The sequence below is a fragment of the Epinephelus fuscoguttatus genome, linkage group LG4 (assembly GCF_011397635.1).
Source record: "Epinephelus fuscoguttatus linkage group LG4, E.fuscoguttatus.final_Chr_v1".
NCBI classification, from domain to species: Eukaryota; Metazoa; Chordata; class Actinopteri; order Perciformes; family Serranidae; genus Epinephelus; species Epinephelus fuscoguttatus.
The window spans coordinates 6,959,692-7,065,619 of record NC_064755.1 but is presented as its reverse complement, the minus strand read 5'-3'; the positions used below and the strand labels follow the sequence as shown (position 1 = coordinate 7,065,619).

General features: G+C 40.8%; 4 protein-coding genes across 5 annotated transcripts; 2 read left to right on the top strand and 2 right to left on the bottom strand.

Annotated features, from left to right (window-relative positions):
• Positions 1-1,362: 1,362 nt before the first annotated feature.
• Positions 1,363-58,951, bottom strand: LOC125887084 (c-Maf inducing protein). The gene is made up of 21 exons (XM_049573610.1): positions 57,982-58,951; positions 30,329-30,454; positions 26,238-26,288; positions 24,808-24,969; positions 23,341-23,382; positions 22,923-22,985; positions 22,725-22,805; positions 21,887-21,990; positions 21,437-21,541; positions 17,602-18,054; positions 15,374-15,439; positions 12,196-12,222; positions 12,042-12,090; positions 11,809-11,916; positions 11,579-11,695; positions 10,681-10,821; positions 7,494-7,541; positions 7,207-7,353; positions 6,991-7,096; positions 6,663-6,733; positions 1,363-4,455 (listed from the first exon to the last, which is right to left on the bottom strand). The coding sequence occupies exons 1-21, from the start codon at positions 58,306-58,308 to the stop codon at positions 4,402-4,404; spliced, it is 2,448 nt and encodes an 815-aa protein (XP_049429567.1). The 5' UTR covers positions 58,309-58,951; the 3' UTR covers positions 1,363-4,401.
• Positions 58,952-75,295: 16,344 nt separating this feature from the next.
• gan (gigaxonin) lies at positions 75,296-93,902 on the bottom strand. 2 transcript variants are annotated; one of them, XM_049574749.1, is made up of 13 exons: positions 93,760-93,902; positions 92,964-93,160; positions 92,631-92,745; positions 92,145-92,495; positions 90,400-90,468; positions 90,066-90,217; positions 89,685-89,806; positions 89,381-89,493; positions 87,629-87,778; positions 83,991-84,127; positions 80,732-80,866; positions 80,270-80,379; positions 75,296-80,167 (listed from the first exon to the last, which is right to left on the bottom strand). In XM_049574749.1, exons 2-13 carry the CDS (start codon positions 93,146-93,148, stop codon positions 79,995-79,997), a joined length of 1,812 nt encoding a protein of 603 aa, XP_049430706.1. In that variant the 5' UTR covers positions 93,149-93,160; positions 93,760-93,902; the 3' UTR covers positions 75,296-79,994. The 2 variants fall into 2 exon arrangements, with proteins under 2 accessions (XP_049430706.1, XP_049430708.1); XM_049574751.1 differs by having other exon boundaries at positions 92,964-93,155; positions 93,760-93,893.
• Positions 93,903-94,502: 600 nt separating this feature from the next.
• acd (ACD shelterin complex subunit and telomerase recruitment factor) lies at positions 94,503-97,575 on the top strand. The gene is made up of 2 exons (XM_049575233.1): positions 94,503-94,804; positions 94,921-97,575. The coding sequence occupies exon 2, from the start codon at positions 95,016-95,018 to the stop codon at positions 96,816-96,818; it is 1,803 nt and encodes a 600-aa protein (XP_049431190.1). The 5' UTR covers positions 94,503-94,804; positions 94,921-95,015; the 3' UTR covers positions 96,819-97,575.
• Positions 97,576-103,720: 6,145 nt separating this feature from the next.
• Positions 103,721-105,624, top strand: foxl1 (forkhead box L1). The gene has a single exon (XM_049574364.1). It carries the CDS (start codon positions 103,890-103,892, stop codon positions 105,060-105,062), a length of 1,173 nt encoding a protein of 390 aa, XP_049430321.1. The 5' UTR covers positions 103,721-103,889; the 3' UTR covers positions 105,063-105,624.
• Positions 105,625-105,928: the final 304 nt, after the last annotated feature.

Genomic DNA, 105,928 nt, shown 5'->3' with positions numbered 1-105,928 from the left:
CTCAACATGCTGGGCCCCAGGCTCACAGACTGGACATGTGGCAGCTCATCATGGCCTACTACTATGGGATAAACTCTGTGACAGGAGTTCCCCCAAGACTACCCATTTCAGTTTGCTTTCGTGCAAAGTTAAATGATAAGATTGATGCCACTGAAGTTAAGTATAAAGCTACAGCCAGCAGTGAGTTGTCTTAGCTTAGCATAAAGACTGGAAATAGGGAAACAGCTAGCCTGGCTGCATCCGTATGGAAACATGGACCTACCAGCACCTCTAAAGCTCACAAACAAACTGACTGGACAAACTGACAAAAATGACTTATTGGGTTTTAGGGTGTTAATGTGCTGGACTATTCCTTGGCTGGGTTATTGACTTTGTGGAATCTTGTCATCACTGTGAGGTTGCCAGGCAACCAGCGGAGACTTTAGCCCTTTTTACACAGAGATGGCGCAACAGGGCTGCCACAAAATCCCTTTTTCATACCACCATTGCATTTTTACAAAGAGCCAAACAACGGCGGCATTATGCTGCTCCAGTGTGTGATTTTAGACAGCATGCCAGCATCCTGGAATAAAAAGAGGCATGGCGGGCATGATGTGTAACACAACAGCTGTGGACTCTGGTGTGACATATAACAAACACATCGGCAGCGCTTTATAATGGCACAACATGGCAATAACAATGATTTAACTTTTTGGTTATACAGCAGCTAATCTCGCCCTCTAAGGAGGTCCCAGACCTCATTGTTTCCCAATTTGCAGACATTTTTGTTGTTCTTTTTAGCGTTAGCTGCTAACTGCTATCAGCTACTTTTTTAAAGTCTCGTGGTGGGTTGTACGTATAACACATCGTCAAAACAACACAACCGTGCAGCCCATGATCCCATCTTGCCCACTGTCCCATGGGACGGACACCATTTCGACCATTGCTACTACTAATGCCGGCTCAAAGGCAAGACAACACTGTCCCTCCCCTCTGCAATTGTACCTTTATACAGAATCGCCAGGCATTAAATTCACGCCTTGAAGAGGCAGTGTAAAAGCTGCTTTTATCCACTTTGTCACTTGTTAAAGATATACAGTATTAAAGTAGTTTTAGAGATGCTGGCAGGACTGTTACCTTCGGATAGGGCCATACATGCTGTTTCCAATCTTTATGCTAAACTAAGCTAAACTAGGACGATACTGACTGTAGTTTCATATTACATGGACAGACATGACATAGGTATCAATCGTGTCATATAACTTTCATCAAAAAGCGGGTAAGTCAGTTTTCAAAAAACTCAAACAATTCCTTTAAAACATTCAAAACAAAGGATAAAACAAAACTACAGTAAAGTTACACCAAATTATCAGTTTGCTGATGTGTGGAAGCGACAACTTTATTTATTTTTTTTTTTTTTAAAAATGATCATGGTCGGCCAGTCAGTGTGGTCCACCTCTGATATGATTATCTGGCAGGATTAACCCAAAATTCTTGGGCAAACAATGACTATTTGTTTGTATTTTTTTCATATGAAAATGGACAAACTTAAATGATGAAATCTGAACTAGGGGCAGCTTCAGTCCAGCAGTACCAGTATTGGTATTGGCTTTTTAGAAATCAATGTCAATCAAACCCTAACTGCCTCGACCAATAGGATCTGTCAAGACTCATGGGTAAATCCTGGCAACAACCAATCATAAAATTAGATGAGATCTCTCCATTTCAGTCCCTAACTTCAGTAAGATAGTGATCAGACCCTTTATCATATTTCAAACCTTTTATAAAACAAAATTACAAAATAAAAATATCAGATGACGCAGCAACATGTACATGCAAAAAAAAAAAAAAATTAAACAACAACAACAACAACACAAGAAACAAATGTTTGATTAAAGTGATCAAATCGAAGTTGCTGGAAACTTAAAAGATAATATGAAAACATAATTTGTTAGATTACAGTGCACTTTGTGTGAAAAAAACAAAACAACCACACGCACATAAGATGAAGGCAACACCAGCCTGCCAATGAAAGGAGGCTGAGAGAAATACAGAAAGGGATGAAGAAGACAAAACAGGGGGGGGAAAGATTCAAAAATGGTTCAAAGAGAGGAAAGGAGGAGACGACTATATACACTCGTATATACATCTTACAGGATATGAAAGAGAGCTTGGGGTCCTAAAGCCAGACCCAAAGATGGCCGTACACAAACTGAGTCTACAGGCCAAACAGAAAACTGTCATGGCACCCAATAAATAGAAAACAAAGCATCTCATAGCGGACGGCATCCTGTCCTCTGCTGCAGCTTCTGCCTCGATTCAACAAACAGCCCGAGCAATCTGGAGGTTGACACGAATAAATAAAATGGATGGATCAGTCAGAGCGAGGCTGACTGGAAAAAAGGTGGAAATCTGACTTGTGTTTTCTAGGGTTGCTGGCACAAAAGAAAGCAGCCCAAACCACATCTAGACAGTGAGCAAAAAGAGATTCTGACAGACTTGAAGTGTGCCAGGGCAGTTACCACATCATATGAAATGTTGCCACAATAAACAGGCAACATTTTGAGGGAATGTAGACGGGCAAATATGGCTGAAAGATGCCTTTTTTTCCTCCAATCTTTTGTCACTTATAGCCCATTGTGAAAGAATATGTACAATAATTTCATCCCATCCTTTGATGAGAAGGATTCATCCCAACAGCCTAAAAATGTCACCCATGTATTATGGCGAAATATAAATACAGCAGAACAATTCAAAACAGGTGGTGTGACAGAAAGATAACAATAGGCAACTCATCCACAACACTAGAGGCACTGTGACTCTTTACCCTGACCTCAGCAGGGGGGTCAGAGACGTGAACCCAAACAGTGTCAGTGTCCCTCCACAGGCAGTTCATAACAGGTTCCACTTGATAAACTCGACCACACTCATGTTGGCCTGAAGAGACAAGTGCACAAAACAAAAATTTAACTTGATGACAATGTTTGGCAAGTGTCCTTTCTTCTTTTCATAACCGTCTCAAAAAGAGCCAAAAAAAAAAAAAAAAAAAAAAAATAGCAGAGGATATGAAAATATACAACTCTCAGCTGGTGATGGGTCTTGTTTACAGGTCCACTTTAGAATTACTGCAGTCCACTTTACAGGTCTACGTTACCACCATGGCATGGTACAGAGAGATCCATGTATGGGTGCCCTCTTGGTTGGCTTCTTGTGTTGTATGTTGCAAAAAAACAAAAAAGACAACAGGGCCTGTGTACTTCATTATTGTCAGGACAAAATCCAGGAGAGACAGAGTAAGGAGGCTTTAAAGACACAACTTATAAATATTAGGCAGTCCCAGACCACCCAGCTACTGCTACACAACTGTCCTATTAAATAGTAACGGGAGATCATCAGTATGTACACTGAAAACAAATGAAAAATTGCCATCGCCGTTAAACTTTCCTGCAGAGTTCCCGAAATGTTTCTGAAATGTCATCACTGGGGGTTTTCTTCATATATATGTTTTATATAGAAACACACAATATATGAAAGCACAGATGTCTGGAAAAATATGTTCATTCAAGTTGATAAAAACCTTTTTTTTTTTTTTTTCTTTTTGAGTGTGAACGTGTCGTTTAGGAGGAATAGGCACAGTCTTGCAACTCTTCTTTTCTCAGAGGTAGCACCTCATTTTCCCAAATGAAAGACTTAAAGATCGGAATCTAAACCTGAAAACTGAAGCCAAAGAGCGCGAGAGTGAGGACTGAAGTGATTTAACAGTTCGACATGTCTGTTTGGAGAGCTACATCGTGGATCAGATTGGAGAAGAACTGGAATGTGAGCTGCTGTATCCAGCCTTCGTGCGAAGGCAGGAGAGAGAGAAAAAGAGAGGAAGGCTCAGGTTTTCCTCACGACACAGACACACAGAGGTGTGAGGGCAAAGGCTGGAGAGCTGGACTTTGACTGAATATGAAAACCGAGGGACGATATTATGAAAGACAGGCCAAAAGATAAAGACAGAGAGAAAGTGTCCTTATGTCACAATATAGTGGCTCCTTGCATGTCCTCTGATCACAAGGTCCTTGGAACATTGGTGACAGAAGTAAGGGGAGCGGCGAGGTCCATAAAGATTTCTCATTTAGAAAAAAAGTGACGCTGACTGAACAGTTCCTTCCTGGTGATGGTGTCACTACAGGGGTTGGTGATGACGTCTGAAGCTGATAAAGGCTCCTGTTCTGATGTGAATGCCTCAGAGACGCTCTGGTTACATCAGGTGATCCTCACGCTGGGATGATGTCATAGTTCCTGGTCTAATGATGGGCGACGATGGAGATGACATCACTACACAATTTTCATGTAATGTATCTGAGCCTGTGTGCAGTGTGTGCATGTTTTATGTGTGTGTCTGGTTATGTATGAGGGTCATGTGAGGGTGGTTGATCACCAGGCCTCTGTGTACCGAACATCAACTTCTTTCAGGTTGGGCAGTTTGGCCTGCAGAGAAAGACACAGACAAAAGGAAACTGCGTCAACACCATGAAACATACACTTAGAATCAGTTTGAAGGCCAGCTCACATTTTGGATAACATCCCTTTTTTCCCTTACACCGCGAGTCAGATCAAAATTTATATCAATTTTATTTGTACCTGGTATAGTTGGGTCTAAATGGGGTTAGCCTCGCTTAGCACAAAGACTGGAAGCAGAGGGGCAACTGCTAGCCAAGACCTATCAAACGTCCACAATTCAAGATGAGTCTTAGACCCTGTTTATACCTGGTATCAACATGTCTCTCGGGTGATCCTATCACAAGTAGACAGCACTAAAACAAGTGTAAGCCACCTTTAAGACACTGTGATACGACCACTCAAACCACTTGCCAAGGTGGCTACGAATCTTTTGAAGTGTAAATGGTAATGTGTCTTGATGTGTCCCCAACATGAAGCTGCGTGTCCTTGGATGGCTAAGGCATGACCCACCCTACTGTGCCTTACTCTGCCTCTGATTGGCTTACCCTGACATTCTTACCCTAACCCTATCCAATCACTCCTCTTGCCTAAACCCAACAAATCCAACCAATGAAGGCAGTGAGTACTAGCCGATCAAAAAGAGAGTAGGGTGGGTCATGCCTTCGCTATCCAAGGAAGAGCAAATGCAGGATGACGTGCCTGTTTTGGTGATAGTGTGCTAATGCTCTATAACTGGCACATTTTATGATGGGTTGTTTTGCATGACTTTTCGTTTTGCCCAGTGGAAGGTGATGTGTTAAAATATGCTGACAGTAATATCCTCTTAGCTGGAAAGTCAAGATTATATCCAAGGGTCATCTGGACAGCATGACTGAGATTCTGCATGTAGTCATGCCCCATATTTAAGTTAGTCCTGATACAGTTCCAACACTGATATAGTTAACCCTTCTCAAAATGCACAAAAAAGCAAATTTCCCAAAGCATGTGGTTTATATTACAGGTCAGTAATTTTCAAATAATGTCCCTGATCATTTCACAGAAATTCCATGGAAAGAACTATGTAACTTTTGTAATTATTTCATGGAAAACAGGGGTCCCTGAAAGCAGACAGGTAGCAACATTAGAATTTATTTGGAATGTTTCTGACTACCTAACAAACGTGAGGCCAATATTCACTCCACATTTGGCTCTGTTTTGGTCTCCACCAACCTCTTAGAAAACTAAAATTAACACCTCGCATTTCTATGCCACTACCAACCAGTCAAGTTGCAGTTAGTTTTACCAATACAGTATTCGACCAAATGTCCCTTCAGTTATAGCGTTAAGTAATGACCAGGAAAGTGTTTTTGCAGATGATGTCAGAGTGATGTTAACTGTCACCACTTTATCATCATCACCCTATTAGATATTTTTGTGAGGTTTTGTCATTATAAGTGCATTCATTCTTGAATCATGGCCAAATACCACCAAATTCTAATCAGTTCATCTAAGTCCAAGTGAATATTTGTGTCAAATGTGAGTATATTCTCTGAAGGTGTTCTTGAGAATGGGGTGGATTGACAGACAACTTTTAAACAATGCCTTTGGCCACAGCTGTTGCTTGTGCATAGGCATAACCATCTAGCTGCTAAATGCTCCATTATGTTTACCAGCTGTTTATTGACGGGAAAAGAGTGAGTTCATCAGAGCTTACTGTAAACAGCTGCGTACTGCTGGGAATGAGGTAGTAAAGCTGTGGGCTGTAAAGCCAAAAACAAGATCTGAGAGACAGTCTGATGTTTTGTAAAGCAGAGGGGAACTGCATTGTGAGGTGATAATTGTGGATTCCTCACTACTACTAACAACTGTCACATTACACACAGCCTTTGAATCCAATGTAAATATAAAAATTTAAAAATATGAATTAGTGCAGCTTTAAGTAAACATTAATTGAACATTATTGTATGAATGAAATTGCACAGATAGTCTTTTCAGGAAACTTCTATGTGATATGGCAGACAAAAAGCTCGGTGTTTAGGTTTTTTTCTACAAACCCAAGGTGACAGTGTGAATACTGAGTCCCTTTTGTCTTCACTAGTTGATGCATATAAATTCATCTGACAATATAAACATAAATACAGATTAAAGGCACAGGATCGATGGAAGGTGTAGATGGTGGGCCAAAAAAGAAAGAAAAATGTGCATTTCCATAGTGTGCAAATGTGCAGTTAGTACTAGTTGTCTTGCAGTATTACCTTGAGGTCCTCATATGTGTCGGCTGTGAGCTTGGTGCTGTTCATGTTCAGACTGCACAGACTCTTCATGGCTGAAGGAGACAAACCATTACAATTAGGCAAAATTAACTGAATGCACTAAAGACACTTTGACCCTTAACAAAGTTACCACACTGACTCCGAGCTTGTCCTTCTATTCTGTCTGTTTTATTACTATAACACTTGTTCTCAAGCCATTCTTGAAACTGCTCATTGTCATTAAGCAATAATAATATTTTAATCATAACTGTAATGAAATTACTTTCTAGAGAATACAGTAACATGATTCATTTTGTGTGTGTTTTCTTACAACTGAGAGCCAGCAGACCAGCATCGGTGACGGGAGTCTCACACAGGTTCAAGACCTGAAGACAGGCCAGATGCTCGGATAACAACCTTAACCCTGCATCTCCAAACTAAAGGAAGGAAACACAGAGAGAGACAGGACACACATTAGACATCGATTAGATCATTAGTGATACCTAGTGTGTGTTTGTACTTGTGTTGTGTTCCTGTGTGTGTATACCTGTGTGGACCAGAGGTTGAGCTGTTTGAGTGAAGGCAGCTTGATGAGCTGCTCGGCACAGGCACTGGTGACATTGGTGAAGGCCAGGCTCAAGTTCTCCAAGTTCCCAAAAGAACCTGAACTCAACAGGCGGGCCAGGTCTGCATCCTAGATGTTGAGGAAAAAACATTCAGCATTGAGAAACAAGTATTTTAATGCACTTACAATCTTAAAATTGACACTTGCAAGGACAGAAAGGGTTAAAACAGTTTTTGTGTGCAGCAGTGAAGGCATCAGCATAATCTCACCGTGGACTTTGAGGGCAGAGTCAGCCGGGTGGGGCCTCCTTTCCTTTGCTGAAAAGAAGACAGACAGAAAAAAGATGGCGTCTGAGCTTAATGCCTTGCAGGATCCTTGTCAGACAGTAGATGGTGTGTGTGAGCAGCTGCCTGCATGCTGCATTCATGTCATGTTGAGGAAAAGGGACATGCAAGGTCTCTAACAAAATACTGTTTGAAAAATAATAATACATGGTTGAGACATGATGTTACATCTCTCACTGTATTTAGAGAGAAAAAATCAAACAGAAAACATCATGTCTGATTCCAAGGGCACCTCCAAATGGCCGTTTCCTGTCAAGTTCTCTGCTTGTTTTATTACATGTTTTTGGAGAGGTATTTTTGCCAGAGGATATTTGAACTGCACAAACAAAAGTCAATCATTTTATTTTATTAATAACTCATTAGGGAAATCAGGTCATAAATGATCATTTGTGAAAAATGTATCATTGTAAATACTATGAATTAAGTGTATGAATTGTCTTTATATTTAAGTGTGTACAAATCGACATTCAGCGGTTGCTTCCTCTACCTCTACATTTAACTGAAAAGCTCAGTTCTGCAGACAGAGTCAAGTGGCTGTGACTCAGCGTGTGAAGCACGCAGACTGAGCTGAGAGGGCCAGTTACTGTTACTCGTCTGATCTTTACTGTTCCAGCATTTCAGGTCCAGACAAGCTCGGGGAATTTTCACACTTCAGTGTTGGAGTTTGTGACAAAGCCAAAATTTCCAGTTAACTGTGCCCCCCTCTGGATATGACAAGAGTGGAGGAGAGGGATACAGCTCCTTCAAGTCACAAGACAGGCTCTATGTGCGCCAGTAAGGCCTCAGCGAAAGAGACAGATTGAAAGCATTTTCCTTAACTGATCATTGGTAACATTAATGATCATTTGATCAATTAATTGTGATTTTTAAAAACATAAAAACATTTTTTCCCTCAACCTAGGCTCACAGCAACATATTGCATATTCTCTGAGAGCATTGCCTAGCCTATCCATCCATCCATCCATCCATTTTCATCCGCTTATCCGAGGCCAGATCGCAGGGGCAGCAGGCCTAGCAATGCACCCCAGACATCCCTCTTCCCATCAACACTTTGCAGCTCCTTCTGGGGGACTCAAAGGCATTCCCAGGCCAGATGATATGTAATCCCTCCAGCGTGTTCTGGGTCTGCCCCGGAGCCTCCTACCAGTGGGACGTGCCCGAAACACGCCCAGCAGGCACCTTAATCAGATGCCCAAACCACCTCAGCTGACCCCTTTCAGCACGAAGAAGCAGCAGCTCTACTCACAGCTTCTTCTTGATGTCTGAGATCCTCATCCTATCTCTACGGCTGAGCCTAGGCAGCCCATGGAAGAAACTCATTTCGGCCGCTTGTATCCGCGACCTCATTCTTTCGGTCACTACTCAGGGCTCATGACCACAGGTGAGGGTTGGGACAGTAAATAGAAAGCTTCGCCTTCCGGCTTAGCTCATTCATCACCACGACGGACTGGCACAGCGCCTGCATAACTGCAGAAGCCCCACCAAACCGCCAATTCCATGTTACTCACTACACAGGGGCTATTAGGCCCAGACAACACAGCTCTCAGGGTCATGGAGGGCAAACCCCTCCACCACGTTAAGGTGGTGACTCTTGCAGGGGTGCCTAGACTATGAAACGTAAAAAGATATAGTGGCCTAGACATGAAACATATTGAATATAAGTAAATAACTCCTCACTTTGCCCACTTCATTTTCTTATGACTGTCATGCTCTTCTTCCAGACCCCAAGATAACTGCCTTGTCATAAAATAGTTACACTGTGCCCTTTGTTTGCTAATGCTAGTCACTGAACCATGCTGTCAAACACACCATTCTGTGGATAGCTAGAATGTACCAGACTACACATGGTTTACACTTCAGAATCAAATCTTTATTTGATTAATTAAGTTTCACATATTTGATTAAATTCCAATTAAACAACTGTCAATTAATCGTTACCATCCCTAGTAGGATCTGATGGACTACATTGGCACATAAAGGTAGGTGGGCACGTAATCATTTAAACCAGCAACTGAAATATAATATCTAACCACTGCCTTAAATTGAGCACATTCCTTTAAAGTCTTGTCAACAAAATCTGAGTGTCAAAGATGGTTCCAGGAACATGACCCTATTTTTTCACGTTTTTGTGTTGAAGTGAAACAACTGCTGCAGCTGGCAGCGGTGAAATAGGCCACAATTTAACCACTCTGGGCTGGTGCGCCCCACCAGTTTACGTCATTAGAGCAGGCACAGATTGTCATTTTGAGTGTCTGACAACATTCAGAAGGGATCCTTACAGAGAAATGAAACTTTCTTCAGTACCTTTAGCTTGGTCCATTCTGTTTTGTGTCGAAGTCTCGCTAAACTCTTGTTCTGACATTTTCACATAGTGGAAATCAACTAAATGTTCATCCAAGACACTGAAAATCTTTTAGATAAGACTAAGATACACTTTCTGTACTCCAACACAAAAAACTATTCTGCCCTCCTCTTTCCAACTCTCACCAACATTTCCACCATCTTCTTCCTGCAACAAGTAACCTCCCGTGAGATTTCAGAATTATTTCTTAGCTCTCAAAGAGTACATTACATCATATTTATTTGCAGACCCAAGTCAGGGCTCAATTCCTTCTTCCAGGACGCTACAACACGTGGAGGAGCTCCGGTACGATGAAAACAGTGCTTTCTGTTAATGTTCCCGTACAACAGACAATGGAGCTGCTCCTACACAACGCATTATTCTTCTAAATGAACGCTGTATCCTCCCTTTGTTCTCATCTTATCCAGTGCATGCTTGCTTTTTCACTTCTGGGGCCTTTAACAGTTGCTGTGTTGGAATTGTGGATTGACAAGTAGGTCACATGCGTCACTGAGGACACAAGAATTTGTATGTAATGAGAAACTGGTGATCTGATTTTCATGCAGAGGCTTTCTCTCCAACAAGCTGACCCCAACAGAAATGTGGGATGAACTGGAACAACATGTTCTTAGTTCAGATCTACGAGAACTGCAGGACGCCCAAGAGTACAGCACTATGCTCACTGCAGGCCTCACAGTACCTAATAAAGTAGTGAGTTTGTTACTGAGATTGATTGTATGTATGTGTGTGTGTGTTGGAGCAGTAACTCACCAGTTCTTTGAGTTCTCTCTGTCGGTCGCAGAGCTGCTCATACATGCGTAGTCCCACCTGGGTGCTCTCCAGGGTGGAGATGATCTGCAGCTGGGTGTCTTTGTTCTCAATGATGTTGTACTCCAGCATCAGACACAGGATCTGGACACACACAGAAACACAAACACACTGTAAAGGGGCAGTCCAGTAATTTCATGTGCTGATCAGTTTACATGAGGAGCACTTTTAAACCTGTGAAAACATTTGGAAAATGTCTTCTATGGCTCTGGAGGAGCTTTGTCGAGGCTGACAAAATAACTCTGATGGTGTCATGGTGATGTCATCAGGGTTATTTTGAAGAAGAAGAATAGATGAATAAATGGCTCAACAATGATACAAAATGGCAAAAAAACCGTACCACACATCAAGAAACAGACTATGAGAAATTATTAAAGGGGAGCTATTATGCTTTAACGTATTTTGTGTTTTATATACAGTGTTACAATGAAGGTAACGCTAACGTACATGTAGCTACATGCTAACGTCAGGGAAGCATGTAAAATATGGTTGCTGATGTTAATTTTTCCCCAATTTTGGATTCTATTCTCACTGGCACATGTTCGATTGTGTTTTAAAGCATTTATTGGTAATTTTTCATGGTAAAAAGTGACGCTATTCTCAGAGTCATTCCCCCAGCTGCAATGGTAGTGCAGAAAAGCCGAGATACAGAGGACTGCTGACCAAGTAGCAGAAATCTTAAATACAAGTATAAACCTGAAAATTTATGAATGAAGGAGAAGTTTTATTGATAAAAGGATTAATAGAAACACACACATGGACATACATAGATGAAGGAAAACATTTATTGAAGTGATTTAAGACGACAACAAAAAAGTGAAGTGGTGTGACTGCACTGTACCTCCACCATGGTCTGGTTTCCACGTAGGGCCAGCAGCATGCAGGGACCCAGCTTGTTTTCAGCCAGCGAGAGTAGGAACTTCTTGGTCTTATAGCAGGAGCCCATCAAAATATGAACCTGGAGGAGATGAAGAGGTGGGGAGGGTCAGTTGTAAGCAACCACGATCATGAATTAATTAGCAGACATTAATTGCTGAGGTTGACAGTGTGTGCATGTGTCCATACACTCACCATACTGGCAAACAGCTCTCCATCATCATCACAGGCCACACCTCCTGGACTGTAGAGCTGGAACCAGCCATCTTTACCTGAACGCACACTGAGTAGGCAGGAATGGACCTGAAAAAAAAGAAAAAAAAAAAACAGATTATTTTTCTGTTGGTAAATCTCAGCGAAAAACTCTAGCGGCTCTAGAGCTGCTAAAAGGTTGAAACAGTGGTAAACATGCACAAACACACACTCACCTCCTGCCTCGGGTCCTCTGCAAACCTCTGAATAACATATTTCAGTTCCCTGTTTAGAAAAGAGAAACATAAGACAGGAACGTCAGGTTGTTTTCAAACTGGAATCTAACTGAATCTGTGAAGCTGAACAGTTTATGACCTCTGAGTCACTTACTTTGTGAATTTGGCATGTGCAAGGGCCCTGCAGAGAGAGAGGACAAAGACAGATATGAGATATGTAACAGCCCATGTAACACACATGGAGCTGATAAAGATGATAAAAACAAAACAAAAAAACAAAACAAAAAAAAAACAACAACAGGCAGCCATAATTCATTATGTGTTTTTCTAATATATATATCTTTAATTAATTTAAAATGTATATACAGTATTCACTAAATGCCTCATTTGACATCTTGGGAAATAGGCTTATATGCTTGAGAACAGTATCCATCTTTTACTCTAACTTTTAGAAAGGAAGTAATTTAGCTTATTTTACAAAATGTTGCATTAGTCCTTTAACACTGTAAGGAATGATTCATATTTACAACAAGGTCCATTCAAGAAAACTGCATCTACTGCTAGCTCACCTAGCACCACTGACCTCGCTAACCTTACAGCTCAGATGAAGAGGGTGCTGGCAATGTTTAAATCTGGCTCTATCACAAGCACAAGCTTCTTGTCTGTGTGTAGATGCACACTTCTTTCTGCGCTGTGATATGGTTGTCGGGTATAATTCGGTAAAAAGAAAACAGTTCCCACATGAATGTGCTCACAACAAGGTCTGTGGATTATCTTGAGTAAGGGGGCCATGATTTCTGGAAAGAGACATTGCTGTTGAGTATTTCAAATGTATATTTTGGCACTTTGAGCACCACAAGCTGAGCGCCATCTAGGTTTATAATATCGGAGAGAAGCCATCTTTACAGTTGATATCTAACACTGAGCAACTCACACCAAAACAATCTAGATTGATAAGTAGCACAACAGGTAAGGGGAAAAAATATATTTTTATATTTGAGGTGAACTGTCCCTTTAACATGAATGTGTGTGTATGTATCTCTGAATTTGTGCGTGCGCTGATGCGACTCATTATGTCCTCAGCTACAGGGTGCTGGGGAGTATTGTTGCCTTTTCTAATGACGCCTGAAGCCATTGACCAGGCAACAGTGGCGCAGGTGAGATACAGGTGTGTCCCAGAGTTGGAGGAACAACAAGTTGTCTGCCAGTCAATGCTAATGAAGCTCTGAATCACCCAGCCAATTAGGAACAAGACTTGGGGCTGGTTTTAGCCAATTAAAATAGGCTCTCTGGGGAGAGAGCAGCCGCTTCCCTCCAGTTCATGACCCACAGAGGCATGTTGAGGTACCTCATTCACGTCAGAAGCCAGGCCCCAGGAGGACCCTCTTAGAAACTTGTATACATCCCCAGAGACTGTGATGTGAGGGACTGGCAGAAAATGAGGAAGGAGGGCGATTGAGGGAAAGGAAGTGTGAGGGGTGGCGTGTCGCTCTAGGGTGACACTGATTGTTACAGTATATGATTATGGGTTATGGCTACACTGGTGTTTCTGGACTGGAACCAAAAGTGCTCGATTCCGCATTTCTCCGAAACTGCATTTAGACTGTTGTAAGTCACCAAAACTCTCCTCTGACACACAGAATACTACTGCAAGCATTACCACTACTACTTTTACAGTTCAAACAATCCCTTTCTTCGTCTTGTCTATTTTCATCTGTTTTACACATGTAGACAGGGAGATAGTTCATTGGGTTCTGAGCCCTGACATAAACTCAGTACTGAGCCTGAACACATCCTTCGTCATCACAGATGGAGGACTGAAGCTGCTGCTCTACTGATGTGCTGCTGTAACTACGTACGCAGGCTGTCGAGATATTGTGCAACTCTGTGAAACTATTGCATGTTCACAGGAAAATAAAAGGCCAGCTGAGGCCTCGACACGGGCGCTCTGAGGCTGGCACAATGAAGTCAGAGGTCCTTTAACCAAGACAGCAAAAAAGGGAAGGGCTGTTTCACTTTTACCATTTGGCGGAAAATAACTAAGTATAATACATGGACTCAAGTACTGTATTTAAATACAACTTTTAGGTTTACTTGAGCATTTATATGTTATAAACCGTCAATTCATGTTTATTAAAAGTGCTTGTTTTTGCCACTGACAGGCTCAGGTTGTTATAATGAGAGAGAAGTTAAACTTTTTTCTATACCATTTGCTTATTCCGGTTTGTTTTTGTGTCAAAGTTTCACTGAAGGAGAGAAATCTCACGAGAGGTGACTTGTTGCCAGAAGAAAATGGTAGAAATGTTAATGAGAACTTAAGAGAGGTCGATAGGAGGAGAGGTAATAGTTTGTTGTGTTGAAGTACAGAAAGCCTATTTTACTTCTATCTAAAAGATTTTCAGTGTCATGGCTGAATATTTAGCTGATTTCAACATGTGAAAAAGCCTACAAGATTTCAGAACGAGACTTCTCCAATAGTGAGATTTCGACATAAAACAATGGAACAAGCCAAAGGTACCAAAGAATCTTTCATTTCTCTGTAGTGTCCTTTCTGAATGTTGTAAGACACTCATAATAACAATCTGAGCCTGTTTGTGGCAAAAACAAGCACATTTAATGGACGTAAAATGACAGGGCGTACCTGCCTCCATTAGTTGCATTGTAGCCTGTTTTGCTGCTGCCGACTGCAGCCCTCTCCCTCAATACTGGACCAAAAATTGTTGTTCCCACGAGTGACTCAGACACAAAAACATGGGGAAATAGTGTCCAGATTGGAAAATACCAGAGTTCCCCTTTAAGAATAGCCTCTGAATACTTCATCCCCCACTGCCTGTAAGTAATTGTTTTAGAGTGAGAAACATACAGAAGGATACTTTTTAATCACCGAGTAGCGTTTGCAGTTGTCCTCTCAGGCCCCGACAACCTCCCCCAGGGTTACCGCGCCTTGTTAAACATCAAATTCAAGGACTTTTCAAGGACTTCAGGCCAACTTTCCCCAAATTCAAGGACCCAACATAGTTTGAGAAATGGATCAAGGTTAATTGCTGCACCGACAATTTTTATAATGAGAATGAGCAAGCTTTAGAGAAGCTCAAAGACAGCAATTAAAAAAAGAGAGGGAGTGTCATTATTAATATTTTCATCAACTCTGTTCTCTCATCAGAATTATGGCGGCTGGACATTCAGGGGACACAGTTTACAGATTGTACTGAGCGTATGAAACTGAAGCATTTTAAGATATTTTGGTCATTCCAGGTCACTTGTATGAAAGATTAGTAGATAAATTAATAACATATGATTGTTAGCTGATGTGTGTATGTGTGAATACTTACTCTTTAGGGAAGGGGATGGGCTGCAGCAGGCTGGCGAGTGCAGGTCTCCAGTCATCGTAGTCGGACCTGACAGTTTAAAAAAGAAAAGGAAAGAAAAGAGAGATGAGGAGAGTCAGTGTAACAATGTAAAGAGGAGGGTGTAGCCTGAATAAGTGAGGCTGGAGGACAAAAAGCTAGGGGAGCAATTGAAACATGAGCAGCACTGGGATGACGCAAATTTGCTGCGTCGATTCAGAGGCTACAGTAGCATCGCATTACTGTGAGTTAAGTAACACTGGCTTTGTTACAAATGCTACAAATGCACAGACACAGTAACGCTTTTTTAGGCCATCCTGTTTGGTTACCGCACCTACACGCTGACAGAAAGACACACACACGTAACTGCTGCTCTACTTTCACAGTGGGTAATCAGCAGCCGCTTCGTACATTCATTCATTCACTCAGTGCTGTTTAACCCATTTACACTGACCGGTTCTTCAGGCATACACACACACACACTCACATAATGTCACCTTTACAAACTGGAACACCTCCTGGGTTGTTGATGTGTCATTTCTTTAATTTGAAATTGGTTTGAGGCTTATGTAAGTTTAAAGAGGCTTCATGAAGACACAGATGTTTGTTCAAAGGCTTTACAAAACCCCTTTCTTTTTTTAAAAATCACAAGCAGTAATAGATTTCAATCATTTTGTTTCATCTGCTCATGTATCATAATTAAATGAGACTGTGTGTGCCTCATGTGAATGACTGGAACATTATCTGTTTATTTCTCCCACTGCTTATCTTAATACAGGGGACAGGCTGAACTGGTTAGGTCTGGTTTCCGCATCATTTAATGTGTATCTTCACATACCATCTTTGAAAACGAAAGCAGATTTGACAAAACTAAACTCAATATGCAGCAGTTACTTCATGGTTACGTCCTTATTGTGAGCAAAAGAGCTCAGAAGACATCTGAGACATAAAGCTGAGAATCTTCCACACTTAACCATTTACTATGTCAGGATCTCTACAGGTGTTAGACACTTTAATTTAATGCTTTGGGAGATGTTTTCAAATTTAAGACTGATTTTTGGACAAATCATCTTCTTTTTTTAAAAATAAGAATTGCATGTAGGTATAAAAGTAAGTTGTATACTTGTGGTCCCATGCAGACATAGGTTTTATGTAGGAATATGGATATTAGAATGAGTAAGGTTAGTATACGTATTGCCAACAGGTAAGTGCAATTATAAGGCAAGTTAAGTTTAGTGGTAGGTTTGTACCATGAGGGATGTGGACTTTCACGCAGAAGAGCTTGACTTATTTCGACAAAAATAAAAGATGAATAAATTAATTTTGATGAAATGTGTGGCAATTTAGACCTCACAAATTCAAACTTAAGACCATTCAATTACATTTTATTTGAATGTATGACATTTTAAGAACCTACAGAAACCCTGCATTGTTATGCAAACAATCATGTGACGTGCAGAAGAAGAAGGGCTGAGAATATATCGTCACATGAGACTAGATATCGTAAAATCGCAAATTTTGTCTTTCCCTATATTTTTGCCTTTAGATTGGTAAGGCGAGAGTGAAATGGGGAGAGAGAGGAGTGACATGCAGCAGTGGGCTATGGGCTGGAATCGACCAAGCACGAGTGCAGAATTAGCTGTTTGTTGCATGCAGTGATCAGATCGGAGCCCTGGATTTCTATAAAGTGGCAGATAGTTTTGCACAGAAACTGGTGGCAAAGAAATGCTGAGAAGTTTACTTTTACTGGTCTGCACCAAACTGCTGTAAGATCTCTAGTTTACTCCTTTCCATCATGTGTAACCGTTATTCATATCAGTTCAAGTGCATCATAGTTCAAGGGGTTGGTGGATTTCACAACAGTACAACGTACTATCAACAGAGCTTTATCATCCATTAAAGGTACAATCTGACATTTTGGGAACTAGCCTTGTTTGCCATATGAGTCATATGAGAAGATTAATAGTAATGTCATGGCTAAGGGTCCAGTACAGAGGAAGGTCCGGGGCATGTTTGGCTGAACTTAGCACAAAGACTGGATGCAAGGGAAAAGTGCTACCCCCCATTTTGTCTCTGTATAAGACCTGGAGTTTAAAGTGATATTGATCATCTTATGTGACTCTGAGAAAAGGGGGGAAGTGGGAAGTGTATCCAAAATGTTGGACTGTTTCATTAATACTCAGCAGCAGTGACAGTTTTCTCTGTAAACTTACAGCATCTTGAGGATGAGAGCGAAGCAGCCCAGCACTCGGTCGGCCTGTGCTGGCAGCTGGATGGAGAGAGTGTTGACGGCCGGGCTGACAAGCAGACAGTCGATTAGGTTGGGTTCGCTGTCGCCCCCCGACGGCCCGCCCTTCCGCCTGGCGTTGGCTGAGTTGTTGTTCCGCTCCAGCTCCACCAGGATCTCGCTGGAGTTGACGACGGAGGGAGGAGGAGAGAGGGGCAGGGAGGGCGTCGGGGAGGAGATGGGAATGGACGGGGCGGTGTTTGAGGGGGCAGGGGGAGGCGGTTGAGGAGGACTGGGGTTGGAGGAAAGGGGGAGGAGGGTGGCAGGAGGCGGCGTAGGAGGCTCAGGGCGCAGCAGGCGGAGCGGCATTGGGGGTTTGCGTTCGTTCTGCTGCTGGCAGCCATTTCTGATCTCCTTCAGGCTGGGGGAGTTGTCCCGACTGCGGGGATGAGAAGAGATGGAGAAAAAGTGATTAAACCACGTACAAAAGCCACACTCAATGCAGGGAAATACAGTGTCAAAGCACAGCGGTGATGCCAATGAAAACACAAGCAAGACGTAATGATGTAAGGGAAAGAAAAAAAAGGTAAGATGTGGTGAGAGCCTGGAGAGATGGGTACCAGAGAGATGGTTCCTTTGTGTGCTGGAGTTTTGGAAAAATTAACTAAGAATGATCATCTCTGGGGAAAAGGAAACCAAGGAGATGATGCTAATGAGTTAAGATAGCCTATGTCATACATCTGCAGTCAACAAAAAGCCCCTATGGAGCACACAACAAAGAAACATGACTATTTAACGATAAAATCAGTACGGTGAGGTCAATAAGGAAGCAAACATGCTGTAACTTTTATTTGGTAATGAAAAAAAACCGACTTTGTTGCTTTGAAACTGTTTCGTTTTGTAATGTACCATGACTTTAGTGTGCCAATCTATTGATAAGGATGAAATCTCAGATGTTGTACAAACAGTTAATAAAAAAAATTCTACTTGTTCAAAAGAAGCTTTTCAGAGTTGGTACATTCCGTGGCTTGAAGTTGCTTCTCATTACCAAATGTGAAAGTATGATGAAGGCCTTTTACCCCATAAACAATGTGAACATTTAAAACTACATTTACTTATTTTACCAAGAACCTAGAACGCAACCATCAAAGCCAACACATGCGAGCCAGTCAGAGGGAGAATAGGGTGGGCCATGCCTTTGCTGTGAAACACAAAGTCAAGACCTGTTGACTGCTGAAAAAGCAGTGTGCATCAAGGAGCTCTTTTTTTTTTTAAAGAAGGGAAACAACCAATTGCCATAAAAACCACTTATAACACCAGGCCTTACAAGCAAGTTTAGGGTTTCACTCTTAATAAATAATTTTATTTATTCAATGAATTGCTATTGTTTGTGTTTTATATAACTGCTTGTGTATTTTTTTGGGGCTGTAGAGGTTTCTTTCTTTTTGTTTTAAATAAAAGCCCATCTTGGAATATTGCTAATCAGTTTATACTATAAATGGCATAATGTGGTCTGATGATGGTAATCTGGTCTGCTTTCCCGCTAACATCTGCAAATTACTGTTTGTATTGTTTCCTTCACATCAGTCCTACAAGACGTGGGAAATGACGATCACGAGTTTGTCAAATCAATGAAAAAAAATTGGAGTAAGGTCGCAAAAGAATAACCCTTCTACCACAACAGCAGAATAACCAGGTATTAGTCCACTTTGAACTCCCCCTCCAGACACAAAATAATCTGCTACGATTAATGTTTTGTTCAACATGGTTTTCCCACATAAAAAGTGAAGACAAACTCTGAAAAGGGGCCAGAAGCACATCTACTCTGGATCTGGACGTCACCCCGCCTACCATCATTGCTTGCAATAGGATTCATTATCTGCTTTCTCCAGCACTGTCACAGCACCACTGGGGCTCAACAGCTGACCATTTGGCAAATTTGCATTTCTTTGGATAGTGAAGGCATGACCCGCCCTACTCTCTCTTGCTCTTACTCTGCCCCTGACATTCTTACCCTAACCCTGACCAATTTCACTCCTCTTGCTCAAACCTAGTCAACGCAACCAACAAAGCCAACACATGATAGCCAATCAGAGGGAGAGTAGGGTGGGCCATGCCTTCGCTACCCCATGAAACAAAGTCAAGACCTGTTGACTGCTGAAAAAGCAGTGTGCATCAAGATGGCTAGCATTAGCATTAGAGGAAACATCGGAGAGCTTCAGCCATAGATGTTTAAGCCTCAGTCGGACCTTTACTCAGATGAGGAGTCTGTTGTGCACTAAAATCAGCGACTTGAGTATCGGCATGTTAAGTGTAGTAAGTGTCTTTTATTAGTTTATGTTATTTGTTAGATTGTAGGCTAACTGGCAGTGGCAGACACAGCGTTAGTGTTTGTAAAAAAAAACATACAGTAATATCTGCTATCATGGGTTTTTGGTAGAGAGTAGAAGAAAGCTTCAGGGTCCAGTTAACATCTAAAAACTGCACACTCTACCATGTTTTCTGTCAAAACTTTCACTATGTTAACTCTGCTGTCTCTAGATCTACTGACAAGTCCACTCTGTGCTGGAGGTTTCAGGTTTCTTTGCTGGTATTGTGTCGAAGTATGTTCCCCTGTCAATATGTGTTTCCTGTATGAGACAGCGTTTGGCGTTCCTATTAGTGATGTACCTGATAGAACTTGCCTGGCGGATCTGAATCTCAGATCTCAGTAGAGGAATGTGAAAACACCTCTGCAGTGACAAACTTTGCACAGATACAAATCAGTATGGCCAAGGTCAGACATTTAGGGGACAGTGACAGAGGACAAGTGGAGGGGAATTTAAGAAAGCAACAGCAGCTGTGGCAAAACTTTTTTTACACCAGCTATATATTTTTGTAGTATTTGAAACTAAATGTGTGGAGGCCTCTTTACAATTTCCAGGCAATGCAACACTCATTTATTCATGGTTCGGAAAAATAAATTAAAGGAAAATTAATGACATGACATTTCATCCTATAATATTTTTGAGGCATTTATTGGATCATCTACACTTTAATTTTGTCCTGGGTAACATGCTTAGCAACCAAAGACTCGACTTATTATGCACTTTTAGTTCTTATGTCACAAGTAACTAATTAACAGAGGGGTGATAAAGAATACAGTATCATATGTGAGAGATTTGGGAATTATGGCTCAAAGCTGTCATAGGAACTGATCATTTCTAAATAAATATTGTCCACACAATCAAACTTCCACTGGTGAGTATTATCTAACATTTTAACTTTCCAAGATGTTTGCCTCAAAGATAATGACTGCATACATTATGCCCGTAAATGACAATATAATTCTAGCACATTTAACTCAAGTGGGGTGTTAGATGAACCTATCAACACTGTCAATAAACAGACTATGATGGAGTAAGTCATCTCTAGCATAGAGACAACATAAAAACAGCTTTTACTCATGCTTCACTTTTGACTGTTTTGTCGGGAATGCTGTCATTAAGTGACAGAAAGTGCACTCAGGTAGCCATTTTGTATACAAGCAGTATGGCAGTATAAAGCCCTAGGGGAGCTGTAGCTTGTCTAGCCTTCCATGCTGCTGACCTTCAGGCCCGACAGCTCTGAGCTGCTCAAACTGCAGCGGGCAGATAAACAAGATGTCCGGACATGAGTGGAAAGGTAAGTGGATAAACTGAGGGTGCAGCGAAAAATCAATCAATCAAGTGAAAGTGGTGAGGCAAGCCAAGAGTTTACAAACTCCATTGCGCTCTGGAAAAATACAAGAAGTTACAGTGTGTGTGTGTGTGTGTGTGTGTGTGTGTGTGTGCATAACTGACCTGTTGATGAACTCCTCATAACAGGAATAAATGGCGGCGAGACACACTGCCACCAGGTTTGGCAGGACACGTGGGTGAGGGCACTGCCCTGTTGGCCCATGCATGCTGCAACACACATGGGTACAGGTGAGTTACTATGGTCTGTACTATCTATTGAAGGATCAGCATCTGTTACGGCACACCTCGTGCCTCATGCTGCTTTATGTATTTCATGTTCTGCATTTTAAGTGAAAGTCTATATGTTGTTAAGAGGCTTTTTATCTAATAGGAATAAAGATTGAGTATGAAATTGGTCAAATGTATATAAATATGTAACATACCAGCACTCATTAATATAAATCCAAACCTTTCACTGATACTTAATTTCATGTCTAATTGTAACCCAGCAGGACATTAACAATTTTATAGGACCAGCTGACATGGACTTGTGCTGCTGAGCATGACACTCACCTGTGGACGAATTTCTTGACAACCTCCATCCCACCATTCAGCTCGTTGAGAGCCAGGATGTACTCCTGAGTAAAGAGACGCAGTCGAGGGCACTTTCCAAAATCCTGTCAAAGAGACGCACAAAAAGAAGCACAAAGGTTAACCAAAGTGCAAAAGAGAAAAGCGAGAACTTGAGGATCATATTCAGAGACATAAAGGTTTCCCCCTTTGTTTTTGGTACTGTGTAGGGAAAGGATTGTATTTTATTTTAGAAAAATCCCGGGTTAATAATAAAAGTTCCTGCGGTGGAAAAGGGGCATATGACTTATCTGGTACTCGAAACTCAAAGTTCAGGACTTCGGACTTCATTTGGGACCTGAGTGCAAAGACTGTAGACTCACTTGTGATTTGCTAAACAAGAACTTGGTCCCACCTATTGGTCTGTTTCTCTTTCAGTATCCTCATTCATCACTTTATGATTATTTGCTTGGTAGAACAAAACACATACACATTTTACATTGTTAGCTTAGTTTTACTGTTTATATACTATTGAGCAAAAACTGACTGAGTGAAAACTGAGAGAAAAAACATTCACCTCACACAGTGACACATAAACTATACAACACAAAACTAAAAAAGCTAAAACTTCAGTTAAAATTGGAGAGAAGGTGGGTGGGGACGCTGATTACACCAACTTGATTCAAGGAAGCAACCTGCACATAAATGACCAGCAGTTTGAGATTGTCTGCAATAAACAGGCATCTGAAGAGGAATTGCGCAGAGTGGAACCAGCACTAAATGGGAACTGATTCCCAATTCTCATCAACACTTCTGAAAGTTCTGTGCAGAGCACTCTCACCATGTTATGTTTGAGGATTCTCTGGACCACAGGAGTGAACACTTCAATCACGACCATCGACCGCGGCCGCTCCCGACAGTGCTGCAACACACAGGAACGACTATCAGCAGGAAGCACTTTAAAATGCTAACAACTACTTCACTACAGAAACTATATGTTCAGTGTCGTTCCATTTACTACTGCGGCACATGATCTCACCTTACAGAAGAACTCACACAGGTCAGGTGGTGGGTGGTTGTTTTCCAGGAGAGGAGCAATGGCCTGAACACAGACACACAGATAGAAAGACAGATGAACATTTCCATATGCTCTCTCTCTTACTTATCCTAGCCTGGAGCCAGCAGTACAGATCTAGACTGTCAGGTGTGTGAGACTTAAATATAAGCCCACAGGAGAGCTACAAACATCAGAACCTCTCTCAGCATCCAACTCCTCTGTTCTGCCCGGATACCCCCACGTGGGCATCGATGACAACAATTGAAAACACACAAATACACAAGTGTAACATATATCTATATTTGTCTTCAGTTTAAGATCAAAACAACTGGAGGCTGAATGATTGACTTCAGCCTGACATCAAATAACATTTACTATATAGTGCCGACTTCATACTCACCACTATGATGTTCTCATGATCCTGAGTGCTGAGATTAGAGTTCTGTGGGGAAGACAAAAAGAAAAAAATTGTAGGATAGAAGTAAATGGATTATAGTGTGTGTGTTTGTGTGTCTGTTCCTCTCAGGAACATTAAAAAGGGGAACTTGATATGAGCTTATCTTTAAACATTTAGGTTTAAGCTCAAGATCAGGATTAGTGTCATGTTTAGGTAAGAATTAGGGTTACAGACAGTTGTGTTTGACAGGGAGGTTCCTGCTTTATACTACGTGGTAATGTGTAGTGATCAGTGCCACGCCAAGAGTATCCAAACACCTTTCCTGGAATACTCCGCCTTAAAGGAAATGACACCAGCATAAGAGCAAACATGAGGTGTAATCCCTTCATCACAACGAGCGAGAGTCTGAGACGTTAGTCATACAACTAGCATGGTTCAGTCTGAAGCTAACAAAATCTGCTCTACCAGCACATAAAACTCACTAATTAACATGTTATATCTCATTTACTTAATCGCTGCAAAATCATTTTCCATGTCAAATCTTAATAAAATACCAACTGCAGCTGATGAATAACCAGTAGTGGAGCCAGACATTGTAAACATTCAGGGCTCAGCCTACACCTTGGGGGATGCAGGAGCTTGTTTCCTCAAGGATATTTTTCCCCATTCATGGTACCTATATGCACAATTTTTCAATCTATTTGAGATAACAGAATGCCTTAATGTCTGTATATCATTAAGGAGACACGTAACAGTTGCCAGGGAAAAAAATAATTCTGTAGAGCCTACATCCTATTTTGTAATTGTTCCCCAACTGTCTGTATCATTCTGAAACCATAATACAACAAATGTAGGGGATGACTAATTTTCACTTCCTCAGTCAAGGAAATGTACACTCTAGTACTCTGAATTGAATATTAGAACAATAGAAAAACATCCACTCAATTATATTGGATTTCTTCAGGGAATAGCATAAATCTGGGGCTTTTAAGGAAACACTTGGGATTGAAGCCACAGATGCCACCCCTCCACTTCGCCCCTGTAAATAACTGTAGTCAAGCAAAATCTAGTAGAAGTGTTTAGTAGCATGAAATTGAAATACTCAAGCAAACTACAAGTATATGAAGAACCAAAATGTTGCATAATTTGTGTATGTGTAGCCACGTACATAAATTATGTAAAACTCAGACATAAAGCAATAATTGTGCACTAATTTAAGAAGTCTTAAAATTCATCTGTTTTTACTTCTTTAAAAATCCTCTTTTCAAAAGTGTTTTAAATCATAATGTCATTGTTTTTTTTCTCTTATTAGTGTTAAACAGTGAAGGAAATGGAAAAGGAAAAAAACTTGAATTAGGCTTCAAAGGAAAAGGTAAAGGCAAGGGGAAGGTCCACACAGGTAATATATGCATGAATGTGTGTGTGTGTGTGTGTGTGTGTGTGTGTGTGTGTGTGTGTGTGTGTGGCTACCTCAGCCAGCAGAGTGGAGATGATGTGCAGAGGAGCCTGGTGGATGGACTCGTCCTGTAGCGGTGAGGTAAGAGCCATGTCCACCAGGGCTCTGATCTCCTTCAGCACCACGTCCCAGCGACTGGGGTTGTTCAGGACCTTACGGTACTTGTAGATCTTTTTCTGTAGAAAAAAAAACCCACAATGGGATACCCCACAGTGATGACCAAGCAAACATTAGGAATATATGATGGGCTGTTTGTTATTTATGAGAGGGGAGACTGTGGTGTACAATGGGGGAGGGGAGGCACTTAAAAACTATTTTTAAGCCCTGGGGAGGGAGTTATGTTTTTTGATTTGGCTTAGGGGAGGGACATTCAACCTTGAATGGTCATATTTTGTATTTGGTTAATATACCCTCAGAACTATGAAACCTGCAAGTGGGTTTGAAGGGTGTGTTTTCTTTAAAAAATCTCCAAAGTCACACCATCGATCATAGCCAGAAACAGTGAAATATGTTTTTTAATGGTGAAAAGAGGGTCATGCGTTTCCCCCTAGTCACTCAGCAAGACTCAGGGAAAGATATTTGTAGCTCAAGGGAGGGTCATGATATATAAAAAAATGAAGTGACACACCAGCCACCCACCTATTCTGATAAGTAAAGTACAGTCCCTAAATATAGTATTTTCTGCGGCTGCTGCCTGCATTGTTCTGTGAAACAATCACTCCAACACTTCTGATATCTTTAAGAAGTACTTTTCAAAAGTGTGACTTTTGTCCTTGTTTTGGGCCTGATTCATGTCACCATTTTTTTCAATGCTTGTCATGTTTGCATGGGAAATTTCTATTCAAAATGGTGGAGTGAAAGCTCATTAACAGGAAGTGTTTGTAAAGGATCAGAGCTGCTTAAAGTCTTTCTGTCATGATACCTGTGTATATATGGACAGTGCTGTCAGGTTTAGATTGTTGCTTGAGAAACAGTGTTGAGTGTGAAGGAAATTAAACACAGAAAAAAATGTAAACCATAGGAAGTAACTGTGAGCTCTACCTCTCTGAACTGCTTCTGGCATACTTCCTTGTATAGCTTTATTTAGCTCAGTGAGCGCAGCACGACTGTAGCACTGACAGGTTTAGAGGTCTGATTCTCATAAAAGTCTGTAAAGTGGCGTGTCAGACTGTGAGAAGATTTGTAATTCAACAAAAAATGATTTTGGTGTTTCAACATTCTCATGTGCGATAAACTGCAATATGTGTGGTAATCTTTATACAGTAAAAAACAAAGAAAAAAAAGAAACGATAAAGCTGACATACAGAACACAAACCGTGTGTATGGGGTGTGTGGGGGTGGGGGTGTGTGTGTGGGGGTGTGTGGGTGTGTGGGTGTGAGGGGTGGGGGGGGTGGGGGGGGTGAAATAAATCAATTAATAGTTACAGACAAACAGTAACCTTACCTTCCACTGCAGGGAGTGAAACCACTGGTCCCTCAAGTAGCTGTTTGCAGCCTGCGGCAACACACACACACACACACACACACACACACACACACATACACACGCAGAGAGACACAAACAATTTGTTAAATGTGATCTCATAGACAGCAAACCACAGATAAGGATTTCATGTCTTTGGCTTAGAGCCACTCAGTCGACGACATCCTGAAAGAGGAAACAAAGATTTTTGCATCCGTGTAAAAGATCAAATGCTCACGGTACAGTCATTTTCTGCAGCCCTTCCCTCTAACTACGTTTCACTTTTAAAGCCCTATGACTATCTGGTTTAATTTAGTCATGAATACAAGAAAATATGTGGTTTCTGGATGAAAAGCACAAAATAAGTCTTGGCACTGTTTGCAAAAGAAAAAACTAAAGTCAACAGACATGGTTAGATTTTTTTAGGATAAGTTTTTAACAGTAAAGCTGCACTGATCAATAGTTTTACATTAACAATAGATCAATATGTAATGTGGAAGTGGTTTCACATAGTGATGAATAAATAAAGAATTACCACCCGACTCCCCAGTCCAGCTCTGTGGAGCGTTTCATTGTGTTTAAGCCCATTGATTTGGTGGTATCACTCTTCCTGCTCTCATGTACCTCATTTCCAGCAGCAGCAAGCAGCTCTTTTCAGCGAAAAAAACCCTGATAGACCCACTGCACACTACGTCTTCAGCACCAAAGCATGCACTGACCAGCATCTAGCTGGTGAACACAGTGAAGCATCTAGCAGCTATAGAGACAAATATTTTTCTCAGGATTTGATGGACACCAAAAAAAGATCAGGAGACACGCTGTTGCTGCCGTTATACAGGTTAGACCCAGTGCTACTGCAGGCCACCAGCCCACTGTGACACCTGGTGCTGGCACTGGCCAAATTTTAGCCGGGAAGCAGTCCACAGTGGCGGGGAGCAAGGTGGAGGGACGGTAGGGTGGCTAGATAGCTAATTATCATTTACGATCTGATAATCTGAGAGAGAGAGAGAGAGAGAGACAAGGAGGGGACAAGAGGTTAAATAAATCACTGTATGGGAAACACTGGTTACTATATGAAGCATTTGCATATGCCTGTGGCCGTCTGGTGGGAGGGGCTTGGGACAGAGAGGAGACAGCTGCAGGAGGAGGGTGTATTTTCAAAATTCTGCCACCCCACCCCCCCCTTTTTTTTTAAACCACTTCCAGATTTCTGCCTACTACAGCTTTAAACAAGACAAGATTTACACACAGGAACAGCGGCAAGATGAAAAAACAACAACATTTATATAATGAACTGACGTCTTTTAAAAATGAACATCTGACTTCTCTGACACACACAGATAAAGCGCATTGTAAACTGAATTGCCAACAACTGCAGGGGTAGTTTAAAAATGAACTTTGTCTTCAAGCAACGAACCAGGAAATAATACTCCTGTTCTTCCCATCTGCTTCATGTGTGTTTGCACTTTTTACTACCTGTCCCAATGTTTGTGAACAGTAAAATAATTGATCGCCAGCAAAACAAAGTGTAATGACTCTGAGGTCAGACCAGCGTAGGCGGGGCTGGTATTTAGAGTAAGAAATGGAACATGATAGACTGATTAGAAGGAACAGTGCGTTCAGTACAGTAGGTAGCCTGCTGCTTTCAGTAAGATAGCAGAAAGAAGATTCAGAGGGAGTTTAACTGTTTGGGATAATAATCTTACAAGAGACTGGGATTGTGTCAGGGTAGATACTAAAACTGAGTCTTACTATTCTCGTTTGCTTAGAATGATTCTACAACTCTTGATAACAAGCCTCCTGTCTTCCCCCGTGTGAGATAGGAGCTGCGCTCATGAGCAACATTTGAAGACCCACAGAGTCACTTTTGTCCCCAGATGGTGAAAACTAAATGACCTCAATAACCCACCATTACAAAATTAGCAATAAAGCTCCTGCTGACTCAGGAGTTGACTGTTGTTGTCCTGTTATGAAAAAATCATTCGTTACTACTTGCGTAAATGCAAAATCCAAATAAGGGTGAGTGACTCTTTGAATAAAGTTCAGATGGGAATCCATGATAAGGACCTGGCTTCTATTCATCAAATTTATACCCACAGGAAACAACAGCAATGAGTCAAGAGGAACAGCAATCATATTCCCTCGGCAATTTAATCATATTTATCAGTGTTTTTTATTGCCATAACCCAAATCAGCACGTTGACAGATTTGGATTTTAGTGCCCACTCTGTTTGCATTTTTTTTAAGTTGACTTATGATCTTGATCTCTAAACATCTGCTATCTTCAGTTTTCCTTGACATTTATTTATTTTTCTCTCTTTTTCTATGTTCCTTTAATAGCTGGAAAACTACACTGAATTTTCTGGTTTTCCGCCACTTGTGCAGGAACCCTGACTGATCTTGGCTTGTGGAGCTGAGCTTTTCCTCTAAAGCACAAACTGAATCTGTCTGGCAGTGGTCCAAACAGCTGGCAGCAGGCATAAGCAAACACCACTGAGGAGGTGGGTATAAACTGTTGACCCTCACCACCCATAATGGGTTGAATTGTGTATCAGAGTTAATTGGGCTAATGGGTAACAGTACCAAATGTGCTCACTGAATGACTCTGGTTAATGTGGGGATGATGTTTTCCCAGGAATCCAGAGCAGTCTCTTATAGTTCAGCGGTTACATGGTGTAAGGTGTCTAGTACAGGTCTTGGTGCTGTCTTGAGTCTCAAACATTACAGCCACTAAACTACACAACCAAGTCCAGCTCTTTTTTGATTGTTGACTGTTATCATGGGAAATTAATAACAACCAAATTCACCACAAATGTACTTGTATAAAAATAAATCCCACCCGGGGAGCAATCAGGAAAGAAAGTTCCCACAACATCGAGCATTAAAAGCTCAGTCTAATCATTTATGACAGGACACTAACCAAATAGTTATCTGCTTAGTTATCAGGCAGTGCTCCACTTTGTCCCCAGACATTTAATCTGTTTATACAAGTGGGTTTAGAAGTTTTTGTGATACATCATACATGAATAGATACAAAGACTTTGTCAAAGCTTTGAGTTTGATGAACTGATGCCCCTAAATCAACACCATAATATACTGGCTGTTTCAGACAGAGACGGGGATCATGTTCCTGTGTACTTTTAAGACAAATATTTCCATAATTAGTAACCATAAACACCACATGAGGTGATATTTTTGTCATTAACACTGAATCAAATGACTGCTATATTTTGGAAAGACATTCAGGACAGGTGATGACACTCTCATTAAAAATTATTATAGCTACATTATTAATAAAGCTGTTTGGAAAACCGTCGCAGCTAGAGCCTGCTGTACAACATTAGCATGCCAAATCAGAGTCAGTTAAGGCACTGAGAAGGTTACAGAGTGGTGCATGGAAGATGTTTTTTGTAGGCAAACCCTATTAGGGTTAGGGTATGATGCCATGGTTCCCTCAACAAAAAGCCAATGGGATTTCTTGATTAGATTTTGGATTATTGCAGAAAATAAGCTCTGTGGCAGGCAAAAGTTTATGATTCGTTCATGTTTTGTCCAGCAAGATAATCTTCACAAATGAACACCACTTTTATGATCACTGAAGCGTAAATGAAATCGCCAGAAATAAAAAGCTAATGTAAGGCTAAAAAGGGAACTACACTATGTTCTCATGACTTTGACATCGCTACCACAACAAGGCTATAAAACGGAGTTCAGCGTGATGACATGCTGTAGCCTCATTCGCAACACCATTAGCCCTCTATATTTCGACACAGGAAATAGTTGTTTGCTGCTGTATTATTGTTGAAAACCACATGTATCCTTTCAGTGTTGGACCAAATTGATTGAACTGATTGGATTTGAATAATGAACTTTCCAACACTTGTCTTGTTTGTAGCCACTGCTATTGCAAACAAAATAAGCTGCTACTGTGTGGAAACAGCTCCTATAGCTACCTAGCTAGCCTACAAAAATGTCAAGGTAGCTTGTTGTTTTGTTTCATTGTCACCAATTTATTCCAAGCCTGTGTTATTCCAGCCTGTATAAAACCACTGGCTTGTTTTTACGTGCATTACCTGCAAGAGGACGGTGCCACCAGGGAAGCTAAGTTGGACACAGTACTTCGGAGCATTGTCCCATGAAAGGAGCTGCAGGTCTTCTATAGAGCTGTAGGACAATGACGTCTCCATGTAACCGGTGGGCTGGAGAGAAGAGAGAAAGCAAAAGGATATTAGTCTGCCACTGTCAAACATTTACAGTACATACTGTATATTTAAACAGAGCCGGGGGAGAAAAAGGCATTTATTTTTACTGGCAGTCAGCTGGAAAGACAAAAAGAAACATATCCTGGGCTAACCTGCCCTGGGTAAACACAACGACCAAACAAAACCTCCAAATACAGCAGAATGGCAAACGCTGTAACAGAGTACACAGGGTAATCTTTATCAGCTGTGGTGACATTTGATGTAGTTCCAAGTGAATAGTCATTGAATGCTGAAACAAACTGGAAAATCAATTTAGCAAAAGCCATTAATCACACAAATACACAAACATCACATGGAAAGACATTGTTCATGTAGCTTTGAGTCAACACACACTCACTCACACACACACACAGAAAACTGAGTCTGGTGTGATGGTAGAGTTCAGATCCCAGTCTCATCGTTGTGGGAGCTGGAAGCAGATGCAACTGAGTAACAGGCCACAACCTGTTTGCTAGTCTCAAAATGATTACAGAAACGCTGACAAATTACCACAAGTTTCCGGACTCAGGAACAGAAGAGTCTTTAGAGAGAAAGAAGGGGGGGGTCGAAAAAAAAAAAAAGAATCTGAACAGATAAAAATAACGAGACAGAGTGAAAGCCACCAGGAAACCCGAGCCTGTATATATTCTAACCCCCAGGAGAAGTTTGAAGAGAAATGTTTAATGCCACAGTGTGTCTATAATAAGACATGTGTCTGTCAGTAATGCAGAAATGGCAGTAAATGAATCACCAGTTCATTTCCCAGACATTAGCGTCACTGAATGACTTAGTACCAATTATTGTTGATGGGAGACTAACTGTATATCCACACAAATGGGCCCTGCAGACGTCATCTGCAGGGGCTTTTGCTGTGCCCTCATTAGGTTTTCTGGCATTTATCAGCAGTTTTTTTCCATTTACTTTTTTATTTTATTCTGAGGCCATTTTCATGTTGAGAACTTGAGATACTCAGAGCATGCTGAGCATTCTGGGCAAAAGTTTGTTGTAAAAAGAGTATGGGAAAATCACATTCACTTTACGCAGTGATTGGCCAGGTGCGCAGAGGAGAGAGCAGGTGGGACATCTTTCTCAAGCTCTCTTTTTTCATTTTTCACACAACTACTTCTGTCTCTTTTTGTGTCAACATCAACACCATGAATGCCTGGAAGGAAAGACTGTCAGAGAGTGTGTGCCATTATCTCCATTCAGTCAATGTGTCAGGATGGGCAAAAGACAGAGTTCTTGGCCCCGCTTTGCGACCTTGCCCTCTGCCATGACTTAGCACTACATTACCCCTTTTCCACCAAATTAGCTCTGGTTCTTGAACTAGTTCAGTTCAAGACTCTTAGAACCTTGGTGCTATCCAACAAACCAGGCACTTTTAACCAATTTTGAGCAGAACCATTGTAATGAAGGACGCTTCATCAGCAGACAAGCGTTGCTCAATGCACAACAGAAGTAAACAGCAAGATGGCGTATTACATTGATTAATTGCTAACTTGGTTCTGTTATTACAGATATTTGTTTCCTTCCACAAAACAAGCATGGAATAACTATTAATAAATAGAAGTAGAAACCCATTATGTATAAGACTCAATTTTGTCTTTTCGACCTGTAGAGTACAGCCTGGTCTCACTCCCAGGGCATCAAAATACCCCACCTGGGAATCAACAAGCAATTTATTTTTGGTCAGAATTTGTCAGACTGGAAAAATCTCAGATTGATAATAATATTAATAATACTGTACAACAAAGAACATATTCACTGGTTCTGATGATTGCTGCACACATTTCTGCACATTTCATGCATATTGCATCAATGTTTCTAAAGTGACGTCATGTATGAGCTGACTTTGTCATCTGGAGGTAGAGGGTGATGGTGAATGACAAGACGCCTGCCAGACCACTGTTTATGAGCTGTTCTGTTTTAGCATGTCATTTTTAGCATTTTTTTAGGCAGTAAACATGGGTGTTTTCTTGTAACCTGTTGCTGTTTTTGCAGCGGGGATAGTGCCACTAAAACCGGGCATTTTACACCAAAACATAACCTTTTCCTAACCATAACCAAACAGTTATTGTGCCTACACCTAACCACAGTTTAACCACGGCATTGCTGAAATGGAAAGTTTCAGTGTATCTTCTACATAATAATGTGCAAATGTAATGTATCCATAGTTTGCAGAAACAAACAATGCCAACATTTGTCCTGGCGATTGGGTTGGATGGTTTGACGATCTGAGCAAACTGTGTCATTACAACCTGTTTAGAAAACATCAGTTCTTCAGTAAATATGTTGCTCATAAACATGATACAAATGTAAATATATAACCAAGGTGGATATCCAAATAATTACTGCCATTATAATGATAATGAATGAACTAGGACTGTCAAGCTACAGTCAATGTCTCAGGAGAAAAAGGCCTCTACTGCCTCCCTGCTGCTTTTTCTGCTGCTGCTTTCAGACAGATAAACAGCCTGTCTCAGGCTTCCACCAGCACACACACACACACACACACACACACAGTCATGGCTCCACTCAACACAAACACATCTGAGTAGTTACATTGCAGCAGCAACAAACGCCTGCTTTCGCCCTGGCGTCTCTCTGCAGTGGCGTCAAGCAGACAGGTGGTTCTCTTTATTTGCATCCATCTCACTGTCGTGCAGCCCCCCCCCCCCCCCCCCCCCCTTTACTGTCGAACAAACACGCTATTCCTTTATTTACGCCTCCCTCCGCGACTGATAGAGTGAACTGGCTCCTCTCTCTCACCCCCTACACACAGACACACACACAGGATTTTCATTACAGACGACGTCCATAGCAAATATTGGTTCTGTGTGAGATGTCTCATTTCCTTGGAAGAGTAAACGTCAGCCCTGCTGTCTGTCTGTCTGTATCTGTCTGTCTGTCTGTCTGCACACTACCAAACAGTGTTTTACATCGGGTTGGAGCTTGAGTTGGACGCACATGCCGCACTAATAAGACGAACTGCAAAGTAAAGAGCGGAATATGAAATTGTGTGCTGAAGGAGGAGATAAATGGTGTTTCTGAATAGGCAGAGGCAGAGCAGAATGGAGACAAACAGAAGGGACTTCAATTTTCTGATAACCAGCCGAGGTTACCATAGATACTCCATCCTGCACAAGAGCATGCAGTGATTGCCTGCTTCCCTCTACCCTTCCTCTCCCTCTCTCTCATTCTGTCCGACTGTGTCTTTCCCTCTTTCTACTCGACTCTGTTTTCCTGCTCCCGGTCTTCTCTTTATCTCTTTTTTTGTCTCATTCTATCTCTTTCCGTTCTGCTTTTCATCATGAAGGAGGGTTGGAGGAGGCTGCAGCTCCTCTTGTCTCCTCACTGCTGTGTTACCATAGAAACAAGAGGATGGAGATGTATGTTGTGTTTGTTTTTTGTTTTTTTTTTTGTTTCCATGGAGAGGCAGACAGGGAGCAAGGAAAAACAAAGAAAAGAAGAAGAAATAAAGAAAGCATGACCTATGCACTGTATTTCAAAAATATTGGAAACACCAATGCTGATCATATCGAAGCAAGAAACAATGAGGGGATATTATTCAGGACACATGGAGCATGAATAAATTTGTATCATTGTTGAGTGAAAACCTTTTATCTCCAAAATGTCAGCTTATATATTCTTGAGAGTTTTTTCATCATTGAGCTGACATGAAAACAGAGAACTTGTAAAACATTTAAAAAACGTTAAAACTTTTAAGGATGCTGTCGCCATCTTGGTTTTTTAGAGCAAAGGTAACTAAATTTGGATGAGATGATGGAGCTGTGGAGGAGCAAGGGATGGATCTGACTCACTGACTTTAGTAATGCCTCACAGACAGCTTGTCTCTCAAGAGGCCCCGCCCTAAAATATGCGTAACTTTGGGCCTTAGTAAAATGCAAATGGGTAAGTTATAAAAACAGTTACCCCCTGTACAGTTGTCATGAATGTTGAGGTTAGCATTAACATGTTTATTCTGTAAAGTTGGGCATTTTAACATGCAGGTCTATGGGGATTTATTGTTTTGGAGCCAGCCTCTACTGGTCATTCCATGAATTGCATTTTTTGGCACTTCGCATTGGCTTAATTTTTCAGCCTTGAAGGCTGCTGCTTGGTTTTAAACTATTTAGGCTACCACAAATTATGTGTGCTGTCATATGTCATTGCAAACCATTTCTGAAAGTGCAACTTGCAACTTCCCAGCTTGCTACCAATGTCATTAGATGTTGACATTTGGTTGAATCTAGGTTGTGACTTCTGGTGAAACATCTAATGCCAACGTCAATTTGACGTAGAAAACTGATGACACTGATATTTTGTTGATTTTAAGTTGTGTTGTTAAGTAACCCAAATCCAGCCTCTTCCAAATGTCTCATGCCAACGTCATCTTGACGTAGAATAACAACATTTAGTTGTGAGTAGGCCTGTCAAGATAACAAATTTTGCTGAGCAATTAATTGCATCAGAAATTATTGCGATAAGTGATAATATTGCGTAATATTGTGTATTTAAGACCATTTTTATTATTGTTGTAATTTTGCTGTTTTTTGACCATTTTTTAAACTTATATAATGATAATAAAGACATGATGATACAAGTGCACCCTTTTAAAGATTAAAGAGAAATAAACATTTATTTAACAAGAATATTTAGGAATGCAATTTTTTTTTTTTTAAATATCCGAAATAACACGTAAAAGTATCTAAATAAATGTCAGTCTGTCACTCTCAGGTGTGCAGTTAAGTTGGTCATATTCGCTCTTTTTGTTGAGATGGTTTTAGAACAAACCCGGCACACCGGCTCGTCCAAATTACTGGGCTCCCCTCTGTCATTTGGTTTAAATCCAAAATACTCCCACACAGGGGCCGTGCCATTTGGTTTAGGAAAAAGTTCCCTGTCTTTATCTTACGCTCAACTGTTTTTTTTCTCTGCCTCATCTCCCCTCACGAAGACCGCACTGTGTGTGTGTAGCCCATAGCCCCGCCTCCCCCACAGAGACAAAGACACTCGATGGCAAGAGCTTTCCCTCCGTTCATTACGCTAATGAACCAACTCACCTGGCTGCCAGACGATGCACGGCAGTGAACGGTCTTGTCGTCCAGTCTCTTTGGTGGAGAGAGACAAGGGAAACAAACACACATGAATATGGCAATTAATCACATCCAGAAAAGTTACCGTCTCCCTTTTAATTTACCGTGCAATTAACCAACTTATCGCATATCACGACAGGCCTAGTTGTGAGGTATGAAGAACAAAACCCAACGTCTGCAAAATGTTATAATGTTAATGTTCGCACAATGTGAAATTCTTATTGTTAGGGTCTTTCTGATGTCACATTGACATCTGGTGCCAGCTGGGGTGCCAGCATTCATTTTTGTATTGTGAGAAAATAAACTTGATTCTAATTAGCTTCACAGTGACCACAAGCTGACTTTCATACTGTATGGATATAAAACCGATGGAAGGATTTAAAGACAATACTGGTGTAGTAGTGCTTTAGTCATTTGAATACTGCTGAACACAATGTTGAAAAGTTAAAGGATATGACTAGTGTCATTAAAAAATTTTTTTTACAGTCCAGAAATACCATGATAAGACCAAAACCAACAATGAATGCATCCTGCAATTATTACAACAATTCTTGTGTGAGTGTATCAAAGCCATCATAGCAAAGCAATCAAATCTTATCTCCGCTGTTGTCCAAAAACTATGAAATACACACCAATGAGCCACAGTGTTGCACTGGGTGACATGTTCCCTCATTACCATGAACATACACACACTGTAGTTTATTTTGACTCAATCCCACATACACACTCCTGCTGCCAGAAATACTGTACTTACTAGAGCACCATAACATGTACATTAATCCACCACAGATAAAATTAAAACTACAATGCTCAGCTGTTTAAGAAAACCAAGCCTTAAAAAAAATGTGACATTTGTGATCATTTATTGTACATATGTGTCACCATCAGTATGTGAGACAAACTTTTCAATAAGAAGTATATAGAAAAAGGCCTGTCTTCAACTTTCAGGTGCGGCGTGACATTGGAAAGCCAGAGGAGTCACTGCATGTAAACACTGAGTCACTGATCAACAACCCGTATCAGCTCCTTGATATGTTATGTTCACAGAGCACTGCAGGGCAGGGAAAACATACTAATTGTGCATTTGATGACTCAAAGCAGGAAACCCATCAACAGCCAGAGAGAGTGGAAGAAATTTAATATCTACTTTATTTCCATCCTTCCCTCCCCTCTACTTTTATTCTCCTCCTCTTATTATCTTCTGTTGATTTCCCTGTGTCCTTTTCTTTCCCTTATCTGCTCCCTCCTGTCCTTTTTTAACCCCTTGCTATTCTCTCCTTATTTCTTTTCCTCCTGTTTTCTTCTTCCTATCTCAATCCTGTTCTCCATTCCATCCTCTCTTTCTTCTCTTTTTTCCTTCATTTACTCACTCATTTTACTTCTGCTTTCCTTTCCTTCCCCTTTCTCCATCCTCACACCCTTATCTGCTCCCTTTTTCCTTCTCTCTACCCTCCCTCCTTATCCCCCTTTCCTCGTCTTCTTTTATTTCCCTTTTACTTATTTTCATTGCTTCTCACCATTCATGTTTTCGTCTTCTTTTAAGCCTTCTGGTCCTTCTTTTTCCTCTCTTTTTGAACCCTAACTCCAAATGTGTCCTTCGACCCTTCCTTTAACCATCTGCTTTCATTCTACAACTCCTTATACCCCATTTTCTCTCATCTTCCCATCTTCTTCTTTTACTTCTCTGCACCCTCTTCCCCTTGTCTCTCTCCTCCTACTTTGTTTCCTTATCTTTTATTTCTAACAATAAAAATGGAGTGTCACAAAACACGACATATACATAAGCACCTGTGTAATGAACAAACTATGTAAGAAAGCAGGATGGTAAATGTGTAGCCATGTCAATCAAGACTTAAATATTGTGGACAGTGAATCAACTTTGGTTAATATGAAACCTCTGTGGTCTTTTGCAGCCTGTGTGTGTCTCACAGAGTGACAACAGCAACAACCCTACTATTGAAGACAGATAGTGAGTGGATAAGAGGGCATTTGAGTGCATATTTCTTGGTCTTCCTGTCATCAAGCAAACAACGTCATTACACATCCTGTGTTCCCCCGGTTTCATATTTACCAATAATCACACAACATTAGCTCTTAAACAAAAGGACATTCAGCGTTTGCACAGATTTGAGGAGTGACCAAGGACATATGATCAAAGACCCTCGCTTTGACCAATAGATTGATCGCACGCTAGCATAAACATGTCAAATACTCCACTTAGGGACACACACCGCGGAAGTCATGGGAAGCTACTGGACTCGTGTGTGACGTTACTGGTCATTAAAGAGTCACTTCCCTGAACGATAAGCTGCTCTACTTCTCCATTTGCTTAGAAACAACCAAATTGCTGCTCGTAAACTTGCAGACGAAAACACACAGCTGGTTGACCTGCAGTGATCTGTCATCAAGTTGTGCAGGCATTCACAGAGAGGAGGACAGAAAGCAGTACTGTTGAGTAAGCTGTTTGGTGTCAGGGTCTGTGGTTTGTCACTGATACTTTCTGTGAAAACACAGTTCCAAGAAACTTTTCATGCCAATAATAAAAGCGTTTAAGTCTTGACTCAAAATTATCTTGAAATTAATTACAGCTCCTACAAATTATGGCCATGTTTGTTATCAAGATGCCAGACTGCGTGAGAATGCACATCACATACAAGACAAACAATGTAGTAACTGAGCACTGTGAGAAACTAGCTCAGTATAACTAAATAAAAAGTTGATTTTATGTTTAGTCAACAGGTCCACAATTTTGAAGCAGCTTTTCATGTCAAACTTTTGTTTTTGTTTTTTAGCTCAAAAATGTAAGAATTCGTTTCTTTCTAACACTCTGTCTCATTTCCATGGCCAGATTAACTCACAAAAAGGGCCCCAGGGTAAACCTTACCTGGGGGGGGGGAGCACCAATTTTTGTTAAACGTGATTTATTCAGCAAAATGCACCATGTAAATTTTGACATAGGGCTCCTCTACAAGACAGGTAAAGACATAGGACCAAATTTAAAGGGACACATTGGAATTTTCAACCACTAGTTGTGCTATAAAGCAATGTTTTTGAAAGTGGCTCCCCGTTTTAACTGTATTTTGTGCAAACACTCAGGCAATCCTTTCATGCTGTAGCAACTGAGCAGCAGATAGTGGTGGTCATGTGCCAAGAAATGTAGCACAGTGCACATAAAAAACAGCGAGGAGAAAGACTCCATGCTAGCAAACATGGATGTGAACAATGTTTTAGATTCCTCCAAAAATTGACTCGACAAATGCTTTATGAAGAATGAAATGCATTTAATACATTCATAAGGCCCTAAAGATATGAGCACATTTTGGGGCACACGTAAGAAGAAGAACTGGTTTCCAAAAACATGTAATGGTACACATCACCAAAGATATCGCAAATACTCAAATTACCACACTATATTGGATCCTATGGGGCCCTGGGGGCCCAAGGACATCTGTCCACATTGTTTGGTTTTCAACCCAGCCTTCCTTATATCATTATACACTGAATAAATTTGTGTCTTAGACTATTGGTCAAACAAAACAAAACAAACAAACAAAAAAAGTGATATGAAGATAACTTGTGACTGGCAATAGTCATAACAATTGAAGACTAAATGATTATTTGATCAATTACATAAATTGATTAAATTAAAAATGAATAATGGATGCTTGATGCTAAAAATAATTATTCACTGCCCAATACAACATCAAATAAACATCAGGCAATTCAACGCTATAATTACAGCTAATTTAACTGGGACAAGTCCTAGAAAGCTGGCTAGAAAAGCTAGAAAGTCCTAGAGCTTTAAGACTTTGGATATACTTTTTTTCCTTTGTTATTCTTACTAACAGACTTGCAGTGGAATGTGGTCAATACGTGACTTTAAAAGCTCGATAGGTTAAGTATCCCAGGCCTTTGAATACAAAATAAAGAACTCTTGGATTGTGAACAAAAGAGTCAATACTTAGCAACTTTACAGAGTGACATCAGCATGTACTAAACACACAAAAATGGCGACAACTAACCACAACAAAACAGCAAAAACAACCACAATACAAAAAAATCTCATGCCCAAAAATGGCACCAGTGAAAATCAGGAACAACCAAACAGCAACCACTGCCACCAAAAATCGCAGCAGCAAACTAAACCATGTTAACAACACAACAGCAGCAAGTTAAAAAAAAATGAGACCAGTGACAAAACCAATGAAACAATAATAGTGGGTGTAGAGGGAGTAGCATCAGCTCCCTTAGGCCCAGTCCACCACTGGGCCTAAGTGAATGGGAGTGCAACAGCTGGAAAATGTAAGTAACTCCACACTTAGATCCAAATATAATGTTAGCTCAAACAAAACTATAAATCAGATTGTGGAAAAGAACCCTGCATGTACAGCTCTGGTTATCAAGGGAGGTTATATTGGGAAATGAGCCTTAACATTGTACTGCTGTGAGCCATGGTTATTCTCTGTAGTAGCAGGTCAACGTTCAGTATTTTGACACGTGGCAGATGTGCACAAACACAGAGTAAATCACATGCCTAAATATCTTTCCACTGTTCAGTTATTTAAATCAAAAGTAAGTAAATTGTTTACCACAAAGCTCTAGTTCTAGTGATGTAAAACTATACGTACATGTTCATGTTTTAACATTCCACAGACACACAGTCAATCTGCAACTGAACTGCTGAGTAGATATGAAACAACATGAGTTTCACAAGGGCTAAACACAACCAGAGTTAACACTACCAGATGGAAGGAAAAACAACTTGTCAGACCAAAATATTAAGTGCAGAGATACTGAGGAGTAACTCCAAAACTGTTCAGCATGAGTCTGCATGAGCATATCATTTCATTCATCAGACTGATGTTGCATTTTAACAATTTAACCTTAGCTTGACTGCATTTTAGGGACACATTTGCATTCCTTTTTCACATTCTAAAATACTGAAAACTGGACAGATGAATGCTTTTGTTGCGTATCATACAACTTAAAGTCAGCTTAAAAGTATGGCTCACAAAAAGAAAGAGAAACTTTTTTTTTAAATAAGAGTCTGGTTTGGCCAGTGTGACATTTAAAGGGTGGCTCCTCAAAGTTAGGCCATGGTTTCACATCTCATTGTGGTCTGGCAGGGCCATAGATGAATGAGCTTAAGACGTCATTATAAGGAGGCAGGACAATACAACACTCACAGTTCTCTTTTGAGCCTTTTTCAACAACTGGCTTACACTCCAATTTACACATTTGAAAAAAACAAAACAAAAAAAAAAGATGGCAAGTGTTTTGGATGCTACAAACTAAAACTAAAGTCACTTTTGGAACACATTTGAGGCCAAACAGCCATGCAGCTAGTGTTAACTTTAATAATAGTGGGTGTATTTATGAGGCCTTTTTTTTTTTTTTTTTTTTTAAACAAAACAGACTTATATTCAAGTTTTTTTGTATTTACATGTTTTATTTTTACATGTTGTACATGTTGATTTGGTCCTGTTCTATTTGCTGTAGCTGCACCTTGCTGTCAACGCACAATCTTAAGATAAATGTAGAGTACAAAACACTATCAGTACACTCATCATTGCTGCTCTGTGTGTCTGTTTTTATAAGAAAGATGCAAATACTTATGCAACTTGTGCTACACGACTGGAGAAAACAGAGAAAAAAGGCTGTGGCAGGTAGGTAAAACAACAACAACAAAAACTACAAATAGAAGAATGCATTGCTCCGCACCACACCAACAGACCGAAAAACAGTGTTTGTTAAAAATAACTTATGTGTAGAAAATCCCTGCATCACATACATTAAATTAAACAGCACTAAGCATGCACTGCCTTCATTGGCTCGTTTTTAGCCACCTATAAGAAGAAGGCAAACGTAAAACAAATTATATCAGCTAAGGGTGAGCTATATTTTCAATATTTTCACAGCTTTACCTTGCTGTCAGACAGCCCTTTTCAACAGGGGAACCAAGGCTGTTATCTCAAAGCCACCAGACTCCACTGACAAAAACAATTTGGAACACAGGAGTTACTGGTCTATTGCTGCCTTGATCAGTTAGCATGTAAGGTAAAGTGGTGAAAATAGTCCAAATATAACGTACACTTAAACTGATATTAACTATTTTAGGCAGGTCATTGAAAGTGGCTGAAATATGTTTTGCTGTGCCCCCCATCCACAGCAGTACATTGCTTAGCTTTTAATGCTGGTGAATTTGGTTTAGCAAAGACGCTAGCAAAGCAACACAGTACATACAATAAGCATGGCAGAAATATGAGAAAGAACAGTCCACAATGTTTAACTATATATCTTTAAATGTTACAGTCAGTTCTGAAAAGACAACAGAAATAAACAAGTTTACCAATTTTCCGCATCTCCGCAATTCAAAACAATTGACAGTTGTCTAGAGTGGCAATTAGCATGATGTCATGGTGATTAGGTCTATAAATGCTCCCACTGGTGGGAGGTGTTGCTCATCTGAAAACAGTAAGACAGCCGGCTGGTTACAAACACTCTTATTACAGTTAAACAGTACACTAAAATGGTTGGTTCATGGTTTGGTTGATTTTTGATCAGCGCTGCCTAGTTTCACAGTTTAATCCAAGTTTGAGAGAGACAGAGAGAGACAGAGAGAGACAGAGAGAGAGGGGCAGGTCTCTCTCTCGATCCAGTTCTATGCTTTTTGTGTCCGTGGTGGCCACAGGTGTAAAAAAATGAGGAAGTACAATCTGTAGTTCATGCAACAGCCCTTGAGCCAGCTGAGATTTTGGTTGTCAAATGAGCAGGAAGATTTGGGCACTGGCAAGATGAAAGCAAGTTTAACACAGTTAAACACACTGTTATAGTACAAACCTGCCTGTAAATCAGCAAAGTATCCCTTTAAGCTTCTGTCGATAAAACTCAGTGCTTCCTGCACAGATATTTAACATCAAAAGCCTTCAGGATTTTAATTTAACACATCTGTAGGAAGTGTTGAGTTTTATTGACAGTAGAGCAACATGGATTTAAATAAACAGCAAAGAAGAAATCTAACAAATATTCAAAATAGTAAATTTATTGGTGTCACATGATCATCTTAACTTTTCCCATACAGAGGGCCTACGATTGGTCTGATATGTAGCGCCGAACTTTTGAACTCAAATAGGGTCCCTGCTAATGACTAATATCGAAGCCTCCACCAAAGGTAATGACAGACTGTTTTAAAAGACAGCCAATGAGACGAGAGCAGTGTTGACTTGGTGTGATAGTTTAAATGTGTCACGTACGATGAACTGTGGGTTCACATAATCTAGTTCTGGTTCCCACATGCAGGCTGAACATCATTTAACCTCTCCTTGACTGTCTTTCACCACATCACCCTCTCATTACTAACTCAGCTCTTCCTCCACCCTGACTTTCTCTGTCTTTTTCTTTTTAGTTTTTCTTTAATCCACAGATCTCACACATCATTTATGACAGCAGCTTGTTGAATTAATGAGGCTAAAAAAAAAGCTAGAACCTCTGACCCCCGTGTGAACGTCGAATACTTGTTTCGTGATCTTTGTCAGTTTCTGTTGTATACATGCTCATTCTCATCTCTGAAGACTGTCTTACTGTTCTGTTGACTGTGGTCCAAAACAACAGTGAGACGCAGAATGGCTTGTAATGGAAAATAGTTTTCCAGGACTTTATGATGTTCTTCTTAGCCCTCATACGTTCATCATACTGCAGTTTGTGGTGTTTTTTCAGATGGTTGAACATGTTAGCTGTGTTGCAGCGCAACCACAACCCAGCTAGCACCGCACATTGATATGACATCAGAAAAACGTTAGATTCTTTCATCGGATTTGGGTTGCAATGAAAATCAGGTTGACGATTATTTTAATGTCTAACAATGTTAAAATTTCACATTGTATGAGCGTTAACATTACAATGTTTTGCAGACGTTGGGTTTTGTTCCCCATACTACGACTAAATGTCATTATTCTATGTCAAGATAATGTTGACATGAGATGTTTGGAAGATGTTTGATTTTGGTTACTTAACAATATAACTTAAAACAATTAAATATCAATGTCAGCTGTCGTCCTTATCCTACATCAAATTGACGTTGGCACTAGATGTTGTCCTGACATTGAATTTTGGTCGCAAAACATCACAGCCTAAATTCACCCAAATATCAATGTTAAACGGCATCAGTGGCCGGCTCAAAGTCTCATGCACTCTTTGCATATTATTTGTTCTTGCTTAACATCACTTGTGCTAAATCCAAAATACTGTACTTTCTAACAATAAATGAAGATTCATTTTGAGGGAGCAGTTTTTCACAGGCATTCACTGCAGGGTGTGCACACAGCTGCATAACAGCTGCTATGGCTGTTGGTTTTGGAAGAGCTTGATTTGATATGCAGTGGAGTTTTGTCAGTATTGCAGTCAATAATGTTCATTTAATTGTGGGAAGCCAAAATTGTGATTGAAATTAATATTTGAGCAAAAGTGCAGCCTTGGAAAAAAAACATTTCTTTGTGGGCTTTGTTTCGTTCTAGTTTGGATTTAGTTTTCTAATTTCAACCATTTTCTTCTTCTGTATTTATTCAGAAGCCTGTGTCACTTGTAAGCTATAGCTTATGCTACATAAGCAAGGACAAAGAAATATAATGAAACTCCATGGCAGACCTAATTTGTGCTTTTAAAGCTGGTGAGACACATGCACATAAATCACCAAATCATACAAACTAGTAGGCACAGTGCAACCATACCACTCAACTATAGAAGGGTGCTGTGTGTGTGATTTCTCACTGCCCTGGCTGAATATGTTTTTTTCATCATGGTTAAAAACAACCCACAGTTTCCCTTAAAAACATGACTAACGAGAATCACCGCCTCGCGGTTGTATGCCTCCGCCAACCAGTCAGGTTGCAGTTTACATTCATGTCTGTCCAGACTCATTGAATATATGCAGTGAGGACTCTGAAGGCATGAAGGATATTTTTGGTGCTATGGAAATTATCCCTATATTGTCATGTATGAAAAATTTCCAATGACAAACATGCTGTCTTCATTTATTACTATTTTTACAGAGGAGTTGGAGAGCTTTGTTACATGGTGCAACAACAATCACCTGAAGCTCAGTATCAGCAAAACCAATGAGCTTATGGTGGACAACCAAAGGAACAGGATAGGACAAAAAGTTGTTGCCATGACAGCAGACAGTAATTAATAGCTCTGGGGATCAGCGGTATCTCACCTTTAAGCCAGCATCAGAGGTAGTAACAAAACAATGTCAGTGTAAAGGGGACAGCTGGCAGGCCGGGACCATAGACAAAATGGATGTGACATTTTGATGATGTGTTATGTGTGCAACCACCCCCAGAAGATTTAAAAAGTAGCTGATAGCAGTTAGCAGCTATGTCAAAAAAATAATAACAGCAGCCATAAATGTCTGCTAATTGGGAAAAGAATAAGGTCCAAAAGCCCATTACCCTCTGAGTAGAGGACGAGATCAGCCACCATATAACAGGGACAGTAAATGATTGTTATTACCATGTTAATGCCTTTGTTACTGTTTGTTAATTTCAACATACTGCCAACACACAGGTCATAAGTCATACTAGAGTCTGGCATGTTGTCTTACATGTCACGCCTATCATGCCTCTTATACTTTCACAATGCCAGCATGCTGTCTAAAATCACACATTGGGCGGCATGATGCTGCCACTATTTGGTCCTGTGTTAAAATGCAAGGGAGGCATAAAAAAGGACCTTGTAGCGAACCTATATTCTGATCTTTGTGTAAAAAGGGCTTTAAATACAGATATTCTGCAAAGAAAGGTGGATGCTTCGTGGACATCTTCAACCTGGCAGCAGATCTATACAATCAGCACAGTTTCAAGGTGGATATCCAAGATTAGTGTCACCAATTCAGTATCTGACCAATGTTTCCCCTACTGTTCCGAGACATGATGTTGAATAATGGCCAGAAAAGTGTTTTTGAAGAACATAATGATGTCACAGTGAAGTTGACCTTTGATCTTTCAGATATAAAATGGCTTCACATCATCCTATTAGATATTTGTGTAAAATTTTGTCAATATTAGCTTAAAAATTCTTCAAGTTATGGCCAAAAACATGTTTTGTGAGGTCACAGTGACCTTTGACCACCAAAATCTAATCAGATCATTTTTGTGTGTCATTTGTGTCAAATTTGATGAAATTCCACTAAGGCGTTCTTGAGATATCCTGTAGACAAGAATGGGAGGGCGGACAAACCAAAAACATAATGTCTCTGGCCACGGCTGTCGCCAGCATGGAGGCATAAAAACAGTCACAGAGTATGACACTGCAGGGCTGCAGTCTCCCTTCCCTGTCAAGAGTTTGTTCCTTGCAAACTCTCTTAGTTTCTCTGTTTTCCTTCACATTATCCATCACTCGCAAACACACTAACAAGGCAGAATGAGGGGAACGAGTCCAATTCCAATCTATTCTAAATATCGTAAATCAATATGGCGGAGAGCGCCATCATTCCTGACTATAACTCAAATCTTTGCCAAATGGCTGCATTGTTCAAACAAAACTGGGAGGATCCAGTATTTGAATATGAACATGCACTGCAGTCTGTCCTGGAGGCCTGCCCAGGACCTTTCAGAGCCTTGTATATGTGTATGTGTGTGTGTGTGTGTGTGTATGAGCTCATAGGTTGTAGTCACCGCATGTCATTTCTCTTCCCTTTACTTTGCATTAAAACAATACCATCACTAACAGTTATCTTGTGCTGCTTCTGCTTTGAGGAGCAGCGTGACATGCTGATCTGGATCTATACTTTATTGACAACATCCTTTAATTCTGCTTTAGTGCGCACACACACACACACACACACACACACACACACACACACATCATGTGTCACGGTTTAGAGATGACTGAGATTAAAGCCCTTTTTAAATAGGAATTGTGCAAATTTGCAAGAAAGCCCAATCAGTCTTCTTTCAGCATTGGCAGTATAAAAACAAAATTGGGGAGTGCGGCAAAATGCCGGCTGCCTACTTTTGTTCATACAGAATGTGCCTTTTTCAGGCCAATGGGGGGTGTGAGCAAGTAACAAAACGTGTAACTCAGCGTGTGACGTACAGCCTTGCTCTGAGGGAAGCTGCAGCTGGTCAGTCCTATGGTGATTCTCTCATAAGTTCTAACAATAAGTCCTTCACTGTCCCCATCATTTGATGGTTACTGGTCACGCAGCTTGCCGGCAAAATGGCCCAACATTTGCCGAAAATCTGGCAGTGTAAAAGGGGTTTCGGATTAGGGCCAACTTTGGCATTGAGGCCTAATAGGAGACCAAGACTGCATGCTGTGTTAGTCAACCACAGTTGTATAAACTTTAAATACTTTCTTATAGAAGTGAGAAGAGCTACAGAATGCTCCAGGGATGACTTTTTTTGTAGGCCGAGCGGAAGTTAGCGTCACCCTGGTTCCCACATCAAAAACCCTGTGGGATTTTTCAACTGGATTTTGGACTATTACAGAAAATAGGCTCTGTGGTAAACAAACGTTTATGACACACGTTTTGTTCAACAAGATTAATCTTCACAAATGAACATCACTCTTCTAATTTTAGAATCCTAATTGCAATCTCCAGAAGTAAAACGCTAATGTTAGGGTATAAACAAACTATAGCCATGTTAGCAACCACCTTTATCAGAAACATAAAAGCTTCAAAATTTACGAGTGGGGAATTCATTGACACATTTTGAGTCGAGGAACAAGGTGTGAAAGTCTCTTTAGCTTGTATTAACCACAGACTTTATTTCAGGCATCTGACTCATTGACTTTAAGACAAGGGAACTGGGAGGGCTAAAATGCTAACTCGTTCCTGGGTTTCAGGATTCATCACTTCCTGACAGCTTGGTTGTGGTACTGCATTTATCACAAAGGGTTAAAAGTAGCTGACTTTCATTGGCACGTAGTTGCTCGAAGCAAGACTATGTCAATTTGGAGAAAGGAATTAACATATTATTCTTCTTACAAATGAAAAGTTTAATTCATAAGCGATATATTGTGCCATTGTTCAATTCAGTACACCCAGGGGTTTTGATGCTACAGGCATGCTTGGTCTGGTATGAGCAGTAGTTTATGGTGGCTAATATTAGCCAATGTTAGTGAACCTTTTACCCTAATTTCCACCAAAAATAGCTCAAGCATGCAGGTTTTTGTAACGGACTAAAAATAGACAATATTCCCATTGCCAGAATACCAGATTTGTACACAGCTCTACAGTAAACGAGTATGCCGATTATTTTTTTTGTTTTCGTTTTTACTATGTGTCACGTTTAACATCACAGACGCTTCAGAAAACAGTTTTAGTAAACAGTAGAAAGCAGCATGGAGGCAGTAAAAATGTTACAGTGGTTACTTCTTTTCCTTTTTATTAAGTGTCTCTTTTGAACTTGGTGCCGGCCAGTGTTGGAAAGTGTTGAACTACATGTAATTAAACTATAATTTAACTATCTTTAGCTGTAGCCTGCTGTTGGTTCAACTCCATTCATATTTGCATAGTGACTGAGGTTGGGAAATTACCTTTTTGGCATTTTTTATTTAGTTTACAAGTGAAACTACAAATAATATTGGCCCATAACATGAAAGACATTATTTTACATTATACATTTCACATTATTTTTTTTATTTATTTTACCATTACTTCTTTACTGTAAATGGATGCCATTGGGCCACAGTTATTGCTCTTTATTAACAAATGTTGAGAGAAGCTGTTGCATGCTATATTAGAAGTTATCTGGCTAACAACGTAATCCTGCTTGTTGCAGTACTCCCACCTGGACTCTGATGCTGACATTACTTGCACTTTCCCAGGAATAGTATAATATGTGGAGTAGTTTAATTTTTTGGTTTATGTTTGCCCTGTGAATATGTGGGCTTTTTTCCTCCCATGTGACTTTTTGTGTTATATTTTGTTATAACTTTAATTTTTTTTTTTTTTTTTTTTTTTTTAACAAAGTAGTCTGAAACGCTTTTTCTAAGTAGCTTTGCTTTACCAAACTAGATTTTTCTTGAAGGTAGCTCAATTTCTGTAGTTCAGTTTCTTATAGTGTGAAGTAATTGGTAGCTATGCTTTTAAAGTAGGTTCCCCAACGCTGGTGCTGACTGATTTTCATGTTTCCACTGCTGCTGGTCTGAGCCTGTCAGAGCTGATGGGAGTGAATGCCAATTGTGCCCTTTCCCACTTAAGACAAAAGCCAAATGATAGCAGGTTTAAGTGTTTGTTTTGTTTTGGGTTTTTTTGTCCAGTGGGAAAGGAGTATAGATAGATACTGCTTACTTTTCTCTCAACTTGTGCTGCTGTTACATTATATTTGAGCTTTAATCATTTGCCTATAAATTCACTTGTGGCCTCTGTGTGCCTCTGTGTTCAGCAAACATGACGCCGTGTCACTTTACATACTCAGCTCCGATTAGGCAGTTTGGATGTTGCCACTATACTGGCACACGACAAAGCAATTCATTTCCTGCTGGTGTTTAACTCACACACAGAATAGCTTCTAGCTTTGCAGGATGTTTTACTAACCACTATGATCAGTTTTAGCTACTTCTGGTTAAAGCTCCTTTCGTGATGTGGAGAACTCTGTGCCCTTTGCAGTGGGGAAAAAAGTGCTCTTGGTTGTTGTTCCCATACGTTGTTACTTTGAAACTTTCACACCTCCCACACATCAAGCCACAAAAAAGACTGGCAGGGTAAAACCAGTATGTTTATCAGATACATAAATACTGTAATAACTGCTCTTTCCTTTCAGATACTGCCAAATGTGATGGTGCGGATAACCTTGAATTGAATATTCCTTGTAAATTTAAAACCCGAAAGATATTCAGTGAAAACAAAATGGACACCGAGAATCACACCAACCCTGACTAGAAAAAGTCCCATCTTTAAAATAGCTTGGTGGGGCTTCTTACGTAATCATTAGGCACTGCAGACGTGACCAGAAGACACTCAAGTTCCCCTGATTGATTTCTAAAAGGCTCCCGTCTCTCGCCTTGCTACCTATAATGAGCCCTTCATGCTCACAGCACAACCAGATTCCTTTCATGTCAGGTCTTTTGTGAGCGGGGCGCAACACAGGAAGTGCTTACTTGCACTAGCGCCCTTCTTACGCAAATGTGATGTAAGTTAGGTTTCTGACTACAGTCCTGGCAGGCAGGTCTGTCAAATGAGGAAAAGTGAGTCACAATTCTTTCTCTCATACACACACGCACACACACTACTACTGTCTTCACATAGAGAAAAACACTTTGGAAGCACCCATCAGTATGTCCATTACTTAAATTAGTCAAAGTCAAAGAAATGAACACTGACAATATGATTTTCAACACAAGTCTCATAATAGGACAAAACGATTTTGTAGGAATTCAGATTTGGAAAAACGAACATTGCTTTAACTGAAACGGGACTCATGAGGTTTTTGTTACTGAAACTAATGAAACCCTCTTGGCAGCCACGCTAACTTTCACAAAGCTCTTTTCTCACAATCATCTCAATTATTTGCTGTGCGTGGGGATGTTGTTGGAGACGCAGAGTCAACGCTCTTTGCCTCCTTTTTGGAAGGAGTCTCTCTGTAAGAGAGCAAGGCAAATGGGTCAGCATTGTTCTTCTGCCCACATAACCGCTCTGTTCGACAGAGAGCACAACAGCTCCACTCAGGAAATGCACATTCATGCTTCACCCTGAATAAAACCCTCTTCCTCATATTTCAGCCTTTACAGAGCGAAGAATATGTGACATCGTCGACAAGCCAAGTCGCAGACACATGATCGCTGTATACGGGGTGTCACCATCCACACACAAACACGCAAGTCAAGACAATCTCTGGATAATTCACCCACATGACTTGATTCAAAACACAAGAATTAGCATTAGCATCATCTACCACTGAGGTCAGATTCAGTTTCCTGTCATAAATACAAAGCAGACTATGGTTCACTAAAGGGCAGCTTATGATAAATGACACCATTCTGGGTAATGTTCATACTCTCTACTATGTTAATGAAATGCACAGTGCTTATGGCATTCACTTGATGGCTTAAAAGCATTGAAGTGCATTGTTAGCTCACAGAACAACAACATTTCCATTAGTCTGCGGGGGTTTAGGGTTAGGGATAATTTATGACAGCCAGGCCCCAGGAGTCAGCGACTGTTAGCATTTGTCTCCTTGAGGCAATAACAATAAAGCACCTCCTTATAAGCATGCGAGATCCTTAGAAAGACACTGATAAAAAAGACTATACAGTAGCATTAGGCAACTAAAGTAGGTAGGTAGGTAGACCCCACATATCCACAGCTAAACTTTTTGACCTCAAGATTTGCTAAAAAAAAAACAAAACCTAGAAAGTGAACTTTGAGTTAAGATTTTTTGGGGGGGATCAAACTATTGTTTCCACAGTCAAGAATTAACTTTCATTCTCAATGGAATCATCCATCGCCAGGCAAAATTAGCAATTAATGTTCTGCAAAATCTAGGATTTGTTTCTTTTTTTTTTTGCTCCACTCAGTACCAAAGTTCTTGTAATCCTTGCAAATACAATACAGTAAAATGTATCAATGAAAGGATACATAAAAGAAAGCTTAAGAAAACTGTACTGTCCTATGTAAGGAAAGTCGAGCCTGCACCATCTGCGGAGTAGTGAGTAAAGGATAGAATTGCAGGATATATATTATCAATGTATATTATTCATATGGTGCCTCTTTGTAGTAATTCTACCTCTTATCCTCGCTTTGTGTAATATTGTGTAAGTAGACTGGGTTATTCATGCATTGAAATTCTTATGTTTTTAACTTATACCATGGTTGATGCATATTTTTTCAACTTCATGATGTATGTAATTGTATTGTTTTTGTATTTTTTGAGTCTTGCTTAGACAAAGAGAAAAAAAGAGAAAAAAGAAAAAAAGAAAAAACGAAATGGGTCATGTGACCAGCAAGCATTTAAACACACCTGAGAATGCTTAGGTCAGACCTGGTAAGGTGAACCTGATGACGCTAAACGCGAAACGCGTTGTTCCCTTCATTAAATTTCGATAGTAAAGTCCATGTCAGTGTGCGGAGGAATTTTTTTGCATATCTTACAGTAAAATGTATATTTAGACTTAGATAACTACAACTCTTGATAAAGTTAGGGAAAGACTGTGCTTACAGGTAAGTGCAAATGGAAAATGCAGATCTGTGACATCTCCATTAAAAGTGTGATGTGCTACACGCCTGGTTGTCACACAACCTTCTGCTTTGGCACTGAATGTTGGCACTAGACCTAACTCGTATAGGCTGCAGAATTGTCTCAAATGGACTGGGGCTGGCCAATATGGAGAAAATCAAATGTCGCAATATTTTTAATCAAATACCTCAAGATCAATATTGCGACGATATTGTATGGTTGATTATGGCGGCCTTCACAAAATATTTACACAATGAGATTTTTGATAAATAATCATTGGTAGTGGCTATGTAATGACTAATTGGGTAAAGAAACACTATAGAAAGGTTAAAACAATCTGTTAAGTTCAGAAAATGTTATAACTTTAACTTTGTAATGCAGCCTCTAAAACCAGGGAAAGAAAGTGGACACATATTCATAGGTAGGGCTGTAAAGAATGTCTTTTTTTTTTTTTTTTTTTTTTTTTTTACATTTGAAGCTTCTTTTGAGGTTTTCAAATGACAAAAGACAAAATAATCCTCAAACAGAATCCTTAATTTGAATACAGTGATTCAGCGGATTAAGTGAGTTAGTCTTTTTTTTAATCACCTTTCTTTAATGAATAAATGTAATTTATGGTGGCGTTAGATTGCTGCTATGCCACCCTCTTAATACAGCTGCAGTGAAAATGTTGTTTTTGAAAGGCTTAAAAAAAAAATATGGGTTGAAGCAGAATATTTTATTAGATAAGAACATGTTGTACATGTTGGAAATGATTGCATCTATCTTTTATCAATACATTTTTCTCTTTAGACCTAAAAAGGCTGTGGAGTTATTGGGAATGTTTGGATCACACAAGTCAGAAGCAATCCTACGTAGCCACCACCGGAACAGTATAATGTTATTAGTGTAACCTAATCATCATCAACTGTGCAGAAATACCAGGTTAAAAAAAAGCACAGCACTTGTTGATTTATATTTTTACTAACAATTGTTATGAGTGGATCTTTGACACCTCCAGCTATTTGTTACAGTTCACATGAATAAATATTTAGGCCACACTTAATGGTTTAATAGATACACCTGTACAATCTAATACAATCTAATACTACAGCTCTGCCATAAATTCTACTTTATAGCATAGCATAGCATATAATGTTCAGATTTTGCTGACACTGTCAGAGGAATTCAGCTGATCTTGCACTAGACTACATCATATTGAGAGGTGTTTCTAATATTCTGCCCCATCATATATGTAAATGGGGTGAACAAAACATGAGTAACACCTCTAATGCAATCCAGAATGACCACACCACTAACTACAACTTCAACAATTAACATATATGAGGGATGGGAATCCCCAGAAGCCCCAGAATACAATTTTATCACAATACTTTTTTAAACACGTTGTGATATGCTGAGTATTGCGATACATATGTTGCAATACATTATCATGTTTTACCTTTATTCAACTGCAAATTATGTTCCCGATGGAAAACTTTGCCAACATCTGTTCAGTTTTCTGACTGTTTATCTCACTTCAATCATTTTTATTGCAGCAAATTGTATCTAGTGGACTCTGAAAATCGATATTATTATCTAGTAGGCTACAAGAAGTTTAATTTGTGTTTGTAATATTTCAAATTTACATAATAAAAAAATCTATGCTTAAGAGTCCCTGTATTAAAACGATATTGTGATGCAAAAATATTGCGATACTTTGTTGTATCGATTTTGTCCCCCACCCTTAACATACGTGTGTGTGTGTGTGTGTGTGTGTGTGTGTGTGTGTGTGTACCCGAGTTGACTTATTAGTACCTCTATTACAGCATAAACACAAACTGAACATTGCCAGCCTCCTTAAGTTAGAAGTGATGGCAGAGCTGTTGTGTTGGATTGCATTAGACTACAAAGGTGTGCCAAATAAAGAGCTTACTGAGCTACCTTCTCGACTGACAATACACAAATAGGATGTCCAGTCTTTGAAAGCTTTTACATTAGCTGCTTGTGACATTGTCAAGTAGCCATTTCAGGTTTGTTTCGGAGTAAACAGATGAGGTAGTTTAAGCTTCAACAATACAAATTCACTGGAAAAATACACCCTTCATTGTTTGAGTGACAAGGGACCCTGGGGAGGGGCATTACAAAAGCACCACAGCAATGAGCATTTAAGGCCAAAAATGCAAAATGCTTTCCATGAATTGTGACTTAAGAGATGTAGAAATAGGGTTTTGCCTAACTCCTGCTCCCACAGGGATGATTTCCTGGCTGTCACTGAGGGCTGCCGTTGACTGTCCAAAGTTCGAAGGCTTGCCCTGTTTCCTACTGCAACCACAATCAATAAAGAATCACTGATATGTAGTGGAGCTCACAGCACGCCACTTGAAACCACATTGAGGTAATGTGACCAGAGAAATACAAAACCCCCAAACAGCGAGTTGTTAAGCCACTGGATGTTAATTAGAACTGTGAATTCTTTCAAATATACACAACAGACCCACAGATTCCTGTCAAAATAGTGTTTGCCTAAGTTGCTATCACTCAACCAAGAGTCTAACTTGGTCTATAACACACATGTAGATCATATGAGATGAGAAATGGCGGAATGGATGGTAGCTACCTATCGGCCATGTGTCTGCCAGATGTAACTCGGCTGCATGTCATGTCTGACCAATGCAGACACTGACTGCGTTGACATTCAACATCATCGGTTTCATACAAGCTGATTCCTCACAAAAGTGAAACTTGGTAAATATACAATCGCTGTACAGAGAGCAGCTTCTTCTTTCGCTTCTCAAGAATCCGTTCTGTATACTTGTCTCCCTACTGTGGAAGGCACTCCTGCAGTTGATCTTTTCAACAGCCAACATACACGTCGTACACAAAGTTGAGTTTTGGTGTCATGCGTTCTACTCAACACTGTTAGCTGTATGGTTTGGTCTGAATCCATAATACACAGCCAATCTAAATTATCCTACCAGAACACTCCTTGAGAGAACCAGGAGAAATCATAAAATTTCTCTCCATAGACAGAGAAGCTACTGCTAAGGTCATTGAAAATTGGCAACTGAAATGAATAAGCCTTGGGTAGAAATGCTTAGCAAAATATAAAGCTCCAATCATGATGATACAACAGCATACACTTTTGACCATATAGTGTGCCTTCTTAATTTAATATTTTGAACATTTTAACACTACCTGCTGAGGCTGAAACAGCAGACACAGTTAAGAGACTGGCTAATAACATAGTGAAGCATTTTGCAGCTAAAAGGCTGGATATTTCCTTTAGGAATTGGAAGACACCAAAAACAGAGCTAAAAAGAGAGTGAATATTGGGCTTATATTGTGGCCAGAAACACATCTCCAAATGCTCCATATCTGCTGAATGTGTTCATAAACAAGTGTTTACTAACAGGTTTGGCATTTAAACTTAAGACCTAAAACAGGTGTATGGCAATGTTGTGTTTACGATTTGTTTCTGCTGCGCCAAACAGTTATGGAAATCAGTCGGCATTGTACCTTTTTTGGCAAATCACAGATACGTTCCATTTGTACGTTTCAGACGTATGATATCAACATTCCAAGGTTACACTGTTGGGATTACATGTAAATGAGCTGACTATGTCATCAGGAGATGGAGGGGATGGTGGATGGCGTGACACCTAGGCACCACAGCTGCAGACTACTGTTTGAGACCAACAAGACCAACAAACAACAGCACTGGTTGTTTTTAGCAAGCTACTACTGTGTTTCCAATGGTGATTGTGTCCCCAAGAGTGGGTGTTTCTTAGTGAGCCATCAATGCATGTCCAACGGTGGCTGTGCCACCATATTGGGTATGTTAAGCCAAAAAATGAACTTTTTCTAGTTTTTTGTGCCTAAATCTATACCCACATTAACCACAGCATTGTTGAATTGTGAAGTTTCAACATATCTGCTAATAATGTACAGTTACATATCCGTGGTTTGCAGAAACACCCAATGCTAACAGTTATTCTGGCAATTGGGGTTGATTTATCACAGGTTTAAATGTACTCTCTTGTTGAATGCTAGGAAGAAATCTGGTGTACTAAGGTGGTAATATCGAAGCCATCACTCAGCACTGGTCATTTTAAAATGTTTACATGCAGTCTACCTTATTAGCCTTAAATAATATCCCATTAATCATTAAACTAATCAGCAGGCTGTGTGTTATTACTTTGAAAGTGATGCCAAAAAGTCAGCAGTAAAACTGAGCTCGTGATGTGTGTTATCAAACAGGAACTACAAGAAAGCAATCAGCCATCAGGTAGTTTAACATAAGCTAGTGTGTGCTAACAAGCTAACATGGAGCACCAGAGCCAATATACTGCTGGGGACAAATATACCAATCGGCTTCTTAACATGCAATCTGTACACCAGAAGAATCTACTGAAAACTACCTCAAAGTAAACCATGTGATTCATAAAGCAGTATGGTGTGTTTACACTGTTATTTAGTCACCACAAGGAAGCTTCCATGACCTAATGCCTCATGATCAAGTGTTGTCTACCAAGACATGTCTCATAGATTCATTGATTCACAATGAAATAGCCTTTCAGTGCATCACTGACTTACATCATTGTGTTACACCCACAACAACTAGCACCTGTATACTAGTGATCAGAACGTAATCATGGGTAGTGAAAAATAAAGAGAAGATTAAACTGAACTCCAGTCAGGGATCACTGTGAAGGACCATTGAATCCATTTATATTTTAAGAAAAGCATTTTCCCATAAAAAGGTTCCTTTAATAACTTGTATTCTTATTCATAATGTGTGCAATTAACTGAGCTAAATTATTGAGATTTAAAGTGGACTAAAATGCCATATATCAACAGCAAACAAGCAGGTAAACCACATTCGGGTGCAATGACCCTCAACTACGTCCACTTTTCTGCAATAATAACAGTCTCCGAGACATCACACACTGCAGTAAGCAGTTCAGCACACCCCGCTTGGGTGTGATAGGCACACATCCAAAAAGCCTCTACCAAGGTGTGTTGATAAAACAGTGGGCCTGGCTTTGTGGAAAATGTCAGAGGTGTTGATAATAACAGAAGGGGAAATAAAGGCTTTTATTATTTTGGTATTATTCTGCTCAATTAATAACAACTACATTTGATTACCATAGGCATGGCTCCTTTTGTGGTTAATAATTACACTGAGTCTATTACTCCTTCAGGCTGGGGCATGTGTATAGTTAATATGTTCAAATAATGAGGATATTGTATGTTGAGGGGAAAATGGATCCTGATGTCCTGAAAAAAAATAGATCAATAGATAGATAGATAGTTAGACAGATAGATAGATAACCAAGCAGAGTTTAAGTCACTTCTCCTTTGCATTTATCACTCAACTATTGGTTAAAATATCCATGCATATATTTATGCTGACATATAAGCCTGTTAGCATTGCAGGGATGCATTGAGTAACCCAACAACTGATCTACAGTGAAAGAATCCACACATTAAAGCTAAACTTGCCTCTAAGATTGTAAGAGTAACAATAACACCAGTATCATTGAAGATGGCACATTCTCCTTTCTCAAGACAGGCAGGGAGCAACACAAAAACACCAGTTTGTGCTGGGGATGCAGGCTGCTGCTGCTGCTGCTGCAGTAGGGGTTCTCAGCTGGTTTCATGTCACACACCTAACAGGCCCATCAGACCCCCTGCTGACGGGTTTTATTTCTAGGGACTAATAAGAGAAGATCTTTGTTGTTTAATAATTTAGATTAAGAGTTTAGACCTACTAAAAGCCTCCTGAGGCCAAATAATAGTCCATTGGAGACACATATACACATGCACACACTTTAGGAACCTCCACTTCAAGGGATGTTGTGCATCCCCTGCACCCCAGTGTGAGAACCAAAGGGCCGCGGGTCACAGGTACGGTGAGAAGGTGTTGCACATGGTAGTGATGGAGAGGAGGGGATGTGGGGGCGGAGGCCTCGGCAACAGCTATTCTAATATCAGCGGAGGGGAACATAAAAACAATAACACGCTGCCTTCTTCTTATAAACTGCGTCAACAACAGACTGTGCGTAATCTCAGCGTGCGTCTGTTGCGTCCAGACAAGAAAAGACAAACACCAAAGTTGCCTGAGGAATGTGAAACCCAGCATATTATACAGACACACCAAACACACACACACACACACACACACACACACACACACACACACACGCGAGGCTAGAAAGCAACTCACGGTGGCCGAGGTCAGGCTGCTGTCTGTGAGCGTGAGGTGGTGCGGCTCCCACCTCCGCAGGAACTTGGAGGTGAGGATCTTGCTGAGGAAGGTGCGGGGGTGTTTGACCACGCATACCTGGATGTCCCCCTCGTGCAGCAGCTTGTATCGCATCCCGCTGCTGCTGCAGTGGTGCAGGGACCTCTTGCACGGCCCTGCGCTCAGCTTGGTGTTATTATTCCCCTCCGACATCTCCCCCAGCAGAGGCTTGTTCTCCTCGCACTGATAAAACTGGTTGTTGTGCAGCTCGTTGGCCCCGCCGCCGCCGCTGCCGCTGGTGAAATCCATAGTTCAGTAATCCAACAGTTTATTGTTTCCAAATGTTACTCTCAGGGAGGGGAGGGCGAAGGCGTCGAAACGACACAAGAATCCTACATGTATATAAAAAAAAATAGAAATGGATAAGGTCGTTCGGATCGAGCTGGAGGGGGGGTACCTACCTACCAACCGCTATAACACGACCTGAGTTACTGTAGACACGGCCGAGACAGGCGCAGAAATGCCACAAACAGTGTCTTATGGCAGAATATCCAAACGGAGGAAGGTTTTTATGATACAGTGCAAATAATCCACCATTTTCCTCCTCGCACAATGCCCCATAAATTGTCTCCACGGTGCGCGTCTCGCCTCCACCCCCCCACCACCAACGAGCTATTCAATATGTTAGGGCCATGGCCTTATCCATTCCGTCCGCCCCAGTGCCAAACAGAATAATCCACAGCCAGGAACGCATGGGAATAATAAGAAAACGGGTGAAAATATCCAATGGCGGCGGCTCTAGGCTCCTCCGTGGGGTTTTGTGGTCAGTACAGGCTCACTGGCACGGTTTCCTTTTATTCAGTCTTTTCCCCCTATCTTGGTGTAAAGGAGCCAGCACTCTCCGGCAGCGCCGTGCCGATTGGTCCCTGCTCGTTCATGTGATACCGGACTGACGTCAATGGGGAGGCGAGCGGATGAGCCGTGTGTCTTTTGCGCTTGACTGTCTGCCGAGGGCGCACGCTCACCCCACCCCTCCTTCTCCACCTCACCTCGCCTCCTCCCCTCTGCGCTCAGAAAAAAAAAAAAGAAAAAACATGGAGGAGGGCGCAGAGACTTCAAGAGAACTCGTTTTCTTTTCATTGCACTGGAAATGATGTAGTTTGCCACCATCCACACCATTTTTCCAGGGAAGGAGTGAATAGGAGATGATTAATGACAAGCCGTTGATGCAACGTGTGGGTGAGTTTGTTAAGAGGGAAGAAAGTGATGTCACTCAGGTAGATTGTACTAACCTTAAGGGCTGATATAAAACCGCATAACCTGTAATTTATGGTGTGCATCATAGGCTATTAGTATCAGGCGAGACAAGGTATTCAAATAACTCATTGTATGGACGAGAAAGAATGATTAATATACTACTGATTTTACCACATGCCTTTTTACCTTATAATTAGGCCTCCTACAGATTGATGTTTTACCCTACTCTTTGATTTACTACATCACTTCAGGCCGTCCTGGACAACAGTATATGTAATGTATTTAACTGGATTTTAGAATTAGTGATGTCAAGTGTCCCCCAAATTGCTCGATTATCGTTACTGTGTTTATTTTACTACAGCCTTCTAAACACCAGGATTTTTATTTTTAACGAACTAAAAATTAAAACTAGATTTGAAAAAACATTTTTGTAACTGAAATAAAAATAAAAACTAGACTTTAGAAGAAGAAAAAAATACAACTAGTGAAACCGATACTGTGTACTTGAAAAAATAAAATAAAATGAAAACATATGGGAAATGTTTTAATTTTATTTCAGTTCGAGTCTTGTCAGCTTGGATTTTTGAGGCTGTGATATCTACATGACTGTGAGTCAGTTGCCTTCACAAAGCATTGTGTTTGTATTGTTATATTTATTCGAACTACCTAAATCTTGCCCCTGACAAATATCCCCATAATACAATAATGAAAAAAATTCTGAAACTAATAGAAACTAAAATAAAACTTAACATTTTTAAACAATAACTAGAGACCATCTTGTGATGGGATCTGTTCTGCTGCAAAACTGTGGTCTGTTAAAACAAATGTGGGCCAGGGGCGTAAAGTATGGGGGCAGTGACTCCTTTTCTTCTCCCTATCTGCCTATTTTTTGTGATTGTACCTTTTATACAGAACAGCAAGTCAGCACAAATTCAAACAGGCAGTGTAAAAGTGGCTTGTGACTCAATTGCATTGACATAAGCTGTCCACAGACAGACAGACAGACAGACAGACAGACTTATAAGCACCTAGGAAAATACTTAGAACTGCTTCTGTGGTAGTTCCCTCTACAATTGGTGTCACCTATGACACATTTTGCTATGATGACACACACACACACACATACACACACACCGATGAGGTGAAAACAACACCAGCCATGGCGTTGCTGTCGCAGCAGTAAAAACTAAACTGAAATGAGCAAACCCACTCTGGAAACTAACTGAAACTAAACTGAATTGAAAACAAAAATTAAAAAAGAAATACAAATGGTGATGGTTTTCATAAACACATTGGGAGGGTTCAAATACACGCATGCATGTTTGATACTTCAGCTCTGTCACGCATCACAAAGAACCAATGGGATCACTCAAAGGGGCCCACTTGCGTCTCAAACCTACCACACTGCGCTGGCAGCTCTTCTCTACAATCGGGCTTTCCCCCTCCACCAAGACTCTCACATTTTTGGTGTTCAGTATAGACTTCTTTTTTGTTTTTGTTTTTCAGTACAGTATAGTAGACATGTATATGTTTATTTTTGATAATCTGCATGGAGCACAACCACCTCAAGGCCACAATACATCAGCTACACTGCCTGTTTCTCCTCTGTTTTTTTTGTTTGTTTGTTTATTTGTTTGTTTGTTTTTCCTCCTTCTTCTCCGCATGCACTGTCACTATACAACTCAGGACTTAAGCACCTGCCCCCTCCCCCTTGCTTGTTTCCTTACTTCCCCCTTGACACACTTTGGTGTATCACGGCCCTCTCTGACTCATATTAGGAAGTTTTTCCAATAAAGGCTGTTAGGCTAGTCTCCAGGGAGGGTGGGTGACGGTCACAACCACGCATTATGGGTATAAAATACTTGACTGCAAGATTAACAGTGCATCAATCTTCATAAAAAGCTTACACCCTTTTGTGGTGCTAAGCTATGAAGACCAATGCAGACAAGTTGTGAAGAAGAGAAAAAAAAAAAGAAATACAAATAAGAACTAATAAAAAGTACAAAACTATAATAACTCTGCTCCACATTGCCACACTGTAGTTGAGTTTAAACATATTAAGTCTGACCATACTAGAATCAGCTTGTAAAATATCTACCATATATGAATTTGAAATTGCAGAATGTAAACTGCACCCAGAAATTTGCGATGAAGTGGCATGGACGTGTCTTTCCATTGTCTTGATATTCAGTTGTGGTATGTTTAAACCTTTTGTCTAGCACTACCGTTTGGGCTTCAATATGTTATGTGTTTGGTCAACATGTTCATATCAGTGTGTAATATATATTAAAGCCTTCGGGGGCCATTAGCTGGTGTTCAGTCTTGATAAATTCCACCAGATCAAGTTTGGACTCAGGTAGGCTGAGTTACTGCGAAGAGAGAGAAGCACACCCTACCACACCCTGGTAGAGATTTACTGTCTGTGTCATGGATACTTCATCAGGGCAGATGTTGAACCACACAAGGCCCTGAAGCCATGCCTTCCACTTAAAGAACCTTCCCAGCACTGACACTCATGGGCCAATACTCATATTTCCATTTACTAAGAAATATAATCGGGCCACAAGAAGTTGGGTTCTCTTGCTATATTATCAGTGACATTTGTTTAATGCTTCCCAGGTAGTCATTTTACCTGTTGGCATTAATGTAACTAACTACACAGACAGAAGGGAATGATAGAATTTATTTTCAGTATAGTTTCAGTCTCTTTAAGTGTCTACACTCTGCTGTGAGCAGCGTAAAAAGCCTTATCACATTTATGTATGCTTAACATTACTTTTCTTACTTTTCCAAAAGCTTCAGTCCATTTTTACTGTTTTACTGCCTTCCTTGATCTCTGGTTCCCGTCTCGCCTTGATAGCCACAACCAGGTCGCTGCTGGCCATGCCCACGAGAAACAATAAATTGTCAAAAATATCCGCATCCTTATTGAAAAGCAAGATTCAGGCAAACAAGGTTGTGATTTCATTTAAAATATATAAAACCTATTTCAACCAAGTTTTACTTGCAGGTTTAAAGATATCAGGGCAACATGAGATATTTAAAAATAACATTATGACCTGTGATGGTTGCACCTGCTGCTGCACAGCTGATCTAAAGGTCAGTAAACATCCTGCACGTCTATATCTCTAGTTTTCTATAGTTCACACTTAATCATTCTTCATTAAGTCTGTTGACCTTTTAACCTCATGCACATTACACATATCAAAAAACAGGTAAAGTAAGACAGATTTTGTTTCATACATCATACTCAGTTTATTAAGTATTGGCAGTACATTAGATTCTATTTGCAGTGCTCCATCCTGACTGCCTGCCAGATCAGCAGACTTTCTGTTGCTGCTGTCTCCCAAGCTACTCTTCACCTGGCAAACAGTTAATGTCTGTTCAGTTAGCATGAGCTTACACAGCAGCAGCAGCAGCTAACACCCAACTGTTTAATGGTCCCAACAAACTCACACCGACACCAAAATGGCTCAGGTCTGTCATGAAACCTTTAAATAACCATTAGGTAACATTAGCTGTGTGATGCTAACAGTTAGCTCTGTCACTATGTGTGTGCTACTGGGTAGACTCTCAAACTGAATTTCCCCTCAGGAGATTAATAAAGTATATATTTTTAAAAAAAAAAAAATTATTAAAAAACTGTTCTCAGCACGGAGCTCACATTCCTGCAGCAGCAGCTACAACCCATACAATCTGTGGTCTGGTGAAGCGGAGTGTTGTGTACTTGACTGAGGTGGCAGTTCAGTGTGTCAATATGCCACCAAAACATTCAAAATATGAGTGTACTACACTATACTCCATTCACATAATTGGTATCAAAAAATGACTCTATTGGCGTCACTATCATTGTAAGGTATATTGAAGGTATATTATGCAGGAATTGTCAGTTACTGTTTGTAAACAATATCGCCCATGAAAGTGAAAGCCAAGCCCCAGATAAAGTCTTGCTATATTCCCATTTTTTCAGCACTGTGTCCCTGATTTTAGTGGCTTGCTCTTGGAAGCGTGCTCCTTACTGTCTGGCACCTGGTCGCTGCCTTTTATTAAGTCCCAGCTTGACCTGCATGCGGTGACCAGGAACATCTATAACATAGCAAAATAAGAAGAAAATAAGAGCCCATTATATGTTTCCCTTTTGTCCTCTGTTAGGTCGGATTTTGTCCCTTTGGTCAGTTAGCTTGCGTTAAGTTCTGTTTTAACCCAGTCACCAGATAAATGTTGGCATTGCATGTTTTTTCAAACCACAGATATGCAACATTTGTACGTTATTACATGGCAGATACATTGAAACTTTACATTTCAACAACTCTGATTAACATGTGGTTATGTTTAGGCATAAAACCCACTTGGTTATGGTTAGGAAAAGATCATGTTTTAGGTTAAAATACCCACTTTGGGAGACACAATCGCTTCTGGAAACGCAGCAATGGCTCATTAAAAAAAACAACATGGTTGTTGTGGTTCTCTAACAGTAGTCTGCAGCTTGGCAGCAGTCTCATCTCGGCATCATATCATCCACCATACCCTCCAACTCTTGAAGTCTTGAAGAACTACTCACTTTAGAAACATTGATATGATACGTATGAAATGTACAAATGGCATGTATCCATGGTTTGCAGAAATGTATAATGGTAAAATTGTCACAGTATTCACAATATTAATATTACATTGGAGTGTTTGAATTAACTTTGGTAAAACTGGTAAAAACAGCTTTATTAGTTGAGTGAAGTGACTGAGTTCATCTGCATGCTTGCATGGGTGCTATATCTAAACTGCTTAATGTAGGTCCACAGAGGATGATCAGTGGCCCTCTCCCACCAAAATATCTAGAAACTAAAATATTCTAATCAAAGTAAAGAAGAATCAACACAAAATCAAAATTTCTTGCAGTTGCTTCGCATGTTATCTACCTAGCTGGCTTACTCGCTAGGCTGGCTTGTGAGTTTGGATTATTACTCAGCATCTGCTCAGCAATTGTTGGCCAGCATCTTTCATGGGAGGTTGCTGGCACTGGAGTGTGAGTTTGTATGAAGTGGTGAATGAGAGGCAAACATTAGAGAGCACGTTGGATAAAAGCACTGTATCACTGCAGTGCATTTACCATCTATGACAATGGACCCAACCAGGATAAAAAGAATAATACTTTTTTTAAGTTTAACTCAGTTGTGATTTTTCATAGCAGACATTTTTACAATGGTTCACATCTATTTATGTGTCCCAGTAAACAATGACAGTTTGACAGTGAGCCAGCACACACAATGTCAGGACCCTGACAGTGATGTAGCTAAATGCAATATAGCTATCACTGATTTTATTATTCGCACTTGTGCTTTTGCTACTGTGACAGGTCAAAATGTCTTATATGAGGAGGGCCAATTAAGGCAAGTACTATAACTTCTTCTACAAAGGTAATTATAAATAAAAATGATAATAATAATAATAACAAACTAATAATAATAATAATAACAATAGGCTTCCTCCCACAGTCCAAATACATGCAGATTGGGGGATTAGGTTAATTGGTGACTCTAAATTGTCCGTAGGTGTGAATGTGAGTGTGAATGGTTGTCTGTTTCTACATGTCAGCCCTGTCCAGGGTGTACCCTGCCTCTCGCCCAGTGTCAGCTGGGATAGGCTCCAGCCCCCCACCACCCTCAAGAGGATAAGCGGTTAGAAAATGGATGGATAATAATAATAATAATAACTCAACTTCAGTGGCACGATGGTGCAGTGGTTAGCATTGTTAGCACAGCCTACTGTCTCACTGTAAGAGGGTTCCTTGTTAAAACCTGGGGCAGGGGGCCCCTCTGTGTGGAGTCTGCATGTTCTCCATGGGTACTCCGGCTTCCTCCCATAATCCAAAGACATACAGGTTAATTGGTGACTCTAAATTGGGAGTGTGAATGTGAGTGTGAATGGTTGTCTGTCGTTACGTGTCAGCCCTGTGATAGCCTGGCGACCTGTACAGGGTGTGCCCTGCCTCTCGCCCAGTGTCAGCTGGGATAGGCTCCAGCCCCCCTGCGACCCTTAATAGGATAAGTGGTTATGGAAAATGAATAAATGAACTTGACTCGAATCTCATAGTTTAAAAGTAGCATCTGAGTAAAATACATCATTTTTGGTACAGTTGATGAAGGAAAATTCTCATTTGGGTATAGCTATGTTTAATCTGTTTTCTTGTGATCAAAAATGATCTGAAACTCAACTCCAAGCTTCATAAATAGTTTTCCAATAAACAATAAATAGAGCAACTTCTGATAAACCTACAACCATTTAAGGCTCAAAGTAATATAACTCCAAGTACAGATACGGATACAGAAAATTTAGTTGGTTGAACAGATGCAGATACAGATAATGGTGTTCTTATTCATCCCTAGTCTGCATATAATGTGTAACTTTAGAGACTCAGGTCATTCAAATTACAGAAAAGAAAAGAAAACCATTACCTTCTGGCTTTGTTTATCCAGATTGTAAGATATCTGCCTCTCTGCTTGTGCCTCCACTCCAATACAGTGGAGGATTTTTTCTTGTTTTATTTTGTTGCCCCCACATTATTGAATTTCATTAAAAAAAAACAAAAAAACATCAGCAATATGTTTTTTCCAGGAACATGCCCCAGTTTCATTTCATAGGAACTATTTGTTTGGTAGTGTCTAAAGAGAAAAATAAAACAAAGGTGATTGCTATTTTTCAATTCAGTGCACTCCACAAACTAAATTCCATTCATCTTCAGTACATTAAAGTGGAGGCATTAAACTCAGATGTGTGTATAAAAACCTGGACATATGGAAATGACCATTTGCATTCCTCAAATAAAAACTGAAAAGTGCACTTCAGGTCAAGCGTGGCTTATGTTTAATATACAAAGGGAATGATATCATTTGCCAAATGCGGGCGGAAAAAAATCCTGCTTAATGACAACACTGTTTTGAAACTCTGGGAGGAATGAGCCAGAGGGAGTGAAGCTTTAGTAACACAGGTGAGTGTTAGGGCTGAGCAGCAAGGTGCAACAGTCTGTACTAAATGTAACTGTCAGGGAACAGAGGCTTCGCAGCCTCCCATCTCAAGGGTCCTGAGTCGCAGCAACAACCACCTTGGGGTTGAGCGCTGAGGTTTTCACGTATTCCCAACAGGACATCCCGCAGTTCTTCTAGAGCCTCTTTTTTTCCGTTCCACCCACAATCTTCCATCAGCTGAGTCCTTCCTGCCACATCACCACCCAGTCACCCAGGCACTCAAGCCGGTATTGTTCCGGAGACAAGTTACAACACGCTGACCAGTTTGCTGGCAGACTGTCTGCTGTTGTGTCAACAGTCAATGAAGGCCAAAGGGGAAAGAAATAAGTGCAATAAAAATGTCTCACAGAGCAAGACTGATGTGTTGATCCATACAAAACAGATTGTTTGCGGAAAGGAAGCCCTTAATCTGAAATGTAATGTAAAGAAATGTCATACCAGTTATTAACATTTCTAATTCTGCATTTTTTTGGATCATTGATGCTCTGTTATTGTTTTGTTTTTGTTTTTTTTGTCTTTGTATTAACACTACTTTGTATAAAACTTTTTCATTCAGGATCCTCCAGGTAGATTGTGAATCTGCAGTGTCTGTACTTGCCGATAAGATAAAGAATAATTATCAAAGATTGCATTTTTTTGTTTATCATCATTTTTGAATTTTTATTCTATTTTGTATTTCATGATTTTATTTATTTTTCATTATGATTACTTATCTATTTTCAATTCTTCATTGTTTTTTAATTGTTTTATTTATTTTCTCCAATTTTCCAGTGTGTGTTGCAACTGTGTGTTTTTGTAATGCTTTGGATTTCATTTACATTGATTACCCCTCCAAGAATCGCCACCTTAATGTGTTGGAGGGGTTTGCGTGTCACTGTGATCCTAGCTGTGTTGTCAAGCAAATAGGGCAAATAGCTCCTGGTAGGGTTTCCCAAGACAAAGTGGTCACAGAGGATGGACCAGACTAAGCGATATTCAGGAGACTGATGAATTGTCCAAAAACGAGCTTGGGCACCTAGTCGGGTACAGGAAAACCAGGGCTCCCTTCTGGTTCCAGACCTGGGAGGGGAGCTGGCAGACAAGTGTCTGGAGGCCAGGCAGTGGGCCATGGAGCCTGTCACATTCACTCAGCCTGAAATTACATCATGGAGCTGTTGCCCTGTGGGCCCTCCATCTGTAGAGATAAGCATCAGGTTGGGTGCAAATGTTCTGGGCAGTAGGCAGGGATGGGGACCCAGGTGTGCTGACTGCTTGCCTCACAGAGTGGTTCAAGGAACTTGGAACATCACCCCTCTCTGGTGGGGAATGAACCAGAGCTGGTGCAGGGAGGTGGAGCAGTGGCAACAAGATATAGTTGGGCTCACCTCTGTGTATTGCACCAGTTCTGGAACCAAATTCCTGTAGTGGGGCTTGACTCTCACCTTTTCAGGAGTTGCTCAGGATGAGAGGCACTGGATGGACATGGGGATTCTTGTGAGCACTCAGCTGAGCACCACTGTATTGGAGTTCTCCTTGGGGTATAAGAAGGTCGCTTTGATGAGACAGCAAGTTGCTGTGAGGAGGTCTCTGACTGTTGTTTGTGCTAATGCACCAAATAGCAGTTCAGAGTACCCAGGTTTCTTAGAGTCTCCAAGGGTACTGACCAGGGAATCTATAGCTCTGCTGGGGGACTTCAATGTTCATGTGGGCAATGATGAGGAAAGCTGGAGAGGGGTGATTGGGAGGAACAGCCTGCCTGATCTGAACCCAATTGCTGTTATGTTTATTGGACTTCTGTGCTAGTCACGGATTGGCCATAACAAACACAATGTTCGGGGCGTTGGTGGCTTAGTGGTAGAGCAGGCGCCCCATGTTGTTGCTGCAGTGGCCCGGGTTCAAATCCAGCCTGTGGCCCTTTGCTGCATGTCATCCCCGCTCTCTCTCCCCCTTTCACGCTTACCTGTCCTGTCCATTAAAGGCAAAATGCCCAAAAAAATATCTAAAAAAAACCCAAACAATACAATGTTCAAGCATTGGGAGGTTCATATGTGTACCTGGTACCAGAACACCCCAGGCCAAAGACTGATGACTGACATTGTGATTGCATCATCAGATCTGCGGCGGCTGTATGTCTTGGACACTTGGGTGAAGAGAGGGGCAGAGCTGTCAGCTGATCAGCATCTGGTGGTGAGTTGGATCAGATGATGGGGAGGATACCGTGCAGACCTGATAAACCCACACATGTAGCGAGGGGGAGCTGGGAACATCTGGCTTGAACCCCTGTCCACAAGATCTTCAACTCCTACCTCCGTAAGAATTCTTTGTGCATCCTGGGGCTGGTTGGAAATATGTAATCTGAGTGGGCAACGCTCAAAACCTCCACTGTTGAGCCAGCTGCTAAAAGTTGTGCCTGCCATGTCGGCAACCTAAGAACCCACTGATGGACACCAGCGATAAAGGAGGCTGTCAGGCTGAAGAAGGTCTTTCTGGCTTAGTTGGTCCTGAAGTAGCAGACAGGTATTGGTTTGCCAGAAGGGCTGCGGCTGTCATAGTTTTATGGACAGGTGTGAAGTCACTACCGCAGAAACTTAGGCCCCGTTTACACGACAACAATTTCAACTGAAAACAATAAACTTTAGTTGCGTTTTGGCCGATCATTTACATGACAGCGGCGTTTTGGGTGCCTGAAAACGCAGTGTTTTGAAAACAGCTTCCAGAGTGCAACTTTTTGGAAACGGCAGTGTCTCCGTTGTCATGTAAACTTGCAATATGCAGTTCCTCTGAAAACGGAGATATGCGCATTACGGTTCCCGTCACTTGGCATGCCAACCATCACAACAACAATGCAGAGCTCTGTTTGTGTTGCTCACCCTGTTGATTTGAAGTGAAGTGCAGATCTGTTACTGTAGCAACTCCACCTCATCATCCATCCAGACAAAGTTTTCTGTGCATGCTTTCGCCAGTGTGTCTTCTTTGTTTTGGTATGTAATCAGCGTGTTGTAGAGGAAGGCGCTTCAGCGCAGGCGCATGGCGTCATGCCATGGTGTTGCTTTGCAGATTTACACTGCCACCCATTGGCCTGGCGTGCATACTACAGCGTTTCCTGTAGATTTTGCGGCTCCGTGTGAACGGGGATCGGTTCAATAACATCGTCATATAAATGCAGAAGTTTTTTAAAACGCAAACGACAGACTTTTCCGTTTTTAGAGAAACCGTTGTTGTCTAAACGGGGCCTCAATCTTCATCATCTAGAATTAAGGATCTCTCCGTTCTCTGTCCTAAGCCCCTCCCACCAGATGACCACAGGCATCAGGCACATGCACATGTTTCATACAATAACCCAGTGTTTCGCCATACATTGATTTATTTAATCTTATTTCACTGTACAGTTAAATACGGCTCATCTGCTCAGCCCCTCCTTGCCCCACTCTCTCTGTCTCTGTTTAGACCACAAATTAGACCAGAATTAGCTAGCTAGCAACCCCAGAGTCCCTCCACCTTCCTCTCCACCGCTGAGGACTGCTTCCCTGTGGGGAGAGTGAGCAGTTCACAGTGGCAGGAACTGCCCACTCTTTCTCCACTTTTAATTTTTTTGAACAGCAGCCTCTGACCCCATATGAGGTAATGGACAATGGTAAATGCTAAAAAGTAGAGTAATAGTAGCACAATCAGAAAAGACTAAAAAAAAAAAATGATTGAAATGCTTAAAAAAATAATTTTGCTAACATGAGCCAACATAAACTACTGATCAGTCTATAGGTCCAGAACTCCTAAAGGCATAGTTTCTGCATCTACATGTCTGCAAGGGTCCATTTTGGTCCATATGAAGTAAATGTTGTCACCCACCCATGTCTGCAAGGGTTTGCACAGATGCTGTGCAGACATCCATGTGCAGCCTATTTTTTGTGACAGTGGGGACTGTATGCTTATGAGTATGCTCCAATCTATTGTTCCACACTCTAGTCCAGTCCAAAGTTAGTTTTATGTTAGATATTGGACAGACATTAGCCACTTTTCCACCAACATTTCCAGGAACTTTTATTACCAGGAATTTATTTACCTGGGAAAAGAATTCCTGGTAATCTGTGTGGTTTGCGTTTCCACCACACCTCAAAGTTCAGGAGAATGTATTCAAATCATGCTGATGACGTAGATGATTCGGCGTGTGAGCCTATATTTAGCTCCGCCAGTTTTTTGGCTGATAACATGGTAAAAGTATTGCTGGTAGAGAAAGGATGGGCAGTTTGTTTCAGCCAGCAGCTAAGTTTAAAAGTATATTAAGAAGTGTCAAACTAAGTTAGTCTACATACAGACAGCTGTCATTTGAGCTTATTAGTAACAATTTGCTAGTAGCTGAACTAGCGTGCTGTCTAAATCAGCCTGTAAGACATAACATTAGTGACGGTGGATGAGAGACTGTGGACGGAGTACATTGAATATCACTGTCTACATGTTTACATGTTCATGCTTGCTGAACACATGTATTGATAAAGTATTGGCTCCTTACTCATTAATGTCACTTACAGTAATGAGTGTAGCTGCCGTCAACTCGAGTCATTTACAAGTTATCTTCACTTTGTTTCCACCGGGGCTGCTCGGCTGTTCACCGGTTACCATGCCGTGTGTGTGTGTGTGTGTGTGTGTGTGTGTGAGTGAGTGGAAGAGTTCAGTGCCGGAACAAAAAGAACGGATACCATTAGCGCTTATCAATACTACAGTCTTTGATAATTTAGCCCTGGGGCTAATTTAGTACTGGGTCCATCCTTAATCAAAGCTCAAACGAAGTGAAGCTTGTAGAAATGAAATAAAGTTTGCAGCCACACTGGCACGGAAGTGCGGAACGCTGCAAGTGTGTGTTCCACCAATCAGCGTTCTTCGGCACACAGCCCCGCCCCTCAAGAATTCCAGGGAAACTGAGAAGTCCTACCTCCCTACTAGGTACTTTTTTCAGGGAAAGTTTGGGGTAATTTCGGTGGAAACGCGCCAAGGTTTTTCACGTTGAGCAAATCAACTGAAACTATGTTGCTTGTAGAGACTGAAAGCAAACGTTTTTTTTCTACAGTGGTGGAAAACAGTTTTCGGACACCCCATGCATTTGTGAAATACTGCATTAAGAATCACTCTTAGGTCTTCAAGTGCAATTTCTTTTAGTACAGTCACAGCCAAAATACTAAATAAATCCTAAAAAAGCCATTAAAAACTTAAAATTGATTGGTTCCATAAAAATACATAAGAAATTTTGAGTATTAGGTCATTTTGGTACCAGTGATGAAGGTCGTTCTTTTTATTAAAAGACACAATTTTTGTTGCCAAGCTTCGTGTCTACATAAAGCCAGCACATTTGAAAGTTCTTCAGACACAAAAATGGCTAAAACAAGGAACCTAACGCAGGAAACACGCCTGAAGATAAAGATTCTCAGCCAGGAAGGGTACAGCTGCCGCCAGATAGCCAGGAAGTGCAGATGCAGTCCTTCAGCAGTTGGATACACTCTGCAGAAATACAGACGAACCAACAGCTTGGAAGACCAACCAAGATCTGGGCGTCCAAGGGTTTCTTCAGCAAGAAATGGCCGCATCCTGATCCGCATGTGCAGGCAAAACTGCCAAATGACATCACAGGAGCTTCAGCAGCAGTGGTCAAACCAAACTGGTGTCCAGTGTTCCACCCGCACTGTACGTGGCCGACTTTTAGATCATGGCGTAAGGTCCTACAAGGCTATCAAGAAGCCCCTGATCAATGAGAGACAGAGGTTAGCCCGGCGTCGTTGGGCCCAGGCACACAAGAACTGGACAGCCAGGAATTGGAAGAAGATTTTGTGGTCAGATGAGTCCAGTTTCCAGCTTTATCTTCCTCCTACTAATGTGAGGGTACGCAGAAGGCCAGGCGAAGCATTATCTCCAGCATGTACAGTACCTACTGTCAAGCATGGTGGAGGCAGTATCATGGTTTGGGGATGCATGAGTGCTGCTGGTGTTGGTCATCTCACTGTCTGTGATGGCACATTGAACTCTACCAAGTATTGTACCATTCTCCAAACCCACATGCTCCCTTCTGCGCGTGCACTGTTCCGTTGAGGTAAAAACTGGATGTTTCAACAAGATAATGCCCCTTGTCACACATCCAAGGCCAGTAGAACTTGGCTGAAGGAGCACAGTATCCAGGTCTTAGAGTGGCCAGCTCAATCCCTGGACATGAGCCCCATTGAAAATCTGTGGTGGATTATCAAAAGGTCTGTTTCAAAGCATAAACCAAAGAATTTAGAAGAATTAAAAGCAGTAATTCAAGAAGAATGGGACAAGATTACCCCTCAACAGTATGAAAGGCTCGTGGGGAACATGCCAGCCAGGATTAGAGCTCTACTACGTGCCAATGGCAGGACTACTAAATATTAATTTGATGATGTGATGGTTATTTATTTTTTGTTCAGTTTTGAACTCATTCTCTGTTATTTGTTGACTTTGATACCGACAATGTTGAGAACTGACATATTGAAACTGTCAAGAATTTAGTTTTGTTAGTTTTTCTTGTAAGTAATAAACAAAAAAATATAATTTGTATTTGTTTGTATCTGTCTAATGCAGCCACACCTTTTAAAACACAAAAAAGATTTTTCCACAAATATTTCATGATAATATTTGAGATTGTGTAAAATTTTAAGGGTGTCCGAAAACTTTTTTCCACCACTGTATATTGTCTTATATTGCATTGAGGAACAATTACTACACCACTGATTTCTGCACTGTACCACACAGCTGACCATTGATTAAACTGATCAGCCTAATACTCAATTATTATAATTGCCAAACACTGTAGCATTGATCAGTTTTGTTTCTAGCCATACACAGTATCTCAACCAACCTCTGGTCCAAATTCCAAGGTGCCATGTCAGCCACCCCTCCCCCACATCAGTCACAGGACCCAGGTTAGCTGGAATCTGGGAGTGGTCACGAGAGCTGTTTTAACTGAACTCCATCCTGGTCGTGCTACATAGTCCTATTGGTTAATCCCATGTCTAGACCTCTCATAACTAAAACACAGGTACAATGTATACCACTCATACAGAAAGACCTGGCAAACACTAAATCTACACTCTGCACATTTTTACCATGTTCACATATAAGACATACAGGTAAAGCACTGTCTGTTCATTTTCAGCATACATTCAAATGCTTACTAATGGAAGGAACACTGACATTTAATGAAGGTCTGAACTGCTGGACTGAACACAGGATGAATTCTACCCTTGCCAGCCACAGAACGAAAAGTCAGCTTGTAATTGGGACCATCCATCCATGTATCCATCTTTTTCTGAACAAGATACCTCTACATCTAATGGCTGAATGGTTGCACATTGAGTTTGTAATAAATATTCATGGTGCATTTGATCCCTATGACCTTGAGCTTTTAACCAGGTCAGATTTTCACTTTGGACCATGACAAGGTCGCTTGAATTGTGTGGTTTTTGTGACATTTGTTGTCAATATTCATGGTCCCCTTTGGATAGACCCTCATTCTGACCTTTCCTCAGTTACCACCATTAAATCCAAATTTCCCCTTGCTTAAAAGAAGTATCAAAATCTAACAGGTAGATTACCATAACAGTTTATCCCTGATGATAAACCCTTTGCATTCGGAACACTTGTGTTAGGTCATCATTGCCAGCAGTGTATCTCTAAAACTCGCCACACAAATGTGTGGTGCACTTTTTTATCCAACCTGTTCCTATTCCCAGGTCATCAAATACCGACGCTTGTTATGCCCATTGGAGTCTTATAGCGACGCACGGGGGAATCCTTAGGGTCTCCATGTGAAGCACATTAAAACGTGTTACTGCTGTGAAACAGTTGCAGTTAGGTTTAGGCAACAGAACTACTTGTTTGGGTTTAGAAAAAAGATCACATTTTGGTTAAAATAGGTTTGTTTGTGATGGAAAGTAACGTGATGTAAAAATGTCAGGTGAGTGATGCCAGTTGTGCGTAAGCTAAGTTCGGTTACTTTGTGTTATGTAACATGACTTTGTGTTATGTTAAAACAGCACTGACTTTTTGTTTCACACAGGACAAGAACTGTGCACTCCTGGGTGAAAGCCTGGTTTAGTTTGACCCATCCACCTCCCCTCCCTCCTCCCTACTCAGACTCTCTCGCTCTTTATACCACATCACTTGCTGTCAGCATCAAGTATTGTCGTGGATGTGTTTACATCGGTGTTACTTGAAAGCCCAGTACATCTCATAACAATGCTAAAGGCTACCTTTGGAATCAGTATCACAAAGCAATGGTATTTAATGTCCTGGAACGAGAATGGACTTATTTTATCACAGAGGTTCAACGAACAAGATATTATTATTGGTGTGTTAAAAATGCTGGAGAGAATGTGATGAACACCGTGCCCATTTAGCCATAGTTTTTGTTTTTGTCCAACTTTGACTTTCAGGGAGAAAAAAAAACAAACAACAACAACAGACATATAAATAAGCTTGGTTATTAGAGTAGATAGAAATATCATGTCATATTAAGTGTGTTTATTGTAGTTTGGGCATAATTTTTGTCTTTTCTGTGTTTGTATATGTATTGTATTAATTATAAACTGTCATAGAAAAGTGCAAAAAAAAGCACATTTATGATCCAAAGAGTGACCCAATGATCCTATGTCATTTACGCTAGTATCACAATCAGGTCAAACTTTGAATTTTTAGCCTCACTGCTGGTAAGAAAAGCAAAATCATCTGTCTTCAATCCTAACATCAACCACAGAGCTACAATGATAACTAGTTTGCAACTGCTTTACACGTTAGATGTACTATAGCAAAATGCTACCAAATAAAACAACATGTAAATACTTATATTTGTAATAAATTTAGAACTTTAACAATGGAGGATCAGTATTGAGAGGAAACTTATTCATTCTTTGCCTGAATCATCGTTCAAAGTCTAGTTCTCAAGAATGAGTATCAGCACTTGGTTGCATCCAAAAAAAAATATAAACAAATGGGATAAGACAGGATATAGTTGACCACATTGGTGTTTTAATTCCGTTGACGTAAATGAATGACACTCATGACCAACATCTTACAAAACTTCCTCATGCATCACTAACAAAAGTACAAACTGAAACAACAGTTCCACTGCCCATCTTGCACAACACAGCTTTGGTTAACGCTATACCTTTTCAGTTTAGCTATTATTTTCGCTTATGCTCTGCTCCAGTGTATCACAACAAAGTCATAAGGTGTTTCCACAATGAGAATAAGTGTTGTTTAGGATACAGAGCAGCTTGGAAATGTAATGTAGTATTTACTGTAAATGATTGGACACTATGGAATGCTAGTGTCTGTGCAAAAATAAGGAAGCACAATATTGACATATGGGCCTCAGGAGACTGGTCCTTCAGCTTTGTGTTGTGCTGAGAGTGACGATGAACTGCAGGAAATCCTTTATTTCAGCTGGTGAGTCATATCAGCGTGAGTACTGTCTGGGGACTGTTCTTTTACCGACAGGCTTGATCTGGGGTTTGACACAATGAAAACATTGACCTTTTTATGTATTTCAGATTATAACAAAAAATAACAGTTTGGCTTTTTTGTCAGCTGAACATAACATAGAATAAAGACTAAACTTAAAAGTTACTCCTTCCTGTTAGCAACAGCTTGAGAAAAGTGATGATGGAAGAGCCAGAGGAGAATCTGCTTTGATATTTATACAGAGAGCACACTTCCTGTAACAGACTACATTTCTGTGGAGTTATGATGTCACTGACATGCATGCTTGGTATTATGCTCTACAGCAGTGCTTGAAGTGCAAAAACATAAGTGCCAGTACTCCCCTTATTCACATGTTGGTGTGTGCACTGGGGAGATGGAAAGAGTTGTTTTATGAGTCAGTTTGCTTGTGGCAGATGAATGATACGTGCAGGGTTACTTAAAGGAACCAGTCTTGTCATCACTTGCGGTGGACTTGCTGGTTCTGCGGATGCTAACGTTACATCAACAGACTCTTTGTTGCTAGAAGTGGCACTAAGGTTAGCTTGCTGCTCCCGGCCTGCATTTAGTAACGTATGATTTGACTTTTGAAGATGAAGCTGCTTCTTAGACTCACCGCCAACAGAGAAGGCATGGAGAGGGAAGACAAGAGTACAGCAACTTGTGAGAAATGCCTGGTGCGCAAGAAAAGTTATGGTACACCAGTATGAGCCAGGACTCATACTGCATACTGCAGCTCTGTAATCAATTGCCAGGACTGTGTAACGGTGAGTACCGGCCCACTTCAAACACTACTTTACAGTCACCATCATTCATGCCTTTCCTGCCTGTAGACATGCGTTGCTGCACTTCTTTGTTTGTAAATACAAACAAACTTGTAAACCTGTAAAAACATTGCTCCATAGCACTACTAGTTGTCAAAAACTCCACAAGGCACTGTCAACTGTTCAGGAGTTGACTTCCATCTCTTCGCCAAAATACAAGTTTTCAAGAATACTGATGTGACTATTTATGACCCTATGTGTAATAAAGCCATCTTCACCTTGGTATCATAATAGAACATCAAAGCACAACAGAAATGGCGAGATGGTGCACCTCAACAAAGTGGTAAGTTTAGTGTAAAACTAGGTGGTTACAATCTATCACTAAATGTTGACTCAACTTATGTCCAGCTGGTGCTGCAGGATGCCTTCTCTCTCAGTTTGAAAGTTCTAAAATCCTGTTTTGAATTTTGGTGCTGGGGTTTGTTTTTGATTTGGTGTGTGAACAGCACCGACTCCCACTGATTCAAACACATCCATTTTTTTTTTACAATTTTCCACACAAAACACATGAATATAGAGTCTTTAAATGGTAAATCATTTTCTCACGTTTGATTAGTTTTTCATTTTAACGAGAACATAGATTTTTGTATTTAAAGACTACTTTTTATAGGACCTTACTGGCAAAAGCTCAGTTTAAACCCTGAAAGTTTCTTGTGTGCAGTGAATGTTCTTCCTGATCTTACAAGAGGTGTGTTTGTATCAACACTCCATGAGCTCCACTGAGTGTGTCTACGTTTGTATGTGCTGCCCCAGGAGCCGAGGACCGACAGCAGCAGCTGTAACTCACACAGAACAAATGGGGTCAAGGGATGCCAAAACTGTACTGACTGGAAAGCCGGGTCAGAGGTCACAAAGGCAGCAACGCATCCAGCAACTGAGGAGTGTCACTTGCAGCAAAGTCTATTTCTGAACAGGCTGGGTCCAGACAGCTTGGTCAACAATTAAAACTGACTACTGAGTAGAGCACATGTGCCCAAAACAAATTTCCCATTTGGGACATCTTATCTTGTCTTATCTTACCTTAAACATTCAGCAAGTTTGTGGAATACACGTCAGTGAAAATGTGGAAGTCATCTGCCCAGGGGTGTTTTCAGTGAAGGAGATGCTGCAGATACACTCACTGAAACAAGTTACGCAGCAAAGGTTACTGTTGTGTTGCATTGTCTCTCAGTGACTCATGACTTCATGGAAAATCCACTCTCAGATCCTCATCCATTCTATGCATAAACCATGAGTCTGTGCAATGCACTGTGGGATAAGTTCCACTTTGTTACACTAATAACTCTTTGATTAATGTTGGGAATGGTTAAAAGAAAGTAATGCTGACTGTCACTAGGAAACAGGCAAAGTCTCCCATGTCAGATATTTTACTGACCCATCCATCCAACCCAACCTCCTTCCTTTACTTAAAGCTTTATAAAAATCTCCCATTACTTCCCCTTTTGCTTTCGATTCACAGCAGACATAATTCCTATAGCCGCTAGAGGGCTTTGTGACTGCTTCTACAACCCCAATGGCACCCCCAGAAATGTTTCATAGGAGTGGCCACATGATGCTACTGAAAATCTTCGGGTGGAACACCACAACCAAAAGCCATAACTGAATTTCAGGAATGCGATTATGCCGTTTAAGTATATAGGCTAGTTGAAAACTATGTCTGATACTTTGGTTTTTTATTTTACAGTTGATGTCACAAATTATCTGATGTGCATGGACATTACATACTGTAGACAGTTACCGACACACAGAGTTCAAGGGACCCTTTTGAAAACTGGCATACAAGTTGTTCCCTCACCAAAATTTAACTTTGGTTATTTAGTCCCCTTCCCAACAAGCTATACTGACATGTTTGGTACCAAGGAGCTTGATTAAGCTTGATTTATGTTTGGGCACACGACACTTTTGATGAGTGTTGCACAACACATATGACACATTTTGGACAGAAATTAAGTGTAATAAGTAGTCTTAAATGTGCAGTGTGTCTGTCAGCAGCAGCTCCCATGGAGCTGAGAGGACAGCGGCCGGCCGAACTGCCTTCACCAGGCAGACATCAGACTTTTAGTGACCAAAAATATTTTTCATGTCAGTGCCATGGGAAGAAATCAACAGTGTTTGTTTTTAGTAATTCATTTATTTCCCTGCCCAACGTAGCGAGTGAGGGGAATCTGCAGCTTACAGAGGGAGCTGATCCATCAATAAATATACCCTTAACCTAAAAACACATATACAGAGCAATATTTGTGTGATTTTAAACAACTTCCTGTGCAGATTATGCTTCACTAAATGAGACAGAAATAGACTCGTAGCATGAAAAGAGCAGGGGGTCTCTGGTTACCAAGGAGACAACTGCAAGATTTCGGCAAAGCTTAAATTGAAAACGTTGCACTGCTCTTAAATTTATGTCAAGTGAAACTCTTCAAATGTGTCGCACGCACAACCTTCCCTCGGGGGCTCTACTGTAACCTCCCAATCAGAGAACAACATGAGGTAAAGCAGAATACAATGGCCAATGCAATTTTGTTAGCGACACTTTTTAAAATAAAGCTACAAAAAAAACATGACTGTGCCCACGCTATGGCCACAAACTTTTTTTGTTTTGCTGCATTTAAAACTAGAAAGCGGCGTACACGGATGACACGAGTTGATGACATTTCACTGCTTGCATTTTTTTTTTCCTATTTACATGGTAACAGTACAATTCGCAGTCTGACAGGTCCCAAATTTGATACTGTACAGTCTTACGCATATTGCTACCAAAATTTTATTAGAGCCAACTCGCACAGTGTAACATGCACTGAACCCATAAGATCATTGTTATTACGCACAACGCCCCACAGCTCTTTGATTCTAGGAGACCAAAGTCTCACTTCCCACGAGGCTACAACATTTTCAACCCTTCACCTCCACTGCAGCTGTTGCAAAAATCAGGACAAGTGATTATGTTGTAAATGATTGGCCAGAAAGATGAACAGTACACCAACAAACAACATAATACATCCTAAAATACAAATTGCAACTCAGCAGTGCATTTAAAATGTCAATCATAATTCCTCATGTAACAATGCGGTAGATAATTCATCACCTGTTGTTCACAGTTTAGATCCCTCACCAAGCAACAGATCATCAGTAAACATAACAAATGAGGAATGTCCATAAAAATAAAAAGCAAATAATGATCAAATCTCATGTTAAAAAGAAAAAATAGTTAGCGTTATAAAAAAACAGTCATAAAACTTATAACGGTAAACGATCTTTTGTCCCCTCGAGTCTCAGTTGACTGTAAACTCCTGAATGGACAGTCACAATCCTCAATATCTAGCAACTATAATAATATAGTGTTCATAAAATCCCTAAACCAAGGCCTACAGCAGGTAGAAATTACCAGTGTGCAAAAGTGGAGCATGAAGTCGACGCAGCGCCAGTTCGTGTGCCAAAGTCACATTCGGATTCGGAACATGCCCTGGCTCAACTGAAGGCGGAACAGTCGACAGTTGGCGATGCGTAGCGCAGCGCAGGCTGTTTTGGAGAGGTCAGTGGGTAACATGGGCTTTGTGCGATGCCACGTCCCAGTGCTGCGGCGAAACTCCCGAATGTAGTCGAAGCTCGTTCCTGTAACACGCAGGAAACACCAACCTTACACATTCAAATACTGACATTACTGTAACCTTATCAGAAATCTGTCGTTGTTTCACTTGGTGTAGTCTTACTGACCTGTGTCCAGGTCTCCCACAACATAGATGCTGGCTCCAATGGGCACAGCACCGTAAATGAAGGATGAGCTGGTCTGGATACACAGTGTCTGGTCATCCAAGAGCATCCACCTGTATCCATCATATTACAACAGATATGGGTAAAAAAAAACACATTTCTCTGTATGAAATTTAAAAAGGAAATAATAAAACAGATCACAAAAAATATGAAATATAATAAAAATGATCAAAAATAATCAAAAACTTAAAAACAGCAACTAAATGGTCCTTGCTGTGAGACTGTTTTCTCAACTCGTGTTTTTAAGGTCAAGAATGATTTTTGACTCGTACATTTACACCATGATGGGACACTAAAACCCAGAATAATTGAAGTAATAATAACGCACTCAAAGAATCATATAGTTTAAAACTTGACAAAAACAACAAACAAAAAATCCTTCAGAAGCAGTGTTTCCATACTGACCTCCTCATCTCATCATGATAGAACTCAGACTTGCAGGTGGTCATCTGTCTTTGCTCAGGGTTGTCGTTCTCCTTGCTTCTAACTCCACCGAACACGTATAGTTCCTGGCCGACGCCACATGCCACCGACCCAAACCTGACCAGGAAAGAAGTGAGGAGTAAGTTTTCTGGAAAATCAACTGAGAAACTGGTAATGGATAAAATAACCAGATGTCCTGTCTGGTTTGTCTCCTACTGGCTAATTTCTGACAAATCAAGACACTTTAAACCTTTTAAATATGGCCCATAGTACATAGTCTAAAATGCATGGCAAAAAAGCATCTGGGGTGTGTCCAACCAAGTCAAACAGCACATCATCTGGGTGCAAAGTGAGGCACAAGGGGTAAAAGGGTTGTATTTAGTCTCTTAATTGGTCATAGGTGTGTTTTGGGCATTTGTCATCTCCCATTCTCTTTAAAAGCCAGAGGCTGTATTCACAAAGCTTCTGACTACAAAGAGTTGCTCCTACTGACGAACTAATAAGAAAATTCTCGGAACTGTGATGTTTTCTTAGAATTTCCAATTAAAGTTAAGACTAAATCCTTGTAAAGATGAAAGTTATTCACAAAGCATCTTAGACCTTAAAAGAGATCCTAAGGTGAAAACTGTCAGGAGTAGAGAGGAGGACTTTTAAGAGGCTTAAGAGTTTCTTTAGCAGAGGAGAAAATGATGGAAAGACAAAGAAGTCACAGAAATATCTTCCAAATGTTGGATGACAGCGAGTAAATGAAATGCTACAGATTAGATCATGCTGCACTGCTCAAAAAAATTAAGCAACACTTGAATCACACATCAGATCTTGATGAACAAAATTATTCAAGTTGAAAATCTTCAGGGTACCGTTGGCTATGACATGGAGGTCTGTGCCACCTTCCAAGGATATGCCTACCCAGACCAGCACTGACCCTGCCTGGATGTGCCTGTGACAACCAATCACATCTGTTAAACGAATGCACCATACCTTATATTGGGGTCAACCCCAACTCTTCACTAAGATAAAAGTTTCCATCCCTTTCTTGCTCAGAGTTGCTTTGAGAACTTTCCTAAATCAATCTTCTGCTAGGACTCTTTACTGAAAATGTTTAGGCTAAGTCAGAAGCTCTCTGAGAGTACTCTCAGAATGTTTGTCAATATGGCCCCAGGCATGCCTGCTCCTGGTGCACTGCTATTTACATGGCGGATCTGGCAAACTGATGAAGTGATGTCACTGCTGCAAATAGTATGACAAATTTAAGTGGCAAAACTAAAAATTGTAGTTTTAAACTTGACGGAGGAAACTGAACTATACTTTTTGCTTCTGAAATAATCGATTAAGTAATGCTGCTTCTCATGTGTAAATGTGCACAGGGTCTCTCTTAATGGGGAGTCAGGCAGCAGCTGTGCAGCTCTGCTCTGCTCTCTGCTATGTTCGTGGTTTAGAGAATGTCATTAATATTTTCTGATTAATGATGTATTCATTCACCAACCTGCAAACCATGGGGTTGTGACAGGCAGAACCTGTGTGTGTGACAGGCAGAGCGCAGGCGTGGTGTGAACAGACCTATGTGGGTGCATCTCACAACCTGAATAATGAGCCCTTTAAATAGCAGTAAAATACTGCAGCATTCTGACTTTGGACCAGGTTTTTGATGGTCAATGGCAAAAACACTCAAAATAGCAATATGCAAACAATATACCTTGCACATAAGGTGCCAGAGTGCATAAAGAAGCATCTAAATAGAGTTTGTTTATTAAAAAATAAATGAATGGGAAAGGGAGAATTATCCCGACTACCGACAGAGTAGAGTCCAAGAGACACCCCTGCATACACCTGACCTGTGTGGGGCAGCTGCAACTGGATTTGCCTATTTTTTTTTTTATTTTATTTGATAAATGTTATTGATGTCTGTTTATTCGCCCCTGGCCTCCAGTCATTTTGCAAAAGTGGCCCCTAGGCAAAGCAAGTTGAGTATCCCTGCCATTATGTAATCCTGCTTTGCAACATTGCACACAACCTAAAACAACTGGACATATTAAAGAAACACCGCCAATGGCCTATCTAGAGCCAATGCTTGGTTTGCCCATTCTGGGCTACTGTAAAGAGGCAAAATGGTGATCTCCATAGACGAGGACCTGTTCCTCATTTAGGTATACTCTTTGCTCAATAAAAGGTAACTAAAACACAACAATTCTTATTTTCAGGTGATGATACAACAAATAAACATACTTTTCACATTGTATTCCATTTCTGCCAATATATACCTTTAAATCCTACACCCTGAACCTTTAAGTCTATAAGGTTAACATTTAAAGGGAGACTTGGTAACTTACAGCTTGAACCAAGGAAAAGACAATGTGTCAAAGAATCTTGAAATAAAGGTTATCAGCTGATGATGAAGAGAGGCCAGTATACGGTATATTTATAATCAAAGGGTTCATGGCACAATGGCTGATCCAGACGAAAAATCAAGGCAATATGAAAGAGGCAAACATATACAAACAGAAATAAATATGTTCTTTACAAACCAAGGAGTAGAAAAAAAATCTGATTTTGCCAGCATTTCTTAACAGATAGAGGCAAACGTATAAAGAAGCTCCCTAAAGTGATGTTTCAACTTGACATCTGGGTTGAAAATGTCAACAAAATAGGCAACTCTACAAGGCATGATGTCACACACCTCTTTGAGGGTTCAGTGTACACATGAGCTTGAATTCTACCGTCTCTAAACATAAAGGGCAGTATTAATCAAGAGTTAGGCAAACCAAAGGACAGAATGTTGTTTCTTCACATGTTAGGATCACAGGTTCTGCTTATGACTAACAAGTGTAGACAGTGTGACTCAACATCCTGAGCAACACGTTGATATGACTGCCATGATTTCAGTATGACTGTGGTGTCATTTGAGGGACATTAAACTGAAACTAAAACTGACAGTCCTGAGAGAGCAACAAAAACCATGAAGCTGTGCTTCATTTCCTGTTGAGCAATATAAACAGCGACAACATTAAGTATCACAGGCTGTTAAATGTTAAATGTTGGCATTACATGGCAAGTGTGTATAATGTGAGAAAAATATCTCTAATGGACAGAAAAGAGAGGTTAACAAGACAATAACATGAGAAGAAGAAAACAAATATTGACTTTAAACTGGTTTGTTTGTCAGCTAATCAAAGTATAGATCATCTTTCTTTCATCCTGCTCAGACCACAACAGCTAATCAGCAATCAGAGTTTGTGTTTACCTTCTCTCTTTTAGAGGACAGAGGCCTGTCCATTGCAAGGTTTTGGGGTCGAAGCATTCAACAGAGTCAAACAGCTTGCCGTAGGAGCCCCCACCCATGGCATAGATCTTCTTATTCATGGAGGCATAGCAGCCGACCTGAAGCAGAAGACAGACATGGCTGTACAAGTCACGGCATGTGGGGAGAGGTTCGCAGTAGAAAAGTGAAGCACTTTGTCTAAGGGTTGTAACAGCCTTGGGCCCATTCTTCTTGGTCATTTCAGTTTCACTGATAAGTGTGTGTGGTACAATGTCAGGACAAAGAGAACTGTTTAATGTGAGAAACAAAAATTAGGCAAGAACTAAATAAGGAGGCAGGAAAAGTTTATATTTATGTTGGTAATGTAATCCAGATTTTTTCTTTGAATGACTCTTCCAGGTCCCTTTTCACTTGGGATGAGAGGAGGGGTTTTGAGAGAATTTCACTTGCATTTCTTGCCGTCTTTTGATAGTTACAGGAAATGAGGGCAGAGAGAAGAGGGATGTCATTCAACAAAGGTCCACAGCTGAACTTTAACAGGACAACTGAATTACATAGTCAGTGTCTCAAACCCAAAACCACAGAACCCTGCAATCATAAACAAATATATAACAGATCAATCATTTATGTCAAATATTTCTATCTCTGTCTCGTAGGTGTCCCTCTTCCCTCTTATCATTGGGCTGTGGGACTGGTGGTCCAACAAAACAAGTTATTTGAAGACATCGCTGTGGACTATTTATTTATCAACCTAAATTCTAATGGCCATTTTTCATTCTTTTCTTACTTTTCATAAACTGAATGATTATTCATGTAATTGTAAAAATGATTATAAAAGATTCTTCAATAATAAAAAATAAATCCTTCATTCTAGCCCTAGCTAGTCTCTGTTTACTAAAAGGATGCAGGTTTCGGGGCGTCAGTGGTTTAGTGGTAGAGCAGGCGCCCCAGATGCAGATTTTATTAATGAAATAGGGCATTTGGGAGTTCTCCCCTAGGAAATTTTGAGCATCAAACAATTTGTGTTTAATTTAACCAAAATAAAAATCCTCTGCTCCTCTCATGTTTTTATTGTTGGGGAAAATGCACATGTTCTAAATATTGAGGGGAACTTGTCTATGTAAACAACAACACAATACAACACAACACATAACTACCCCAGAAGCCGCTTTGAGTACTTTGCCAGGTGTTTATCTTTCGGTCAGTCTGTCTGTCTGTGGACTGATTTTGTCACTTGATTTACAGGTGTGTAGTCTGGGTTGGAAATTAACTTTTTTGTTCACCTGCCACTGTGGCTGGTGGATTCCCAAATCTACCAGCTACTCCATAGATTACCGTTGTTTTTTTGGCTGGCGAGTGAAGCAAATCTAGCAGCCACTTGCATATTTTAACAGCACTTGGCTCATGACTGATGCCAATTTCCAATCCTGTGTGTAGCTGAGATCACAATGAAGGTCAAATATGGTCTGAGCAAGGGCTGGAAGTAGCCCCTGGCCTACATTCACGGGTGGCAGATCGCTGTATCACGGCTGGAGTGATCGCATCCCAAGATGGTCTCTTGCTCTTACTGTGTTGCTGGAACTCAGCGCAACAGTAGCTCAGTCCATAGGGACTTGGGTTAGGAACCAGAGGGTTGTTGGTTCAAGTCCCGAATATTGAGCATGGACTGGTAGCTGGAGATGTGCCAGTTCATCTCCTGGGCACCGCCAAAGCGCCCTTGAACAAGGTACCATAGCCCCAACAGCTTGGTGCACCTGTCCTTGGGCACATCTCTCCATTTTTAATGCATAGGTCCTGTTTGTGCATGTGTGTATTTCAAATCCCCCTCAGGGATTTATAAAGCATTTCTTCTTCTAAAGGGAGGTAGCAGCCATGTCAATATCAGCAGAACATAATCTATAGATTAGGGCTGAGAAACTAATCCAAACATAACTGGAACCAGTATCACAGCCCTTTTCAGACATAGATTGCATAATAAAGCTAGTTGGATCTATCTGTTAAAGATAGACATAGGTGTCTTTTACATAAATGTCCCTTACAGCTTCATTCAAACATGACAGAACATTTACAGAATGAGACAATGCTAGTTGGTACCAGGTGTGAGAAAGTAAAAGAGTGTATGAGACAGGGTTCCCCCGCATTTGTTATGTCAAATTCAAGGACTTAGAAGGATCAGGGTTAATTACTGTTACAACAGTGAGAATGTTTATAATGAAAAGTATCAGGCTTTACAGAAGCTCACAAACAGCAATTGAAAAGAGAGAGAGGCTTGACTGTGTGAAGAGGTCTCAGTTGTGATACACTGATGACAGACAACATCAAAGAAGATCAAGTTTTTATTCTTGCACAAAATACATAAAGTCAAGCACTTTCAGTGACCCATGTCAATTTATGTCTATTATCTATTTTTCCCTCAAAATTACAAACTTTAAATGATTTGAAGGACCTGTGGGGACCCTGGTGAGAGTAGTGGATTAAAAACAAGCCAATTGTTGGAAAAAGACAGCTGGGCGGTAGCAGCTGAGAAAGAGCTGGTACACAAAACAGATGTCATGTCGGTCATGCGGACGCACTGTGTCTTCAGTCAACATGACATGATGCAGGCCAAAATGAAGCTTAATGTAAATACTGTCACAAACAGCATGGAGCGCAGCCTCACTGGGAGTGCTCAGCGCAGTGTGTGTCTCGCCGGTGAGCAGGAGGTCATGTCATGTGCTGCGGGAATACAGTATCTTGGATGTTGGAATAAAGTCAAGTTAGTGGTGATCCATGAATGTAACAGTGTATGTTCATTTTGAGCTTCATGTTAGGGGCGGCAGTAGCTCAGTCCATAGGGACTTGGGCTGGGAACCGGAGGGTCGCCTGTTCAAGTCCCCATCTGGACCAAAATATGTGAGTGTGGACTGGTGGCTGGAGAGGTGCCAGTTCACCTCAACCCCCTAACTGCTCGGAGCAGCCCCACTCTGACATCTCTCCACTTAGTGCATGTATAGGTCCTGTTTGTGCATGCATGTGTTCGGACCTGTGTGTAATTGACAACAGAGCGAAAAAATTGAATTTCCTCTGGGATTAATAAAGTAAATTAAATTAAATTAAAATGTTGTCAGAAAGTAAATGTTACAGCTCCTCAAGAATCATTCAGAGTTTTGTTTGTAGCTTCTAAATATAGTAACACAGAAATTAGGCCCAAACTTAGCTACAGCCCTTTTCTCCCAGACTGCAGTCTGGAGGCTGAAGCCAGTCATTTAAATGACATTATTTTGACACTTGTTTGTTAATATAATGTGAAATAATCGTGAAATAAACATGAAATAAAATAAGACCATTCAGTGTTATTTAGATATTTCTATAATATTAATTATTTTATTGAAATACAACATATTTCAGTTTGATTTTCCTATTTCAGTGATATTCGTGAATTTCGTGATATTGATTTTAAATGGTATTTCCAGGCCTGAGTTTGGATATAATTTAAAAGAATTTAATGTACAACATTTCATTTAACAACAAAGTGGGGATATAAATGTAACTAGTGTGTTGTACCATTATTGTGTCTGAGTAATCAACAGTGTCACATGTTCTACGTCCTGTTAATGTGATATTTGTGTATGTGTTATTACCTTGCGGACCATGGTCATGCTGGTCTGCATTTTCCAGGTATTGAAGTGAGGGTCATACACCTCAACTGTGAGCAGCTCTGTTTCGTTGGTCTCTCCTCCAAGAACGTAGATCAGACCATCCAACTCCACCACACCAAAGCTCTGACGAGCCTAGACATGATAATCCAACCACACGCATAAGCACTTTTGGGCTTTTTAGAAAATTTTAAATCACACTTAAAACACAGTAATGACACCAAGCTATCAAAACAGTATTAACAATATATTGAAGTCTGACACATGTCTCACACATGAGCATTTAGAGACTTCAACAAAATATATCCAATATACAATGTGAATGCCAACACTGATTTCTGAAAAGCGTAAGCAGATGACTATGACTACGTAGTCTGTCAAGTCTGCTTGTGCTGCCAACTTGGGTTTAACCTGTATTGCAGCTCTGCTGGCACCTAGTGGTCATGAAGTAAATTAATAAAGGGGTCAAAGACCGTACAAACATGGCTGCGGAAACACACTTTGTATGGTGGACTGATCATTTACCGGCTTAAAAATCAGCAAATCAGACAGCTGCAAACAGCAGCAAATACCAACAGCAAAATGTATGACTTGAAAAGAATTACTACTCAAGATTTCCCTTTAAAAATACCCATAGACTTATTCAAAAGTAATCTCTTCTGATTATCACTTATGACCCACTAAAAATGTGTGATGGTGTATTTATCTGCAGAGACTCTGCCCTCTGGCTGTATTTCATATTCTTCATACTTTGCTGTGTCTGGGACATTCGTTGGCACAAAGCACAGGTGAGGTTGGGATTTTATAAAGGCAACCAGTTACCAGACCTTTAGCAGCATGCATTTAAGAGGAAGCTAAGACAACTGCAGACATCAACAACGGGAAAAAATGCAAATAAAGCACACCAGAGTAGAGCTGCAACAGCTCATTGATTAGCTGTCAACTATTAAATTTACTGGGGCGTGGGTAGCGTAGTGGATAGTGCTGATGCCCCATGAACAGAAGCATTGCCTAATTGCAGTGGTTGCAGGTTCGAGTCTGGCCTGCAACCCTTTGCTGCGTGTCAGTCCCCACTCTCCTGTCTCCCCATTTCACACACTGTCATATCAATTAAAAGCCCAGAAAAATAATCTTTACAATAAATAAATAAATAAATAAATACATACATACATACATACATACATAAATGTATTGCCAACAAATGTGATAATTGATTTATTCTCAGAAATAATAATGTCAAAACTCTCTGATTCCAGCTTCTTAAATGTGACTATTGTCTGGTTTCTTTACTCCTCTGTGACTGTGGACTAATTATCTTTGTGTTGTGACCAAAACAAGACATTTGAGGACATCATCTTTTTGCCATTTGGACCAATCAGCTAATCCATTAACTGAGAAAATAATGAACAAATTAATCAACAATGAAAATAATGGTTAGTTGTAGCCCTAAAAAACGAGTGAAGCTGGGGTTAGCTTTCACTTTTGCTGGCAATACGATCAACAAAGACTAAGTGACATGTCCAGCAAAGTGCACCTTCAGAACTTTCCGTCTGTTTGATAGAAACATTGAACTTTAGGAACTGCACAGTAAAGCACAAGAAAAAAAATGACAGGGAAATTGAGGAGAAAAGAATCTACTGCAAAGATCACTCTCAGTCATTTATATTACTGATAACAGAGTAATTTTAACAGCTGAAGCCTCAGGAGAAGCACGGTTACAGAAAGGGGTGAGTATACCTGTAGCATTGGCTGTATGGAGCTCCAGGTGTTGGAGTCAGGGTCATATTTCTCTCCACTGTCTAGGACTGTATTGTGTTCATCTGCTCCGCCCATGACAAACAGAAAACCCTCTAACAGACAGGAAACACAATGTCATTACTCACATATATATATATATTTGCTGGACATTATGTTTGCACTGTTCTGCTAAAAAGAAGAACAACATTTCACTCAGTCACTCAAGACGTGAGTTACAGATGTGTTTGTGCATCGCTTCAGTTGTGGTGAATGTTTTTTTTTCCTTGGCCTAGCCAGCACTAACCAGCAGCAACCACCCCGTGGCCGACACGGGCGACGCTCATTGGCTGTAGCTCAATCCAGGCCTGTCGGTTGGTGTCATAGAGCGGACACATGCAGCGTGTTGCAGCAGATGGCTTCTTGGTTCTGTACAAGACAAAAACCATCATACCACACAGGATGCGAGCCGACCATGTGATCTGGGTGTCGTCATCATGACCTACAATACCAGTGTTTTCCTCTGTCATAGTCATTTTCCCTAAATGTTTTTGAAGTGAAAAGCTTTTTTGTAAATCATATCTAGACACTAAAGCTCTCCACTGAACATTTAAGATTATGATGTAATGCTGATGATAAAACTGTGAAGTCCAAATAAGAAAAATAAAGATGGTGGACAGTGACTCACTTGCGATCCTCTCCTCCGGCGATAACAATACACTCAGAGTAACCTCTGGGTTTGAAGGCAGCGAGCAGAGCCTCCCCCTGCAGCGGACCAGCACCCAGCACCTGCTGACAGTACTCTCTGATCACCTCCCTCATCAGCGGCTCTCCCATGGCCTGATGGGATACCATGCAGCACACAACAAGGTTAGCTACTGAGTTAGCCTAGAGGAGTTTTGCCTTAAAGTCAGAATACACAATGAGAGACACAATCTGACTGGACATTCACATCATCACACAGGTCCTATTGTTACACTTTTGATTATACTATACATTTGAATCTGACCATCACGTTTTACCTGCTCTCTCAGGTAGCTTGCATCCAGGCCCTGCACCCACACTGCAGACATCACTTCCTTCATAAGCACCTACACATACAGATGGAAGACTCACTCTTGGTTTATGGAACAAACACAAGCTCGCAGCACTTGGAGCCAAATAAATTCACTGTTTGGGCCACTTGGGGGCAGAGAAACAACACAACACTGACATGGCATCATCTTATAAAAATTATAAAGTAAAAACGTTGGGAAGTAGATGCCTTTTTTCCACATCTGGCAGACACAGAGATACAACAGCATTCATGTAGAGTTGTGTGTCTCCACCTGGCAAATCTAGGACCAATATTCACTCCCCTTGTAGCTCTGTGTTGCTCTTCAACAATTAAAACAAAATATCTGACTCTTAAGCTGCTGAATGTTCCCGTTCAGAAACTAGTCAGTGGCTATGTTTACGTGTACTCTAATATTCCACAATTATTCTAAATATGACAATATTCAGAATTTGATAGGCTCATGTGAATAGCATATTCTGTTTGATTATTTCAAATTAGGAATAATTGCAAATGTAGCATTTTCTGATTGACACATGTGGGATATGGCGATATTTGGGTTTAGGGGCATTCTGTGGACATCTGCACAGCGCATTTAAAATACTGATCTCAACTAGGGGTTGTCATTGCAGTTTGGGACACACGGCCTCTTGCTTGTGTACACTCAGCTTTGTGTGCTGTAGTGTTGTCAAATTTGGAAAGAGAAACACACCTACTGTTAAAAATGATTAAACTTACATATCAACAGGTTTTGTATATGTGCAAATATCACAACGGCAACCTTTTCAAGAAGGTGGTTGAAGGAATGAAAGAGGCAGGATGGGCGAACAAGTCTGCAATCTGTAAGGAAACTATAAAAAAACTGTTTTGATGCAAAGAAGGCACAAGTAGCTCCAGCTGTTTTACTTTTCTATATTTTCACATCATAAATGCCATGTTAAGGCATAATAATCACAGTATGCATACTGTAGCTGCACATAAATGGGACAATTAGTGGAATATTAATTTTCATTAGGCATGTTAACAGCTTAGCTGGAATCTTGTCTTATTCAAAATAAGGGCAAAAAAAATTTGTTTTTTTGGCCATGTACACAAACATCTCTACCTTTGTCTTATGTTTGGTGCTGGGCAAGTACTGTAGAGTTGGTTTTATCAGAGCTCCCTGATTCTGCTGGAAACAAGTTTGATAATTAAATAAGAATGCAGTAAAACCTAAACAATGAACTCACAAGACTTGTTTGAATTGTGGTATCAATCAAAGGGAATGATAAGATAATGTTAATTTTTTGTCAGTGTTTTTGTGGTTTAAGCACAGATGGTGTGGAAAAAATTGCAGTGCATGACAGATTTGATGATTTTCATACCATGCAGAAATAAAGTGAAACCAAAGGATTCATAGAAACACCATATTCACATTTTACAACACAACATGTTTACAAAATACTTATCTGGGGAAAAGTAAATGTGATTTGTACTAGTGGGGTTTCAACATGAGAGGTTATCCAGAAATATAGTTTAACATCTATTGTTAAAAGGCCAGAGCTAATTTGTGCAAACTTGTGACTGTCCTGGTTTATCCTAGTTTAAAATGAACTTAATTCCAACACTGAAAATAAATTATTTTTCCAATCAGCAGTTGGTCAGCTGAGCAAAAAGTTACCTGTCTACATTTTACATTTTCTCCACCCTGAACTTGGAGGAAGCATCACCCACCCTGCGATCCTCGGGGTCATGTGCAAACCATCGCACCACAGCCTCTAGCACATGCTTTTCATTGCCCACATTCAGCTTCTCCATGGCCAGCACCTCACAGAGCCGGTCCGGGGGCAGCTCTCTGAACTCCTCGGTGCGTGCAACATCACCAAAATGTGTCTGCAGAAACTCGGTGGCAGCATAGTGGACATGGTAAAGGCAGTAGTGCAGAGAGAAGAGCCGGATGCCAAGGCAGTTCTCTGCAGTGATGCAGCTCTCTAAGAACTGGCAGCACAGGGACTTGAGGTCTGTCATGAGGAGGAGGTCAGATGCCTGCACCATGTCCTGGATGGTCTCTTCACTCAAAGTGATCTGTGTGTGACGGCCAAAGCCAAAGGGATAACAACAACTATGTGTCAGCACAGGCAGGAAATAATTACTCAAGCTTACCACGCCTAAAAACATTAGTGTGTCATTATGCTTTTTTAAAAAAACCTCCACACTCACTTCACCGCTGAAGATGTAGTCCAGGATCTGTTTCATGATGGGCATGGAGACCCCCTGCAGCTCGATTCTGTATGTAGACCCATCTTCCTTTGGAGGATTGTAGTTCAGCTTGGTCCTAACAGAAGAAAAAAGACATTAATAAAGCTGAATATGTCAAACATGAAAATGAAAACTAGATGCAGGTGATGCACATTTATAACTCTCAGCAGTACCACTGCCTTAGTGACAGTGGACACGCCCATGTTGCAGCCAGAGATAACAAGTGTGATGATATCAGAGCTGGTGTGACTGACTCTGTGCTGAACACCAGATTTCACTGCCAGATGTTCTAACCTGATATAAGGGCTGGCAGCAGCTAGGATGTTTTTCTGGATAGGAAGCTCCTCTCCATCAACCACCAGCAGCGCATCGTGGAAACTCTGCTCTTGCCAGAAGGTGCGAAGCACCCTGAGGAGTTTCTGGGAATGTTGTGGGTCCGAAACCTTCGAACCGGGATCACTCGATACAGTATCGGGCATGTCTGGGCTTGACTATGAACACATGAACAGGGGACAGCCTTCAATTCGGCTTGCACAAAATACAACACACAACATCTGTTCCCATAAAAATTGTCTTTAACAATGGGTTGGTAAGTTACACGTCTGGCTAGTTAGTCATCTACTAACGCTACTGCACAAACCAGAGAGTAGATAGCTGTGTTAACAAAATCCAAATATGAGAAATGAAACTTAAATAATGTTATATAATGTTAAGCCAGTCACTTGTATGCCGAATACTGTGCGAAAACTAAGGCGTCGTACACTGACAGGTTTCTAAATCAAGTTTGGCGAAGCTGCTGGTGAAAATGGTGCGTAAAGGCTAGGCTACTAGCAAAACAACCAGCACGTCGGTAAACAACAGCTCCTTTGTCAAAGACGACAGAATGTCACTGGCAAAACTTCATACAATTTAATGGAAAAGGTAATTTAGTAAACGTTAGTCTGACTTGGTTAATCTAGTAACAAATGGGAGAAAGCTACAAACCCACTATCATAGGCTTGAGACCTTAACTGTATGTTTACAATGGTTTCAAACTTGTTGTCATGTTTTTCATTTTGACAATTCAAGTGCACGCTCCTTAAAGTCTTACCTTAAGACTACGAAATGCGCGTTTCTTGTTTTAAGAGCACGGGCTGTACCTAACTGCATTTAGGACGACATGAATCACTCCAGGCGAGAATGTGGAAACTGGACGTGAAGACATGTAATGTGCTGCATTCAATGTCAAAGGAAATATGAATAATACGAAATTACCGTCAATGTACACTTAAAAATGTATGGGCTACCTATCCAGATAGAGATTTTAAAAAGCCATTTTGTGACTAAAGACAGCAGATTCGTTTAATAGTTTTAGACCATGTATGTAATTAATCCATGCTTTGAACAACTTCGGTAAGAACCATAAGAGCACGTCTAGAATTCATGTAGCTCCTGAATGCAGCATCAGCTAGGCGGAAAGCGTGCTGATAAATACCGTTCCAATACTTTAAAGGCAACCTGTGTGCAAACATAATTGCGGATAAACCACTGTATGTAACAGTTACAAGTTAGGCGATATAAATGACTATGTACCAAGTATCTTTTTACACCAAGATAAATAAAACTCCCCCGCACTGTCCTGATCTAGATTTCGAAATGGTTAAACGAAGTGAGAAGACAGAACGAAGCGGAACGCGGCCACAAAACCAACCCGTCAGCACGAAGTTGTCTGAAATACAACCAAACAGCATTTCCGGTGTGAATAAAACCTAAACCAACTAGCATAGTTTTGGTGTACTTTATAGTAATATACATCATCTAAAACAATGAGCATGTTTTGATGATTTAGTACATTTCAAATTTCCAATATACATGTATTCTTGGTCATACTGAATAATTTATGCAAAAGTAACCAACATTTGCGCTTTTATTTTGAAAAGTAACGTCTTAAATCTGCTACCTTTCAGCAACTGAAACAGTTGTCGCCGCCATAACTTTCCTCAACTGTAAACACTATTATGCTTTGCGCAGGACGTCTCAAAGGTAAAGCGCTAACTATGTGTTTAGGATAGGCACGCAGTATTATGATAAGACAGAATCGTGCAACATCGCTTTAAAACTGCCCGTCGTGGAGACGTCAGTATGGCGCAGTCACAGTAAGTTTTTCGCGCTTCATTTCTACCTTCTCTCTCCGATGAAATCAGAATGCCATGTTAAACCAACAACTTAGTATTTTACAATGTCTCATAGGTGGCATTTCTTGTGTTTCTAGCTCCCAGGGTGACGTTGTGAAGGAGGAACCAATGAGCATTGTGAGTGTGTGTCTGACGGAGCATAACTGGAGACTCACAGTTTGAAACTAGAAACATGCCTAGACCCACTCGGAGCACACTGTCTCCGTGGATAGAGAGTCTGATCCTGAGCTATGGCAGTGAGGAGGGGAGCAGCAGCGGGCGGCTCAAGGCTCATGTCATCGGGGTGGGTCAGATGTCTCAATCCCAGGCTCAGGGCTCTGAGGGCCCCACAGGGCTGCTCTTCCTGTCCGACGGGGTGCTCCGGATCCCGGCCATCCTCACGGCATCAGCCTGGGAGCATCTCCAGGAGCAGGAGGACCGCGAGTGTTTCACCAGCCTGGTCAACACCACCGTGTGCATACAGGACTACCGGCTGCAGTTTCACATGGCCCTTGAACAGACAAAAAGCAGATTCTTCTTATCAGTTGGAGAGCTGGCTTCAACTGCAGCTGGTCCAGTTAAAGACAACACCCCTTGCTGCATGACACTGCCCTCCATCAGGCTGAAGGTCTGTATGACATGGAGGGCCCTGCTGGGTCAGGAGGACTCTCAGAAGAGCCAGTGTGGGTTTGATCTATCAGAGCTGCTGGGGGAGTGGCAGCATGACTGTCTACAGGCTGTGCTGGAGGATGTTCAGGAGAGGCTGATCGTAGCAAGCAGCCGCCCAGTGAGCCCGCAGCCCTCCACCTCAACTTACATCCCATCACTGGCCCACCCAGATACATTCACTGCCACGAGCTGGGACGTTGACAGGGTCAGATATAAAGGAATGAAATGTTTCACTGTCCCCATAAAGTGCCTCATCATCCCAGAGGAAGATACTCAGCAGACCTGTGCTGGAACAAGTGGCCGTTCTGCCACCTCTGAGGACAGAAAGAGAGAGTTACTTCAAGATTGCAAATCTTCAGAGATGACGCTGCCTTCAGGTGATGGTGCAGAGTGGCAAATAGCCAAGCCAGCCGTTGTAGAGCCAGATGGAGACAATGAGAATTCACCTTGTCCATTGGAGGACAGTATGCTACACGAGGGCTTGATGATTGACAGTGACATCCGGCCTTTATCCAACCCTTGGGACATTTTTCCTCCACCATGTGAAACCTCATTATCCTCTGATGCATCCCCAGAAGCAACACCAACCCAGTCACCCCACAATCCCACTGCCACTGAATTCAAGTCTGATCATTCTGCAGTCTTAACCAGCTTGCAACTTCCTGTCACCAGTTCCGAGGAATCCCGGCAGACATCCGAGAACAGCAAAGGAGAGAACAGCTACCTCCCGCCATACCAGAGACAGCCACACTCAACTAGCCTCCCCACCACTGCGGTTTCTTCAACTTCTGTGAGTCCACCAGAGCCTTTTAGCAGACCGTCAAACCTACTGCCTGCCACAGACGAACACCACAGCGACACAGCACAACAAAATCTTCCGGCTTTGGACAAGGAAAAACAGACTTTGGAAAAAGAAACCTTTGAGGGAAAAAAAAGAAAGAGAAAGAGAAGTGAGCCATCACCAGAAGCACTGACCACCTTAGTGGAAGAGGAAGCAGAGGAATCTCAGATTAGTAGGAGCCCTCCGTCTTGGCTCTTTGACAGTCAGGCAGGCTCTAGGGCTGAAGAGGGCAGCAGTCACAGACAGGGTCAAACTGTGGGGACTGTCTCGAGTAAGAGTCCCACTGTTCACAGCGATGGCAGGCCGTTCTCTTACTCTTACCAAGCGTCAGGACAGAATCTGCAGGATTTCAGTCGTTTCAAAGTCGCACAGTCCTTGCTGCACTGGGCAGTGAAATATCTTCTCGTTCCAAAGCAGACAGAGAATCCACACGACACATCAGTGACATCTGATCAAACTTCGTCTGACAGGACTGAGGTCACCTAACTTTAGGTTCAAAAGGTTGAGAGACAGTTAAGCTGATTAATCTGTTAATGTTTGAGTTGTTTTATTGTTTCATCTGACATAGTGTTGACTCACAGACTGGTGGTATTCCAGAGCAGCTTTGTACGCTATGTCTGAATTACCAAGTAATAAGTTTAAACTTTGTTCCTTTGCTGTCTTAATTTAATCTTAAATGTATATTTCACCCCCCAGACAACCTTTTGTATAACAACTACTTACCCTGTGTCACAACAGATTGCATAGATAGTGTATTTGTGTTCTTGTGTGACTCTGATGAATCCAAACTAACCCTTTAAACAGCAAAGTCGCACAATAACACCAAGTAACCAGCTGATCGAGGCAGCAGTAAGGTCAGTGGAGTCTGGCTTTGAAGAGAGCAGAGATAAGTTTAATTTTCAGTTCAGCCTCCAGTTGGAAGGGGCTGTCTGTTTGGGAAGTACTGAGATACAACTGGATAAATGAGACTAGGATTATACTGCACAAGTTGTGTGAGAGTTTGTAAATAGATGTTTTGATATAGTTTTGCTGTTTAACGCAGCCTGCCCTTTCACTCAGTTCATCAAGAATTTTCTCAGTTTTTCAATTCTACGTTAGCCAGCGGCCTCTGAAAAAAATTTTCTTCAAGAATTAAATTTAACATGTGGTGAGTAATTTATGTACAAAAGGTCATGTGGGGGGATGAAATATCTCCTTAGCTCAGGGTCTGCTTACCAACCAAGTTTTGTAATAAAGAGTTTGTTCAACCAAAATATTTCATCTGTTTTTATTCCTTTATGGGTCTTTCAAGTAAATATAGAATGATCAAGGGACTGAAGTGGACGTTACCATCATCATCATATCAGAGGAAACAACTGACCTGTATTAAGGCAGGCAAGCGTCCATCATGTACTCTAAACTATACAGAGTAGGGGAAAAAAGGCTTTTCTAAGAGTCTGGTGAACCCTCAGTGTGACTTTTAGTCAAAAAATTATTTCAAGTTACGAAAAAGTCTCACTTATCTGCTGTGCTAATGTAACATTGCAGTTTTCTATTTGTCCAGAAGATGTCACCAAATACCACTCATTGGAACTTGGATGACAAACCAGCTGAGGTTGAGAGGTTCAGTGCAGAGTTAATGACAAAAGGCCAGACCACAATCCTAACAAATTAACAACATTAATATAATACAGATGACTTATTCAGTCTTCAGCTAAAACTCATATGCACAGTGACTGTAGTAAGTAGTAGTTGCAGTTGATCAAATCTGCATTTCTGCCCCAAAGTTATTCTCATAATGGCAAGTTGTGTACACAAGAAAATACCAGTGAATGGACAAGTTATCATGAGCTTAGTGGTTAAATGGTGTGACTGTGTGACAAAAAGCGGAAAAGGACCCGCACACAACTGTGTGACAGACATTTTTATTGACAAGGGTTAGGGTCCCACTCTGCATTCTGGTGACATTTTCTGCACCACTTTGTGCCATTTCAGTATCAATTTGTGGTGTAAATGTCTTTAATTTTGTCAAAATAAAAGTCCTCTGCTACTTTGTGTTATCTGGGGGACAAATGCACATGTTCTAAATATTGAGGGGGACGTGTCCCCTGTGTCCCCCCCAAAATCTACACCTCTGATGTAGTGACATCACAACCAGTTTGGAAGCTCCACGATGCATGAGAAAGCACTTTTCAGTGAAGAACGAGACTTCTTGTTTCCAGCAGTTGAACTTTTGAAATGAAAAAGGTCAGTATATTCATACGTTTTGGGTCTTTCAGTGAGCGAGGTGTAGATGTAATTTTAAATGTTTTACTGATATAATTGAACTTTTTATGGAAAAACCATATCAGAAGCAAATTATTAGACAAAGCAGGGTATTTTTATGTCTCCAAACATGTCTGGAGGGGCTCTTTAAGGTGACATGCAGTATTGTGTATACTGTTACATCTTTTAGGGTAAACTTGACTAAACTTAAAGCTGCATGCAAGGAAGGAAACAGATCCACAAGCTCTTCAAAGGGTAACTGGTATTTTTTAAACCTGGACCCTATTTTCCCATTTTTGTGTCTGAGTGACTAATGGAGACAATGATTTTTGAAACTGGTCCAGTATTGAGCGAGAGGGCTGCAGCCAGAAGTGGTGAAACAGGCGTCATGTATGTCTGTCCACTAAAATGCTTGTTTTTGCCACTGACAGGCTCCGAGTGTTATTCTAAAGTCTCTGACAACATTATGGAAATGATCCCAACAGAGACAGACCTTTTCCAGCCATCATTTTAGCACGTATGGAGCAGCATATTTTCAATCGAACTGGTGAACTGAGGGTTTATTTCAACCAAACCAGAGTTGGTGACTGTTGTAACAGCGGAAAGACGAACAAAATGTTTTGGTTATTTTTTTTTTTACTTTATTTTGTTTCTCTCGACCTTGAATGAAGTGTGTTTGACAATGATCAAATTACTGTTTATTTAAATAGATTCTGGTGGGTTTGGCAATATAATTTCACGGCTGTTTTGGTTTAACAAAAAGAATCTCATTCTTTAACAAAAGGAGATCTACAAGAGATCAACAATCTGAGCTTGTCAGCGGCAAAAAACAAGCATTTAATGGATGTTAAGTCACTGTGCTCAATTGTCCATTGTGTTGCATTGCACCCTGCTTTGCAGTTGCTGGCTGCAGTGCTTTTACTGAATCAGTTCCAAAAATTGTTGTTCCCATTAGTCACTTAGACACAAAAACATGGGGAAATTGAGTCCAGATTGAAAAATGCTAAAGTTACCCTTTAAACTTTCTTTTTGGTATTTGCCCAAGTCAATTGAGGGAGAAACTGATAAGCTCCCTGCTTTACAGGTCATGCTTTTTGAATTATTTAAGAGGGCAGGAAACAGTTGAACCTTTGGGCCTTTGTTGAATTTGCCTGGTGTTTGGTCAACTCATCAGGTAGTTGACATGAAAAAAAATGGTCTTTTGAACACTAATTAATGGTACAGTGAGCTGTGACACTCAGTTGGAAATGAAAGCTGAGCGATCTATTTGCTACTTTATCTGAAACATTACTTGAGCTCCCTCTACACGGAACATTTTGTAAAATTGTGTGAAATGATTTCTCACACTGGTCATGTAATGTTAATCAGGATGTAAATGAGTCCTGTATCTGAAAGGCTATAGCATGAACACTGGGATAACAGCCCTCCAACAGAACTCCAGCTGCTTACATCACAGGCTCCTATAGTGCAGCGGCTGACAGATAAATACTCTGTATCAGTTCTAAAATGTGTCTTCTGCAGTATGGATGGAAAGAACTTTCCAGCAGCTGCCCTTTGAAAATGTCTAATGCGGCTTGCCGTGGCCTGTACACGTCTAATACTTGCATGTTAGTTTAGTTTTATTTGCTAATGAATCACCGTCTGCTGAGAGAGAAACAGAGAAAAGACCAACTTCTGAGTTTATCCACTGAAAGCTCCAAACCCCTAATGTAAGCAGGAGCCAGCTGTGCGCACTTGTAAAGTTGTTATAATCCTCCTTTGACCTATAAACAGGAAAATACATAATATAAAGCATCATGCTCACATCTACAAATAATACACTGTCCATGTTGTCCTTGTAAGGCAATACAGTCCTAAGTGCTTGCCTGCAGCTTCTCAAAAGACAATTAAAACACCACATTTTATTTAGTTCCACTTTGATACAAACAGAGACAACATTTACAACAGGATGCTTTATCAGATGAGCAGAGTCACCATCAGTTTAATATGACTTTTTTCTGAGTGGCTTGTCAGTTTTTATATCAATCAGTATTTTCTGTGTTGTGTGATTGTGTGTTTTTGGTGTTAAAATGGAAGATTTGTCAGGAATTTATTTGGTATACATATCCTAAATCCTGTTGATTCAGGGAACCATCCAGGCCCAAAATTCCCTCTGATAACTGACAGTAGACTAACAAAGATGGGACAAAATAATAAGAACAGATGGGCTGTGATTAACAAATATTCTGACCTCTATGAAACTCTGATCATTCTGAATTTGACTTGGTGCTAAAATGATAATGGGTGTGGACAAAACAATAATGAGGTGAGTTGTTGAACTGGGTGGTGTTTGGTATAAACTTTACACAGGTGGTATATATTGTACAGGTGTTGTGATCACTTACATAAGCTCAGAGTTGGCCTTACTCACTAAGCAATATCAGCAGTTGCACAGGGTCCCCTAGAAAAGACTTTTTTTTTAACGAACAAGAGACAATAATTAAATAAAAAACTAACGTTCTAAACAAACAATTTGTGCTTTTCGCAAGAAAAAAAATAGTGACAAAACAATAAGCTCAGAAACAGGTCAATGAAAACTAGGATAACTACCCTCACAAGGTATTCTTTGACCGTTGGCCAGCACTGCAGCCCCTGATTTAATTTTAATAAATGACATTTGCAGGCCGGTGTAAGTGCACCATTTACTGAGTGAGGGGGTAATAGACAAATACTGTATTTACTGTAGTCTGTTTAAAGTTAGTGTCGCCGCTATAGGTCCCATTTTAGTCTTTACAATCTTATGTACATTATCTGTGCTATTTCAGTGTCATGTGATGATGCAAAATGTTACTATAAGGGCCCCCTCCCCCCAAACCAAATCCTGTTTAGTGCCCCTGAAAGTCTAGGACAGGCCCTGCATTAGCTTATTTTCTTAAATTTCCCTACCTCTAATTATTTAGAACAATTTCCAAATAATACAGTCTTGTTAATCTGTGATCTGCCTTTTTCCCAGAACCAGCATTTACCCAGGGCCCTGAAACCACCAGAGACCTCCTAAGGGAGCCAGTCACAAGGAAAAGACCTCTTTTTGTTAATGTATTTATTTTTTAAAGATATTATGATGAGGTAAGCCCAAACTAATCCATCCTGTGCTTAAACACAGAACAGATCCATTACATCAAAAAAGTGGTAGCCAACCTTTACGGCTTCTAGCCCTTAAAATAAGTCAGCTATAAGCTACACAAGTCCATAACTGCTGACTGCAGTCTGTTGGTTTGGCTTAAAAATGTTCTTGCTTTAAATTTGTCTAACGTGGTGTGTGATGTCTTGCTCTGTGGTCTTTTGTATGTGTCAGCGACTGTTAGTTAAGTTTTTTGCACAGAGACTGCAACTGAAAATAAGCTTTAATAACAAATGGGAACATCAGAGAAATAAAGTTAGTCATTGTATTTCTATGGGTAACATTTTTGTTAAATATTGCAAACGGTCCCTTTGCCAACAAGATAGAAATAAATAGTGCACATACACCAAATATACAGTGATAACAGAGTGCACTGAGACACAAATGATCACTAAATATAGAGGATGATATAGCTAAATAATACATGTATTAAGTGCTCTGATAAACTGCTCTGTAAGTAATGGAAACAGGTGGTGACTTGTGTTATAATTAAAGTATTAATGAAATGAATTGCCATATTATGTATTTATCTTTTTTTAGTATATACCTAGTGCATTGAACCAGACAAGAAATTTAATTTAATAAAATTTACACTCTAACAGACCAGTTTTACAAAACAAACTTCATCTCAAGGTCCACTTACTTTTCTGTTTTGTTCCGGATCTGTCAGCCACATCCCATGGCTTTCATCAGCAGATAGAGAACTCCATCCGCTGAGATTGTGTCTTGAGGACTGAAGGCAGGAATGTGTGGATTTTACAAAAATTGCTAATAAACAGTGTTTTTTTGTAGATGTAAAATATTTGACTGTAAAGTTACAATATATTAGTGGCTACTAGTTGCATTACTTCCACAGTGAGTTGTATCATTTTTCCAGAGAACTGTTGCGAAATGACAGCTGTATGTTGTGATCTCACAGTAGTTATGCCTGCATATGACTGATTTAGCAGTATGCTCCTTTAAAATTACTATATTCAATTGTAACCTAACAGTTAATGCCCATTACAGCACCATGATATAACAATATTCCTGTAAATTACTGAGTTTAACTGTAAATTCACAGCTTATGTATATCTGATTACTGTGATTTAGCAATATGCTCCCGTAAAATTATTGTGGTTCATTTTAATACAGTTAAATTGCTTTTGTAAAATGACTATGTTTATCTGCATGAATTCCACAATTATGAATTTTGTTAAATAGAAAAAAAATCTATGAGGTGATAACAGTGTAATATGTTGTGAAATATTACATATTGTAATTTCCTAAAAAAAAATACTGTTTTAGAGAGTCTTAAAATAAAGACGGCGATACATTTAATGGATAATAATGAATAAGAATATAGGGGAAAAACCTGAAATTTGACATTTTATAAACATTATGGTGCATAATCAACTTATTGATTAACTGATTATCATTGATCAATAATAATAATAACAATAATGATGATGATAGTAATAGGATGCTGAGGATATCTGCGTTTAAAGCAGCTGTGGAGCTGTAGTAGCTGTAACAGTGTAATTGTGATAATATCTTGTCAGTCATCCATCATTTCCTGCGTCCTCAGATCTCTGAATAAAGTGGGGTGGTTTGAGCCTGACACGAGTTAAAAGAAATTGTTGAAGTTATTTTCCCTTTTATACACTTTGTTTTCATTTGAGCGAGCCCACAGCAACTCCCAGAAAGGACTCGGCAATGTTTGCTTGTTCTCTCTGTGTGAGCAACTCTCAGCGTCAGGGGTGGACGTGATATTTCAAACAGCACATCAGTGCGTTTATGTATTGGGTGCCCGGAAATTTTTCCAAATAAACACAGCTTGATTCAACCTGGGTGGGCAGACTTATCAAGCGACTAATTCTATAAACAGATGAGGGAATAACCCGGCACCTCATTGGTTGTTGGGCCGAGGGGGGGAACATGAGGGAGTTTCAGCGCAATGAAATTTTAATTAATGTGGGTGGGCTGAGAACACCACCGACTGTTTATGATGGACAATTTATTTCCCAGTGCAAAGTCAACATAACACAGCAAACGTACAACAATTATTAACATTTCTGGGGCCCTCATGAGGCTGGGGAGTCAGTCAGTGGTGGAGAGGAGCTTCGGGAGCAGGCTCAACTTTCCCCGGGACACACCACAGCTTCCCCGGCGTCATGACTCTCTACCACGGCCGTCTGCCGTCTCTCGGAGTGCCGTCCTCGGCTCTCAGCCTCTCCGCCCCCCCGCTCATCTACTTGTATGGAGGGGACAGCGGAGGGGTCGTGCCTGCTGCCTTGAGCTTCATGCCGGCCCGCCAGGAGCCTCCGCAGAAGCCGCCCTACAGCTACATCGCGCTCATCGCCATGGCCATCAAGAGCGCACCGGAGCAGCGCGCAACGCTCAGCGGCATCTACCAGTTCATCATGGACCGGTTCCCCTTTTATCACGACAACAAGCAGGGCTGGCAGAACTCCATCCGCCACAACCTCTCCTTGAATGACTGCTTCATAAAAGTGCCCAGAGAGAAGGGCCGGCCCGGCAAAGGCAGCTACTGGACGCTGGACACCAAGTGCCTGGATATGTTTGAGAACGGCAACTACCGTAGGAGGAAGAGGAAGGCGAAGAGCCAGCAGGACGCTCTGGACTCTAAAGCCGGTGGACACAAGCGCATTAAGGGCCCGGGACCATCCAGGGAACCTCAAACCTCTCTGAAACATCAGACTGACCCGGGAATAGCAGCGGTACCGGCGAGGCAGGGCGCGGAGAGGATGGAGACACAACCTGACACAAAAGCGGTTCTTGTTGAGTTAAACCACGCTGAACAGTCCCAAAATCCCCTCATACAGAGACCTAAGGTGTCCCCCAACCAAGACACCCTCGCGTCCACCGGGAGAAGGCTTGACATCCCCCAGCCTGAGACTTGTCCAGCTCCGAGGCTCGCTCCGCTGTGGATGGACGGTGTCCCCGGCGTGTCCCTCCGCCGAGAGCCAGAGGAGAGGAGGTCAGCGTTCAGCGGGAGAGAAAAGGAGAGAGGTCCGCTCTGCGCCGTCAGTTGCGCAGGAAACACAAACTTGGCTGCATTTGCGCAGGACAGGCCGAAAGGAAATGTACCGAGCAGGGATAAATCTAAAGGTTTTAGCATCGAGAGTATCTTGTCGAAAAGTGAGGATGAAATGCGCAGCAGCATCTTCGGTTTATCGGCGGAGACATGCGCAGAGCGCAGGAGTCCCGCGTTCAGTTCGTCTGTGGTCCTCGGTGCCCGACCGCATCAGCTGTACCAGATGGGATTCCCCTTCTGCTCTTACCTGTCACTCACCTACCCCGACAAAGTACTGCATTTTAAATGACTACAATTATGAAATTAGACTTTTAATGTATTTTACGCACAGATGCTCAAAATGTAAACTCTGTAATTAGCTTTGCGTGATGAGCTACCATGATGCAGCTGATTGTTCTGCTCTTTTCAGGATCTCTGCCATCCTCATCATATACAGTGATGTTCAGACAATGACAAAGAGCAGCAGTGAGGCTTTTAGATTCATTTTTACGCATGCGTAAATGTCAGTGGTTATTATTTGTGGTTATTTTCGCCAAGTATTCCCAACCTGTTGCTCCTCAAAGTTTATGGCTGTGCAATTTAACGCTTAATACAACAAAGGGTAAAAGTATATACGGATGTGTCATTGTCATGTGAATATTTAGGGAAGGCTCATATATACTGCATTTCCCTCTTCATTCCTGAGGATGAGTAAATATCCCATAATTCAGTGAAGAATCTTGACTGTCATGGCTGGGCCTGTGTAGCTTACAGTATCTTTGAACTCTGGAAATACCGCACAATATGAGAATAAAGTTTAGTACTCAACCATGTAATCAAATGCTATTTCACACTCCACTCTGCTCTGAATTCCATGTGCAAAATAAAGTTTAGTTTGGTTACAGAGATGGCAGCATGATTTATTTAAAACTGTGAGTCAAAATAGAAACTGTGTTGGAAGTTGCTATTTGACTGAAATGCCCCTTCCTGTGACTAAAAGTTGTTTTTTATATAACAAAAAGACAGAGAACATATGTACTTCTGTATTTTCCTTTCAGTGCTGAGTTATATAGATCATGATGGTCATTAAAGATAGCCAGGCATCAACTGTAGAGGACTGAGCATCGTTCGGTTTTGCTGTCCTGCATCATGGATTTATTTAAAATATGTAATTTA

Coding starts and splice junctions, on each gene's coding strand:
- acd (XM_049575233.1), top strand. CDS start 95,016: ATGCCTAGACCCACTCGGAGCACACTGTCTCCGTGGATAGAGAGTCTG.
- foxl1 (XM_049574364.1), top strand. CDS start 103,890: ATGACTCTCTACCACGGCCGTCTGCCGTCTCTCGGAGTGCCGTCCTCG.
- gan (XM_049574751.1), bottom strand. CDS start 93,818: ATGCAGTTAGGTACAGCCCGTGCTCTTAAAACAAGAAACGCGCATTTC. Junction 92,746..92,963: donor GCTGCCAGCCCTTATATCAG/GTTAGAACATCT, acceptor TTCTTCTGTTAG/GACCAAGCTGAACTACAATC. Junction 80,168..80,269: donor TGTGGGAGACCTGGACACAG/GTCAGTAAGACT, acceptor TGCGTGTTACAG/GAACGAGCTTCGACTACATT.
- LOC125887084 (XM_049573610.1), bottom strand. CDS start 58,308: ATGGATTTCACCAGCGGCAGCGGCGGCGGCGGGGCCAACGAGCTGCAC. Junction 12,091..12,195: donor GCACATGCCAAATTCACAAA/GTAAGTGACTCA, acceptor TTTTCTAAACAG/GGAACTGAAATATGTTATTC. Junction 6,734..6,990: donor TGGTCTGCTGGCTCTCAGTT/GTAAGAAAACAC, acceptor TGTCTCCTTCAG/CCATGAAGAGTCTGTGCAGT.